The sequence below is a fragment of the Dromiciops gliroides genome, chromosome 1 (assembly GCF_019393635.1).
Source record: "Dromiciops gliroides isolate mDroGli1 chromosome 1, mDroGli1.pri, whole genome shotgun sequence".
In the NCBI taxonomy this organism is placed as follows: Eukaryota; Metazoa; Chordata; class Mammalia; order Microbiotheria; family Microbiotheriidae; genus Dromiciops; species Dromiciops gliroides.
The window spans coordinates 460,042,845-460,187,023 of record NC_057861.1 but is presented as its reverse complement, the minus strand read 5'-3'; the positions used below and the strand labels follow the sequence as shown (position 1 = coordinate 460,187,023).

Sequence of the window (144,179 nt, the reverse complement as noted above, 5' to 3'; positions counted from 1 at the left end):
ATGGAAAAAGAAATAAGAGAAATGAGAGTTACACTGCAAAAAGAAGCACAAAAAATGACTGAGGAAAACAATTCCTTAAAAAATATAATTGGCCAAATGAGAGGAAAAAAATTAGCCCAACAGGAAAAAGAAATACGAAAGCTTACTGTGGAAAATAAGACCTTAAAAATTAAAATTGAGCAAATGGAAGCAGATAACTCCATAAGACAACAAGAATCTAATGAGCAGAATCAAGACTGAAAAAAATAGAAGAAAATGTAAAATACCTCATTGGAAAAATAACTGACCTGGAAAATAGGTCCAGGAGAGACAATCTGAGAATTATTGGAAAGCCATGATCAAGAAAAGAGTCTAGACAGCATATTCCAGGAAATTATTATGGAAAACTGCCCTGAAATTGTAGAATCAGAGGATAAAATCATCATTGAAAGAATCCACTGAACACCTCCTGAAAGAGACCCCAAAAAAGAACACTTCTAGGAATATAGTAGCAAACTCCAGAATAATCAGGTGAAGGAGAAAATACTCCAAGCAGCCAGAAAGAAACCATTTAAATACCATGGAGCACAGTCAGGATTGCACAGGACCTGGGCAGCTTCAACATTAAAGGATTGCAGGGCTTGGAATATGATATACAGGAAGGCAAAGGAGCTTGGATTACAACCAAGGATCAACTACCCAGCAAAACTGATCATTCTCTTTCCGAGGAAAAGATGGACATTCAATGAAGTCAGAGATTTCCAAGGCTTCCTGAGAAAAAGACCAGAAATGAAAAGAAAATTTGATCTCCAAATACAAGACTTCAGAGAAATATAAAGAGGTAAACAAAGGGGAGAAAAGGGTTGTTCAATTAAACTGCTTGTGTCCCTATGAGGGAGGAAAATACTTTTAACTCTTGGGATCTGTATTTCTGTAAAGGTATTGTTACTAAATCAACTTTGATGTGATGATATAAAGAAACTTAAGGGACAAAATAAAAGACTAGGAGGAGGAGAGGAAGGGAAAGGTGGAATGGGGTTAATTATATCAAAGGAAGAGGCACAAAAAGAACCCATTACAACAGAGAGAAAGAAGGGAGGGGTGGGCATTGTTGCAACCTCACTCTCATCAGACTTGGTTCAGGGAGGGAATAAAATACACTCCCATTTGTATAAAGAAACTTAGCTTACTCTTTAAGGAAACAAAAGGGGAAGGGGGGAAAGGGTGGTATTGATAGAAGGGAGGGCACAAGTGGGGGGAAAAGGGGGCAACAAAAAGAAGGGCAGCTGATAAAAGGGAGGACAGATTAAGGGAGGCAGTGGTCAGAAGCAAAACACTGGTCAAGTAGAATAGGGGGAAAGAAAGGGAAAAAAGAGTACAAAGGGGAAAAGAAAATGGAGGGAAATAAACAGTTAATAATTTTAACTGTGAATGTGAATGGGATGAACTCTCCCATAAAATGGAAGCAAATTGCAGAGTGGATTAAAAACCAGAATCCTACAATTTGCTGTTTACAAGAAACACATTTGAAACATAGAGATATACACAGAATAAAGGTAAAAGGCTGGAGAAGAATATATTATGCATCAGCTAAAGTCAAAAAAGCAGGGATAGCAATCCTTATCTCAGACAAAGCAAAGGCAAAAATAGATCTAATTAAAAGAGATAAGGAAGGAAGCTACGTCTTGCTAAAAGGTACTATAGAAAATGAAGTAATATCAATATTAAACATGTATGAACCAAGTGGTTATAGTATCCAAATTCTTAGAGAAGTTTAAATGAGATTACAAGAGGAATAGACAGTAACACTATACTAATGGGGGATCTGAATCTTCCCCTCTCAGAATTATATAAATCTAGCCACAAAATAAATAAGATAGAAGTGAAAGAGGTGAATAGAATACTAGAAAAGTTAGACATGATAGATGTCTGGAGAAAAGTGAATGGAGATAGAAAGTAATATACTTTTTTCTCAGCAGTACATGGCACATTTTTCAAAAAATTGACCATGTAGAACAGGTCAGAAATAGTAAAATGCATCCTTCCTCAGATATGATGCAATAAAAATTACATGTAATAAAGAGCCATGGAAAGGTAGATGGAAAATCAATTGGAAACTAAATAATTTCATTCTAAAGAATGGGTGTGTCAAACAAGAAATCACAGAAACAATCAATAACTTTATCCAAGAGAATGACAATAATGAGACAACATACCAAAATTTATAGGATGCAGCCAAAGCAGTGCTTAGGAGACATTTTATAGCTCTAACTGCTTACATGAATAAAAAAGAGAAAGAGGGGGGCAGCTAGGTGGCGCAGTGGATAGAGCACCGGCCTTGGAGTCAGGAGTACCTGAGTTCAAATCCGGCCTCAGACACATAACACTTACTAGCTGTGTGACCCTGGGCAAGTCACTTAACCCCAAGTGCCTTACCAAAAAAATTAAAAAAAAAAAATAAAGAGAGAGAGAGAGAAAGAGGAGATCAATGAATTGGGCATGCAACTTAAAAAGCTAGAAAAAGAACAAATTAGAAATCCCCAATTAAATACTAAATTAGAAATCCTGAAAATTAAAGAAGAAATTAATAAAATTGAAAGCAAGAAAACTATAGAATTAACCTATAAAACAAAAAGCTGGTTCTATGAAAAAACCAATAAAATAGATAAACCACTGGTTAATTTGATTAAAAAAAAAGAAAGAAGAAAACCAAATTACCAGTATCAGAAATGAAAAGGGTGATCTTACCACCAATGAAGTAGAAATTAAAGCAATATTTAGGAACTATTTTGCCCAACTGTATGCCAATAAATTTAACGATCTAAATGAAATGGATAAATATTTACAAAAATACAAACCTGCCAGGTTAACTGAAGAGGAAATAAATTCCTTACATAAGCCCATATTAGAAAAAGAAATTGAACAAACCATTAATGAACTCCCTAAGAAAAAAATCCCAGGGCCAGATGGGTTTACAGGTGAATTCCACCAAAACATTTTAAAGAACGTTACATTCCAATATTATACAAATTATTTGGAAAATAGGAGTGAAGAAGGAGTTCTACCAAATTCATTTTATGACACAAATATGGTGGTGATACCCAAACCAGGAAGAGCCAAAATGGAGAAAGAAAATTATAGACCAATTTCCCTAATGAATATTGATGCTAAAATCTTAAATAAGATATTAGCAAGGAGATTACAGCAAGTGATCACCAGGATAATACACTATGACCAGGTGGGATTTATACCAGGAATGCAGGGCTGGTTCAATATTAGGAAAACTATCAGCATAATCAACCATATCAATAAGGAAACTAACCAAAATCATATGATTATCTCAATAGATGCAGAGAAAGCTTCTGACAAAATACAGCACCCATTCCTAATAAAAAGAGAACTTAGGAATAGGTGGAGCTTTCCTTCAAATAATAAGCAGTGTCTACCTAAAAACCATTCAGCAAACATTATATGTAATGGAGATAAGTTAGAGGCCTTCGCAATAAGATCAGGGGTGTGAAACAAGGGATGTCCATTATCACCTCCATTATTTAATATTGTACTAGAAATGTTAGCCTTAGCAATCAGAGAAGAAAAAAGGAATAAAAGGAATTAGAAAAGGCAGGAGGAAACAAAACTATCACTTTTTGCAGATGATAGATGGTATACGTAGAGAATCCTCAAGAATCAACTCAAAAATAACTTGAAACAATTAACAACTTTAGCAAAGTAGCAGAATATAAAATAAATCCACATAAATCATCAGCATTTCTATACATGATCAACAAAGTCCAGCAGCAAGAGATAGAAAGAGAAATTCCATTTAAAGTAACGGTAGATAATATAAAATACTTGGGAGTCTACTTGCCAGACACACCCAGGAACTCTATGGAGCACAATAACCAAACACTTTTCACACAAAATCAAATCAGATCTAAATAATGGAAAGGATATCAATTGCTCATGGATAGGCTGAGCTAATATAGTAAAAATGACAATTCTACTACATTAAATTACTTATTCAGTGCCATACCAATCAAACTACCTAAAGATTATTTTATAGAGCTAGAAAAAAATAATAACAAAATTCATCTGGAAAAAACAAAAAGTCAAGAACATCAAGGGAAATAATGAAAAAAATGCACAGGAAGGTGGGTTAGCTGTACCAAAATCTGGAGCTCTACTATAAAGTGGCAGTCATCAATAACTATCTGGTACTGGCTAAGAAATAGAGTGGAGGGTCAATTGGAATAGGCTAGGCACAGGAGACAGTAGTAACTGAAATTTGCAAAGTACTGTTTGATAAACCCAAAGACCCCAGCTTCTGGATAGGAATTCAGTATTTGACAAAAATTGCTGGGAAAACTGGAAGATAGTATGGCAGAAATTAGGCATAGACCAACATTTGACACCTTATACTAAAATAAGGTCAAAATGAGTACATGATTAAGACATAAGAGATGATACATAGGTAAATTTTTAGAAAAAGGAATAGTCTACCTTTCAGCTTCTTTGGAACGGAGAGCAGGTTATGACCAAAAAAGAGATAGAGAATATTATGAAATGCAAAATAGATTACTTTGATTACATTAATTAAAGGTTTTGTACAAAACAGAAGCAATGCATCCACAATTAGAAGGGATTACAGAAGCTAGGAAACAATCTTTATGGCCAGTACCTCTGATAAAGGCCTCATTTCTAAAATATGTAGGGAACTAAATCAAATTTATATGAATCCAAGTCATTCCCCTATTGAGAAATGGTCAAAGGATATGAACAGGCAGTTTTCTGATGAAGAAATCAAAGCTATCTATTCCCATATGAAAAAATGCTCTAAATCACTATTGATTAGAGAGATGCAAATTAAAACAATTCTAAGGTACCACCTGACACCAATCAGATTGGCTAAAATGACAAAAAAAGGACAATAATAAATGTTGGAGAAGCTGTGGGAAAATTGGAACACTAATGCATTGTTGGTGGAGCTGTGAACTGATCCAACCATTCTGGAGAGCAATCTGGAATTGTGCCCAAAGAGCTGTGCATACTCTTTGACCCAGCAATACCACTCTTGGGTCTTTTTCCCAAAGAGATCATAAAAAAGGGGAAAGGACCCACATGTACAAAAATATTTATAGCTGCTCTTTTTGTGGTGGCAAGGAATTGGAAATTGAGGGGATGTCCATCAATTGGGGAATGGCTGAACAAGTTGTGGTATATGAATGTAATGGAATTCTATTGTGCTGTAAGAAACGATGAGCAGGTGGAGTTCAGAGAAACCTGGAAGGACTTGAATGAACTGATGTTGAGTGAGATGAGCAGAACCAGAAGACCATTATACACAGTATCATCAACACTATGTGTGGCCCAACTGTGATAGATTAGATTCTTCTCACCAATCCAATGGAACAAGAATGTTCCAAAGGACTCATGATGGAAAAAGGCTCTCCAAATCCAGGGGGAAAAAGAACTGTGGGATATGGATGCTGATTGGACCATACTATTTCTTTTGTTTTTGATGCTGTTGGTTTTCTGATTTCAGGTTTTTCCTTTGTGCTATGATCCTTCTCATATAACATGACTAATGCAGAAATATGGAAAAAAAGGACACCTCATGTGCCATGGGGTTGGCCTGGGCCTTTCTTACTCTTTTCTCTTTGGGTGATCTCATGGTTTCATAATCATCTTTACAGAGAGTGCTCTCAGATCAACATAGCCCAGCCCTCCTCTCTCTCCTGAACTCTAGTCCCACATCTCCAATTTCCTGCTTTACATCTCTGCCTAGATGTCTCATCCATATCAAACTCACCATGTCTAAAATAGAACTCATTGTTTCTCTTAAGTTCACCCCTCCCTGAACTTTCCTATTTCATCTTTTTATTTTTAGTCACTGAGATTCACAACCTCAAATTCACCCTCAATCTCTACCCCTTCCTCAATCCACATATTTAATCAGCTGCCAAGTCTTGGCAATTCTATCTCCAAACCATCTCTCAAATCTGTTACATTATCTCCACTAACATCACAACTACTTTTGTTTAGGTCCTCAATAATCCTTGCCAAAACTATCACAGTAACTCCTAATTGATTTCCCTGTGTCTTGCCTCTCTGCTCACCAACCTTTATCCTTTACACCTTTCCCAAATTTATATACCTAAAGTATGGATCTAACTGTGTCACTCTCATGTTCAAGAAGTTTTATTGGCCCTCTTTTGCCTCTAGGATACAATACAAACTCTGTGGTTTGACATTTACAATCTGTCTGCAGTCTGTCTGGTCTGTCTGATTTGAAGTTATTCCCCTACATACATATCATGTACTTTACATTCTAATCAAAGTAGTTTACTTGAAACTCCTCCTACATGACACATCCATCTCCTGGCTCTGTTTCTTTGGCACACAGTCCTGCATGCCTGGAATGTTCTCACTCCTCACCTCAGCCTCCTGGAATTCCAACTTCCCTTTAAGTCACCCTTCTCCCAAGAGGCTTTCCTGATTTCACCACTGTTAGTGTGACAAAATTTCTTTATGTTTGTTTATGTTTCATATTTACATACAGACACATTCAGTGGGAATGTAAGTTCCTTGAGGAAGGGGAATGTTGCATTTTTGTTTTGGTATCTCAGTGTCTAGCACAGTACCTGGAACATATTAGATATTTAAGAAATGCTTGTTCATGTAGCACTCTCTCTGGGCACACCCCTCTCAACCCCCACTCCCATTGACAAGTTGGGTATCAGAGGGCAAACTCCCTACATTTCCCTCAGGGTTCTACGAATAGCTCTAGGGTTGGGGAGATTATAGCTTTTTATATTCTTTAGTTGATGATCTTTTATCTATGTGCTACCTCAATATCAGTCATCTAAAAGACATCAGTTAGGTTTTACAAAATGATGTTTACTGAGAAAGTGTAGAATGCAAGGAGATACAAAGGTCACACTCTTCCTGGAGTGTGGGCTCTAGCTCAAAGTGTTTGAGTCAAAGCATTCCGACTCTCCCCACTCCAAACACTGAGGAGCTCAAAATTGCAGACCCCAGAATGCTTATCAGGGCTCTAAAGTACTCCCTACTTTGGGTTTCCCCAGCCCTGTCCACCATGGGCCCTTGAAAACAGCTGTTACATGGTGTTGAATTGAATTGATTATTCTCATAAAGATTCTATAGAGATGGAAAAGTAAGCACATGAATTGGTAGTTATTGATTTTTCTCAATAGCCTTTGTTTCAGCAACGAAAACATTTAGGGTTTCTTTTTCATTCACTTGACATTTTCTTCTTTAATAGATATATTAAGAATTGAACCCTAAAATCCTAAATATAAATAGATAGAAATCCTAAGTAGCTAAAACCCAACTTTCTCTGAGAAGGAAGCCTTTCCTAGTCCTCCTTAATCTTAGTGACTTCACTCTGAGATTATTTCCAATTTATCCTTTATATCTCTTGTTTGTACTGTCGCGAAAAAATTTTAAGTCCGACGGAAGAATGAAAATAACAAAGTTTCCAGGCTGAAGCAAATAGGTTTATTGAGAGAGGGCCAGTCCCTCAACTAAACCGGTCATCCAGGCTTTGGGCCTGAAAGACCCAGAAGTACAAACTACATAGGTTTATATACCCCGGGGGACATTATCTAAAATTAGGACGTAGTCTTGAGTAATAACAAGGGATCAGCACTATGATATCAATAGGGTGGATCATTGTTAGGCCAGTGTAAAGCGGCATGAACAGTAGGCCAGTGTTAAAGCGGCGTGAACAGTATTACTGCCACCTACAGACCCTGTGACATTCCTAGGGCAGATATCACAAGATCTCTACAATATGTCATAGGAAAATTGAGAAACATGGAAAAAGGACTTGCCCTACAACCTTATGCATCTATATGAATCACAATTATTTTTTTTAATATATTGATTATTATTTTAATTAAAGCCATTAAAATATAGTAAATCTCTTATACTAAGGGATGGGGAAAATCTCACTCACAGTACACAATTGTTTGCATGGCATCTTACCCCTTCCCCTACCTCCACTTCTCCATTAGACTGTGAGTTCCTCAAGAACAGTGGCATTTTTTTTTTTACTTTCTTTATATTCCTAGTACTTCAAACAATGTCTGGCATATAATAAATAGGTGCTTAATAAATGTTTGTTGTCTTGACTTGATCTTTTAATTTCTTTAGGAAATGATGTTAGTTTGTTTAGATGTCTGTTATTTCATCCATTGTCTATTTTACCATATCAACAGTTTGTTTAAATAGGTTGGGCTAGAGTTGTGTCTGCTACATGGATTTTCTTTTTCTCAATTCAATTTTTTTCCTTTACTTTGGTATTGATACTGATGTTTTGCTCCAAGAAGATGGTGGTCTGCCCATACACAGATAACTGATTTGTATAATATGATTGCTTTGATCCTACTGTCTTAGGACTAGGTTTGTTACAGTTCACCTTCACTGAGATTTTCTGGTATCCAGAGGAGTTTGAAGAGTTTCTCTTCCCTGCCAGTTGCTCAAGCCCTTATCACCCATTCCCCCCATAGGGCCAAGTGACTAGCACCCCAGTTTTTAAAAAACATTTAACATTGAATTTGCTTTTACAAAATAATAGTTACTTCAAAGATATAGATAGCAAGGACAAACATACATACAAACATTTCCCTCAACAACTCGGTGGAATGGCCCAATCCCAGTCTCTGGGGAGTGTGAGAGGGATTAAGCTCACAGTTTCACTCACTTTCTACACATCATTAGTACCTAATTCAAGTCAAAATCCAGCAGGGTCAGCTTTTTCTGGTCTAAGTTCCCAGACCTGTACTTCTCAGGTCAATATTGCTAGATTAACTCCAGTATCTAGCCTGGATTCTTGAATCTCTCTTTCTTTTAAAATTCTTTTTCTCAATATTGGCTCAATATTGCTTAAAATACTTAGGAGTCTGCTTGCCAAGACAAACCCAGGAACTCTATGAACACAATTACCAAACACTTTTCGCACAAATCAAATCAGATCTAAATAACTGGAAAGATATCAATTGCTCATGTATAGGCAGAGCTAATATATTAAAAATGATAATTCGGGACGACTAGGTGGCGCAGTGGATAAAGCACCAGCCCTGGATTCAGGAATACCTGAGTTCAAATACGGCCTCAGACACTTAACACATACTAGCTGTGTGACCCTGGGCAAGTCACTTAACCCCAATTGCCTCAACACAAAAAATGACAATTCTACCTAAATTAATTACCTATTCAGTGCCATACCAATCAGACTACCTAAAAATTATTTTATAGAACTAGAAAAATAATAACAAAGTTCATCTGGAAAAACAAAAGTCAAGAATATCAAGGGAAATAATGAAAAAAATGCACAGGAAGGTGGGTTAGCTGTACCAAATCTGGAGCTTTACTATAAAGTGGCAGGGCATCAGAATTATCTGGTACTGGCTAAGAAATAGAGTGGAGGATCAATGAATAGGCTAGGGCACAGGAGACACGGTAGCAAATGACATTAGTTATGCAGTGTTTGATAAACCCAAAGACTCCAGCTTCTGAGATAGGAATTCAGTATTTGACAAAAATTGCTGGGAAAACTGGAAGATAGTATGGCAGAAATTAGGCATAGACCACATCTTACACCTTATACTAAAATAAGGTCAAAATGGATACATGATTTAGACATAAGAGGTGATACCATAGGTAAATTGGGAGAGGAAGGGAATAGTCTACCTTTCAGATCTTTGGAAAGGAAAACAGTTTATGAACAAACAAGAGATAGAGAATATTATGAAATGCAAAACTGATGATTTTGATTACATTAAATCAAAAAGGTTTTGTACAAACAGAAGCAATGCATCCAAAATTAGAAAGGATGCAGAAAGCTGGGAAACAATTTTTATGGCCAGTACTTCTGATAAAGGTCTCATTTCTAAAATATATAGAGAACTAAATCAAATTTATATGAATCCAAGTCATTCCCCTATTGAGAAATGGTCAAAGGATATGAACAGGCAGTTTTCTGATGAAGAAATCAAAGCTATCTATTCCCATATGAAAAAATGCTCTAAATCACTATTGATTAGAGAGATGCAAATTAAAACAACTCTGAGGTACCACCTGACACCTATCAGATTGGCTAATATGACAAAAAAGGACAATAATAAATGTTGGAGAAGCTGTAGGAAAATTGGAACACTAATGCATTGTTGGTGGAGCTGTGAACTGATCCAACCATTCTGGAGATCAGTCTGTAATTATGCCCAAAGGGCTATAAAGTTGTGCATACCCTTTGACCCAGCAATACCACTTTTGGGTCTTTTCCCCAAAGAGCTCATAAAAAAAGGGGAAAAGGACCCACATGTACAAAAATATTTAAAGCTGCTCTTTTTGTGGTGGCAAGGAATTGGAAATTGAGGGGCTGCCCATCAATTGGGGAATGGCTGAACCAGTTGTGGTATATGAATGTAATGGAATTCTATTGTGCTGTAAGAAACAATGAGCAGGAGGAGTTCAGAGAAACCTTGATGGACTTGCATGAACTGATGATGAGTGAGATGAGCAGAACCAGAAGAACATTATATTGTGATGTTTAAAATCTAAATTGTGGTCACCTTAAATTAGAAGCTTCAGCACCAGTCTTTGGGCATTAAACATTTATTAAAGCATAGAGGTATTCACAAAGAGTTCAGAAGAAAAAAAGTCCTACCTAGCCTAGAGTTCCAGCCTGGTTGGGTTCTTCCTGAGTCCTCCTCCACCAGCCTGCTTTAATCAGGAACTCTCTCAGCAAACTGATTGTGGGAAGCTTTTTATAGGTCTGGAACAGAGGCAGTCCTTACACGCTGCTTCAAGCTGATTGGTTGGCATCATCCAAATCCATTGGTTCTGAAGGTGTTCTCAAGGTGTGATTACAATCCAGTTAACTTGAAGTAGGCTAATCAGCAGCTAATCACTCTCACTTGATTCAATCAGTCTAGATTAATTTCCAGGTGGGTCTTTGAGTATCTGCTAAATATCATTATTTCATCACAATACACAGTATCATCAACATTGTGTGTTAATCTACTGTGATGGACTAGATTCTTCTCACCAATGCAATGATACAGAAGAGTTCCAGGGGACTCATGATGGAAGGGGATCTTCCAAATCCAGAAAAAAAAAAAAAAGAACTATGGAGTATAGATGCTGATTGAACCATAACTATTTTTTTTTTGCTTTTCATGCTGTTGTTTTTCTATTTGAGGTTTTTCCTCCTTGCTCTGATTCTTCTCTTTATAACATGACTGATGCAGAACTATATTTAATGTTATTAGGTATACCATACATACATACATACATACATACATACATACTATATATATAAAAACCTATGTCAGATTCTTGCTGTCTGGGGGAGAGGGGAGGGAGGGAGAAAAATCTGCAATTGGAAAGCTTGTATAAGCAAATGTTGAGAACTGTTTTTGCATGTAACTGGAAAAAATAAAATACTTTTATCAGAAAAAACCCAATATTGTTGTTATTAATACAAATCTTCTCATCATTTTGCTCACTTTGTTTTTCATGATTCTGTGCAAGTCTTTCCATGCCTTTATAGGATCAATGAGCTCATCATTTGTTATAGTATAGTATATTCCATCACAGCTATATACCACAACTTGTTCAGCCATTCCTGAAATGATGGGGATCCCTGAAACTTCCAGTTTTTTTGCCACCACAAAAAGAGGTGCTATAACATCCCATTCACATTCAAAGTTATAATTACTATTGTGAATTTCCCTCCATCTCATTTTTACTCACTATTTTCTTTTCAGCTTTCTTTTTATCCTATCCCTGTTACCTCATCTTCTTCCCACTCCCCTCCCCACCCCCGCTTCATCCACCCCTCAAGAATCCCTTTTCTTCTATGTTTTCCTATTTTATTGTTTCTTGTGTCTTATAGTCTCATTCAATTTCCTCTCGCCCAATTCTAGTTTTCAAGGAATTATTTTCCTACGATTTTGGACCTCTTCTTCCAATTGGTTAACTTTCTTTTCATAATTTTTTTGGATTGCTTTTATTTTTTTTCCTAATTGTTCCTCAGTCTCTCTTATTTGAATTTTGAATTTATTTTTAACTTCTTCCAAGAGCTCTTTTTGGGCTTGTGATCTTTTTGATGTTATTCTTTGGGGGTAGGGGTGGCTTTTTTAACCTCATTATATTCCTCTGAATATGAACCCAGATCTTCTTTTACACTAAAGTAAATATCTATGGTCAAGTTTTTTTCCTTTGATTACTCATTTTTATTTTGTTTTAGTTTAGCAGCTTATTATTATAATCAGGTTTTAATCCTGAGTTGAGGGTAATTTTCCCCTAGGCCTCAGACCCTCCTTTCTGTTATTTTCTCAATTCTGTCAAAGAGCTCAATTCTGGGACTCCTCTTCTCCCCTAAGCTGCAGTTAGGGGCCCCAGCCATGCTGTTGCAAAAATGTTCCTGTTTCCCTGTGGCACCCAAACTTTCCTCCTCACCAACAGCGACAGCCTGGGAATCACTTCTGGTCAAACTAGACCTGGCTTCTGGAAAACAGCAGGGGGTCCTTTCAATCTTCCTCCACTCAGCAAACTACTGTTTGTTATAAGGTGAAATTTCATGAGATAAAGCTCCTGAGGCTACAAAGTAAAAGTTTATGAGGGGAAATTTCTTGAGGCCCAGTCTACTTCCCATTGGAACTACCCTCAGTACCTACTGCTTGTTGATTCAGCTGGAGTTGGCTTGAAGGTGTTTATACTTGACTCAGGCCCAACCTCATCCCTAAAGGCCCTCTCTTTTCTGAGGTCCTCTCAAGTTTTTTTAGGAGGGGCAATTGCTTTACCCCTTAATTTTTTTGCTGTTCTGTGTTTCATTTCATGATGATTTTCTGTACTGTTTGTGGAGGAAATCTGGAGAGCCTGGATATTTCTGCCCTACTCTGCCATCTTCCCAGAATATCCTCAAGCTTATCATTTCTCATTAGCACAGTAGTATTCCATCACAGTTATATGGCACAATTGTTTAGCCATTCCCCAATTGATAGGCATCCCTGCATTTTCCAGTTTTTTTACCACCACAAGAAGAAGCTACTATAAATATTTTAGAAAGTTATATGTTCTTGGGGCAGCTAGATGGCATAGTGGATAGAGCACCAGCCCTGGATTCAGGAGGAAATGAGTTAATATCTGGCCTCAGACTCTTAATACTAACTAGCTGTGTGACCTTGGGCAAGTCACTTAACCCCAATTGCCTGACCAAAAAAAGGAAGAAGTTATATGTTCTTTTCCTTTTTCCCTAAGCATCTTTGGAAACAGAGCTAGTAGTGGTATTGCTGGTCAAAGGCTATGAGCAATTTAATAAGCTTGGTCTCTTTGGCTCGAATTCTTGAGTCAGAAACTCCACTCCCTGCAGTAAAAGTAGTGAACAAAAAGTTCAAAGACCCTAGTCTGTTATTCAGGGTCAGATGGCTTGGGGGATGGGGCATGAAGGAGGTGATCCTCAGGGCGCTCTTTCCCTAACCACACGGTCTTTCCTGGTATATAAGTGAAGGAGTCACTTTTGTCTTCAATGTGAATGCTGAAAAATCCTCAGACTAGTGCTATCAGGCTCTTTTGAAGACACAGCCAGTTCTGGCTTTTGCAGCCGGTAGAAAAAGGCTGCTCTCAACCATGTGGTAGGCCAACATGGAATGTCCACATATGCTCCAGTCTCTCAGTCTCCTACAATCGTATCCCTAATGTTCTCCATGTAGTGATGTCATATTAGGTGATCCAGGAATGTACCAACTCCTATTACATTGTAAAAGGATCCTACCTTGGTAACAAATAAAATCAACAAGCATGCATTAAGTGCTTAAGTGTACCAGGAGCTCCATTTGCTATCTGTTTAAAATACGATAGCTTTTTTTTTTTGTTATGTTACTTGTCCCTTACCATGAAATATGGATGGTATGCAGTTGATGGGTCTCTGTATTATCGGCCTCATTTCCCATCACTGAGCTATATTTCCAATATATTTTTCATCATTCATCTAGTCTACCTTTTGCATTAAAGTTAAGTATTGGAGTATAGGAAAGGTTGCTCATAGAATTTATTTATAGCTTCATCTTTTATAACCGATGTCGGTGTATATGTGCTATAATTATCTTTTTTTTTTGTCTTTTTTCCAATGTACCAATGTAATGTCACTACGAGATGACCAAGTTGGTCCTATGAAGTTATGTTTCTTATTACCTATAGATACACAATAAAAACAATTCTGTGAGTCGATTTGCTTCTCCATGGAGAACCTGTGAGTCATCTTTCCATTTAACTACAATTGTATTTTGGCTTTTGGCTTTATTTATAATAAGAATGTCAATTGATATGATTCATTCCCTATAATAATATACACATTGGTCATTGGATAAGCATCTCACATTTAGAATACAAGTAGTTAAATTAAGTTATATATGGTCTAAAATCTGTGATTCTTAGTATCTTCTACCCTTTTTTCCAATCAAAATCACCTTAGAGGGGCCGGCTAGGTGGTGCAGTGGATAAAGCACCGGCCCTGGATTTCAGGAGTTCCTGAGTTCAAATCTGGCCTTAGACACTTGACCCTTACTAGCTGTGTGACCTTGGCAAGTCACTTAAACCCCATTGCCCCGAAAAAACAAAACAAAACAAATAATCACCTTAGAAGCAGAAGGGGACAGTTATAAGACAGAGAGATATTTAAAGTTTTTCTTTGTTTCATGTGTTGCCCAAAGTAAAAGAATCAGTCACCAAGTAGGATGAATATCTCTCATCCACTTGGGTATACTTAGGAAAACATATATATTCTGTGGCCTTCAACAAAATACTCATTTATGTGAATATATTAAAAAGCAACGCAATAAATAGAACCTTTCTTTAATATAACAAGCACTATCTCTTTAAAACCAAGAAGCACCAGTACTTATTATGATAGAATGGCATGCTTTTGAAGTACAGGGACAATTGTGTGTGTGTGTGTCTTTGTATACTGAGCACCTAGCACAGTGCATGTCTCATAGTGGATCCATATGAAATGCTTGCTATAGACTAACTGAAGAAACACGTTCCAATTCCAATAAGAGTCCAATTACGATCAGGAGCAAAAACCAAAATATCCATTTTCACTGCTACTATCTGATATAGTTCTAGAAATGAGACAGCTTATAACAATACAACAATAAAAATAAATGTAGAGAAAACCTGCAAAAATGGACCAAAGATAAACAAAATGATTTCTATTTGCAAGTGATACTGTGATTTTACTTAGAGAATTCTCTAGATTCAATGAAAACTTTTACAAAGCAATTAATTACTTTAAGCGCAATAGAATATAAATAAACTCATGAAAATTATTGCCATCTTTTGGTATATTACTAACAAAACCAGAGAGATGAAAAATGAAATTCATTCAAAATAACTATAAATAATAAAATATCTGGGATCAACCTATAGCCAAAGAAATAAAAACTTGAGTGAGAAACCCTGGGTATTTTATAAACCATTTTTGGTAGTTGTACTAGTAAAGCACTGGAAGGAAAAGTGGGGTAGCGATTGATTGGGAAGTGGTTTGAAAATTGTGGAATGAAATTGTAATGGAATATTATTGGACAGGAAATAACAAATTAGGAAGATTTAGAGAAATAAAAGAAGATTTGTATGAATGATATAGAATGAAGTATACAGAACTAGAACAATTTACATGATAATTTTGATAATGTAAAGAAAATAATACTAAATGACTGCAGAACTCTGATCAATGTAGTGTTTGGTTGTGACCCCTAAATGACTGAGAGTCAAGCATACTGTCCTGCCTCTTGCTTGAGATAGTGGTGGGCTATAAGTATGGAATGAGGAATATATTTTTTAATACGGCCAATATGTTGCTTAGTTTGCTTGATGCCGGTTCTATTGGGGTGAGGGAGAAGTGAGGACTGATAGTAAAAAATCAGAAAAGAGTATCAATAAAGCATTTAAAAGAAAAAAAACCATAAGGAGCAATGGAAAGCAAACTGGATATGTGTTATATTTTCCTTAAAGTTAAGATTACACTTTGAAAAAATTATAAATAATTGAGTTTATGATTTTTATGTAAGCTCATGATTTTGCTTAATGCATCTGAATGTGTTAGTCTGCTGATAGTTCCTATAGTTCAGAATAGAAAAATTCTCTTAAAAAAGAGCAAATGATGCAAAATAGAGTCAAGAATACAACAATAAATGATGCACGACAACAATATAAATGGAAAGAACAATCCCAAAACAATTTAAAGGAATGTGCAAATATGCAAATAACAAGCTTGCCCCCAAATAAAATATTGAGAAATCACATCTGCCCACTGCCTTGTGGAGGTAAGGGGATACATATGTCTGTAACATTGTATTTTTACTTTTGTCACCCGTTGTTGTTTAGTCATATCTTACTCTGTGTCCATGAATTGGTCCATAGGGTTTTCTTGACAAGAACACTGAAATGGTTTGCCATTTCCTTTTGCAGTTAAGTGCAGTTAAGACAGGAGTTAAGTAACTTGCCCAGGGTATACAGCTAGTAAGTATCTGAGTAAAGATTTGAATTCTGGTCTTTCTGATTCCAGGCCCAATTCTCTTATCCACTGAAACACCCAGTTTGGGGCATATCTTGGTCCACTTTTTACAGTGTATTGCGTGGTTTCACTGATTCCTTTCCTTCTCTCTTTTAAAAAATAATTCCTTATTGTAAGAGATGATTCTGGGGGTGTCAGGGGAAAGGGATACAAGAGGCAATTAAGGTGATGTAAAAACATAAGATATCAATAAAATGTACTTAAAATAATTTAAGGGGCAATAAACTATCCTGAATTTTTTTAGAGCAGATAAAACAAGTTGGTAGATCTCTTTCTCAAATCTTATTTCAGTAATGATAGAAACCCAGTGGAGCTTACATAGCTATCGGCACAGCCTTTGAGAATCTAGGGTCACGCCTCTGCCACAGTGGAGTTTTAGAGTAGGACTTATTTCTGAAAGAAAAAAAACAATTATTTACAGTCATATATAATAATTTCTTTTTTTAGTCCTCACATGCATTTCATCCACCTAAGAAATTCCCAGAAATTCCTTGTATCAAGATCAGTAACATCCTTTGCGACTTAATGTCTCAGAGAGAGTGCTTGGGGATTGAGAGGGTAAGTGACATGGGCCAAGGTCAAATAGCCAGTATCTGTACAATAATAGTATTTGAAACCAGACTTGGGCAATTAGCTGTTGCATTGGATGGAGGACAATGGGCTAGGAATCAGAAAGACTCACCTTGAGTTCAAATCCTTAGCTTAGTAGCTGTTGACCCTAGGCAAGTCACTTAGTCTTGTGCCTCTATTTCCTCATCTGTAAAATGAGCAGGAGAAGGAAATAGCAAACCACTCCAGTATCTTTGCCAAGAAACCCCAATGGTGGCTCACAAAGAGTGGGACACAACTAAACAACACATGAATTCAGGCTTTTCTGACTCCAAGATGTGACTTTTATCTCCTGTGTCCATGTTACTTCTCAATAACAACAAAATGCACTCCACAATTTTACAAAATTATATTTGTTTATATGTTTTTTTGTGGGGCAATGAGGAGGGTTAAGTGACTTGCCCAAGGTCACACAGCTAGGAAGTGTCAAGTGTATGAGGCTAGATTTGAACTCAGGTTCTCCTGAATCAGGGCCAGTGTTTTATCCACTGTGCCACCTAGATGCCCCCCTAAAAAATTATATTTGAACAACAAACTTGAAGCAAAAAACCTAATTAATTTTATGGATGAGGAAACAGAGTCAGAGAATTGTATAAGTTAACCCGTGTCACTTGGAACCAGGACTCAAAACCCAGGTGGCCTTCCTGACTTCAAGATAATTGAAAAAACAATGATTTCTCCTGAAGCATTAAAAACATTCAGGTTATCTAATAGGTCTTCATGCCCATACCTTATGCCCCCTAGGATACAACCACATGCACCTGTTCCCTGTATCAATGTTAGGGACCAAGGCAAACCACTTCTTTTCTTCCATAGGTCTCTCAGAGTGAGTGAGCCTCTTGGCAAGAAGCTGGTAGTATTTCCAGTGAAAGTTCTATTGTTTTTAAATGTAGAAAACCATCACTTGTGATATGTTTGTTTGTGACTACAAATGGCTGCTGGTGTTCTCCCTGCCTCCTCACCCACACAAGCCCACTTGAATGCTGAATGTCTAGTCAACTCTGGACACTGCCGTAATAATATTTTGGCTCGATTCTGAAGTACCTCTAAGATAACTATTTTCAATTAGGGGGCCAAGCAAGGTTAATAAGGACAATTTTTTTAAGCTTCCCCCACTTCTTCCTTTACTCTCCTATTTTTAGGAGTATGTGTATATGTGTGTGTGTGATTATACATGAGCAAACACACAAAAACTGGATGACCTGTGTAACTGGGGAAGATAATTTAGTGTGACTCAGGAAACATGAGCAATGTGATTACTGTAATTATGCATTAGCTTCATTCAGCTATCCACACACCCGAGCGGGAGAAAAAATCCAAACATCTATAGTGCAATTTAGGATCTGTGATCTCAGATGGCACAGATTTCTATATTTTCTTCTTCAGGATTTTTTTCTCTTCATGTTTTATTTAGTTTATTTTTGGCTTAGTGGTACAACTTAATACTGGTATGATATGTATACAGTGGGGCATACTAGGTAGGGCACAGAGCCTAAAGTCAGTACTGACTTGTTCACAGGTTTAACTACTCAGAGCCCTACCTCATAACTATCTCCGTGACACTAGACAAGACATTTAACCTCTCTCAGTCTTGGACTTCTCATCTGGAAAATGGGGTTAATAATGTTGTTAGGAGGAAAAATTTTTCTAAATACAAGTAAAATGCTTCTCAAACATAAAGCGCCGGTATTAATTGTAATTTGTTATGAGGATGGCATGCATTTGGGTAGTTGTGTGAGTGCCTTAACTAAATCAGGACTTACATTAGTACCCAAGGATTCACCAGCTCTTAACTTCACTTTCAGGATCAGATAATTGGTGGAAAGTTGTGTTTGAAGGACGCTGTTGTTTAGTCATTTCAGTCATGTCCAATTCCTCATGGCCCCCATTTAGGGTTTTTCTTGGCACAGATACTAGAGTGGTTTGTACTTTCCTTCTCCGGCTCATTTGACAATGAGAAAACGGAAGCTCGTAGACTTACCTAAGGTCACAGAGCTAATAAGCATCTGCAGTGGGATTTGATCCCAGGTCTTCCCAACTCCATGTCCAAAACTCTATTCACTGCTCCATCATTTCCAGAAGAAGATAGATGAGATGAGAAAGCCAAGCAGGGTGTGATCTGTTACCTGTGGTAACCTCAGCAAAGCACAATCCTATGAGGTAGGAGGAAGAAGTATTGTCCTTATTCTTTTTGTTTTGTTTTTGTTTTTGTTTTTAGTGAGGCAATTGGGGTTTAAGTGACTTGCCCAGGGTCACACAGCTAGTAAGTGTTAATTGTCTGAGGCCGGATTTGAACTCAGATACTCTGATTCCAGGGCCAGTGCTCTATCCACTGTGCCATCTAGCTGCCCCTATCCTTATTCTTTTGAATAGAAGAAGCATGACAAAGAAAAATTAAATGACATAGTTAAAAGGTGGAAGAGGTGAGGCTTCAACCCTTATCTTCTGACTCTTGGTTTCAGTAATTATCTCAGTGATAACTGCTTCTCATTGTATATGATTCTGGGTTGTGCCAAGCACTAGTAATTAGATAAATGACAATCAGGCTTCATTTGTAGCTACATGCTGTGATAGACAGAGCAGAACTTAGGGTCAGGAACACCTGAATCTGAGTCCTGCCTAGATATTTCCTAGGTGTGTTGTTGTTCACTCATGTCTGACTCTTCATGACCCATTGACCACAACACTCTAGGTCTTTCTGTCCTCATCTCTCCCAAAGACTGTCCAAGTTCATGCTCATTGTTTGCATGACACTATCCATCCATCTCACCCTCTGCCATCCCTTTTCCTTTTGCCTTTCAATCTTTCCCAGCATTAAAGTTTTTTCCAATGTATCCTGTCTTCTCATTATGTGGCTAAAGAATTTAAACTTCAGTTTTAGTATTTGTCCTTCCAAAGAAAAGTCAGAGTTGATTTCTTTAAGTATTGACTAATTTGGTCTCCTTGCTATCCAAGGGGCTCTTAAAATACTGGCTAAGGGGGCAGCTAGGTGGCGCAGTGGATTAAGCACCAGCCCTGGATTCAGGAGTACCTGAGTTCAAAACTGGCCTCAGACACATGATACTTACTAGAGCTGTGTGACCCTGGGCAAGTCACTTAACCCCCATTGCCCCGCCCAAAAAAAAAAAATACTGGCTAACTCATTGCATACTCTAAGGCTCAATTTTGTCATCTGTAAAATAGGAATATATAGCACATAGCTTACATGATTGGTATAAAAGATCAAATGAAATAATATTTGTAAAATGCTTTGCAGACCTTAAAATGTGATATAAAAATTAGTTATTATTGTTGTTGTTACTACTACTACTACTGCTCGCTGCTGCTGCTGCTGCTGGTACTACTACTGCTGCTGCTACTACTACTACTACTACTGCTACTACTCTAAAAAGTACTCTGGGCTATCCCTTTTCTGGAAATCATTGGCTTACAATTACAAGAGCAAAACAACTAGCAGGTATTCAAATGGATATAAATACTAATAGAGCACACAGAGATAGGCCACAAAGCATGAATAAGATGTGCCTAGGTGTGCAACATACATGGCCCACATACTCCATTCACACCTATTATTGCACTGTAGGAAACCCTGGCATAACTAGATAGTATCCCCTTTTCAATAGGCTAATGATCTTTAACCAACACAGGCATAAACCACCATGTGGAACATCTTCAGTAGGGTGTCCATAATGAGGGAAATTAGTGGCCCCTTATCCAAGTCTTCTGGAGCAGCTCGCCAAGGTGCCTGGCATTCCCAGAGTTAATATGATAAACTTAAGAAAACATTTCACTGCATTAAAGCATTATACAGAGTAATGTTAAGAGCTCACATTATCTAGCACCTTAAGATTCATCAAAATACCTGCTCATAACTTGATGAGGGGGGTTGTCATGTGTACTATTAATTCCCTTTTTACAAATGAGAAAAATTGAGACATAAAGAGTTTAAGTGATTTATGAGGAGTTGGGATATAAACCCAGATCTCTAGCATCCAAATCTAGCGCTTTTTACTAGAATCCTTTTTACATGCTAACCTCTATCGAAAAAACATAACATAGGGTTACATAGAGCCTTAAAATTCAATTAGCACTTTCTTCACACTCTCTGAGGTATGTAATATAATATTATTACTCCCATTTTGCAGATGAGAAAACTGAGGCTTAAGAGAGATTAAGGGATTTATTTATGTGTATCCCGTAAGCTTATTCCTCCTCCTGCAGAATGAGGATTCAGATTCTGGTCCCTTACCTCCAAATCTGTTAAAAGTCAGGTGTTAAGTAGCTAAAATAGGAGTAGGGATTAATTTACCTGATTAAAATCCATTACCATCTGTTGTCAAACTCAGCAAAGGCAGAGTGCTGAAGCAGCAGGACTTAGCATGTTTAAATTGTGAGTGGACATAAAAGGATTGGAAAATATGGAAGCTGAGAGATCCTTAAATGGCGAGCTATGGGCAAGTCAAGGAACAACTTGAAGACCTTAGTTGGCCAGAGAGTAGCTAGTGAAATGAAAGAGGGGAATTCTAAAAGGAAGAGAAGAGAGTACTAAAGACAAAATTTTACTGCTTCCTATTTTCTCCAATCAAAATGAATTGATGAATGAAAAGCATTCATTCACCATTTTATTATGTGCAAAGCACTGAGGATATAAATACAAAAGTGAAACAATCTTTACCCTCAAGTGCTTACTCTCTTTTCTTCTTTTTATTTATTTTTTAAAAAAGGAAATAAGAGTTAATGTAATAATTATAAAGTGATTTTCCAACCTTAAAGTACTATATAAATGTCAGTCATTATTGGGTTGTTGTTTTTTGCTTTTTAATTTATTTTTTCCATAAAAGTATTTTATTATTTTCCAGTTACATGTAGAGATAGTTTGCAACATTTGTTTTTATAAGATTTCTAGTTTCAATTTTTTATCCCTCACTGCCCCCTCCCCAAGACAGCTAGCAGTCTGATATAGGTTATATATGTATGATCACATTAAACATATTTCTGCATTAATCATGCTGTGCAAGAAGAGTCAGAGCAAAAAGGAAAAACCTCAAAAAAGAAAAACAAGAATAAAAACAATAGAAATAGTATGGTTCAATCTGCATCTGGATTCCATAGTTTTTTTTTTTTTTTTCTGGATTTGGAGAACATTTTCCATCATGAGTCCTTTGGAACTATCTTGGACCATTGTATTGCTGAGAAGAGTCAAGTTCATCACAGTTGATGAACACACAATGCTGTTGATACTGTGTACAATGTTCTCCTGGTTCTGCTCACTTCACTCAGCATCAGTTCCTGTAAGTCCTTGCAGGTTTCTCTGAAATCTGCCTGCTCATCGTTTCTTACAGCACAATAGTATTCCATTACATTCATATACCAGCTATTCCCCAATTGATGAGCATCCCCTCAATTTCCAATTCCTTGACACTGCAAAAAGAGCAGCTATAAATATTTTTGTACATTTGGATCCTTTTTCCTTTTTTATGATCTCTTTGGGAAAAAGACCTAGTCGTGGTATTGCTGGGTCTTTTTATTTATTTTTTAACATTTTTCCTTTTAAATTTTGCATTTCAGATTCACCTTCTCCCTTCCACTCCTCTTTCACCTACTGAGGAGGCAAGTGATATTATATAAATTATACATATGAAATCATGCAAAATATATATTCGTGCTTTGCAAAACAAAGCAAGAAATTAGATATAACAAGAAAATTATATTTCAATTTGCACTCAGTTCATCAGTTCTCTCTCTGGAGGTAGATAAATTTTTTTTTTCATTATGAATCCTTTGGAATTGTCTTAGATCATTGTTTTTGATCATAGTAGCCAAGTCTTTCACAGTTGATCATCATTACAACATTGTTATTACTGTGTACCATGATCCGGTTCTTTTCACTTCACTTTGCATCATAATGTAGGCCTTACCATGTTTTCCTGAAACAACCCCCCTCATCATTTCTTATAGGACAGTAAATACTCCATCACAATCATATGCTATTCCCCAATTGATAAGTTTCGCTTCAATTTCCAATTCTTTTCCAATACAAAAAAAGCTGCTATAAATTCTTTTGTACATATTGGTCCTTTTCCTTTTATCTCTGTGGGGTAAAGACCTAGTAGTGGTATTTCTGGGTTAAGGGGTATACACAGTTTTATAGCCCTTTGGGCATAGTTTCCAGAATGCTCTACAGAACCTTTAAGGGAAGGCAAGGCAAGGAATTTGTTAAGCACTTTACAAATATCTCATTTACAAATATTAAGGAGGGTAGAATAACAGCCACAAGGATGGACTAGCAAATGTTGGAAAATGTCCAGGGTGAAACCTGAGAATCAACGCATGAGACTATGTGACATAGTAGAGAAGGTTTGGCCTTGAATAAGGAAGACCCTAGGTCTCAGTTCCTTGCTCCTGATGCAAACTCTCTATTATGATTATTATGGGTAAGTTGTTGATCACATACATGAAAGAAGTTCCCTCACTATGGAATTCTATACACATGATTGAATCATCAGAATGCAAACAAACAATAGCAAAAACAGTCAACATAAATATGTACAATAAATCCCCATCTATCTCTGATAAGCTAAGAAGTATAAGAGTGTTAAGAGGTAGAGTTGGGTTGTATAGGCTTCCCTTAGTCATTTGCTGTATTACCCACCATGACACATAAGTAAAGACAGTACTATGGGGAGCAATTATTGGCTAATAGAGGTCTGTTGGTAACTAGCAGACATTTTTAGAACCTATTTGCAAGGCTGGTGTTATGTGTGTGTGTTTGGACTTTTTTTTTTTTTTTAATTTCAGGGGTGTTTGTGACATCCAGGAACACACAGACCATGTTTACAGAATAATTTTCTGGTAAGACCCATCCACTTTTGTACTTTGTGACCCCACAGTGTGGGGACCAATTTTTAATTGGGGAGTGTTAGCCAAGCGGCTCGCCGCAATATTGGGGCAAGGAAAGAGACAGACGGCCTCCCTCAAAAAAGAGCAGGATTTATTTAACAAGAACGAACTTAAAAAAAAAAAAAACACAAACAGGGGCAGCTAGGTGGCACAGTGGATAGAGCACTGGCCTGGAGTCAGGAGTACCTGAGTTCAAATCCGGCCTCAGATCCTTAACATTTACTAGCTGTGTGACCCTGGGCAAGTCACTTAACCCCAATTGCCTCACTGAAAAAACAAAAAAACACCAAAACAAACAACAACAACAACAAACACACATACACACAAACAGGATCCGTAGGATCAAGGGAAAGGAAATAAAATGGGGAAAGGGAAATTATACAACCTGAACAACACCACCGCCCAGGAATCAGCTGAGAACATACAGCAGCATCCTGTCACCTTCCAGCTTCTAGCTAGAATGGTGAAAAAAAACCTCCCTTCTTCCCAGCAGACCCCAGGGTGACCACACACAGCCCCCAGCCAATGGCTGGCCACTCTGACAGTCACATGACTGCCCTCACTGGGCTTCCAATCATTATAATTTTTGCCAGGCCCATGTAGGCATCAGTGAGTGGTGATGACGTGAGCTGCCAGCTCCATGGTGATGGCTACAACCAGCAGGTGGAGCACCATGCTGTTTGCGGTGCCCGGAGGCCAGTGTGCGTGCCAAGGTTTTTGTAAAAAATTCTAGTGAAAAGATGGGGTCATAAAAACCTCAAATAACAATTAATTCTTTACAACAGGATCCCCATTGCCTTCTGGTGGATGGGTAGTATTAGCTATTAATTATCTCCTGGAAAGAATGGAGGAGGAGAGGTTAGGGAGCAGGGAATAAGTCTCTTCCTCTGTGTGACTCAGTTCAAAATTTCTTGGATTTTGTTGAAAACTTGGACTAGAGATGAACCAAAAGCACTGAATTCATATTATGGGCCTGGTTCAGTGTGTTTGGCTAAGTACCCATTGACCTGAATGGAATTAGCTGAGTGAGGTCTCAGTAAAATTAAGCACTTTGGCATTACTCTCCGGGAGAGGACAATGTGATCCATAAGACATAACAGGAAAGGGCTTTCTTGTATGTGAATTAAGCACAGTCCTTTAATTCAACTAAATAAATGTTCTTTCTATGGACTCTGTTCAAACATGTCACAGACAATAAATACTCTTATTCAGGCTAAACAAAAAGATTACTGAGTAATAGTGGGTAGAACAAAGCACAGCAAAATACATTATCCATAATTGCCTAGTTCAGAGAAGAGATGTTTATTAAATAACCAGACAGATTTTTAAGATTAAAAAACACTTTTTTTCTTATTTCTACTTTTTTTTAAAGGTTTGAGTGTCAGTACCTGTGCTGAAGACTCTCTTAAGAATCATTTGGGTTAGACTTATCAATTCTATTGATCGAACCAATCAAGTTTATCAAATGGAATACTTAGTGTATTTATGGTAGCTTACACAGCCTTCCATTTTCTCCCTTACTTTTACTTTCCCTCTAAATACTTCTACATTTCATTCTTTCTTCCTCCTGATCTTCTGACTTCTTTTCCTTGGTTTTCTTGAGGTTCCTCTCCTTCTCCCATCCCCATTTTTATCAAATCCCTCTGGTTTGTTTGCCTCTTAAGAGAAAGACAGGAGATCCTTCTCTTAATTCTGGGTAATAGGACCAAAAATATCAGACTATACAAGAAGAAGAGATCAGAAAAGAATTGGAAGTTGAGGGGATACCCTTCTAATGGGGAATGGCTAAATACACTGTGGCTTATGGATATAATGGAATACTATTATGCTATAAGAAATGATGAGCAGGCAGATTTTAGTAAAACCTGAAAAGACTTACATGAACTGATGCTGAGTGAAATGAGCAGAACAAGTAGAACATTGTACGCAGTAACAGCAACATTTGTACAATGATCAACTGTGATAGATTTAGCTCTTCTCAGCAATATAGTGGTTCAAGACAATTCCAAAGGACTCCATGATGGAAAATGCTATGAAGTCTGACTGCCAATTGAAGCATACCATTTTCCACGTTTGTTGCTGTTTCTTGTTTTTGTTTTTTCTTTCTTGTGGCTTTCCCTTTTGCTCTGATTCTTCTTTCTCAATATGGAAATATGTTTAACATGATTCTACATGTATATGTAAAAAAGAAGAGCACCTACTAGAGAACGGTCAAAGAAGCAAAGGAAGGGACTGAAATGGGGTGGGGTGGGGGAACTTGTTCAGATGGTGGGATGGTATAGCACAGTTGAACACTCCCTGGTGGTAAGTGTTTTGTAATTTAAGATTCTAAATGTGGATTACTAATGTGTTCCCCCCAGTTTGGGGAAACTGACTAAAAATCACTGAGTAAACCGAGTTTAGGTTTTTAAGGGTTTATTGGAAAATAGAAAGAAAAAGATTGAGAAACAGAATTCTAAACAGCCTGGCATTCCTAATCTTTCTCAAATTTCCTGTGAAGTCCTTCTGCCGCCACCACCATCAAGTCCGGAAGCCAAAAGTGCCAGCGCTCTCTGCCCAGGCTCCCTTTCCTCCTTCTGTCTCCTCCAGACCATAGGAGGCTCCTCAAGTTGATTGGCTGGTAGCCTTGATAGACAGCACCCATGAGCAAACGTCATTTCCTGACGCCAAGGAAAAGCCACAATGCCTCTGAGGCATTTTCCTCATGGTGGAGCTTTCCACAGCAAGTCTCCAGTAGGTGGCATCATTCTAATCATTACATAAGAGAGGGTTTATCCTGACCAATTTCATTTATACCATTTTATTTATATGATTATACAATTTTATTCAAGGGACTTTAAATAAACAAAGAATAACAAATAGCTAGAGAAATACTTAGTTCTCATGACTAGGACATGCAAATATAATAAAAATAAACAATACTACAGAAGTTAATATGTTTTTAATGCTATATCAATTATAAACATAAAAATAATATATTGAATTATATTATATATTAATATTATAACATAATATTAAACATTATATAATATTGTCGTGTAATATTCTATATTAATATAGAATAGTCTCCCTTTCTTAATTCCTTTCTGTTGATTATCTCCAATTTATCCTTTATATATTTTGTTCATACATAGTTGTTTGCATATTGTCCTTCCTCCTACACTGTGAGCTCCTTGAAAGTAGGAATTGTTTCCCTCCACTTTCTTTGTATTCCCAGGACTTAGCAATACTGCAGGGGTATCTAATAAATGCTTCTTGACTTGACATGTCTCGATGCCCTTTGGTGGTGGGCAATGGGAAAATGTACTTTACTACACAAGAAAAATGGTTCTCATTCCCAGAACTCCAAAGGGTTGATCCAAACCCTTACTTTATGTATGAGCTTCCCTGGAAAGTTGGAAGAGGCCGTGTGGTATAGTAAAAAAAAGTATTGGGTTGGAGATGCGAAGACTTAGGCTGAATCCCACCCTAGGTCATCCCGTCTGACCTTGACAAGTTCTGGGGCATAGGACTTGGCTTTCTTATTTGTAAAAAGGATGGAATTGTGTCTTGGTTTTTGTTTTTTTGTTTTTGTTTTTTTTTTTTTTTGGGGGGGGGATTGTATCTTCATTATCCTTCCCAATGGTAAATCTTAGGAGTTCAATGTCATCCAGTTCATACCTGAATCCTACATTCTAGCTAAATGAACCTATTTGCTGTCCCCCATTCATGACATTTCATTCGTGCTAGTTTCTGCCCCTTTTCAATGGACTGTCTCCTATTCTTGGAAAGGTTGACCTCATCACCTCTGCCTCTTTGGAAATTCAAGTTCTTTTGAGATTCAGCTTCACTGCAAATTCTCACAAAAGGCCCTTTCAGAGTCTTGCACGTATTAGTATTCCTTCCTCTCTCCCTTCAAAATTATTTACTTTTCTATTTATATTGTATTTACTTTTCTGTGTATATGTTCATCTTTTTTACCCCTCAGTAGACTGTAATCTCCCAGAGGACTAGGATATTCCATTTTTATTTTTGTATCACCAGTGTCTAACATAGTAGTTGGTATGTAGTCATATTTAATAAATGCTCACCGAATTCAATGGAATTGAAGGTCATTTCACGTACTTGAGTAAAACTGGATGCTCAGTTCACTCCAACAAACACTTAATGAGCACATACTAAATTCCCAAGATTCTGTGTGTTCCTGTATTCATCAAGTATGTCTGTATGTAAACTCAGTATTCTCTGGAAGAGTTCCTCTGGAGATGTAATATTAATGAACACCAGGGACAGAGGGCCCTGACCAGCATAGGTCCCCATAGTCTCAAACTCACAGAGCTGGAAAAAAATATAGATCTCATCTAGTTCAACCCCTGCTGGCTCCCTCCTGATCCACAGCTCTTTCTCCCCCCACCATGAGACCATTCCATTAAATGCAGACCTAATGGTCAGGCTTGTTTTCTGTTTTAGCATGCTTGGTTTACTTAGTAAGTAGTTGTAGTCCTTGTCAGGATCAGACTCTGGTAATTGAAGTGCTTATCTTTGTCAAGCTGGGATTTAATTATTTGGTGTACATCAGCACTTAGCCCCCCACCCCCACATTCATACAAAAATAGGCTTTTCAGACAAAAGCCCCTGTGTACCACACAACAGTAAATGTAAAAACATCATCAGGATGTGAGTGTAGTCCCTTCATTTAGTCTATGGAATGATGAAAGGGCAAACCCTGTGTGGAAAGGCATGCAATGTGTGTGATTTGTTTTGTAAATTGAGTCTCCAAGCCCTGCATGGATAATGGACAAGAGAGACCCTCATGCATCTGTTTAATCATCCGCTTTGTTATGGGAGATTCTTAAGCTATTTTTGCGTCATAATCTGCTATGGCAGTCTGGTGAGGCCACAGAGCCCTTCTCAGAATGACGTTTAAAATCATAATTGAAAAAAATGCTTAATTTTAATTTAGAAGTGAAGCAAAATAAAAATTTATTTTATCTCCATTCAGGTTCATGGATCTCCTGAAATCTGTCTGTGGATTGTAGGTTAAGGAAACCCTTGATCTAGGCCATATTTAGACCAAGCTCTACTATAAACTCTGAGGTGTCTCCTATGGGAACTTGCTAATTACAAATATTCTATTTGTAATCAGCTAGCCCCATTCATTAATGGCTAGTATGATTTGCCTTTCAAGTAATCCAGTCCACTTAGAGTGAAGTGGAGAATGAGGAAATGATCAGATAATTCATGTCTAAAAATACTTCTGTCAAAAATATTCAGTTATTTGAGGCAATCATGTTTTTCTCTCAGTATTCATTGCTTCTTTAAATTTTGGTCTATCTTCCAGATAATTTCTCCAATTAATCCCTTTGCTTTTCCCACATTCCTTTCTTGGTTCCATTTCCCCCCCTTTTAACACTCTACTTTTTTCAGTGTATCTTCCCTCTTGGAGTGGTATGAAAACCTATTCTCAACAGTGGAGTTGGTTTCACACATCCCAATTTCAGCTGCAACCACTCCAATCATCTCTAGCACATTCAGACCTAACCTCCATTTCATTAACTTCTGACCAAGAGGTCGCTCCTATTTGTCAGATATTTGTTCGTCATGTGCCTTCCTGGGCATTTTCCATCTGTTTGGGTTGAATGAGCCTGAGATTTTTAGCTAAACAGGAGCAGCCGGGGTTGCTAAGCCTGGGCAAGATCGAAGTTGTTCACCAACTGCTTCCTGTTTGCACACATTCAGTGTGGGCAAGCAGGTGATGCCTAGTGTCATTCTGTCCATATCCAGTTGCATAGAAAGCTGGAAGGGCATGCTGATGTCATTCTTATTCAGACATCGAGAACTGTTTCCAATGTCCATCTGGGGCAGAGATTGGAAAATGTGCTACGCACAATTACACAAGCAAATTCCATATCCCAAGATAAACATGTCCTATCAATTTGACATGTAAGAATTGAAGTAAAAACAGGTGTTTCCTATATTGAGTATGATTGCCTACATGTGTGGCTACTTTTAAATTACCTTCTTTAATTGCTCTGAAGGGTTAGTACCAGCAGCAAGGGTACCTCCATGGGAGTTCTAAGAGCATTGTTTAGTCATCTGCCAAATTAAATTTTAAGTAGATGAAACCTATAAATTACTTAAATAGAAGAGCTGCCATAGCCTTATTCTCTGCCCAAGCCACCAATTTATTACTTTAGCCCCTTCCCACCTTTAGTTTGCCATCTCTTGTTTCTGGCTTCTCAGGCATCACATGCTTCTTTGAACCACCTCTCCACTCTTGACAATGTGTGTGTTTAATGTTACTTTCTAATGTCATGTCGTCCTGAAAGCAGAAATTATTTTTGACAACAAAAGATAATTCTCCATCTTTGTACTTGAAGAAGGCACTCATCTCCCTTGGAACTGTCTCTGCTTAGGGTCTATCACTCCAAGTTATCACCAATTTCATGGCAGAGGTTACAGTCATTCACCTTAATCTCCAAAGCAGGTATTAAACATAAGATCAGCTTAGGGCCACTTGGAGATCATGAACAGATGAATTGGAACAGGGTCAAGAGCAATGAGCTCACAGGATCATGACAAGATAGATTCAGATCTGGGAGGGAGCTCAGAGCCAACCTTTTCTCATCCCTTATATTAGAGATGAGAAATTGAGGACCAGAGAAGTTAAGTTACAGAGGCGACTTATACAGCACACAACTTCAGAGTGAAGAGTCATTCCAAGTTCTCTACACAAAGAGTTTTATGGATATCGGGACAAAGGCTAAGAGGGTTCATGATTAAGTCAAAAGGAGATTTGCTTGCTCCCCAGAATTCACATTCCTCTGGACAACCCCTTAGTTTATAAATGGGATAACTGAGGCTTAGGGAAGTTAATCGAAAGGATTCTTTAGAGGTGGGTTACTCAATTATATGTCAGCTTCTGACATCATGGGCTGAGCTTCTATATCTCTGTAGTCATGATGTACAGGGGCACCTAATTATATCAAGATGGGGTGTTAAGGGAATACTAGGTACCTGTGGTGTGAGGACTTGCTGATCCCTTTTCAGGCTCTTCATCCCACCTTTGGTGTCTACCCCACACCAAATTTCACTTGTGGTTCCAAGAAGTTGTAGCATGTGCAGCAGCCCACACACTGTTAACAACACATTAGCAGACGGATTAACAAGGTTTAGGGGCCTCAACCAGTTGGAGAGTTAGAGGGATGTCTACCCCCAGCATTTGAATACTTCTCCGCCCTCCCCCCCCCAGCAGAATGCATAGATGAGAACACTCTGTTCCAATGACCATGAAGGTGGCTGAGGTGGGGAGCACTTAGAGCTTGGTCAGACATCAAAGAAATCAAAATCATCCACTGTATCCCAGGCCAGCTTGACTTTTTTTCTTGCCACTAGATTTCCAACGACTGAAAGAGAGAACGAGGCTGACAACTTTGGCTAGCTCTGCCTCACTGAAATCCAATTCACATTTGAGTCAAGATATCACCCTATAATGTCATCGGTCTTCTTAGAAAACAAAGGACAGAATAGAGCACCGGCCCTGATTCAGGAGGACCTGAGTTCAAATCTAGCCTCAGACCCTTGACACTTACTAGCTGTGTGACCCTGGGCACGTCACTTAACCCCAGTTGCCTCACCAAAAAAAAGAAAGAAAGCAAAAGACAAATAACAACATGCCAGGCACTGAATTAGGTACTGTGGACACAAAGGAGTATGAAACATGGTCCCTGCTCTCAAAGAGCTTATCACTCAGTCAGTGAGAGACATGACAACACATTTAAATATTTTTAACAATATTATAGCAGAATATATAGTAAGTGTCAAATGATTGGTATGTATCATAAGTACTCTAGGATTTCAAAAGAGAGAGAGATTGTTATGGGTGAAGAAGATGAACTGGAACAGGATTTTTAATAACAAGGAAGATTCCTGTAGGTGGTGGGAAAAGTGAGAGCATTTCAAGTGAAGGAAATGGCATAAGCAAAGACCCAGAGGCAGTAAAGCATAAAATATTTGGGAGACAAAGCAGTTCAGTCAGACCAATCTAGAGGATTCATGTAAAGAAAAGGAGGTGAAGTTTGAAAGATGCATTCAATCTAAATTATAGGAAACTTTGAATTTCAGGATAAGTAGTTTAAAATGTTTGTTCAACAAAACATAAGAGTTTAGTATATGTTAATTGTATCCTTCAACCTAATATTGGCTTTATAACAAGCAAAAAATATAAATATGTAATAACTAAAAGTTTTATATATATATAATTTTTGATTATTACAAATTTCATTGCTAGTGATCTGCATATTTATACACACTATATATGCACACATATATGTATATATGTGCATGCATAATGTATGTATGTACATATATAGTGTTATAAATATGCATATTACTAGCAATGCAATTTTTAATACCCAAAAGCTAGAAACAAATGATGTTGGCAATATTTTGGGAAATGGCTGAAAAAGTGTGATATGTGAATATTATGGAATATTTTAGGTTCATAAGGAGCATGAAGAATTCAGGAGAAAATATAAAGAATGCTTATATGAAGTGGTACAAAACTGAAAAAAATCCAAACAAACCAGAGACAAAAGAACACTGTACACAATCAACAACTTTGTAAATGAAGCCAACACTAAAAGGCAACAGAACACAGACAATATTGGTTCAAAAATAAAGCACATATTTTTACTGTTGTAGTTTAATAATCAAGAAGCTAAAAGTGGAGAGTGGCATATATAATTACTCACAACTACACTTTTCTGTAGTTTTGCTTAACTGTTTAAGGGAACTATACTTATTGATACTTATTTATTTCTTACATCTGGTTACTTTCTGATAACTTTCTGCCCAAACCATGCCCTTGTAACATACAAGTACAGCTAAACAAAGAAGACATTTATGTTGAACTTTAATCTCATCTTTTCCTCTGGTTCCTCTCTGGCCTTCAGTTGTTTTGTTGCTATTGTTGCTTTTGCCTGTTGTTTGGGTTATATTTTCTGTGTTAAAACAAAATTAAATCATATGTGTGTATGTATGTACATATAATCCATCATATATATACATATATATACACACACATGTCTGTGTATCCAATATTTATAGTTCTATCATAATATTGTCCTTAAAGTAGGTAAATTTGAAAGGGGAAATTGTTATTTTTACCAACACAAAGTTTATGGTCATGTTCATCCTGGTGAGCCTTAGAAGGAGTCACTCACTTCTGCTGAACCATGAACTTGACTGGGGTGAGTAATACCAATGACTTTTTTAAGTTCACACTGGCTCATGCCAAAAGTACCTATAAAAAGGGTGGGTGCCCATACGAAGATTTATGAGGATATTCTCAAAAAGGATGTTACAGGGGGTTGGGTGAGATGAGGGGGGGCTGGGTGAGATGATCTCTAAGGTCTTTTAAAGCTCTGCTTTGTGACTGAATTTCTGCAAAATGATACTTCCCCACCCCTTAAAAAAAAAAAAGGATGTTACTTCTCTGCTCCTGGAAGTTCTTCACTCTTGCTCTCGCTCTCGCTCCCTCCCTCATCTCTCCCTCTCCCTCTCCCCCTCCACAGAAATCCAAAAATATAAGAAGAATCGATTTCTCTTTATTCAACTAATTTCATTAGGTTTTACCCAAACCAAGGAATTATAATATTCTAAGTTCATATTTCAGGTCAGACTACCCATACAGGTTTGAGAGGTAAATAATTAATAGTGATTTAAAGTTTCTTCTACCAAGGTGATTTAATTTTTTATCAAGAATCAAAGTTTTTGTTAACTAAATTAGTTCCTACCATGGTATTTCAAGCACTGGTGGGACTGATGAAGAGAGTTTTAGGGGCACAGAGACCTTCCTACCTCCTGAATCCCATAACCTATGAGTAAGACTTATCTGTTCCAGTGGTCCAATTGAACTCATGGTTTAATACAATCTATTTGAAAATTACGTTATTTATAGTAATACTTCACTTATCTAGATATCATATTCTGGTGTGGTTCAGTCATTTCAATCTGATCCAACTCTTTGTGACCACATTTAAGCTTTCTTAGCAAAGATACTAGAAGGGTTTACCATTTCCTTCTACAGCTCAATTTACAGATGAGGAAACTGAGGCAACTGGGTCTTCCTGACACCTGGACCACCACTCTACTGTGAAACCAAGTTGCCCCATCACATATGGTGACTTCAACTATTTCTATATACAGACAAGTTTTTGTCAGGAAGGATGAAAAAAAATATGGAACACAGAAAACAAAACATTCTGAGGATCATGGATTTCACTGAAAGGAGATCTTCATGGATCCTTACTTATGGTCTATTTGCTTTTGTTTAACACATAATTCTAACAAGCAATGGGTAATATTGTTACCTAATTACCTGGTTTCATAAATCATAGCAGATTAGAAATGGTAAAGAAGCTGTTAAAAATAGTTAGACTGGGGGCAGCTAGATGGCCAGTAGATAGAGCACCAGCCCTGGAGTCAGAAGGACCTGAGTTCAAATCTGGCCCTCAGACACTTGACACTTACTAGCTGTGTGACTCTGGGCAAGTCACTTAACCCCCATTGCCCACAAAAAAAAAAGAAAGAAAGAAAGGAAGGAAGGAAGATTTCCACCACAACCTGTACATAATAAATCCTGGACGTTTAAATACTATTTTAGTTATCTAGAAATTTTATTTATGTAGCTTAGCTCTTCCAGTTCCATTGCTTCTGAATAAATGAGTCATTCATATACCATCAACCTAATTCTGCAACCTCAGCCTCCATAATAATGAGGATGGTAATGCAATAGTGGGGCTACTCCCTCTTGCTGTAGTGAACTTCCTTCCTGCTTCTAGTTTTCTCTTCTCTAATGCCAGCCCTTTAATTAATAGAACTAGAATGTCAAGATTTATTCTCAGCTCCTTTTGGCAAATAAGCCTTGTTTTATTGCAGAAAGTTATTTATAGTTTGCTGATGATAAAAGCCACGTATTGTTCACACTATTTCTTTGTGGTAATATCTAATTACTGAAAACGAGGCTTACATGAGTAAATTAAAAAGCACTATTTCTCTTCCACAGAAGAGAACTTCTTTCCTTTGTTTATTCCTCACAAAGGAATCTCAAAACAACCTTTCCTACAAAATTGCTAGAGGAAAGATCTCTTGCAGAGAGGGCTCTTTAGGTTAAGACTCAGCTTCCCTTATGGACCTATTAGTTGGTGTAGATAAATTCTATTCTGCTTTTCAAAGGAAGAAATGATATTTTTTTAAACTTATTTCTGTCCCTCGGAGTAAAAATAGCACAGTGCTGGCACATACAGTAGGTGCTCAGTAAGACTTTGAGATCTGCTTTGATTTCCATAGTCATGGAAATCATGCCCTCAGCCAAACAACTCCCCACTTTTAGAAGCAGTTGTCCTCCATTCTCAAAGAGGACCATGACATTACCATCATCTTGTGACTTGCACTGAATTGGATTTAAGTGAGGGAGGGCATTGCAAAGTCACCAACTTCATTCTTTCCTCCACAGCCATCTGGGTCCAGTGGCAAGATATACATCAAGACAACTGGAGATGGCCCTGGATGTTTAAGGCAATTGGGGTTAAGTGACTTGCCCAGGGTCACACAGCTAGTAAGTGTCTGAGGTGAGATTTGAACTCAATTCCTCCTGACTCCAGGGCCAGTGCTTTATCCACTGTGCCAGAGGCAGTTAGGTGGTGCAGTAGAGCCCTGCACCTGGAGTCAGAAGGATCTGAGTTAGACACTTAATAGCTATGTGACCTTTGGGAGGTTACTTAACCTCTGTCTACCTCAGTTTCCTCCCCTTTAAAATGAAGATCATAGTAGCACCTTATAGGGTTGTTGGGAGGATCAAATGAGATATTTGTAATAGGTGCTACTGTTACTTTCCCACTTCATCCTTTTTTATGATAAGGGCCCAAGAAAAGAGTAGGAATGGTTCTGTACCATCAATAACCACTACTGGAGAAAATTGTTGATAATAATTAATAATGTATTAGTCCAACTTGGAATATTAATGACAGCACACACATGAAGCAACATCCCTTCAGAGATTATGATGATGATGAGAGCTAGAATCTATTATACCACTTTATTTATATATCACTTTAAGGTTTGCAAAGAGATTTACATATGTAAAACAATTCTATAATGTAGGTGCAATTATTACCACCATTTTATAGATGATGAAAGCCAGACTTTGAGACCTTAAATAACTTGCCCGGCATCACAAAACCATTAAATGTCTAAAGCATCATTTGAACCCAAGACTTCCGATACAAGTCCAGCTCTATTACCCACTGTAGTACCCAGCTACCTTGTGATGTGCCTCAAGGATGTGACTTTGCATCTTCAACATTTCAAAGATTTGTAGCTCATAATTATAGGGAATTCCTCCAAAGAAGGTTAATGCCATTCATCTACATGGATACATTCTTTGTGATGATTTGTCCATCTCAATGCATATCATAATCTGGACAATATTACATCCACTTGGCTTTTCCTATCTGTATATTTAGGCTTTTTTAGTCATTGGGATATTGAAAAGTATCTGCTGTGATATTTGATATAATCAGCATATCATCCACAAACAAGAGCATCTGGAAGACCTTGTCAGCTCTAGGGAATCCCTTTTCCATTTGGACTCTGGTTTGATATCCTCTATAACAATGGCAAACACCTTTGGTGAACATATTACCATGTTTCATGCCTCAGTTGACATTAATAATCAGGGGATCGTCAATAAAGTTATCTCTTCTTTATTATGATTCATTTACATCAGTTAAATTTCTTTAGAAAATGGTTATAATTTCTGCTGATGCCCTCCCCACCCTTCCCATTCCTTTCCCATTTTTCAGTGTCAACAGTTTATTTAAATATATCAAGTTTGGAGTTACCTCAATTGCACATCATATGTTTTCTCTTTTTTATTCTTTTTTCTAGTTTGTCATTTTGATTCTTACTCTGACTCATTGACCTTACAAAAGCTCTAGACATTTTTCAGAAGAAATGTTGTCTGGTCAACCCTTTCTGAATATTTTTTTTTTGTTTTAAATCAAAGGTAGGACCTTATTTCCTCCTCCATCTCTGCTTTGATCTTTTCATTTTTTCATATTAAATTATTCCCATCACTCTAATTTGTTGAGATCATTTTGAGTCCAGATTCTATTATCTAGCGAGTAAGTTGTCTGATGTGGGATCTGAACTCAGGTTTTCCTGATTCCTAAACCAGCACTCTATCCCTTATAGCCTGGGCAATATAGGGAGGCTCAATATTTTTTAAAAAGTCAATATCATTTCACTTCAGAAAATTAATGAGCATTTGTTAAGTTCTTACTACATTCAAGGCATTGTGTTAGGTGCTGGAAATGTTTTTTAAAATCCTTATTTGCGAGAAGTTTACATTATAAATACACTAATAAATATACACAGGATAAACATAAGGAAAATAAAAGCAGATAAATACAAAGTAGTTAATTTTGAGTAGTTTGGGAGAAGGGCAACAACAATTAAGGGGATCAGGAAAAAGCATCACATGTCAGGTAGTGCTTGAGCCCCATGAAGGAAGAAAGTAATACTTTGAGACAGATGAGAGTAGTGTACTCAGGAAGACCTGATTTCAAATCCCACCTCAGACAACTTACTAGCTGTATGACACAGGGCCAGTCACTTAATCTCTGTTCCTCTCTGTTTCCTCATCTGTAAAATGGGGATAATAATAGCAACTACTTCCCAGGGTCACTGGAAGATAAAATGAAGTAATAATTGTAAAATGTAAAATTGTAAAGCACCATAGAAATGCTAGTTATTATGATGATGACAAGGAGTAGTAATAGAGGCAGTAGTAATAGTAGAGATTGTACTAGTCCTAGAACTAGTACTAGTAATAGTCATTATCTATTGATTTGTGCTTTTCTATTCAGAAGATAAAGATGATAAAACTCACAATTCACAATCACTACACTTCTTAGATAAGAGAAATTTTTTAAAAAGACCGAAAGAGATGAGAAAGACAAAGAGACAGAGACAGACAAACAAGAGACAGAGAAAGATACAAAAAAAGACTCAGAGATACAGAGACAAATAGAGATAGAGACACACAGAGAGAACTGGTAATATAAACCCTTAACCTAAATACTAAGAAGAGAATATATTTAATGCAGGGAGAGAGTGGAGACAGTGACACTATGAGGGATGAGGTTAGTATCCCTTTAATCTGGAAGGGTCTCTAACATCTGTGGTAAGATTATTGGTTCATGAGGGACTGCCCCTCTGGACAAAATTTCCCCTTTCTCCCTTTTCTATATTGTTATTAACATATTGTTTGTTAGCATAGGGTATTATATTCTGTTACTTTTGACTGTTTCATCAAGGAAACACCCTGTGTTCTTCGAAGAAACAAAGGGGGGAATGTGATAAGATTATTGGAATTTGGCTGACTCATTGGGAGGGGCCATGCCTGGCCTGCCCTGAAGTGGCATATGCTAATGATGTCAGAAGGAGAAAATCTCTCTCAATAGGCAGTTTTTGAAGGACCTCCCCTTTTGGGGAACAAGATTAAATGCTCACTGAGGGGAGTCTGGGTCTCTTCTGGAGTTTCCTTCTTTCTGGTGGTGAGAGCAGCAGGATTAAATGCCCAGGTGGTGAGTTAACATAAAAGCCTGCTTTCTTTTGAATTAGCTTATACTGGAAGCAAGTTGGGGACTGTATAGACTTAGGTTAGAGCTAGGAGGATTATCCATGTGTCCTTTTTCCCTATTCCCTTATCTCTGACTTTTATTATTTCACCTTTGCTGTTTATTTTATTCCCAATTAATAAAGTCTGATCCATTTGTGGAAAAGAGGCTATAAGGCTCCTTTCTTATTGGCCTGGGAGAAATATCTAAAAAGGCAGTTCGAAAGGGGAGGGAGCTTTGGACCTAGAGGTCCTTCATTATTTCCAGGACCTAAATATTACAGTAAGCCACTCAATTAACTCTCCAGATATTAAATTTGGCCCTTACATATCAAAACTCAGAATTCATAAAACCTTGTCTGTGAGTCTACCTTGTATTAATAAAGGTCCTAGATAGGTATGGTGTGGTGGTACCTAGTTTGTAGAATACACATTTTTTAGAATCACTGATGAGGTTTTCTGAAGTACCAGAAGCTCCCTTTTGCCTGTATGAGTATATTAGAAGTGGTACCTGGTAGGGACCCAGCTCTGAGCATCTTCATTACACAGAGGAGTTTAGTGTCCTGTCTACTCTACATGAAGGGGCACTGTAGTAATAAATCACACACACACACACACACACACACACACACACACCCTACTTTGTCCCCCATGCTACCCTTGGCAGGGAGCTACCTGTGTTTGCATTTGCTTAATGATCTAACAGTGATGTTGTTCTTCTTTTGTATGACTAATCTAAGATTTGTATGTTTATTCCCCAGTTCAGTGTGGTTCTGCTTCTAAGAAGTTTAGGATAGTGATACCATAACTTTCAGGAAAAGCTAGACCTATTACCATTTGTAGATGCTGGACCTTTTTCAAGCCTAGTCAAGAAAAACCTTCCAATTGTCTGGGCAGTCAACATCAGAGGAAAGCGTAGTGATCAGTTTCCCAATGCTTTCCCCCAATTCTTATCTCACCAGGGATTTTTGAATGATAAATTGTTTCTGGCAATTTATAGAACACAGATTGGATCTTGTTCAGCTCCTCATATCTGTGAGTGATTACTTCACATCTCCCCAAATCCTTTATATCAACTGTCAAAGCTTTGAAAATGTCCTTATATTTACATTCAAGATCTATCCTTGGAACTAAGAGTCCTCTGTATTCTGTGCTTATGACCAACTATATACTGCATTTCTAAGGTTTTGGACACAATTTTGTTCAAATTTCATTGGAATTATGCTCAGAAGATAAATAATGCAAATGAAAACAACTATACATAGATATTGATAAGCAATTGAGCATCCAGCAGCAACAGAGCATTCACATAGCCAATAAACATCCAATAAGACACAGGACAGAAATGAAATCAATACCATACAGCGACAACCTAATTTGTATCACAGTACTGCTGTAAACTCTAAGCAGCAAAGATTAAAAATTAGGGAAGCACTTCATACAAAAACCCATGGGCAATCACTAACATAATGCATTTGCAATTGTACAGGATACACTGAATTAACTGTTCAAAAGAAAGGGAATCTGGGGCAGTTAGGTGGCACAGTGGATAGAGCAGCCAGCCTAGAATCAGGAGGACCTGAGTTCAAATCTGGCCTCAAACACTTGACAGTTACTAGGTGTGTGACCCTGGGCAAGTCACTTAATGCCAATTGCCTCACCAAAAAAAATTCTAAAAAAGAAAAAAAAGAAAGGGAATCTTAGTGGGATGAAAATCATTAATCTTAAACATGAAAGAAAGGAAATCCAGGGAGGAAAAGATTCAAAAAAATTACATTATTCAACTAAAAGGAAATAACTTTAAACCCCTAACTACAAAAATTGAATTCCTGAAATATGAATTCCCATACTGAACAACTGCTCTCTTGTCTACAACACTGGAGGCATATATAGGGCAATTTGTTCCTTACACAGAGACACTTTGGATACTGTGTTGACTGTGTTACATTAGAGGCTGTAGTTTGGAACAGTTCTTTGGGGTGATAGATTTGGAAATGCCATCAGGTAGCACTAAAACTGGAGTTACAACAGTTCACTTCAGATTGACCATAATATCTTCCTCATCTTTCCCTGGGGTTCTGAGTTCTGTGTTTCAAATTATGAAGGTGAAAGTATACCTCCAAAAATATCACAACTCCCTTGTCTTGTGTTGGCTCCACCCACTTGAATTCCTCATTTTCCTCTGTAGTCCCAAGGAACTCATACCACAAATTGAAGGGTTCTGTTAGTTACCTCTAAAATATACATGTGGAAAATTTCATGTACCAAGTTTCTAAGTTATTAATCTACAATCAGTCAACATTTATTAAATACCTATTATCAATCACTGTGCCAAGTGAGAAAGATACAAAGACAGAAAAGAAACAGTCCCCAATTTTAAGGAACTTACTTACATAGAGCTTAAAGGCTATCTCTACAATTATAAACTTATTTCAGTCTTCATGTTCCCTATCTTTTTATTATCTTGTTCATCTTAATATATTTTTTATAATATATTTTTTTATAATTAGTGTCTAGTTTGGACATGGTGACATTGAAAGCTGTATACATACACTTATACATATCTAAGATGATATGAAAATATAAAACAATCACATACCACAACTGGTTCATCTTGTTATATGATCATGATGGGATACTACTGTGCTATAATAAATAATGAGCTTGATGATCTTAGAAAAACATGGATAGATGTATATGAAATAATGGAGTAAAATGAGCAGAACCAAGAGAACATATACAGTAACAGCAATATTGTTGTTATTGTTTTGTTTTGTTTTGTTTTGGGGGGGAATGGGAGTTAAGTGACTTGCCCAGAGTCACACAGCTGGTGTCAAGTGTCTGAGGCTGGATTAGAACTCAGGTCTTCCTGAATCCAGGGCCGGTGCTTTATCCACTGCACCACCTAGCTGGCTGGGCAGCTTAACCCTCATTGTCCCACCAAAAAAAAAAAGAAAAAAAAGAAAAGACAAAGAATGACTGAGTGACTAAGTCATTTTGATTATTATAAATACCCAAATTAACTACAAAGATCCTATGAAGGAAGATGTTATCTGTATCCAGAGAAAGAATATATGAATAGAAGTATATATAGAATGGCTTTACATATATGTGCGTGTGTTTTGTGTGCAGACACACACACACATCCATGTCTAATGGTAGCCATCTTTAGGTCAGGAGTGGAGGAGAAAAAAAGAAAAAAGAAAGATGACAACTTTATTACATATTTAAAAGGAATAGCAAGTTTTACATAATAGATGTTCAATCTTTTTTTTTTCCTATTCTACTATGTCGTAGAAATGTTTATTTTATTTATTAAGTTCAGAACAAAATAAATAAAATTTTCAAAAAGAAATATAACAAGAAGAGAAAATCTGAACATAAAGGGATCCACATTCTATTAGTTGGGGTACCCATGTAGTTTTCAAATGGTAGCATAGCTCCAAAGCAGTAGAGGAAGAGCCTTACCTACTCAAAAAAGATGAGAGTTTCCAAGTAAGAAGAAAAAATAGGGGCAGGCAGTGAGATTTGTTTTCTATACGTTGAAATTGGAAACTTAAAGAGTTTTACATAATAAAGTATTAGATAATTTCTAGGCTTAAGAGAAAAAAAAGAAAGAAGATAACATAGCTATATGTCTTAGAACTAGAAGACCTGGTTCAAGTACCAACTCTGATAATGGCCCTAACCAAGTTATTTAACTTCTCTGTATCTCAGATTACTCATATGTATCTACCTATAAGAAGATAAAATAGAAATAATGATGTTTACATTGAAAGTGCAGTTGTTACTATTTTTCCTAGTGTAAACAGTATTAGATTTGGAGTTAATGAGGACCAAACTTTGAATCCTTGAAAGGCTGCTACAAACGGAACCATCTGTGTGATATTGGATAAATCATGGAAGCTTTAGCATCCTTTTTTCCTTGAATCTTTATAATAAGAAAGTTGGACTGGATGATCTCTAAAGTTCTAACCCTAATGGTTCTAAAGTGATGAAAATGATAAATGTGAGCCATTATTACTGTCCACTCAAATGGCTTTTCATTACATTTTCTATTCGATAAATTTGAAGAAAATAGTTCATTTTCTTCTTAAGCAATTTAAAATGCACTAGGGGGAAAAGCACTTATTACATTTCTATCATAGAAGTAGAAATTATTAGCTGCATATTGAATATCTGTATTTTTTATACATTTCCCCTCTTCATAAGGGGACATTTGGTTGTTAATGTTTGTGTTCTTCACTGAAATAGTGTTCCTTTCATTTTTTTTTTTTGGTGTTCCTTTCATCTTACAAAAGGTTTACAGCTCCATTGCTCACAAGAAAGAGAAGAATCTACATGGATCCCAAAGAATTCTCAGCCACACCCTAATATTGGGTGTTTTAAAATCAGAATATGAACATATACGTAAGTGAAGCCTGAACAATGGAGGATTATGGCTGCTGAAATTTGAAATCAAGTAATGCAGAGTCTTTACCAGAAAGGCAAAATAGGAATTATGAGGTGAAATTATTTTTAATTAATTACCTTTTCCATCACATAGGTAACTGTCTATAAGGATTATTTATATAGATGGAAAAATTCACCAACAGGACAACTGTGGGGAGAGATACTCACCTACTCCTCCATCCCCTGCTTATGGAATGTGCATATCACCAGCCTTATACATTATTCCTCTTCTCCCACCAGAGATGGCTTCTTTAGTCACTGCTCTCATCTCTACCCCTGCAAAGGATTTTTTTGCATGTGAATTCATGAATGTTGTTTTTTGTTCTTCATTATGAAAGAAGACGATGACACCACATGAATTGGACCTGGATGTTTAAGGCAATTGGGGTTAAGTGACTTGCCCAGGGTCACACAGCTAGTCATCCCAACTTCAGGGCACTGCTCTGTCTGCTATGCCACCTAGCTGCTTGAATTCATGAAGGAAAGTAATGGAGAAGAATGCAGTGGGACCACAACAATGCTTAATCCTCCCTCCCCCCACCCCAGTCCTATAAGATAACCAAGTGCTATTTTTTAGATCCCATGAGAGAAACCTTAGAGCTATGCTTTCCCCACTTTGGGAAACATATTAAAAATAGGAAATTTATATTTATATTTTTTCTCATTTAAATCTTGAGCCCCCAGCCAGGAAGATTTACCCTTCCTCCTGAAAATGCAAAGACTCCTTTATTTTATGCACCTTTTAGTTTTACCTATAGATCAAGACAGTTTCTATTTCTCTGTTTTGAAACCCTCTGTTCACAAAAGAAGATGCACATCCATGAGCAGTTATGATTGATTATATCTTAATCTAGAGCAAAGCTGTTTAAACAGTGGGTTGTGCCCCTATATGGGGTCACGTAACTGAATATGGGGGTCATGAAAAATTTGGCAGTAAATGTTTGATTTGTATACCTATTCTATATATCTATATACCAAGGATCACAAAAATTTCCCTTGGCAAAAAGGGGTTGCAAATGGAAAAAGTTTAAGAAGCCTTGATCTAGAGTACACTAGCACTAGTGTTGATTAAAACAGAAAAATTTAATGAATTCTAAAGAACAGGGAACACTTTGGAATCAGCCTTTTCTTTTTCAGACTGAAAGAGGGAAAAGAGAAAGCCACTTCCTTATCTGCATTAGTTCTCTTGAAAGGGAAAAGTTCAGCACAATCAACCTCTGGCCTGAGCCCAAAGCATGTCCCATCTGACCCCTATAGGTGGCAGTTACCACCTCATTCAACACATCCATGCCTCTCTCTCCAACTTGAATTGCTCCATCTTCTACAGAAGATTGCCAAGAGCTTGCTGACTTCTCACTCCTATTCATGAGGTTTTTCCTTTCCTCTTTCTTCAAGATCAAGGAAAATTAGACTATCTTTTCCCATCTTTCCCAGAGGTTTGTGCAGATAGGCTCTGAAAGTCCTAACTTCTGCCTATAGAAACTGCTACTTTATATATATATATATATATATATATACACACACACACACACATATACATATATATGTATGTAAATATAATGTATGTGTTTATGTATACATATTGTGTGTGTGTATATATATATATATATGTGTGTGTGTGTGTGTGTGTGTGTGTGTGTGTGTGTTTCTGTTTTGAAATTCTACAGAGCCATAGATTTAGACCATAAAGATCAACTCCTGGGGCAGCTAGGTGGCACAGTGGATAAAGCACTGGCCCTGGAATCAGGAGTACCTGAGTTCAAATCCGACCTCAGACTCTTGGCACTTATTGGCTGTGAGATCCTGGGGAAATCAACTTAACCCCAATTGCCTCACACAAACAAACAAAAAAAATAATCAACTCCTTTCCATTGCAGATGAGGAAATGGAAACACAGAGAAGTTTAGTGACTTGCCCAGGGTCATATAATATAGAGAAGCAATGCAAAACACATAAGGTCAAATTACTTCTTCAATTATTTTTTTTATCACAGTCTTTAAAAATTATTTTTAAAATTGTTTTAAAAAACTTGTTTTTCTGTTTTGAAGTTTTACAAGACCATTCCATTTTCCCTCAGTCTCTTTGAAAGGTACAAAAAGTAGCAGTGCTGAGGTTCAAATCCAGGCCCTCTGTATACAATTTAGTGTTGTATTTACTTCATCACATTTTCCCAAGGGCTCCAAAGATGCCATAGAGGATGTTTATAAGGCAAGAATCAGCAATTATATCCAAGAAACATTTAGTAAATGCATACCATGTGTCATACACTATGCTAGGCAATGAGGGAGATAGATAAATAAGGTCTCTGCACTCAAGGAGCTTAGAATCTAGAAGGAGACTGTCATGGACCATGTAAAAATGTAAGAAAAATTAGAAAATGATAAGTATAAATATTAAGAACAAAAAGTACTCTGCTATAAGATGAAGTAGACATCCTGGCAAGGGGGATAAGAGGAAATTTCATGGAAGAGGGGACACTTGACTTGAACTTCAAATGATGGGGAAGATTTCAGCAGGTGGAGATAAAGGTGGGAAGAGGGCAAAGAGTATATTCCAGGTATGGAGAAATGGCACAAATAAAAGCTAGCTATTAGTCAAGTACAGGATGCATTCAGTATAATCTAATTGGTGGGAAAAGAAATTATAAATAATGCTGAAACTGTACTTTGATCATTATTTTTATTCTTTGTTTGCTTTGGTTTTAATCTATGATTTCAGTTATGTGGGGAACTCCTGGTGAGGAAGCTTTGGCTAATGAAAATTAGCAGCTGTTTCTAACATTAAAATTTCAGAGATTTTAAAGGGAGTCTTAAATATAAGAATATTAGGTTTTATTCAATAAGCAATGAAAAGGTACAAAAGACCCATAGCTATATGTAGTTTTGTCATAGAAACAACAGTTACCCCACTCAAGGTATTTTTTCCTAAAAAAGATAATGAAATGAACCCTGTGGCCTAATTAGTTCAGAAGACTAAAGCTTTGAACTCTTGACATAGCTTCCTGGTTATGTAAATAGAAAAACCAGTGCAAGAGAATTAGGGTCACATTTTTTTTTTGGTCCTTCATTCTCATATCTTATCTCATGACAAGATATCATGACTTGCAATGAATTGGATTTAAGTACGGGCTGTGCAAAGTCACCAGTGTCACTTTTTCCTCCAGAGCCATCTGTGTCCAGTGGCAAAATTTATTATCAGTATAGCTGGAGACAACCCCACATGTTTTAAGGCAATTGGGGGTTAAGTGACTTGCCCAGGGTCACACAGTTAGTAAATGTCTGAGGTGAGATTTGAACTCAGGTCCTCAAAACTTCAGGGCCAGTGCTCTATCCACTGTGCCACCTAGCTACCCTAAGGTCACACGAGATGTCAGGGACTCCTCAGGTTTGACAGATGATTTTGATCATCATGACATTATGGAAAATGGGGAGGTAGGGGAGTGACTCACAACTAAATCAATGTTGTATCCTTTTTTTTTTTTTGCAGGGCAATGAGGGTTAAGTGACTTGCCCAGGGTCACACAGCTAGGTAAGTGTCAAGTGTCTGAGGCTGGATTTGAACTCAGGTCCTTCTGAATCCAAGGCCAGTGTTTTATCCACTGTGCCACCTAGCTGCCCCCCTTAAACTCTCTCATTTTTTTTTAGTGAGGCAATTGGGGTTATGTGACTTGCCCAGGGTCACACAGCTAGTTAAGTGTTAAGTGTCTGAGACCGGATTTGAACTCAGGTACTCCTGACTCCAGTGCCGGTGCTCTTATGTGTTGTATCCTTTCTAAATATCTTTTCCATAGAATTGTTAAACAAATCTCTTACCGTGGTGGTCTCATTTCATTCTAATTGTGAACCTGAACCCCTAAACTAGCCTGTCAAGCCTAGACTAGTACTACTTTAAAGGTGATGTCCAATTTTCCATTTCGCCTTCAACATTTTTTACTTTCCCCTCCAAACATTTTAGCCAATCTAGTAGGTATAAAATTATATTTCATGGTTGTTTTAATTTGCATTTCTCTAATCAATAACAATTTAGAACATTTTTTCATATTACTAAAAATTGTTTTGATTTCTTCATTGGAAAACTGGCTGTTCATATCCTCTGACCAGTTATCAATTGGGGAATGACTCATATTCCTACAGATTTGACAAAGTTCTCTATGTATTTTAGATATGAGACTTTAATTTGTTAAACTGTCTATAAAAATGTCCCCCAATTTTCTAGTTTCCTTCTTATCTTGATTACAGCTATAATCAAGAAGAGGAGCAGCCTTGGGAGAAAATACACATATTTAAGAAATTTTAAACTGGTTGAACTTCAGTTGCTAGTGGAGCAACAAGGTGGAGGTGTTTAGTAAGTAAAGAACAAAGCTGGAGATATATAATGGAAAGTCATTTGCATTGAATTTATGATGAATACCATATGAGTTGGTGAAATGAAAGGAAAGACTTTTTACTTTTGAAGGAGAGTGTTGTTTCGTAAAAGGGGATGGAGAAGAACTTGAACTGAATAAGAAGGAGAAGAGAATTGTGGAAGTGAACTAAAGAGGAACAGCTATGTGGCACAGTGGATAGAGCACCTGCCCTGGAGTCAGGAGGACCTGAGTTCAAATCTGGCCTCAGACACTTGACATTTACTAGCTGTGCAACCCTGGGCAAGTCACTTAACCCCAATTGCCTCACCAAAAGAAAAAAAAGAAAAGAAAAGAAAGGGGATTGAAGAGCTTTGTAGTAGTGAAGGCCAGAGATTAAATTTGCGAATAAGAAATATTGGAAATATTAGAGAACAACTCAAGCTTAAGGAAAAAAGAGAAGAGTTCAGTTGAAAGAGGAAAATGATTGAGTACAGAGACTCGAGAAGAAGGAGAAGGCATTTGTTAAGACAGTTTTAGCAAATGGTAAACTGGTTGTCAAGTTCTTAAAAAGTGATAAAAATATTATGAAAGTATAAAGATGTAATAAATGGTATGTCTCAATTAGGTATTAATGAGATCTAGTTATATACACTCATAAAGAAGTGGGAAAGACAAGGACCAAGGTTCACAATCATTGTGGAGGATCTCAAGTATTTTGCAATAATTTACAATGAGTGTGCTCTGTTTATATTTCTGCTGCTAGTAAGTGGCCTTCTATCTTTGTTCAAACTTCAAGATAGTCTTTCCACTAAAAGAGAAGATTCTACATTCTTTGTTATGAGTGACAACAACAGAGTATTTTTTAAAAATCAAAAGAGGGACAGTAAAAAGTCTGAAAAGTATCTAAAGAGACAGAGAGGAAATCTGACCCAAGTCAGGAAGTTGAACTGTGGAAGAATGTGAAACATAGGAAGAAGGGAAGTCAAAGACCTATTAAACACTTGGAGCTAAGAATAATATGCATATATGCATGCAAATATATATATATATATATATGTGTGTGTATGTGTGTGTGTGTGTTTGTTTATGTATATCTGTACACACAGTTGTTCTTAAAATGGAGAAAAAAGATTTTCTAAAGAATAAACAGGTAGTGAGGGGATAGAGCCAAGATGGTAGAGGAAAGGCTGTGACTCTCTGAGTTCCTGACAAATCCATCCATATACCTTCAAAAAAAATGCCACAAGGCAACTCCTGGAGCAGAAAACCCCACAAAAGAAGAGAGTGAGACTATTTTTGAGCCAAAGACAGCTTAAATAGGCAGCAGGGATTGTCTGCTGTACAGGATGAAAGAGGAGAGCAGCATGTGGTGCAGATCCAGGGCCAGGCAGGCCACACTTCAAGAGCCTCATAATCTTCAGCATCAGTGGCTTCTTCTGAAACTTGGCTCAAGGACCGGTGAGGGGGTCCAATGGTCAGCCAGGGAGAAATAGTAGGGGGGTCTTTGCTGGAGCAGAGACATGAGTGCTGTGGTGTTACTCAGGAAGTAGACTTACTTGGCAATGGTCCAGTGCAGGAGAGGCACAGGCATGCCAAGCTTTTGACCATAATGAACCAGATTTCAATGAGATTTCTGCTTCAGGGTTAAAGAGAAAGAAGGCCCGTGGTTACTTACAGGCCAGGCTGGCTGAGAAAGAGCCTAAATTGTACTATCTAAGAACCCCTGTAGCTTGGAACAGTGCATCCTGGAAGCAGCACTACATGTTAAGAAGGAGTTAAAAGTCAAGAAATAGGCGGGCAAGATGAGCAGGCAGAGAAAGAAGCAGACCATCAAAAGTTTCTTTGGTGGCAAGGTAAATCAAAATACACTCTCAGAAGAAGATAACAAAGTCAAAGCTCCAACATCCAAAGCTTCCAAGAAAAATATGAATTGGTCTCAGGTCATGGAAGCTCTCAAAAAGGACTTTGAAAATAAAGTAAGAGAGGCAGAGGGAAAAGTAAGAGAGGTAGAGGAAAAAATGGAGAAATGAGAGCTATGCAGGAGAGTCATGAAAAAAAAAAGTCAACAGCTTGAAAAGCCAAATTGCCCAAATGGAAAAGGAAGTACATAAACTCTCTGAAGAAAATCATTGCTTAATAAGTATAATAAAGCAAATACAAGATAATGACTTTATGAGAAATAAAGACACAGTAAAGCAAATCCAAATGAATAAAAATAGAGGGAAATATGAAATATCTCCTTGGAAAAAACGGCTTACCTGGAAAATAAATCCAGGAGAAATCATTTGAAAATCATTGGATTACCTGAAAACCATGATCAAAACAAAAGTTTAGCCATCATCTTCTAAGAAATTGTCAGGGAAAATTGCCCTGATATTCTAGAAGCAGAAGGGAAAATGGAAATTGAAAGAATCCACTAATCACCTCCAGAAAGAAATCTCAAAAGGAAAACTTACAAGAAAATTTGGAACACAAAGTTTTAAAAATCAGCTTGAAAAATTTGGGTTTTTTACATGTAACTTGGGGAAATTTCTTAATAAATAAATAAATAAATAACAAATAATATTTTGCTTATCCTTGTTTTTTTGTGGGGCAGGCAGGGTGGGGTGGTTTATGTCTGGGGCCAGATTTGGACTCAGGGCCTCCTGGGTCCAGGGCTGTTGCTTTGTCCACTGTGTCACCTAGCTGACCCTTGATGACATCTTTAAAATAAAGTTAAGGGGAGTGAGTGAGCCTTACTCTCATCACAATTGGCTCAAAGAGGGAATAACACACACACTCAAGCTTGTGGGGGGAAAGTGGGAGGGGAAGGGCATAAAGGGGAAGAGTCTAAGGAAAGGGGAAGAGAGAAGTAAAAAGCAAAACACTTTTTAGGAGGGATAGAGTGAAAAAAGGTAGAAAATAGAGTAAATATTAAGGGGAGGGAATAGGATGGAAGGTAATACAGTTAGTGATAGTGATTTGCAAGAAATGATGAGCAGGATTATATCAGAAGGACATATAAAAATGCAAACCATCTACAGAGAAAGAACTGATGGTATCTGAATACAAGTTGAAGTATAATTGTATTTGTTAGTTCTTCTTTCTAAAGTTATTTTGTCTCTTTTCTTTCACAGCCTGAGGAATGTGAAGATGTTTTGCATGACTGCACATGTATAACTTACATTGAATTGCTTGATATCTTAGGGAGGGGTGAGGAGGGAGGGAAGAAGAACAGAAATACTGTCAGATGAGAGATGATTCAGGTAACAATCAGAAGAAGGGGAAAATAATGGAGGGGTGTTAACATCTTGCTGAGAGGAAATAAGGGGAATTTTTTTTGATAATAGCAATATAGATGTCCATTGCATTCTCAGAGCATGTATCTAAGATGTAACAGAGAATGTCTCCGGACTTGTAAAAATGAGTATCTAACACCTACATGTAGTGATTCACATGGGAACAAATGATATTGCCAGACGGAACCTCAAAAGCATTGCCAATGATTACAAGGTCTTGGAAAAGAAACAATTTATAATCCTGGTTAGGGATTTAGTTCATATTTCAAAAGGTGGTAAGAATATATTTGTCTGACATTTAAAAAAATAATCAAAGGGGCATTAAATGAGAAGGTATTGTGTTATCAAAGGATATGAACAGACAGTTTTCAGACAAAGACATCAAAGCCATCTATAGTCATATGAAAAATGCTCTAAATTGCTATTCATCAGAGAATTACAAATTAAAACAACTCTGAGTTATCTCACATTTATAAGAGTGGCAAATATAACAAAAAAGGAAAATATTGGATGTTGAAGGAGATGTGGGAAAACTGGGACACTAATCCACTGTTGGTGGAGTTGTAAAGGCATCCAACTGTTCTGGAGAGCAATTTGGAACTATGCCCAAAGTGCTATAGAACTATGCATACCCTTTGATCCAACAACATCCCTGCTAGATTTATATCCCAAAGACATACCAAAAAGATAAAAAAGATTTATTTGTTTTTTTTTTATTTTTTGGTGGGGCAATGAGGGTTAAGTGACTTGCTCAGGGTCACGCAGCTAGTAAATGTCAAGTGTCTGAGGCCAGATTTGAATTCAGGTCCTCCTGAATCCAGGGCCAGTGCTTTATCCATATACTACCTAGCTGCCCCCCTAAAAGATCTATTTGTACAAAAAATATTTATAGTAGCTCTTTTTGTGGTGGCTAAAAATTGGAAATCAAAGGAATTCCCGTCAATTGAGGAATGGCTAAACAAGCTGTGGTATATGATTGTGATGGAATATCATTTTGCTATAAGAAATAACAAACAAGACTATTTCAGAAAAACCTGAATAGACTTATATGAACTGATGAATAGTGAAGTCGACAGAACCAGGAGAATGTTGTATATAGTGACAACAATATTGCTTGATGAAGAACTATGAATAACTTAACTATTCTCACTAATACGATGATCTAAGACAATCTCAAAGGACTAAAGACAAGCATACTATCCACCTCCAAAGAAAGAACTGATATTGATGGAACACAGATTGAAGTATGCATTAAGAGGGATAGATTCCAGAGATGGAGTAGTTATAGTCTCACTGTATTCTGCCTTAGACCACATCTGCACAATTGTGTTCAATTCTGTACACCACAAATTAGGAAGGACATTGAAAATCTGAAGAACATTCAGAAGCTAATTAAAAGAAGGATAGTGGGCCTTAAGACAGTGTTGTGTGAGGACCAGTTGGAGGTTAGCTTGCAAAAAAGAGGATTCATGAAGGGGTATGAGGATAGCTGTTGTCAAGTACTTTCAAGGCTATAATTTGTAAGAGGCATCTTATTCTGTTTAATCCCAGTGGGAAGTACTAGGAACAATGAGTGGAAGTTACAACGAGGTAAATTTAGGTTTGATAGCAGGAAAAAACTTCCTAATAATCATACCTGCCCCAAAGTGGAAAAGGATGCCTCAAATGTTTGCCTTGGTTGGTTCCTCCTTACTGGAGGTCTTCGAGTTAAGCTTGGACAATAACTAGTTAGAAATGTTATAGAGAGCACTCTAGATGACCTTTGAAATTCTGTAATTCTGTGAATAGAAGAGGGATATGGATAGAGCTTTGTGAGAAACTCTTACATTAAAGAGGGTGAGAAAATAAACACATCTTTGAAAAGGATGCTAAGAGTGATAATCAGTAGTGTGTAGTATTATAGCAGCCAAGAAAGCAAACATTGTCCAGGAGGGAAGGAGTGGCAAACTGTTTCAAATAATACTGAAAGGTCACTGAAGAGAAGGACTGAGAAGCAAGCATTGGATTTGGTGTACAGAGATGGTCTCCCTTTGAAAGAGCAATTTCATAGGATAGAATCCAGGTTGCAAGGAGCTGGGGAACAAGTGGTCAGTGAGAAGGTAAAGGCAGGAAGTAACTTGACCTTTCTAGAAATTTCACAGTGAAGGGGAAATATAATACCTTAAGGGAATGCCAAGGGATGGGCTTACAAGGAAGACCCAGACATGCATACAGGTAAAAAGGAAGCATATGGTAGAGTAAGAACTATTGAAGCTGCAAGAAAGAAAGGGTATATTTGGAGAATGTGAAAGAGATTCAAGGATAAAAGTAGAGAGGCTAACTTTGGTCAGAAGGAGAACTATCACTCCTCTAGAATAAAATGTGGAAAAGAAAAGTGTCCATTAAAAGATAATGAATTATCCGGCCTTGGACACTTAACACTTACTAGCTGTGTGACCTTGGGCAAGTCACTTAACCCCAGTTGCCTCACCAAAAAAAAAAAGAAAGAAAAAAGAAAGAAAAAAGAAAGAAAAAAAAGGGGGCAGCTAGGTGGCGCAGGCCCTGGAGTCAGGAGTACCTGAGTTCAAATCTGGCCTCAGACACTTAACACTTACTAGCTGTGTGACCCTGGGCAAGTCACTTAACCCCAATTGCCTCACTAAAAAAAAAGATAATGAATTAACTGGTACTTTTAATATTTGTATTGGTATTTAGCAACATTGTGAAAACTGGTTCTAGTCCATGAAATAACCCAAACTTGTGTTCTTCCATGTGAGACAAAAGCCTGATAATTGAAAACCTTCCTAACACTGGTTTTAAGTAGCAATAAGAACAAACAAAAATGTACTTGTCCTGTAGCATATAGCATTATTATTGGACACTTGTCTAATATAGATAAAATTGCACCCCTGGGGTTATTAATGTCTCTCCCTAACATAAATATGTCTTTCTAATGTGATTGAAATGTGCAAAACGAAGGTGCACACAACAGCTACAGTTGTATGTTGCATAAAGGAAATGACTATTACTGGTGAGTCAATCTGTAAAGAAAGGTTTGCAGATTCATCCAAGGATCTAAAATTTATGTTTCTAGGGCTGACTTCTCCAATTAGGTTTCTAATTTTCAATGCATGGATTATGTAAATATGTTCTTTTACAGGCTTATATGTATTGGTGTGATTTGTTTTAAGTAACCAGTTTTACAATTTTTATAATCAAAAGAGCATTTTAGAAATAGAATCTAGCAACTCTGTAAAACAAGTGATGTTTAACCAGAGCAAGAAGAAAATAGGCTTTAGATAGTCATTAATGAGCTTCACTGAGGACTGAGGTTAATTGTATATGCCTTCCTGTATATCTATCTGCACATGCATCTTTCTATCCTCTCCTTTTCTTCCTCCTTGACTCCTTTTTCTATTCCTTCATTCCTCTCTTTCACTTTTTTCTCTTCCCTACTCAAGTAGAGCTCCACCTATAGGCTGCTAGAGGCTAAAATCTCTCTTCTTTAGAGCAGCAGGCTAAACAAAAAAATCACTCTTTTTTTTTCCTTTCCAGTTTTACTACACAGAGGAATTTTAATTAACCCGGCTTAGAGTTATATGTTTAGCAACACCCCAACATCCAACGTCCATTTGGGGCAGGGAGTGGGGGGAAGAAAATCACATTTGGACCTAAACCAATAACTGCAAAGATCTATGGTAGGGGAAAAAAAAAAAAGTGGAGGGGGAGGGGAAGGAAGGCAGCTCTTCCTCAGAAACTGAAACGCTGTCCAGACCCTGGTGCTGAAATTTAGAATCTGTGATTTCCAGAGCCACGTTTATTTAATCCAGTGCAGAATCAGCAAATGGAGAGTGGGAAACAGAATCGGGTTCCTGCCTCTGTCATTAATTTAGAAATTCTCTTATTGTTTTAATCTAGGATGAACTTCTTCCATTATGAAAAATAGGAAAAACTAGGGGGAGGGTTTTAGAGGAGTAATCAAGTAAAGGGACCTGCAAAAGTGTGGGAAAGTTGAAGGACTGTGTGTGTCCTCATAAGAAAAAGTAATGAATTTATGATCTCCTTCTTCCCCAGAGGACAAAAGACAAAAATTTCTGTGACCTTTTACCCAATTTCCGTCTCAGCCCTAAGGGAGGGAGGGGAAAGCAAGCTTTTTTCAGGTGGTCTATGAAGCCCAGATCTTAATTTGCATTTGTTTTTAAAGATCAGATATATTTGATAATATATTCAAGGTCATGCTTGGTGCTTGTAATAAAGTTTCGTGTTTCGTTTTGTAGTGGTAAACTAAGGGGGGAATGGCAGGAAATATATCTTTAAACCAAACTTGGCATATTTGAAAACCTGATAGTTTCAAAGAGACAACCCATTGCTGTCACCCCTTTTCTAAAATGGGCAGTGTTGAGTAAGTGTTTGACTTCTTAGGAGAGGCTATTTCCCATTTCCCCAGGCTTGTATTGTCAAAAGATTCTCAACTGTACAAGAGGCTTTTGTGATTTCTGCAGGATACTTGCAGAGATCAAGTCTCCGAGGAATACAATAAAAACAAACCAATCAGACTTATCCTGCAATCATGAGTGCCTCAAACTGGTCGGTACTTGGGGGACTCAAATGGGGCATTTCACTTTGATAGATGTACATTCTTTTTCATGGCGAGATAGCTACAGGAATAGAAAAGGCAGCCGCCTTCACAGAGCCAAGCAAACGGTTTCACGATTTTTCTTAACCCCCACTGCTTTATTTTGGCCGCTTCCCTACCCCGCCGGGAATACCATCAAGATCTTAGTCCAGGTAGATCTGACGTCAAGAGATGGCTTTCGTCGATTTGACGTGTAAACACTCATTTCCATTCTGACTCTGGAGGGTTGGGGCTCCATTCAGCCCAGAGACAGAGGCGCTGTGCTGTGCGCTCTCTGGAAAGCTCTTACTTCTGCACGTCCTATCCGTTAGCATAGCAACGAGGAGCAAGAAGTGATCCGACAGCGTCTGAGTCTTGAAAGATTGATTTCTTGTTTGTCTTTCTCCTATATTTGCTTCTCTTCCCTCCTATTCCCATCGTGTGTGTGCAATGGATGTGAGATATTGGTCTCTGCAGTATATTGTTTTTGCTCTCTATTTCTGCTGGTGTGCAATGTACAGTGGTAGAGCAGAAAAACAGTTCGTTAATGAATGGGCAGCGGAGATTCCTGGGGGTCTAAATTCAGCCAGAGAGATAGCAGAGGAGCTGGGTTACGACCTTCTCGGACAGGTAAGCTTACACTTCACAAGTTACTTTCTGGTGCTCGGGGCAGATGTAGTGTCTATATGTTGGGGTTTGCCAGTCCTGCCAATCTTCTAGTCACCGTTAACATTGAACGGGGTTTGCTCTGCTTGACTTATTTATTCCCTTTTCTGTGCGGACTGTTAGAATGCATGCATTATTTGTCATTTCTATGGGTGCGACCAGGCAGAAGAAGCATGTTTGTGCAGCTGAATGCTTTTCTCTTTGCCACTCACTCACTGCCTGCTCTCAGATCCGAATCCGTTCCAGTGCGGTTTCTAAATGAAATCTCTTCCCCCTTGCCTAGGGAATTCCCAATACACCCAGACTCCCGGGACCCGCCGGGCAGGAGTCCCGACGCACGCAGTTCCTAGAGCCTCGACCCAGTCTGCGTCAGGAGCAGCTGGCTGCTTCCTTCTTTTCAATATGGCAGCGTCATAAGCAAGGCAGGCCTTGGTGATATTGGCTAGCCGTCCCGGCAGCTGCAAGGGGGCATGCCAGAGCTACTGAGGTAGAACTCAGCCTGAGATGGATCGAATCCCAGAGAAGCTCAGGGGGTGCGGAGATTGCCGGGAACTGTCTGGGAGCGTTGTACTGAATTCGGGGACCGCCCCCGGGTCCCAGGCCCCGCCCTGCCCACCTTTTCTGGTTGTACAGATGTTTCACCGGGAAACTTGCGAAGTCTGGGCTCTCAACTTTTCCCTTTCTGCACCCCCCCACCCATCCTTCACCCCCAGGCTTCAAACTGCCTGACTTTGGGGAAGGGATATATTTAACCTTCGCGTCCTTTTGCCAAGTGCGTAATAGCTAAGGCCAGGGGTCTACCTCCTTGGGAAGGAAGAGCCTGAGAAAAAGTGGAGTTCAGGTTCACAGAAATAAGTGGTGAATAAGAGAGCCGGGGGTGAGTGTTCATCTGCCAGGCTTGGTGACAAATTAGTCTCTTTCCTAAATTAAAATCCCCGCTCGCTGCCTGGGAAGTTACTGTGAGTAGGGGTGACGAGGTAGGTGGAGCGGAGGATGGGGGAGTTGTACTTTCCCTCTTCTCCTTCCCCCTTTTTTCCTTCCCCCCCCCATTTTCCTTTTTATTTCCTTTCCCCTTTCCTTTTTTTTTTCTTTTTTTTTTTGGCGCGTTTTTCCGGAGGTCGTGTTCGTGACGCTACTGTATCCACAGATGAGTAACTGCATTTACGTTTCCGTGTAATTGCTAATTCTATCCACTGAGGCCACTGGGGAATGGATGTACATTCCACTCCCGCTGGCTACATTTTTCAACTTGGGTCTGAAATAAACGGCAATCCCACTGTCAAGTAAAATCCTGCAGAATTCCCAGTCCCTGTACAGGGAGGGACTGGAGGAAGAAAATGAGGACTAAATATAAGATACCAAATCAGAATTTATTATTCCTTTCTCTTTTTTCATATGCTGGTAAAAAGACTCTTTTCTTTAGTACAACTACGATTCAATTTAACAAATATTTATTAAGTTCTCCTAAGTATCAGGTACTGTATCCCTGTAGCCAGGGATACTAAGATGAAAAAATGACAGTCCCTACCCTCAAAGAGCTTACTAGTGTGGAATGATAAGGCATGTACACAGATAAATAGGATACAGGGCATCGGGCATAATGGATACAATGTCTTTTGGTAGTAGTGATTTCATAGGGACCTCCCCATGAGCAATGCAGATCATCAACTGTTCTACAACTTGTAGTCTTAGATAATTGCATGGAGGCATTAAGTGACTTGCCCAGAGTCATACAAATGAACCGAAGTCCTACTGGAGTGTGAGAATGGGGAAGGACTAAATGTAATGATCTCAAAACTAATCCCAGTTGGCTTTTTTTTTGTCTCTAAGACTGCCTCTAATATGGAAAAAAATCATACAATAATCCAATTCGATTTCAAATAAACATTTATTAATTACGTATACTTTGTGTAAGGTACTGTGGTAGGACCCCAGTGTCTGAGGCAGGGTTTGAAGCAGATTCCTTCTAGCTGCAAGTCCAGTGCTCTATCCATTACCTCATATTGCTTTCACACAGTTGCTGTCCTCCAGGTGTCTACAATCTAATTTTAAGATATATATGTGTCTGTGTGTATAAAATTATATACAAATAATAGCATGTATATATATAATGAAATGATACATATAAAAATAATAGCAGGGATAGCTAGGTGGTGTGCAGTGGATAAAACACTGGCCCTGTAGTCAAGAGGACTTGAGCTCAAATCTCACCTCAGACACTTAATAGCTGTGTGACCCTGAGCAAGTCACTTAACTCCGAATTGCCTTAAAACATCTGGGGCCATCTCTAGTGTTCCTGATGTATATCTTACCACTGGACCCATATGACTCTGGAGGAAAGAGTAAGGTTGGTGACCTTGCACAGCCCTGCCTCAATTAAATCCAATTCACTGCAAGTCATGACCTGAAGGTGATACCATGCTCTTCTTAGAGAATGAAGGACAAACAGCAAACAACAACAAGCAGTAGATAGAGCACCAGCTCTGCAGTCAGGAGGACCTGAGTTCAAATCCAGACTTCACACACTTACTGGTTTGTGTGACTCTGTGCAAGTTACTTAACCCATTGCCCCTCCCCCCAATAAATAAATAAGTAGAACAAATCAAGTAAGTGGTCCTCATTCAAATTTTCATTGTGGGGAGTCAAAAAGAGGTGTTATCACTAAAGATGGTTAAGATAACTCATAGTTATTAGCTTATGATTTGCATACTTTTCTCAGTGGAATATTTATTATTGTTCTGCTTAAAGCCATAGCTTTCCTTTCATGATTTCTTACACAATTCACTCTCACTGACCTAGATAGCCATTTGCTAGTATTTTATTACTTAATATGGTTAAGATTGTATGTGGAGGCTGAAGGAGAAGAGGGAGGGTCACTAGTGAGTAATCTTCTTTTAGGTCATTAAGTATCCACATTTTGATACTGTCCCAAAATGCCCAGTATTTGTCTCTAGTGCCTAGCACAATTCCTGAAACATATTTGACATTTAACAAATGCTTGTTGAATCAAATATTTATAATGGGGGATCAACTGGATTAGACACACTAAATGGCAAAGTATTTATGAAGATTATTTTTCCCAAGCTATTTGTAGTGACTAAAGCTAACTCTTCCAATGAAAGTATGATCAGCATTGAAGAACATAATCATTCTGACTCAAATGTATCTACCTATGACTATGGCTATGACAATAATACAAATCATCAGCATAGCCTTTATAACAGCCTATTTAAATAGGACCCAAGAAGAGAAAACATTTATTTCTTCTCAGTTATATTGAGTTCATTAAATATTTATTGAATCTCTTCTATGTGTCTAGCACTATGAGAGGCAATATCCTATGAAAATTTACTGCTTCTAAATGGAAGCAGACTCTTTTCCATTAATATAGAATGAACCAAAAATGGTCCATAACTGAGGCCTATCATATTCATGTATGTGATACCAAGAAAAGAAGGGCAAACATCTGTAGTGTCACCCAGTGGAAAGGGCACTTTCAGTCAAAGAAACAGATTCAAATCCCACCTGAGATACTTAGACACTTTAACCTTTCTATTTTTCAGTTGTTTCAAATGTAAAATGATGGGATCAAAATCAGTGGCCTCCAAAGTCTCTTTCTTAATTTTAGTGTCTTCTCTTCGTTAATCATCTCCATTTTATCCTGTCTATTTCTTATTCACACATAGTTGTTTCCATGTAGTCTTCCACATTGGACTGTGAGCTTCTTGAGGACAGGGACAGTATTTTACCTTTAATTTTTTTTTTTAATTACCAGTGTTTATCAGAGTGTCTGGTACATAAGAGGTATTTAGTAAAAATTTATCGACTGACTCAGCTCTATATCCATGATCCTATGAAGAGGCAAATTCTAATTTAAAATTCAAGTAATAGTCTAAATAAAAGCCATCCTTTGCAGGTCATTTGAAATTAGTTGTCAGATAAGTGCTTTGTTAAGAAATGATTTTTTTATTTTGAAATCTCTCTGACTTATAGATTGGATCACTTGAAAATCACTATTTATTCAGGCATAAAAGTCACCCAAGAAGGTCTCGAAGAAGTGCCATTCACATCACGAAGAGATTATCTGATGATGACCGAGTAAGTTCTTTAATTTCTCTATGAACCAGTCTGCCTATGCCTTACTTTTAATGAAAGCCAATGGACTTTTATTCTGATGATTAGACTTCTGTAATTTTCCTTACTGTTTATTTTCACTAAAGATAATATTATTGGATTAATTTGTGTGAGCTGATAAACATGAATGAACATATTGTACCTGTTGTATACGTTGATGCTACAAATAGCTGTGATTTTGCCCCTGTGACTCCTTCCAAGCCAGATCTTAGTCCCTCTAAGGACTTGATAGAAAGTCTTTGAGAGTTGTTGTGGCACCAAATTTATCTCCCGATAGCCATTCTGGTAATGAGTCTCACCAGTCTTAGCTTGGCTAGTCTTTGGATATCTCAGGACCAGCAGCTTGCTAATACTTGCCAGAGATTATTTTTATTTGTTTTGCTGTTGGCATAGCCTCCAAGAAGCCAGGCTTACCTCTACTATTCCAGTTAAGGCATAGGAATATGAATTTATTATATCCATCAATCAATCAATAAACATTTATTAAGAACTTACTATGTGCCAGGCACTGTGCTAAGTGCTTGGGAATACAAAAAGAGCGGAACAATCGCTGCCCTCAAGCCATTTATAAACTACTGGAAGAGACAACACGAAAACAAATATATAGAAAGCAAGTGACATAGGAGATAAGTAAGGGATAATTAACAGAAGGAAAACACTGGAATTAAGAGGGATTAAGGAAGACTTCCTGTAGAAGGTGGGATTCTAGTTGGGATTTAAAGGAAGCCAGGGAGATCAGTAGGTACAATGGAAGAGGAGAAAATTCCAGGCATGGGGGACAGTTAAAGAAAAGGCTCAGAACTGAGAGATGGAATGTCTTGTTCCTGGAACAGCCAAGAAGCCAATCACATTGGATTGAAGAATGCATGTCAAGGAATAAGGTATAAGAAGACTGGAAAGGTAGGAGGGGCTAGGTTATGAGGGCTTTGAATGCCAAACTTTTCTTTTTTCCTTTTTTTCAAAACATTTTGTATTTGAACTTGGAGGCAATAAGAGTTTATTGAGAAGGGGTGTGTGTGTGTGATATGATTGGACTTGTGCTAAAGCATTCACACATATGTATGTAGTATACACATACACATATATACATATGCAAGGTGTTCTAATTGCATTAGCTTAAAACTGTATGCATGTGTGTATATACATATGTTTAGTGGAGGAATATATATTGTATGTGATATAATTATGTATAATTATATATATATATATATAATTTATTATTATAATATATATTCCTCCACTAAAATCATATTTACATATCTTATTTCAAATGCAGGTACTTATTATAAAAACATATCTCAAAATACTTAACCAATGTTCACCTTAGACCACGAATCATGAGACAAAAGTCTCATGATAACAGATTTTTATTTACATAGCAATTACAAAAAGCTTTCCCCACAGCAACCCTCTGAGGTGAGTAGAGACCCATTTTGCAGACAAGGAAATCAATTCCAAGAGAGCTAAGGAAATTTATCTAAAGTTGCACAGTTAATAAGTGGCAAAGTCAACATTCCAGCCCTGGCCTTATAGCTCTGAGTCCAGGGGTCCTCCCATTGTACCACAGATAGGTGCTGGTATAAATTTAATCTATCAAGTGACTTTAAAAAAGACTTCATGGGGCAGCTAGGTGATGTAGTGGATAAAGCAACAGCCCTGGATTCATGAGAACCTGAGTTCCAGTCCGGCCTCAGACACTTGGCACTTACTGGCTGTGTGACTCTGGGCAAGCCACTTAACCCTCATTGCCTCCCCCCTGAAAAAAGATTCCACAAGGCTAGCACACACATGTATGCATGTCTATGTATGTATACATGTGCATATATAGTATTTTTTTTGCAGGGCTATGGGTGTTAAGTGACTTGCCCAGAGTCACACAGCTAGTAAGTGTCAAGTGTCTGAGGCCGTATTTGAACTCAGGTACTCCTAACTCCAGGGACGGTGCTTTATCCACTGTGCCACCTAGCTGCCCCCTATACATGTGCATATGCATACAAGTATATATATACACACAGCATCCCAAAACTCTTAGTGCATTTTAAGCTATTAAATCTTATTTTAAGTAGCTATTCAAATGGCTATGTCATTACTATTTGTTAAAATAACTACTTTAAGCTATTAAAGTTTTAAATTGCACTAAGACTTTTGGGACATTATGCAAACAGAATTAAACATACACATATACATAATAAGATTTCTTGTATTTGAAAACTGATTGTCAATGTCTTAACTATGTATAATATTTTATGATAATCTGAACTGTAGTTGTTTCCAAACTGGGAACATTGTGCCTTTTGTCTGATTAGCAGCTATAGGGTACACCACTATTTGTGACTATTTTCTTTTGGGCTACATATGAGATATCTTGCCTCTGATTGATACCTTGCCTTTGGAGCCATTTGTAGTTTTTACTTTTCAACATGGTTAGAGGATTCATTCTTGTTCATCCTGGGAAAAATGGCTGTCAAGAAAATACAGTTGGAAAATTCAACTGGAAGAAAGCATAATGGACCGCATGATCTCTCCAGAAACATTGCCCTAGTGGATGGACACTCTATGTCCAGCATGGGAAAGATATGGAGACCCAGCCTCAAAAAAAAGGAGCATTGATTTTGGAGTCTGAACACCCATGTTCAAATCACCCCCTGCCCTAGAATTACTACTTGATGTGACCTTGTGCATGTAGAAAATTTCATGCAACAAATGATCATAGATTTACAGTTAGACAAGATGTTAGAAACCATCAAGCCCAACTTTCTCAGTTTATAGATGAGAATTCGATTTTCTTTAGTTTCAACAGCCTCTAGATTTTATTGTTCAGCTCTATGTGGCTATGTCAGATTATACTTCCCATAGAATTTAATCAATTTGATTATGATGATAGAATTTTATAGCACTTTAAGGATCACAAGGAATTTTTATAAATATTAAGTAATTTTTTCCTCACAATGACCCTTGGAAATTTGTATGATAATATCTTCATTTTACAAATGAGGAAACTGAGGTAGATAGAGGATAAGTGACTTGCCCAGGGTCACACAACTATTGAGTTGTTGGAGGAAAGATTTGAACTCAGGTCTTCCTGACTCCAACTCCAGAGCTCTAAGAGTTTAAAGGCACCTTAGAGGGCATGTAGTCCAATCCCCTCATTATACTTCCCAGTACCTTATGATATCATAGGTATAAGGAAATACAGATGAGAATGTTCCCTCCACTAAGGGAGATCAACAAATGGTCTTAGTCCTTTGGAGAGAAGTTAATTAGCTTGCCAAGAGCCAAACAGTCAATATATATTAGAGGTGAAAATTGAACCCAGTTCTTCCTGTCTCTGTGACTAGCTTCTTCTCCATTGATGACTATGCTATTTCCCCTCTTTCCATCTCTTCATTTTGCAAATGAGAAATCTGGAGGTCATATGAGAAGGGAGAGGCAGAGCTGGATTTTTTTCTTAGTATTTTATTTTATTTTTTTCCAATTACATGTAAAGATAGTTTTCAACATTAATTTTTGTAAGATTTTGAGTTCCAAATTTTTCTCCCACCCTCCCTTCCTTCCCTCCTCCAGAAGCCAGCAAGCAATCTGATATAGGTTATATATTACATTCATGTTAAAAAATATTTCCACATTAGTCATCTCGTGAGAGAAGAATCAGAACAAAAGCAAAGAAAAAACCATAATAAAGAAGAAGCAACAACTAAAAAACCCAACATAATTGAAAATAGCATGCTTCAATCTGAGACTGAGAGAGGAGACCTGGCTTCTAGTTCAGGTTCTGCTATTAACTATTACACTTCTGTGTTTCAATTTCCTCCTTTGTTGGTTGATTGGCTGTTGTCCTTTGTTCTTGAAGAGGACCAAAATGGCATCACTGTGTTGGAGTCAAGGTACAGTGTGTCCAACTGTGGCTGATCAGACCAATACAAGCTTGAAGACTCCACCACAGGTCAGGCACAAATAGTTCACATAAACATTTGGAGTGAAGCTGCCTCTCAATTTGTACATCTCAAGTTTCTTTTGAGCTTCTGCAATTCTGTTTTATTCGTGGAGCACAGCACCTTCTTTAATGTTGGAATGCCATGCTGAGCAGTCCTTTGCCAGCATATCCCAGGTCACACAATAAATTCCAAAGTTCTTCAAAGAGACCTTGAAATTGTCCTTCTGACCACTGTGTGAGCAATTGCCTCATGTGAGTTCTCCATAAAATGGTCTTTTAGGCAAATGTATGTTTGGCATTCAAACAATATGGCTAGCCCATCAGAGCTGTGCTCTCTGCAGTAGAGTTTGAATGGTTGACAGTTCAGCTCAAGAAAAGACCTTATCTTACCAGGCAATCTTTAGAATCTTCATAAGACAATTCAAATGGAAGAGATATGGTTGCCTGGTATGGTGCTAGAATGGTGGCCAGGTTTCACAGGCATGAAACAATGAGGTCAGCACAACAGCTCTATCTTCAGCCTGGTAGTCAGTTTAATACTTCTTCTTTCCCACACTTTCCTTTGGAGCCTCCCAAACACTGAGCTAGCAAGGCATGTGTCACCCTCTTCATCCATGTATACCTCCCTGGAAAGTATACTGCCAAGGTAAGTGAAGTTAGCCACAACATTCAATATTTCTCCATTTCCTGTCACCAATGCTTCTATGTATGGATGGTGGGAGAGCTCTGCTTTCTTGGTGTTACTTGTTAGGTGAAAATTGGCATAAGCAGCAGAGAATTGATCCTCACAGGCTGCATCAACAGCATGGTCTGTAAACAAAAAGATCGTGCACCAACTTTCCTTCTACTTTAGTCTTGGCACTTTAGTCCTCCTTTCTAAACTGAAAGGGCTGGACAAAATTATCGTTGATGTTCCTTCCAGCTTCAACATTCTTTGCTACAATGATTCTCTGTGAAGTAGATAATATTATAATAACTAATGGAAAAAGCAATGGGATGGGACTTAAGAAGCCCAGATTTGAGTTGCAGCTCTGTCATTAACTCTGCAGGCTTAAAAAATAAAGGTCACATCTCCTCTCTGGGTCTTAGTTTTGTTTGTTTTCATTTTTTTAACCTGAATGAATGAGTTAGGCTAAATAATCTCTAGGGTACCATCTAGCTCCAGCATCCTGTGTCTTTGTATTTTACAAACCCAAGCAAATATCTTTCAGGTCCCTTTCCAATGAAACCTTCATTTCCTCTCCTCAGGCCAGACCTCTTTTTGCAGGTTTTGTATCAGCATTCAACAAGGTTCTTGTCTCTAGGAACTGGGGCCAAGCATTTTTGTTCCCCTGGTTAAATGACAGCACCTATTGAAGGCAGACTGACCTCCACAGCTATCATCAACACAGTTCAACACTCTCTCTCTCTCTCTCTCTCCTCTCTCTCTCTCTCTCTCTCTATATATATATATATATATATATATATATATATATATACATACACACACACACACACATATATATATTATATATATATACATATATATATATATATCCCCTTCTTTCAACTCACAGAGGAAAGGGTGATTGGGCAGAATGATGAGAAACCAAAGCTTTTTTGAATTCAAAGTATCCACAGAGAAGATCAAATAGCCTAATTTTATTCGTAATGTATTACTGTCTTCTTGCAGCCATTATAGTCTTCACAGGAGAACAATAGAGTGTGATAAAGAGTTAAGCCTTAATGACAAAAAAGGAAAATAATAAATGTTGGAGAAGGTGTGGGAAAATTGGAACACTAATGCATTGTTGGTGGAGCTGTGAACTAATCCAACCATTCTGGAGAGCAATTTGGAATTATGCCCAAAGGGCAATAAAGCTGTGCATACCCTTTGACCCAACAATACCACTTTTGAGTCTTTTTCCCAAAGAAATCATGGAAAGGGAAAAGGGACCCACATGTACAAAAATATTTATAGCAGCTCTTTATGTGGTGGCAAGGAATTGGAAGTTGAGGGGATGCCCATCAATTGGGGAATGGCTGGACAAGTTGTGGTATATGAATACAATGGAATACTATTGTTCTGTAAGAAATGATGAGCAGGAGGAATTCAGAGAAACCTGGAGGGTCTTGCGTGGATTGATGATGGGTGAGATGAGCAGAACCAGAAGAACATTGTACATAGTATCATCAACATTGAGTGTTGTTCTACTGTGATGGACTATATTCTTTTCACCAATGCAATGGTACAGAAGAGTTCCAGGGAACTCATGATAGAAGAGGATCTCCAAATCCAAGAAAAAAAAGAACTGTGGAGATAAATAGTTAAGCCTTGATCCACAGTGGGTAGCTCCTTGTCCTTTAAGAAATCCTAACCTAGATGAATGTTATAACAGGATAAATAGCATTCCTATTTTATCATCATTTTTATTGCTATCTCTTCCACTTTAAGATTCATCCTGATTTTGGGGGTCCCTAATTACCTTATCCAAACTCTATCTATAATAAGAATGTTTCCAATTTGCTACATCATGTAAATTGCATTCTCCCAGAGATTATCATGTATTGCTGGATGAATGGCATTACCTATAACCATGCTCCTCCGAATTGTAAATCAAATCTCAATGATTGCCCCCCTTTCATTGCTCTGGCTGACGTTTGCAAAACTAACTCAAAGTTTCAGCTTAGTGCATTTTGTTTACATTTTTTCTGATTTTCATTCAAATTAGCACTTAAAATGAAATGCAATTATGTATTCGCTTCCTAAGATTGTACTAGAATACTCTCCAATTGGAAGTGACCCTCTTCTCTAAAGACAAGCACTTGTTCCCTAGCAGCCTGCTTCCAGAAGACTAATTTGAATGATGGGCAATCTATTCTAAGCATTGGATGTATTTCAAGCCAACACAATATTGCTTTCAGATATATACAGTTTAAAAATAATTCATTAGTGAGTAATTTGTAGTTCCTGAATTCCTCCCAATGTTTATGGTAGTTTTACATCACATTTTATAATTGAAGCATCAAGATGAACTCAGTGAATGATTTTTATAGTTTATTTCAGATTATTTTCCCCAATTTTATTTTTATTGCTAACTCATGAGTTCTCTCTTAAATTTATTAAATCCCAACATATACTGGACTTCCACCTTGGGTACAAAAAAGGTAACATTTTAGGTAGGGAGGAAAGGTTCCTCTTGCCCAGCAAATGGGTCTTACAAATATAACAGTGAGCCTAGCTTGTTAAAAAGTGTATCCGGTACAAGGAAGACAACTAAGGCTATTTACCGTGTCTTGTCATTTATTCAGATTTTAGTGGACAACAATGAGCTCAATGTGAGGCAACAATGTGATAAGGCAGCCAAGAAAATAAATGCAATCTTAGCTTTAAGAGAGGCTTTAGGTTGAAGATTAGGGATGTTCGGACCATACCCCTATACTCTGCCTTGGTCAAATCAAATTAGGAATATTATGGCAAGTTCTGGGCACCATATTTTAAGAAGGAGAACATCCAGAGGAAGACAATCAGTATGATGAAGGGCCTCTAGTTAATGACATACTAGGAGAAATTGAAAGAACTGGGAATGTTGTGCCTGGAGGAGACTTGGGAGGCACAACTCAGTGTTCTTTAAGGATCTGAAGGGTTTTCACTTGAAAAAAAAGAAATGTCTTGTCCTATTCATCCCCAGAGGAGAGAATCAAGGGCAATGAGTGGAAGTTGCCAAAAGACCAATTTAGGCTTGATGTAAGGAAATGCTTCCTAACAATTAGACCTATCCAAAAGTGGAATGGCCCACCTTGGAAAATAGTGGGTTCCCACTCAATGGCAGTATTCAAGCTAAGGTAGGATGATTACTTCTTGAATTCACTGTAGAGGGGACTCTTGATTAGGAACAATTTGGACTAGATGGCTTTCAAGGTCCCCTCCAACTCTGAGATTTTGTGATTCTGTGATGTCATGGAAAGAATACTTGACTGAAAGTAGGCAATTTAACTTGAAGCTATAATCCTCGCCATTTACTAATCATCTGACCTTGAACAATTCACTTAATGTCTGTGAACATCACCTTCCTTATCTGTAAAATGGGAATAATAGTACATACTCTACCTACATCACTGAAGTCTAGTGATTTTATTATATACACAAATTAAATAGTGTATATCAAACATTTATAAACTGTACATTGCTCTACAAATGTCAGCTTTTAATAAATGATGCATAAACCAAACACATATGGATAGATAATCCCAGTCAAAAGAGACTGAATGACTAAACAAATAGAGACAGACACAGTTTGGGAGTTAAGACCATTCAAGTTCTGAGGAAAATCACCTGGTGTACTTACTTAACAGGAGTGTTTTGAGAAAGTACTTTGTTACCTTGAAAGTATCATACACATATAAGCTGTTTATTATCTAATGGTATGGATGCAGTTAGAAAAAACTTCTGGAAAATCTTAGAATCTTCTATCTGCAAAGGAAGTTGAGACATTATATAGCCCCAACTTCTCATTTAAAATGAAAATAAAAGCAAATTTTATAAAATACACTGAGAATTGGTGAGAAACTCATTCCTTTTAGTGAAGCATTTCTTCAGATGATGTAGAAACATCTTAAATACTGAGTAGATTTTTTTCTTTCATTCAAGTGCTTGTGTAGAAAAAAAGCTAAGAAAATAAGCCATAAAAAGGCTTCCTCTATCTAAAATCTATGGTCAGGGTGTGCATTTTTTCCTGTTACAGTGTTATTATTGAATTTTATATATATTGTATGCACTTTCTACTAGGTGCATAACATAAGTTCAAATCAACATAAGCATAAATGTGTGGTCATCTTGTGATAAGCCTATGATGCACTGGGTGTGAAGTTGGGATTTGAATCCTTTTCTCAGTTAACCCCCAGTCATTTGTGTGATGTAAAGATATTTATTCAATGGTTTTGTGCCTAAAATGATCCTGTTATAGACATTGTCTATAGGGAAGGTGATTTTCATGTAATTTGATCTACGTACATAATAAGAGATTTTGTGATTCAATATTAGTGGTCCATATGTGGGCTTGGTGGTCAATACAGACACCTCTCATCACAAATTTATTCTTATATTATAAGCTTCTATCCTTGAGGAAGAAAGAATAGAATTCTTTCCTCACAGTTTCTGCTTTACAGTGCAAATATATAATAAAAAACAAATTGCAGTCATTTCTAGACTCTCCATTTGTGGAGTGTGTCCACAGCAGACACATTCACAACTACAGAATACTATAACTTCAACCTCAAAATGGGCATTGTAAAGTATTCTGATGAACAAAAGTTATGCTTATGCCTCTTTTGTAACCACATGGTAAATCATTTGAAGATATTATCTCTTTGGTAAACGTTTCTTTTCCTCCTCGAGGTGTGCTTTTTTTTGTTATAGAGGAAATACTTATCTCTCTAGTTGGCATCCTCCTTGCAGAGGTCAGATTGTCCTTCTGCCAGATCTCTGGTGGGGCTAGGATCTGATGGTGGTGAGGAGGGTGGTATTGTTGGAGAGTGTTATAGTATTTACCTATCCAAAAATCTCTGCAGGTAACATGGGCTGAGCAACAGTATGGAAAAGAAAGAAACAAACGTTCTATCCTAAGAGATTCAGCAGAGGACCTCTTCAATGACCCAATGTGGAATCAGCAGTGGTATTTGGTAAGTATTTACCCAAACATGGATATGTATGGGCCAACTTTATATTTGCATAATTACACATTGGGGAATAAACAATCCTGTGTGAATTCAGTTTATGGATTCTCAGAAGATCTCGAATTTAGTCCCTTTGGTGGTGGAGGGGAAAAGAGGGAAGTAAGAGAGATCTGGTGCTTTGTTATTGTTGTTGAGTGATTCAGTTGTGTCTGATTCTTTGTGACCATATTATCCCTGGGGTTTTCTTGGCAAAGATACTTTGTGCTCTGCCATTTCCTTCTCCAATGAATTAAGGCAAACAGAGGTTAAGTGACTTGCCCAGGATCATATAATTAGTAAATGTCTAAGGCCAGATTTGAACTTAGGTCTTCCTTATTACAGGACAGCTGGTTGGTACAGTGGATAGAGTGCCAGGTCTGAAGTTAGGAAGACTGATTTTCCTGAGTTCAAATCTGACCTCAGATATTTACTACCTGCGTGACCCTGAGCAAGTCACTTAACCTTGTTTGCTTCAGTTTCCTCATCTATAAAATGAGCTGGAGAAGGAAATACAAATTACTCCAGTGTCTTTTCTAGGAAAATTCCAAATGGGGACACAAAGAGTCAGACACAACTGAAAGAACTGAACAACTTCTTAACTCCAGGCCTCAAGTTCTATCCACTGAGCTATCTAGCTGCCTTTAAGTCCTGGTGTCCCTGGAGAGAACAATATCCCAGGTCCCTTCAATTGTCAGATGGATATCAACCATGTCAACCCTTTTGCCCATTCAGCCTTTAAAAAATTGGGACTTATTTCCTTTTTTGACCCTAGGCAAATTACTTAACCACTTTGATCCTCAGGTAATCAGGTAATAAGCTATGTGGCACAGTGGATAAAGCACTGGCCCTGAAGTCAGAAGGACCTGAGTTCAAATCTCACCTCAGACATTTACTAACTATATGACCCTGGGCAAGTCACTTAACCCCAATTGCCTTAAAACATCTTGAGCCATCTCCTGTAGTCCTGATGTATATCTTGCCACTGGATGCAGATAGCTCTGAAATAAAAGTGAGTGAGGTTGGTGACTTTGCACAGCCCTCCCTGACTTAAATCCAACTCACTGCAAGTCATGACATCTGTCTTTGATGAATAAAACAATCTATAAAAATAAGGTAGTTAGACTAGGTGACCCTACAGCTCCCTTCATGCTAAATTAATGATGTAGAATGGGAACCTGACTTTAAATAACACCTCTGGACATACTGGTTATCTGACATTGGACAAGTAACTTAACATCTCAGTGCTCTAAGTCAGAGGTGTTGTACATGCATGGGATGCCAAGTACAGTTTGAGCCAGATTAAAATGTAATTGGAAAATGTTTAACAAAATAAGTGACATATAATAAAACACAAATAACATTGCATTTTAAACCCATGCCAAGTGTGGCCCCATAGGGATCCTAAAGTATGATCAGTGGCCCCCATTTCTATTAGAGTTTGACACTGCTGCTCTAGGCTTCAGTGACAGTGCCAACCTACCTTGACAAAACGAGTTTCCTCATCTGGGAGTTCCCTATATCTACCAATGGAATCCCAAGTCTAGTTCTTCTCCTTATGTATTGGGTTTTTTATTCATTTTAAACTTAAATATAAAATGAGAAAAAGAGAAAAAAGAACATTTTCACACACCCAGCAGAACATGAGAGGATCGGATATAAAACAATACATTTCCATTTCAAGATAACTTGTATGATAAATACTATACATTTTATTCAAAGCTACCCAGATTTTCTTGGCTTCCTTCTAGGTTTTCTTTTGTTCTCTGATGTGTACTTTTTACTTTGTTTTATTTTCTCCTTCCCTCCCTCTCTCCACCCTATCCCAGGAGGCTGCAACTAAATGTAGTGCTAGATAGACAGACAGGCGGATGATAGATATTTAGGTATTTAGATAGATAGATGATAGAGATAAACGTACACATACATACACATATGTACTCATACACGTATCTGTAAGATCATACTATGCATATTTCCACTTGTCATGTTTTTCTCTGGAGGTGGATAGCATTTTCCTTCATAGGTGCAAGTCTTTCCATGTTTTTCTAAGTCAACCAACTCATCATTTCCTACATCACAGCAGTATTCCAGCACAATCACATCCTATCTGAGTGAGAACTTTTCTATGAAAGTTCTCCCCCACTCCCCAATTTTCTGCTTTCCTTCTCTCTGTGGCTACATTGGTTTTATTTATACAAGAAATTTTTAACTTCTCCACGATTCTCAACTCTATCTCAGTTAGTTACTCTTCACAGGAAGAGGTTTGACCTCCCTCCTTGTTCCTGAGGCTGAAAGTTCATTCTCTTATGAGCTTGATCTTATGTGATTTTAACACCCTGGATTCCTTTGTAGCACACTTTGCTGACACCTGGTTGCTTAAAGGTTCTATATACTTCAAGCCAGTGAATGAGAGGAGGGTTTATTTTGCCTCTGGTGTAATGTTTCATTCTTGTTACATACAAGTTACTTACTGACTCCTTTGTCACAAATCTGACAATCTCTCTTGGTGTTTTGCTTCCTAGGACCTCCTTTCCCTAACAACCCAGCCATGCAGTTTCATATTCTATAACTTCAGAACACAGAGAGAGACAGATACAGAGAGATGGAAGGAGAGGGGAAAAGGGAGGGAAAATGGGAAAAAGGAGGAATGGAGGGACAGAGGGGGGGGAAGAGAGAGAGACAGAGAGAGAGACAGGGAGACAGAGAGACAGAGAGAGACTCCAACATAATAAGCTTATTCTCTAAATCACATGAATTTGGAAATTGGCAATTAAATGACATCATGAACTGACCATTGCAGGTTGCCCTTTTTTCTTTGGGAAACAAAAATAAAAACACTCTAAAGATATGACTATGTATGCACTAAGGAATCAAAAGCATAGAGGAATGGGAATCTGTGCTTCACTTTATTTTTCCAGAGAAAGGAGACATAGAATATCAAACAAAGCTTTGGTAGATGGAAAGCTTGAACATTTCATTAGAAAAGAAAGAAAATGATGAGCAAGTGGTTTCTTCAAAGCCTCATCCTTCAAAGGGAAGGGGCCCCAGGGTGATTCATCCTTTCAAGTGATTTTCCACTGGAACTGCAAGGAAAAGTGTACCACCCTGATGATTCACTCTTCGAGACCTACCCTCAACTTTGGGTTTGTTAACCTAATTACCTTCTATTAAATTGCCCAAACACCCAAGAGTGACACCAGGGTGAGCAAACACAATTTTCCAGGCTGAGGCTCCAGTTGGGCTCCTGGTCCAAGTGAGTGAAGAATGAATCTGCCAGTGATTCTTGTTTTTCTTTCCTAGCAAGATACCAGGATGACCCCAGTCTTGCCCAAGCTGGACCTCCATGTGATACCAGTTTGGCAAAAAGGAATAACAGGGAAAGGGGTGGTTATCACTGTTTTGGACGATGGCCTGGAGTGGAATCACACAGACATCTTCGCTAACTATGTGAGTTTGGGTTTTCACACTCTGCCTATGAATAAGACCATGGTGGACAGCTCCCTGCTCAGCTGCACACACATAAAGGGACTAAGCATTTATTTCCTCAGGCAGGAGCCTGTTCAGCCTGGCCTGGGTCACATGATCCAGAGCCAGTGCTCTTGCCCCTTTCCCTCCCCCTTCTGCCAGCTTATCATAAAACTGTTTTGTGTCACTGGGAGTTGAATTAATCTCCCAGGAGTAATCTCACAATGGATGTGTGTGTGGGCATCAGACCTCAGGCATATTCCTTTGTCACAGAGACAAGGTGAATTATTAAAAATCTCCCAGAACTTCTCTGGGCAAAAATAGCAGCCAAACAAACTTTAGGTTACTAAATCCAGTTTTTAGAATTCACTCTTGCACTTCTGCAAAGATCTTAAATCTTGAGCACTTAAAGTGCTCAAATCCAAAGCAGGGGGGACATAGTGAGGGCAGTGAGATAGAAATGCTGTGGCCAGCATTAATCAAGAAAAAAAAATTTATTAAGTGCCTATTATGTGCAGACGTTCTTCTAGGCACTGGAGATACAAAGAAAAAAAAATCAGTCTCTGCCCTCCAGAGACTTACATTCATTCAATCCTGAGGGAGTCTATGAATGTATACAAGATGTTTACAATACAAATACAAGGTTATTCAGTGATTAGAGGGGGGGGGTTTACATCTCAATTAGTGCAGATAATGAATCCCCCAAAGTAGTAACATTATGTGAATTCTCCCTAAATATTCCCATTGGGCTGGAACCAATTATCATATTTAACATAATTATAACTGTGGATGAATCTGGAGAAAGCTGAGGAATAGGAACTATGGATAAGAGCTGGAAAGTAACATACACACTGTGGGGAGGAGAGATGGCTAATATGGGAATTTGGCTTGACTATGAATATTTGTCATTTAAAAGTGTTTTCTAAAAAAAATTGGGGAGATGAGAAAGAAAAAAATAGGTTTCTATTCTTTGAAAAATTAAATTAAAAAGAAGAACATTTTTAAAAAAGAAGTCAGGGACAACAGAGAATTCCCAAGAAATCAAGGCAGATACCACCCCTCAGTTCAATCCTTATTTGTGAGAATGCTCTGCCCACCTACAGTCTACAAAAGTTTTTTTTTTTTAATCCCAGGCCAAGAGACCTCAATTACATGTTTTAGCACATGTTCAAACCATAGCTGGAGGCTCAGAAGGGAATAAAACTGACATACAGAGGAAGAAAGGGTCCAGGGTGAAGGAATGCAATGCAGTCTGATTAGATTCTAGGCATACTCTAACAATCCTTTTCCCCTAACCCCCAAGCTCTCAACTCCAGGGGTGATGCTTATACTAACACAATTCTTCTTGAGGGTACTTCAGTCCTAAGAAACCCCAATGCAATGGGGACAGACAGCACCATGTAACCAGAAAGGCAGAGAACTGGGTAATGATGGACCTGGGTTCTAGTCCTACAATCTGCCACTAGCTATGTGGACTTTGAGCATGTCAGTTAGCCTTTCTGGCTTAGTTACTTCGTTTTGTCAACTATAATGTGAAGGGATTAATGTAGAAGACAATTTAAGAGACTCCTTCCTACTTTAACAGGCTATGAATACATAATAGTTTCACTTTTCACCAACCTTGTGATAAGTTATTTGCCAACTAAATCAGAAGAATGATGGTTCTAACCTGGGCTTAGCCTGGGGAGAAAAGATTGGAACAGGTGTGTGTATATGTGAAGAGGAGAAAAAATAATAAAGTCTACAAAAAATCTGGTTACCTGGTAATGTTCAATAAGTGGAACCCAATGGCCATATATAAAACACACATGGGACATAAAGATGTCAGCAGCACTGCCTGATTCTCTGCTTGGCCACAAGGCCACAGGTCTGTTATTGCTTCACTTTCTGGGGCTGTATGTAACAACTACTAAACCACCCTTTCCTAAGTAGTTAAAATACTAGTTATTGGTTTAAGTCTTCTTTCTGAATTGCCTAAAAGGATTCTTAAAATAGATGGTGAATTGTCATTATGAGGAACACATTGATTATAAATTTGAAATTATATAGATAAATCACTATCCATTATTTTTGGAGGATCATTTGCATTTACATCACACTTCCACATACCTTCTTTGATTTGACCCTTGCAATAATCTTATAAACTAGGTGGTGCTGATATTGTGATCCCCACTTTATAGACTGAAGAAAATAAGACTCAACAGAGGTTTTGTAACTTGCCTAAAGTCACATGATGATGGTGCTAAACCTCAGGCCCAAGTTTTCTGAGTACGATGCCCTAAAATGAAATAATTTACATAAAGCCCTTGGCACATCTAAACATGCTATGTAAATGGGATTATTCTCTCATTTTCATTTTCCTTATTATTATTACTACTATCCATGCTACCACCCTTTCCATGACTTCAAGATCTCTAGGATTTAGACCCCAAGAGAAGGGATATTTAAACAGACCTCTTTCTTATTAGGTTAGCTGTATTTATCATCACTTGGGCAGAATGTGACTAGAGGATGAAAGATGTAGACATGCAGATCAGGCTAGATCCTACTGCCAGACATTCCTCTGAACCATCTCCCAGGGGAAGGGGGGAGGGGGTTTGCCTTTGACCAGTCACACCATAATGCTGATTTGATGTTTCTGTAGGACCCAGAGGCCAGTTATGATTTTAATGACAATGACCGTGATCCATTTCCCAGATATGATCCCACAAATGAAAACAAGTGAGTAAACGTCCATGCTTAGGAAAAATGCATTTAAATGGTTCCAGTCTGTTTGAGCAAAATGTACTATAAATGACACATGCTTTTCTGCACTCTGGATACTCAGAATGCATAGTGCTTCACTGTTTAACTGTGGAACTAGTTGTTCCCAACCATCAATGTCACAATTGGGGTTTTGTGTTGTTTTTAAGAGAAACCAAAGCACCTACTATTTTTGCACCTGTTGTTGTTGGATATGGGAAGTGATAGTGTTCCCAGGTCAAATCAAGCGTTTCAGTTATTTTATGAAGTCCTTGAGTATGGTCAGCTGAGTTATAGTCTGAAGAGGTAAGGGAGACACTCTGAGCCAAACCACCTTCGTTTTCCTCCTTCCTCCCCTCTCTGTCCTTCCTCCCCCACTATTAGCAACCCTCCTTGAAACTCAGGGAAGCATCTATTTTTGAGGGGGGAAGGGAGCAAAGCTAGAGGATCACAAGAGATGAAGGGAATTATTACAATTTACTGGGCAGATTTTATGGCTTCTGGGGTCTGCCAATATTGTAGGAAGAACAATAAAACAAATAATTCTATTAGAGAGTCCTTGCTTCATAAGAAACATATCTCTGTCTTAAAGCACCAGATTAGGAATTAGTGACTAAGTGGCACAGTAGATAGAGTACAGGGCTTGAAGCTCTGAGTGCAAATGCAGTCTCAGATACTTAATAGTTGTATGACCCTGGGCAAGTTAACGTTCCTCAGACCCAATTTCCTTTTCTGTAAAATGGGGATAATAATAGCACTAACTTCCAGGGTTGTCTGGAGGATAAGATGAGAAAATATTCATAAAGCACCTTGCAGACTTTAAAGTGCCATATAAATGCTAGCTAGTTGCAAATGGTCTTGATATCTTGACTTTGCCATAATTTCGCTTTATGATATTTGGTAAGTTTCATAACTTCCTCGTGCCTCAATTCCTCTATCTAGAAAATAGAAACAATATCCCCTGTCACACCTTCCTAAAATTAGGGCTGTGTATGTAAGCTTTGAAGCCTTCCATTTTCTGGGTTGGATTCTTCTACTGTCTCATAGGGTGATGGTCTTCTTGGAGGAAAACCTCCTTCCACTTCCTCCCATTTTTTCTCCCAATAAGAATAATAATAATAGTCATCATTTATGCAATGACTTAAGATTTGCAAAGTGCTTTGCATTTGTTATATAATCTGATCCTCACAATAACCCTGAAAAGTAAGGACTTTTACTGATGAGGAAACTGAGTACTAGAAAATTTAACTGACTTATCCAGGGTTACACAGCTAGTGAGGGCTTAAGTCAGAATTCAAATTCAGGTCTTCCTGTTTCTAGGTCCTCTGCTCTATCCACTACCCATCTAACTATATATGAATGGGGATGAGACTTAGAAGGGACAATGGAGAATTGCTCCCAACCTACATGGTAGCCAACCTAAGGAATGTAGTACCAACTCCTATGGATGGAAATGCTGCCCATACTGTACCTCTGGCTTTAGACCAGGGGAGACTCTTAGGTCTCTAAGATTAGGAGATAGATCAGTGGACTGATGCTCTACAGAATTGTATTGCTCGTTATCAGAGGGTAACTTAGAGCTTGTGCTTGCTTGTCAATAAATATGTCTACATCAGTACATATACAATTACACTCTCTTCACTGGACCTTTACACCAGCCCAGTATTTAACTGCTTTTAAAATGTTGCCATATGTGCAAGTCAACATCTAAGGAAACCCTTATCCAGTGAGAAAGCTGCACATGCTACAAATCAAGGGGTGTGTGTTTCTACAGTTCAGATCAATAATATATTTAGAGAAGAAATAACAGGCTCCAAAGGTTGTAGAGAAAACCCACTAAGCCAATTAGGGTAAAGCTGTTTAAAAACAAAACCACGAGCAGCAATCATTCCAGTTTTTGTCAACCAAAACGATAGCATCCCTATCATTAATCACTTGGCATTATAGAATCAAGCTGTCTGAATAGCATGTTGTCAGAGGATAAATGAAGCTGGCTTTCAGTATAAATGTCTCCATTTTGTCTTGACATTTATAGCAATGGGGAATCATCCTCTAATTCCAATGGCATTATCTCTCAAATCTCTCTGTATCATTGTGGCTCTCTATTAATATGTAAATGAGATTAATATGAGCAGCATTTGAATCTGAAACTGCAATCCAAACTATAATAACTAACAAAGTCTTTGAAGTGCAGAAAACTTGTATCATTAAATTGAGTCTTTCAGCATCAATTACTGCCAAGTACTCAAATGAGAGTTATGACCAAGGTATTTTAAGCAACATAACAGTCTTCTTTAAAATGAAATGCTATCTGAGATAATAATACATTTTGAAGTTAAACCTGTTTAAGTGTCTATCCCTATCATCATTTAAAAAAAAATAATTTCAGGTTCTTTCCCCTTGAATATATGTCTTAAGAAAAAGAAAAGATGCCCATATTTTTTCCCTTGGGCTAGGGCCAAGGAATGCAGGAGGAAGAAGTTGTACCAAAGTCAGATTGGTACAGCCCATCCCACTTCCAGTGTTGTTTATAGTAGGAAAATATGAAGGAACTGAAATTTGAGGGTAGTCAGTTAATAAGTATTTATGAAGCACCTACTATGTGCTAGGCAGGCACTGTACTAAGCACTAGGTAGTAACATTCTGTGTTGCTTATTCCCCCCACACACACACACCACAACTCCCAGTGGGGGAAAGTCCTGAGGCAGGGATGATGGGAAAAAGAATAGGGAGGATGTCTGGGAGGGAAGGGCACATTGGTTGCTTATCCTAGAATAGGATTTCTTGTGCTTTTTAAATGACAATGAATTGTCTGAGAAAAGAGGAGAAACTACTGGCAAGGAGGAAAAAGCCTTTTGTGCTTATCCCCTACATATTCCCTACAGCACTGGAGAAATTAATGGCAGGATTATATGCCCTGATTTATAAAGGGACCTATGTCAGGTACTGTGTACTGATGGGCATACTTAACCAGACTGCCAGTGGTAGAACTCCTGGAAGGAGCCAACAAATATAATGTGTCTAACCTCATTTCACCACTAAAGTATTTACTGTTTGGGAGCAACCCAAGGCAAAATAGTGGCATAAGGGAAATTATTTCCAATGTTCTCCTCCCTTTTCTGAGCCCTTTTGTCCTCCAACAGTGCTTCCCTTCCCTTGCTCACCTCATGTCCCTAATACCCTCATGCTACCCCAGGGCTCCATTTACCACATCTGATATACTTATCCTCTTAGTGATGGAATATGTTTTCTCTTTTAGGGAAATTTATACTTTTCAAGATTATGCCAGGGAAGGGCAAAGCTTAACCCAAAGGATTGAATCTCTAATAGTAGAATCTCAGGTACTAAGACTATGTGAGTGAGAGCTCTTTTTCAGAAAGAGAACCTTTCTCCAATTCCCCAAAGTATGCCATGTAAATGAGTGCCAACGTCTCTGTGGGTTTCTGGTTCCATATGAAATAATTCTGAGAAGCAACTCTGTGGTAATCTATTGGTATTTTGTTTAGCATTCCAAACTCCAAAGGTGTATTGCTATCTTCCACCAACACTAAAAGGACCCTGGGAATTCTAATCGGACATATGATGTGGGTGCTAAGAGGAAGAAAGAGGAATGTTAGGGAAGCTGTGGGCATTTTGTTCAGGCAGGTTCTGAGTTCCCAGTTCCCAGGCAGCCAAAGGAACAGCACTAACAAAAGACAATGCTGGGCACTGGAGAGCTCCTTCTAGTGCCAGAAGACCAGGCTCCAAGTCTCTGCTCTGAAATATATTGATCTAGAGCAAATCATTTAACCTTTTTGAGTTTCTTCACCCATAAAGTAGGGATAATAAATGAAAAAAGTGGCATCTCCAAGGTAAGGTGGATAGTGTTGGGGTTGGAGTCAGGAAGACTTAAGTTCAAAATCTGTCCCTTAAAATACTTAGTTGCATGACCTTGGGTAAGTCCCCTAATCTCTCCCAGTCTCAGTTTCATCATCAGCAAAATGAGAATCATGATAGCACCTACCTCACAAGGTTGTTGTGAAGATCAAATGAGATAACATATGTAAAGCACTTTGTAAATCATAAACCACTATATAAATGCTCGCTATTTTTTTTAACTACTTACCTCACAGGGATATAATGAGGAAAGTGCTTTATAAAGTACTATATAAATGTGAGTCGTTATTATTGTTATTATTATTATTATTATTATTATAACAAGGAATAGAAATTTTTATTTCAAACCAATACCTTATGGAAAGTATGAGAGTGTCTCACCCACTTGGTGTAGAAAGCTTGACAAGGGGCTAGACAAAAGTTCTCAGTTCAGTCTCTCTCTTGACATGTGGGAAAAAGCAACACATTTTTTCTTATTTATGTTTTTATACTTTTATTGTTCTCAGGCATGGAACCAGGTGTGCAGGAGAAATTGCCATGCAAGCCAATAATCAGAAATGTGGTGTTGGGGTCGCCTACAATTCCAGAGTTGGAGGTAAATACACCAAAGGCTGTCCTAGGTCAGGGCAATGGACATGTGCAAAGTTTGTCCCTATCCTTGATGGCAAAGGACCCACGTGAGGCCTAGCTTTAGGATGCAAGTGTGGCTCAGAGCCAAATAAGGGGATATCCTTGTAAATAAAAGAGTGCATGACTCTAACACATACATCTTGAAAAACATGAATGGAAATATTGAACACATTTCAAGCCAGATGTAGCTTTCCATCTGCTCTCTTTGAGGAAGGGTTATTGTCTAGAGCTTGTGATGTTGCCCTTATGCAGCCAGAGTTTCTCTGCCTCTTGCTCCACTATAAATTCTTTATTTAAGTGACAGATTTCATGTATCTCTATCTATCTATCTATCTATCTATCTATCTATCTATCTATCTATCTATCTATCTATCTATCTTTCTTTCTTTCTTTCTATCTATCTATATCTATCATCTAGCTAGCTAGCTAGCTATATGTCATCTGTCTGTCTGCCTGTCTATCTACATATATATTTTATATATACATATAATATACCCACACATATATTTAAACTAGTAGATGTTTAACAATTAAAAAAACAGAAGCTGTCTTTGAGAAAAAAATGTAAAATATCTGGCCTGCTGCAGGTCTCTGAAATATCAACAACTAAGGTACTAGTTAGTAGTAACTATGATTCTCAGAGACACTGGGGGCGGGGGACACACAGATCCTTTATATATTTTGCCTTTTTCACAATTTATGTTAGAAACAATGAGAACTAAGCTGGGATTCAGCTCTCCCTTGTTCACTTTCATTTTCCCCCTTAATCTCTTCTCTCTGTGGGACACAAAGAACAGCCACAAATGCTTCCCCTCTCCATGCCATTCCCAGCTTTTAATTTCTTATGCTGTAAACACTCAGTGTTCTTTCTAACATCTGTATCACAGAAATTGCCAATTGTAGTGACATGTTATAATAACAACTAGCGTTTACATAATACTCTAAGGTTTGCAAAGTGCTTATAACAATTCTATGAGGTAGGTGCTATGATTGTCCCCATTTTATAGATGAGGAAATTGAGGTTGATGGCATTTAATGACTTGTCCAGGTTCACACATCTAGTATCTGAGGTAGGATTTTAATTCAGGTCTTTCTGACTCCAAGTATAGCAATTCTATTCATTATGCCACTTAGTTATCTCATTCTACAGTGCCTTAGTGTACCACAAATTCAATTATCTCATATTTTGCTGAAGAAGAAACTGAGACCCAGAAAGGTGCCCAAGGTAGCAACAGCAAATTAGAAGCAGAACCAGGACCAGAACCTAGCCTTTGACTTCCGATTGGGTGATCTTTCCCTTATGTTGTCTCAGGTCCAAAGGAATTTTTATTACAGTTTAAAATGTATCACACAGCATTAATAATACACTCAGATTTTTTTTGATCTTATAACACACTAAAAAATACCATGGGAACCCTAGGATTTATTTTCTATTAGACTCTGGAGCTGAATGTACCAAAGCATTATCAACATGAAGCCAGGAACAATCAGGGAGATACTTGTATATGTCCCAATTACTTTTGCCTTCTTGGTTGATAAATTCATGAGGTTGATGATGGGTGACAGCCTGTGAGTAAACACACAGAACTATTGTTTCTGTCTTCCCCGCAACTGAAGGATAATTTTACCCTCGAGGAATACAAATAAAATCTATGGAAATGATTTAATACTTGAGATTATTTGGAAAGAAAGGGATGCTTCTGCCTTGAAAATGTCCCTTAACAGACACATTAAAAATGGCTTTGGGGTTATTTTAGATCATTTCTTAGAAACAGGGTTATCTTCCCATATTTAACTGTCTTATGGGGAAATAATTTTTTTCACTCCTGCTAAGCAGGATTTCTAAATGGGGCCAGAGTATTTACCACTATTGGCACATTCTTGAAAGGGCTTTACAGTAGTCTTCATTCATGCATTCATTCTTTCATTCGACAAAGACCAATGGAGAAAAGGGAACTATACTAGGTACTGTGGGAGGTAAAAAAAATAAATAAATAAGATGAAGAATTTACTTTCAAATAGTTTGCAATTTAGTGGGCAGGACATACATAGGTTAAATACAATGCCAATTAAATTGTGGGAAGTGCATAGGTGGAGTCCAAAGTGCTATGCGATCAGATGTGAAGGAAATCATTTCCAGCTGGAGAAACCAAAATAAATATTCTTCTGGATTCTTTTTTGCAATCTAAGGTTCTTGAGAGGTGGGATCTGGGAATGAGATGCTATTATAATCAATCATCACTTCTGTGTCACCTCTGCTGCCCCACAGGCACCGCTCTGGATGGGGGGTTTCCCACCACATCTTTCCACTACGGGCAGCACATACATCCAAGCCAGTATACTGGAGGGATGAGAGGGGAAAGAAAAAGGAAGCGGGTGTTCAAAGGAGTCATTGTGTAGACACTGCCCTTCATCTTCCCTGGATACTTGACACCTTGGGAAAGGTGGCAAGGGATATAAAGGAGCTGTTAGGATCTTGTACAGATGCAGCTTGCTCAGGTCTTGATCCATAGGCAGCCAGGTGGGATAGATGATAGAACATGGGACTTGGAGTCAAGAAGACCTAGGTTCAAATCCTGTCTCAGAAACTTACTGGCTGTGTGACCCACAAGCAAGTCAATTAATTTCTCTCAGACTCCATTCCTTCAACTGTAAAATGTGGGTAATAATGGCACCTACTTTATAGGGTTCTCATGAGAATCAAATAAGGTAACATAAATAAGGTGCTTTCCCAATCTTAAAGCACTATATAAATGCTAGCTATTATTTTGATTTGTTTTGAGCCTTTCATAAAATAGGACAAACATAATGTCTTTGTCTTCATGTTTTTAGAGTACTTTATAGGCAGTGCAGTATAGCAGTAGGAGCACTGGATTTGATGTCTACAGAGCCCTCTTTGACATCTCTGAATTGTGTGACCCTGGGCAAGTCAATGAATCTCAATGAGTCTCAGTTCTTTCATCCATAAAATGGGGATAGTAAGAACTGTTGGGCTCATCTCACAAGTTTGCTATGAGAATTGAGTGAGATCATGTGTAATTACTCAAGTCCCTTGAACTCTGAAATTGGATGCTTCTGTGATTATTCTACCACTCTATCCCTCATATTCCAGCTATTGGAACCATAATCCAATCAATACTTCTAGTGCTACTAGGTTTTAAACTATTCCCCTATGACTCTACTGACCTTCTTTATGACTTCAGAAATCAAAAAAACCCTTCCCTGGCCACTATTTGCCCAGATGGGTTGTCTCCCTCTATTAGGCTATAAGCTTCTTAAGGACACATTGTTTTTCAGTCATTTCAGTCATATCCAGTGACCCCTATTTGGAGTATTCTTAGCAAAGATACTGGGGCAATTTCCCATTTCCTTTTCCAGCTCATTTTTATAGGTGAGAAAACTGAGGCAAACAGAGTAAAGTGACTTACCTAGGGTCATACAGCTAGTTACGTATTCGAGGCCAGATCTGAACTCAGGTCTTCCTGACTCCAGGCCCAGGGCTCTATCGACTGCACCACCTAGCTACTCTGAGGACAGGTATTGACTTACTTTTGTATTTGTATCCCCAGTTCTTAGCACAGTGTTTGGCACATAGTAAGTACTTAGTAATTTTTCCCACTCATTTATTTGAGGTAAGCAAGGAAGATTTTATTAGATTGTAAAAAGTTTGAGGGCAGGGATTGTGCCATTCTAAATTTCATGTACAAAGGACCTAACTCTGAGTCTTGCACATCTATGAGCAGACTCTGTTCCTTGGATTGAATTGCTGTTATTGCACCACCGTTTTATAGAAGAAACAAACACAGAGAATGCAATTGATTTACTCAAAGTTGAAAGGTTACTATGAGAATCAAGTGAAATCATGTATATAAGTGATGTTTATTAATGACTAGAGTTGTCCAAATGAAAGAAGTGCTGAACCTAGGACTAGAAACCAAGGTCTTCTGACTCAAAGACAAGTGGGCTTCTAAGGGCTTCTTATCCTTTTTGGCAGTCTGGTGAAACCTATGAATCTCTTCTCCGTGACTCAGTAGACAAAAATAAGCATTTATTAAGGACCCATTCTATGCTAGGAACTGTGCTAAAATCTGGGGATACAAAGAAAGGCAAGAGATAGTTACTGCTCTAAAGGAGCCCAGAGCTTAATGGGAGAGACAACACATATACAACTATGTATAAAAAGCTACATTGGGGACAAATAGGAGGTAAATCAACAGAAGGAAGGAACTCAAATGAAGGGGAATTGGGAAAGGCTTCCTGGAGAAAGCAGATTTTAGGAGGGACTTGAGAGAATCCAGGGAAACTAAAAGGCAGTGATAAGGAGAGAGAGCATTCTAGGCATGGCAGACAACCAGAGGAAATGCCTGGAGTGGAAGATACACTGAGAAACAAGAAGGTATGAGAAGTTATAAGGTATAAGGTATAAGAAGGTATAAGAAGACTGGAAAGTTTGAGGGGGTGCAGATGATAAAGGGCTCTGAACACCAAACAGAAGATTACATGTCTGATCCTGGAAGTGATAGGGAGCCACTGGAGTTTATTGATTGGGGAAGGGGGAGTTTATTGGGGGGGGGGTGAGGGCAGGGGGGGGTGTATGATAGCATGGTTAGAAATGTGCTTTAGGAATTTCACTTTGACAGCTAAGTATATACACACACATGCACACACACACACATAGACTTACCAAAAAAACAATTATACTCAAAGGAAGTTATTAATATATATATATTTTTAAAGATAGAGACCTCAAATTACAAATCTCTGCATTACACCATTCTTCCTCTCATACATTGACTACAGTTATTTTTGTCATTCAGGCATTAGAATGTTGGATGGCATTGTGACTGATGCTATCGAAGCTAGTTCGATTGGATTCAATCCCAACCATGTGGATATTTACAGTGCAAGCTGGGGCCCAAATGATGATGGGAAAACGGTTGAAGGCCCTGGCAGGTTAGCCCAGAAGGCTTTTGAATATGGCATCAAACAGGTGAGATACTTATAAGAAATTCAACTGAGATGAAATATGATTGTATTCAAAGAACATAAAAAGATTTCATTTCCAGAGATAGAGGAGGGTGGCATTTTCTCACTTTCCAAAAGCTCTTTGCCATTTCAAATGTATTTTCAAAGTCAAATTATTCTTCAGAGGGATGGAAGTAATAGGGTTAAGTGAGCTTTACTCATCTAGCCCTGACTTTTATACATCGAATATGTTCTGGGGTATCCCAACAAAAACTTCCATGCTCATATCCAGTACACAACTTATTTTTTAAAAATCTAATATAATCTAGGCAATGAATTTATGATCTCAACTCAAAAACACTGCTTAATTTATATACATAGACATTTCTATCTATGCTTGTATTTACTCATGTAATTTATCAAGGATCTGCAATTTCTCCCACCAACTCCAAATCAAGACATGAAACCCATTGATCACATGTAGTATTAGAGTTGCCTGAGACTTAGAGAGGTTGTGACTTTCTCATAGTTGCTTGGTTAGTACTAAGTGTCATAGGCAGAAGTTAAAACTGCATCTCTCTGACTCCAAGTGACATGCTCTATCCATTATGCTTTGTTGCATATTCAGATAATACATAGGTATACCAGGTGCTGGAGATGAAAGACCCCTAGTAGGCAGGAATCCCCAGTCCTCCCCTCCTCAATACCCCAGTGAGCTGTCCAGGTCCTATTATACATGGGAAAAATAAGCTTTTGAAAACATATGTTGAATGCAATATATTGAATTTGATCTCTAATTCTAATCAAATTTTTCCTTTTTAAAAAAAAAAGCACCCTGTTCCTCTAGGCATTTATCACTTTATTTTATCAGATATTCTTGGGTTACTACCTTCAATGAGTGGTAATCAGAATTCCTCTGTAAGTTCATTCAATTTATTGGACATTTGCCACATGTAAGGTACTAGCCATTTACCAAGGTGAGCATGGGTTGGAGGAAGCATGCTGTTTTTAATTATATAGTCACTTTTTTTAAAAAGCCCGTATGCTTGGTTTGCATCTGATCACTTGTGTTTATTACAATATCTCTCAAGCATATGCCATGCCCACAGACTTCATGTTATGAAATTAAAAGGCAGATATTTGGGACACAAGCTGAGAAAGAATGGCATTGTCAAATATAGCCCTAGCAAGAAACCGCCTTTAATCCAGCTGGAATGCATCACTGAATAATGGCTGATTTAGTCTTTGCTGACTGATTGATAGAATAAGAGGTTCAAGCTGAAGAAAGGCAGAGGAAGTTCAGTGATCCAAATATCTCACAACAAGCATTACAAAGTATAGGGGAAAAAATAGGAGAGAGCATGGAAGGTGAGGTCTTCTATCTACCTACATAAAGAAAGAAAACCAAGATTGCCACACACCACACCAAAAGGAGGGACAGAGAAGACAGAAATGTCTGGCTTTAGGGAAAGATTTAAGTATGATATGTATTTTTGTGGGAAAAGAGTAAGTGACAAGAAGTTTTCTTATTCATTTCAGAGGGATTCGAATGGAAATATCAATTGTGTACAATTCAATCTTTTTGTTTGTATATTTAGATAATGAGGTTTTGAATAATTTCTAACAGACTAGATCTGATCTAAACACCCATTTCTGCCATTGCCTACAGGGAAGGCAGGGAAAAGGCTCCATCTTTGTCTGGGCATCCGGGAATGGGGGGCGTCAGGGAGATGACTGTGACTGCGATGGTTACACAGACAGTATCTACACCATTTCCATCAGCAGTGCCTCACAACAAGGCCTGTCTCCCTGGTATGCTGAAAAGTGCTCATCCACACTAGCCACTGCCTACAGCAGTGGAGACTACACTGACCAGAGAATTGTAAGTTGTCTGTGTTTTGTTTTGTTTTGTTTTTTATCAGACTTACTCTACTACAACAGGGAAGTGTCATTTGTGTATACAGCTAACAAAACAATTGCTTTTGAAAGGGTTGATTTATTTACATTTGCCATCCCAGTGGGTGGAAACTCATCCTTAGTTACTTGTAAATTTTGCATGAATTGAAATACAAAGATAATCAACATCTGAGTGGATGATTTTGTCTCTCTATCCCTTATTCTTTTGGCTTGATAGTGAGGCACTATCAAATATCATCTTAATAAGATGTCCCAAAAGTCTTAGTGTGGTTTCAAACTATTAGAGCTTAAAATTGTGCTATCAGTGGGGCGGCTAGGTGGCGCAGTGGATAAGCACTGGCCCTGGATTCAGGAGTACCTGAGTTCAAATCCGGCCTCAGACACTTGACACTTACTAGCTGTGTGAGCCTGGGCAAGTCACTTAACCCCCATTGCCCTGCAAAAAAAAAAAAAAAATTGTGCTATCAGTACTTAACAATGCTCTAGGACTTTAAAGGGATCTTGAAGGACTTGGACTTTAAACATCTATCCCAGCAGTCTGGTGCTATCCCATGAGGAAAAACACAATCACAATAAGCATGGGCTCCGTGATCTTGTTGATTTGAGAGTTCTCTCCAACCCTGCAGATCTAAGCTGATCTCTGCCTGTCCTGCCTCCATGTGGCTATCTTTCAAGTCCTCCCAAAAGGCCACCATGGGTGATATACCCAACATGTGAGAGGCCTTCCTCAATCTCTTCCTGTCTCAGGAAAGCCCCTTGGCCATTAATCTTTTTTGTTTTTTTAAATTTTTTTTTAATTTTGTTGAGGCAATTGGGGTTAAGTGACTTGCCCAGGGTCACACAGCTAGTAAGTGTCTGAGGCTGGATTTGAACTCAGGGCCTCCTGAATCCAGGGCCGGTGTTCTATCCACTGCACCACCTAGCTGCCCCCCCCCCTCATTAATCTTTCATTCTTCACTCTCACAACATTCAGCAAGTTATAAAAATACCAGTTAAAGGCCTGCTTCATCCTAAGAGAGTGACAAACTGAAAGAAAAATGGCTGAGTTCAATGTTTTCCAGAGCTGACTTCAACATCCAGATCAGTAGGCCAGTTGTTTCAGAAAGATCTTTAAGCCCACATTTAGCTATAACTTCAGATAACCAGGATTCATTCTGTTTAGGGCAATGGGTTTTTAACCTTGGGTTCACAGACCCCCTAAAGAGACCATGGATAGATTTTAGAGAGCCTTTAAACTTGGAAGTTTTTTTTCAAAATATATTTTTGTAATTATAATTCTCCATAACTGGGTTTCTTTCATAATCCTATGTATTTCATTTTGTGCATTTGAAAACATTATTCTGAAAAGGGGTCCCTGATACAAAGAAGGTTCAGAACTTAAGGGGTCCCTGATACAAAGAAAGTTAAGAATTCCTGTTTTAGTGATTTATTGAGCTCTCTCAAAGGCAAACTATTGAAGCATGAAATGGGAGCTTTGTGGCCAGAGCCCCTTTAATTAAAAATGTTGTGAACCCCACAATTAATTCTTGACACAGAAAAAATGACTAGCCAAGGCATATAGGATCCTCGTCTCATAATATAACCACTGGTTATGTTATTCAATTAAAAGTCTGTGTGTTCATTTGAATTATATGATAACTCTATCTTTGTGTATTTATTTTAAAAAAACCACTCATAAAGGCATTACTTACAAACAGCTCAGTGATCATATCTTCTCCAGACAAAATCACCAGCAGAGAACTGTATTTAAAAAATAATAATAATGTGCTAATTTAAGCAGTAAAACTATGGTCTCAGCTGAAAAAAAATATTTTTAACTCTCACCTTAATTTTATGCACTCATTCACTTGGCAAACAGTGAAAAAAATAATCTTTTGGATACAGACATTCAACAAAAGCAATATTCTTCATGATCTTTGAATCTGAGCTATCAGACACCTACCCTCCCTTTTTCAAGTGAGCATAGCAGTTTAGTGTCTCCATGGATATTTAATAGTTCCTTCAAGCAGATGGGTTCATCAGATATATAGTTAGTCCTATTTCATCTTCTCCATTATTCTGCAAAGGAGCTGAAAGGAGGAGTTTGGGGTCTAAAGAGGCTCCTATTTAGATAAAGCATGCTGAGGACAAAGGCATATGATGGAAACCAACTAAAATAGTTCCAAGAGAATCAGCCTTGTCTAACTTAAACCTGTCCCTTAGCCTTGTCATTTGTAGCCCTCTCCCAGCATCTCTTGTCAACAGCAGTTCTGTCTCTGAAACCCTCAGAAGAGAATAGTTGCCTCCATTTTGAAAATGCAGCAAATCAAGTGGGAGGTGATAATTGAACAAATCATTTTTTCACACCACCTGCCCACACAAAGAAACCTCTAGTGAAATAGGGAACTGCACCACTGAAACCTAGGTTGGCTCCCACTATTGGTCCTATAATTGGCTATACCAGCTACCCACCCACCCTTGTCATCAGTTATGGGAATCTTGTGGGCAAATTAATCACAAAGACTATTTGTTTGCTTCCACATGTTTTCCTCCTTATCAATGTTCACTCCCCTACACACACACACACACACACACACACACACACACACACACACGTGACACGGAAACAAAATTCTGGTTAGGGGTTGCAAACCCCCCCCAAGTTGTTATTAAATACAATTGTGAATGCATACATGTGGGAATCAAATCAAGTCCATATGTATTTCTTGGACACCTACTCGGTGTACTGAACAGATGACTGAGTCCCTACTGAGTGTATGAGTTCATATAATGATCAACATGATCAAAATCAGGTCAGTTTCAAACACAAATCAGAATATTTCTGTTAAAGACATAGTTAATTGTCAATATGAAAGGAAGAGAACATTTTTTGCAGCAGGAGGACTTCTAAATATACTAGATCAAACACAATGGATTCGATGATTAATGAGATAGCATGATTCACAGTGGTTTTGAAACATTCCTTTTTTATATACAGTGTAACTCTAGGGAATCTCAGGGGGAAAAAGGAGATGAAATATTCATAGGGGGAGGCAGTTCATTCCCAGAAAAGCTCCGTTGATACCAAAATTATAAGCAAGTTGGAGAGAGAAGAGAGTGACCTGAAATATCAGCATATGGCAAATATCCTACATTTGTTTGGGGGAGAAACAATGAGTTGGACCGGCTGAGTTACCTCTTTGCAGTCGTCATTAGCTTTAGATTATGGTTAATCCCAAGCAATGAAATTTATGAAATCATTGCATTTTCTCCCTGTGTCATTGCCCAGACTAGTGCTGATCTGCATGATGATTGCACCGAGACCCACACTGGCACATCAGCCTCTGCCCCACTGGCTGCTGGGATCTTCGCTCTTGCATTGGAAGCCAAGTAAGATGTCAAAGTCTTTGAATCATTTTTCCTGAAACTCTGCTTTTTTATGGGTGTATGTTAGAGAGAGAGGTGGAAATGAGGGAGCCTGCCTAGTTTGTACTCTGTAGAGGGCTGGCTTTCTTTGCTGCTTGGATTAATTTGTCTGTATTCCTGCATTCCGATGTTGGGTAATGTCAGCAAGTCTTTGAATATTGAGACAAGTATTATAGCTGCATGGTTAGAAAGGCTGGCTAATTTGAAGATTATTTTTATCCTTCCTAGAAAGGGAGTGTAGCCTGGTGAGACCAAGTAGAACCTCTATGGAAATGATGAAACATATGCCCCTCACGTATATCCCCAACCCCAGTTCCTAGGTTATCGCATGTTCAGTGGATTTTCCATTTGATGATACCTGGTCCTTGAACTAGACTACCAATGTCCTGGAACGGCTTGACCTATGCCATGAGTGATTAAATCATCAAAGCCATGTGTATTTAACTATCTTCTACATTGAAATCCTAAAACTCAGGGCAGTTTTAGAAATCGTAGAATTGCCTGAGAAGTTTAGTTTAGTCCACATTAGTTTCAGGATGTGTTAGATTCTAATACAGTGTTGAGTAAGGTAGGACAGGACAGTCTCTGACCAATAACATAGTTTATGGTAGATGTCTCACAATAGTTTCTATATTAGGCATAGACTCAGGAACAAGAACTCAGTAAGTAAGGAGAGACCATAGAAGTGCCCTAGGTCTAAAGAGTCAAGGTCATGTCCTTAGTTCAAGTGGAATCATTTTTCTAAAAAAAAGGTATCCAACAGGAAATAAAGTCCAAGTAGTCAGATCCATGTCAATTTCTAGAGAACCAAAGAAAGCATTGTAGGGATAGAAAAGAAGCAGAGTCCCATATAAATAAGTAGTTTTACATTACTGGAATATGGAGCTATAACAACCTAAGAAGAAGAAGTAGCTGTAGCAGTGGCAGTAGGAGGAGGAGCAGGAGGACTAATAGTAGTAGTTAGTGCTTTAACATCTGCAGGATGCTTTAAAAATATTATTGTTATCCCAATAGCCCTGTAAGCTAGATGTCATTATGATTCCCATTTTACAGACAAGGAAAATGAGGCTGAAAGTGACTTGCCTAGGGTCACACAGCTAGTAAGTGTTTGCAGCTTGATTTAATGTGAGGACAGAGATTAGTTGACCTCTCCTTGGTCTTGGTCTTACATTTCCTGATGGATATGGCCAAACACCCGAGAGAGAGCTAGAGAAAAGTTTCAGACATGGTTGGAGTAATTGCTTCAATAAAAGGGGCCAAGCTGACCTGTCAAGAGGGCCTTTTCTGAGGAAGTCCTTCCATATTAGCATCTAGCCTGGGCACTTGGCTCCTGGAGCAACTTAAGATAAAGGAAGAGGCCCATTCCTCCCATGCACTGTTACAACAAAGATACCTTATTGTCTTTAGAACAATCAGCAAGGACAAGGAGGGAGCTACCCTGTGGCTAGGAAAACATCCATCTGCTGCTTTGGCATCAGCCACAGTAGCAACAGACAGATTGTTTTCATATTCAAGAGGGCTTTCCAGAAAGCTGGGCCTCTACCATGACCTATACCAATTGTTTATATTTCTATGGAATCTTATAGTTTCAAAAACACTTTCCTTATGATAACTCTGTGAAGTAGGTACTACAGAGATTTCCCCACTGAGGCTCAGAAAAATGTACATATCTAGTAAATAGCAGAGCCAATACTGGGACCCAAGCATCCCAACTTTCTCCCCTTTATGTCTGACTTAAGAGTTCAATACCATAAGCAGAATAATGCCATATTGGATTCCTTTTAATTGGGAGGTGAGGCCGGGCTAGAGAGGTAAGGGAGGGAAATACTTCTGGCAGACTTAGGGAGATCCTTCTCACAGATGGGCCCTGGGAAGTTGCATTGGCTTTTCCTTCAGTCCACATTAGCTGAATAAGCCCTTGTAGGTCTTTATAAAGATGTTTAGTCACAAATGTGCTAAATGACTAGAAAGCCTCTGAGAAATGTCATGCTCCTTTCCCCACCTACCTCCATTCATGGAGTAGTGAGAATTCCTGTAGAAGGTAAGAGAAAAGAATTAATATCATGATTAAGAGACAATGATTTAAGCCCTGTCAGAAAAATGAAGAGGAAATGGGATGAAAAGGTGATGCAGTAGATAGAGCCCTGGACTTAGAGTGAGGAAGACTCGAGTTCAAATTCAGCCTCAGACACTTACTCAGACAATTATGTGACCTTGGGTAAGTCACTTAACCTTTGTCTGACTCAATTTGCCGAACTGTAAAATGAGGATAATAAATATTTCCTAATGCCCAGAGTTGTTTTGAGGATAAAATATGAGATAATATTTGCAAAGTGCTTAGCATAGTGCCTGGCATATGGTCCTTAATAAGTGCTAATTAATTTTTTAATTCCATAAACACTTATTCATTATTTTTCATTTGGAAGGAGAGAGTCTGGAATGGGAAATTGTTTTAGTGTTATGAGGCCAATGAAAGGAGATCATAAAACACTGGCAAAAAGAAACTCTACTATTTTCAACGAGTGCAAAACAAGAAATATGTTTCAAATGCACCAAGAAGGAATTGAGGTAGTTATTGTGAAGAAAACCTTGACTTCATGTGTCATGAGATAGTGAAACATGTTACCAAGGTTACTGAATGTCCATCTCTTAAGATGTTCAAAAGAAATGGAGATGATCTTTTTGGGGTCAGAGAAGTAGAAGACTAGACTTAGCAATCTCTAGCATTTTCCCTCCACATTACATTTATTCAATCCACCACATTGTTAAAACAAGCCTTTTCCTCATTAAGTTAGTTTGACTGCTTGGTGAGCAAAGAATGGTTGTCAGGAATAGGATGAAGAGCTAGCAAGATTTTTTTCATCTATGAAATGCAATTATTCAGATGGGAAACAGTAGAAAGGACTTCATTTTCTTAATTATGTTAGAATGCCATCGCATTGAATATTTTTCAAAGATTAGATAAGAATAACCAAATGAGGAAACCATGAAACCTGCATATTAGGCAATGTCATTAAAAGAGAAATGGGATATTAATGAAGGAACTATATGAGGCCAAACCACAGATTGAAGCTCTAATATAAGATCCCTCTGCAAGGAAAATATATATAAAGAGATATTCACTAAAAATTATTCCATGAAATTTGCAGTATTCAAATCCATTTGTCATGAATGTATAATATAGTCTCTTATTTCAATGCCTCATCATGACATGAAGGTAATCTTGGGATTTCAAAGGTTGGTTCAGAGGACTATGGGTCCTGGTAGGTTTACCAAGTTCTCCCAGGCCCTATAGATGGAATGTGTCATTTGGCTAAGAACCAGCATAGTTAAGATCAGAGAGATTCCTCACCAGCAGGTTGAATGCAGCGTGATGAAATTTTATTTTTGGTGGTTTCTTTTTTAAAAATATTTTTACCATTACTTATTATCTCCCCCTCCCACTACAACCTCCTCACCCCAAAACAGTTTTTAAAGCCCTCATAATAAATGTACAAAACAATTTCCCATATTGGTTGGGTCTAAGCATCCATGAATTATTCTGGATTTGGAGTCCAGGATGATAAATTTTTAAAGCATGACAACTCACAAAGCTTATGTCCTAATGTTCATTTCAACCTATAGCCATATACTCATACTGATAAGATACTCACACTGAAGAAATCACATATCCTTGAAACATGGAATTACGTATTTACTATGTGGTATAGTTTTTCCAACATTTATTCCAATTTTTGTTTGTTTTTGGTGAGGCAATTGGGGTTAAGTGACTTGCCCAGAGTCACACAGCTAGTAAGTGTTATGTCTGAGGTCAGATTTGAACTCAGGTCCTCCTGACTCCAGGGCTGGTACTCTATCCACTGTGCCACCTAGCTGCCCTAACATTTATTCCAATTTGAAAATTCAATCATCTATTTAGCTTTTAAAACCCTTCAAAGCCTGGTCCCTTCCTACATTCCCGGTCTTCCTATACTTTAATCCCTTTTATATACACTGATAAAGCTAAATTGGCCTTCATGCTATTCCTTACACATGACATGCCATCATTATCTCCTGATTAATTGCCTTTTCACTGACTGTCCTCCATGCCTGAAATGGTCTTTCCCCTCACCTCAGACTCCTTGTTTCTCAGGCCTCCTTCAAGACTCGATTCAAATCCCATCTTCGTTCATATGTTCTATATGTGTTTTACAATATTGGCCAGGTACACTTTAGAGAAGGAAAGGACCTTAGAGATCATTGTTTTGCATGATATCAGTGCTTAATGAAACACCTAGTAAAGGAACACCAGTAAGAAAAGAGTAGTGACAAAATGTCCCCTCCAAGGTCACATGGCTACTTAGCAACAAAGCCCAGATTGGAATCCAGGTCTTCTATCTTTTGCACAGTCCAGCAGCATTCATTGCTTTCCAAACATCAGTTAAACTGAGTTTTTCATGTATATTTCATGAAGTCATAATTTCCTGTTGACATATCCTATGTGATTTATGGTTTGCTTGACTAGATGTATATTTACACTCTTTCTATTAACTCTCTGGTTTAAAAATAGCAACATATGAGGCCAATTCTGCCTCATAAAGTCTCTGTTAGCCCTATACTTGGCTATGCTCACTAATTCTCTCTGCCCACCTGGTAGTCAGTGCCCTGTCCTGGGAATAAGGCATCCCCTTTTTTTAAGTGCCTAAACCAGCAACCATCTCTACTCAGAGAAGCCACCTAGAAGAGTGCCTGTAATCTTTTGTTTTGAACAAAGTAGTTGTATTTAACATGCAGAACTTTACTGACCCTAATGAATTAAGACATCTTGGCACAGTGGCACTCTGGTCTAGAAGCCAAGATGACCTGAGTTCTAGTGCTACCTCTGATAGGCCCTGGCTGGGTGATGATGGCCATGTCTCTAAGATGCAAAGAATGTGCTGACTTGCATTACTGGAGGGAGTTTTCTCACTGGGAATTCTCTATATACTCAGTGGTATGTTAGAGCCAACTCATAGGAAAGCCAATGGTTAAATTTCCAATGTGATCATTTATACCTCTGAAATGGGCAAAAAAAAAAATCAGGGCTTGTTTTCTTACTTGTCTAGAATTAAGAATGCAATGAATAAAATGTTAATAATGAAGATTAAACTTAAAATTCTGTTGTGGGTACATTTCCCCCCCTTGAGAGCTGATTGTTAAACATTTACCAACATATAATTGCCTGTAGTAATGAAATCATAGCTTTAATTACTATCCAAATCCCTGTCTCAGACCAAGGAGGAATTTAGACATCATGATGTACACTTGGCTCTTTATGGGTTTATATAACATATTTGAGTTTCTAATGTGCATAAATAACTTATTGGTAAAGATCACTTTGAATTTTAAGATTTCATTATTCATGATATGATGTTGACAAACCTGTTCACTATAATAAACTCATTAAAACTAGCATTAGCATAACCTTAGTTTATCACCAAATTGTACCTGCTATGTAGGTAGTGATCACTGTAATAGTTAGCATTTTTTAATGCTTTAAGGTTTGCAAAATGCTTAATATACAACATCTCATTTGGTCTTTAAAACAACTCTGGGAGGGGCAGCTAGATGGTGCAGTGGTTAAAGCACCGGCCCTGGATTCAGGAGTACCTGAGTTCAAATCCGGCCTCAGACGCTTGACACTTACTAGCTGTGTGACCATTGGCAAGTCACTTAACCCCCATTGCCTAAAAAAAAAAAACAAAAAAAACAAAAACAAAAACAACTCTGGGAGGTGGGTGCTTTCATTGTCCTCACTTTACAGATGAGGAAACAGGCTGAGAAAGGTTAAGTGTCTTACCAAGGGTCACGTAGCTTGTAAGAATCTAAGTCAGAATTTTAACCCAGGACTTCTAGACTCCAAGGCTAGCTCTCTATTCGGCTGCATTTGCAAAGAAGTTTTGTTTCTGGAATAGTATAACTTTCCTCCCTGCACAGCCCTCATCTTACCTGGAGAGATATGCAACATTTGGTCGTGTGGACCTCTGAATATGACCCCCTGGCCATCAATCCTGGTTGGAAGAAGAATGGAGCCGGATTGATGGTCAATAGTCGATTTGGATTTGGGTTACTTAATGCTAAGGCCCTGGTGGATTTAGCTGATCCCAAAACGTGGAGAGGTGTGCCTGAGAAGAAAGAGTGCATTGTGAAAGACAACAACTTTGAGCCCAAGTAAGAATTCCCTTGACCTTTTATTCTTTTTTTTTTCCATTTTATTTTATTTTACTTGTCATACTACTTGATTACAGTATCCAATGCCCAGAAGAACTTTCTCGGGTCTCTGAGTAGTTAGCAGCAGCTAAGATCACCTCCCTTATACTCCCTCCCACATCCCACTTCTGCCTTTATGCCATCAAGGGGGAGGGAGATCAACAGCGTCCTCTGTGGGATTCTAGGAAGTCCTTATGGGTGACTTGATGATTAAAGGATGTATACCCGATAACAGACTTAGAACCTCTCCCTCCCACCCTTTTTATTGAAGAGGAACTGAGAATCCAAGAGGTTGTGATTTGTCTAAGGTCATATAGCCAAACAAAAGCAGAATAGAAATTAAGACTTGGATCCAGATCTCCTTAGCGCCAGTACAATGCTCTTGCCTCTAAATCATACTGATATCTATTTTACATCTATAGTCCCTGTTCACATCATGTCAGTTGTTATATGGTGTTTTTACAATAAATATTTTTCATTATTTGTGTACATTTCATCCAGAAATTGCCCATACCTGTATCAAGTCACAGAAGCAGACTAGGTTATAATTGCTTTCTTTTACTGCCATCATTGTCATTAATACCATACTAGAGACACGAAAATCCTGTCAAAAATAGATTCTCTTGGGGGCAGCTAGGTGGCGCAGTGGATAAAGCACTGGCCTTGGATTCAGGAGTACCTGAGTTCAAATCCAGCCTCAGACACTTGACACTTACTAGTTGTGTGACCCTGGGCAAGTCACTTAACCCTTATTGCCCCACAAAAATAAGTACATAAATTAATAAATAAATAATAAAAATAGATTCTCTTTATATAGTGCAAAATTATTACAAAATGCTTTACACATGTTATCTCATTTGATCTTCATAACATCCTCATGAGTTATGGAATACAATATTCCTGTCCTAATTTTAAAAAGAAAGAAACTAACACCAAGACAAGTGAAGAGATTTGCCCAGGGTCACACACCTCAATAAGTAGTAAAGTCAGGTCTCAAGTTTAGGCCTCCTTACTCCAAGCCATAGGACTATTTCATAGCTGAGACCACATTATCAAAAGGTAGACATGATAGCTGTGCTCAACTATTTACTCTGCAATCTATCTGTCCCGCCACCTAGTTTCCTCATTGATTGTAGGCCTCTGAGTGCCTTTCTGTTTCTGAGATAAATACCTACCTAACCCTTCTTGGTTAGAGTCCAAAGCATTACATTCTAGAGCTAATAGTGTTATAACAAGATTTCAGACTATCTTAGTCATATTTACTAATATATGTCAACTACCAACCTTGTTTCAGAATCCATTTTCATAATACCAAAAAAAACCCTATGTCCTTTTGGCTGATCCAATGTATCCTATATCCACACATAATTTGATTTTTAAAATTTTATGTATTTATAACCTTTAACTTTTTTAGATCATTGAAAGCTGATGGAGTAGTTACTATTGAAATCCCTACAAAAGCCTGTGAAGGACAAGAAAATTCCATCAAGTCTTTGGAACATGTGCAATTTGAAGCAACAATTGAATACTCACGGAGAGGAGACCTTCATGTCACACTCACATCTGCTGCTGGTACAGAGAAGAGATGTTTTATTTCGTTTCTTCCCTCCTCCTTACAGAATCATTTAAGTCCTTATTTAAATGCCTGTAGAATTTGGTTAAGTTCAAGGAATATTTTGATAAGGAGTACCTAAAAGATAACTTTAAATTTATCAGTTATGTGTTACTTGGCTTTTTATTTAGAGGCTGCATTTCCATTGCTCATTTAGATAAGTGGTGAATAAGCTCTATCTATGGAAAGTGAGCCTGTTGACTCAAATTTCCCAGTTTATAAGCTTATTACCCAAAAAGAATTCTAATACTTTGATGAGGATTTTCCAAATCCTAACATTGAGTTTGATGTTCTTGATATAGCAACTATTCCCGGAATCCTTTTTTAAAAATTTCCATAGGCAATACTTTTAAATGATCATTTATTATCTTCTATTTTCATGTGACTTACATTGCCAGATATGCCTCTTGCTTTACTTCCTCCATGAAACTCATCCCTATAATGGAGAATAAAAAAGAGGGGGACAGTTTAGCAAAATTAATGAACACATCAAGCAGAATTAACATTATCTTCAGTGATTCATGCTTCCAGCCCCTCACCTCTGCTAAGAGAGCAGGGAGTTACAGACTGAAGCATACTATTTTTTCCTTCCTTCCTTCCTTCCTTCCTTCCTTCCTTCCTTCCTTCCTTCCTTCCTTCCTTCCTTCCTTCCTTCCTTCCTTCCTTCCTTCCTTCCTTCCTTTCTTCCTTCCTTCCTTCCTTCCTTCCTTCCTTCCTTCCTTTCTTCCTTCCTTCCTTCCTTCCTTCCTTCCTTCCTTCCTTCCTTCCTTCCTTCCTTCCTTCCTTCCTTCCTTCCTTCCTTCCTTCCTTCCTTCCTTCTTCTTCTTCTTCTTCTTCTTCTTCTTCTTCTTCTTCTTCTTCTTCTTCTTCTTCTTCTTCTTCTTCTTCTTCTTCTTCTTCTTCTTCTTCTTCTTCTTGTAGGGCAGTGAGGGTTAGGTGACTTGCCCAGGGTCACACAGCTAGAAAATCTCTACTGTCTGAGGCCAAATTTGAACTTAGGTCCTCCTAAATCCAGGGCTGGTGCTTTATGCACTGTGCCACCTAGCTTCCCCCTCTTTATTCTTTCTTTCTTTTCAAGTCTTCTTATACAAAATGACTAATATGGAAATGTTTTACATGATTGTACATGTATAACATGTATCAAATTGCTTACCATCTCAGTGCCAAGGGAAGGAGAGAGAGAGAAGGATATAATTTGGAATTAAAACATTTTAAAAAATGTTTAAACATGTAATTGGGGGAAAATAAAATATTATTTAAAAAGAAAGCAGGGACTTGAGTTCTCATAGTTCTTCTTTGAGGAGTAGTTTGGTCGATATAATTTCTCAGCTTTCCGTTGCAGTTGCTGGGTTGTTTCCATTTACATTGTAGTCACTGGGCATATTGTTCTCCTAGTTCTGCTTCTTTCACTTTGCAACAGTTCATTTAAGTCTCCTGTCCTATGGTCTCTTGTTCTTATCTTTTGTGGCACAGTAATATTCCATTACATTGATATGCCACAATGTGTTCGACAATATTTTATTAAATTTTACTCTTGCAAGTCCCAGAGGGCTAATCCCACTTACAATATGTGAAATATATCAAGAAGTGGCTTAGGTACTTTTTGCTCAGTTTAAAAGGGTTAAAAAAAACAAACAAACAAATAGACTCAGAGTTTCCCAAATATGAATGGAGCAAGGCCTTTCTTTCTGTTCTTTGCAGAATGTATTTTTTAATATTACATGAGATAAAGGATGTTAAAGTTCTTGGTAAAGTACAAGTCATTGTTAAGAGCTCTGATACATCTTTTAAGGTAAGGTCTTGGGGGCAGGTAGGTGGCACAGTGAATAAAAACACCTGCCTTGGATTCAGGAAGACCTGGGTTCAAATCTGGCCTCAGACATTTGGCACTTACTAGCTGTGTGACCCTGGGCAAGTCACTTATCCCTTATTGCCCCACAAAAAAAAGTAAGGTATTAGTAAACTGTATTTTTCAAAATTCAGCAGAGTAAAGATGGACTGCCACTGCGATAAGATGGATCCTTGAAATAGATGTGCTCCCTTTCCAAAAGGATTCATAATGATTAGCCCAATATTTGGAAAAGACTGACATTTGAGAATGTCTAGTGTCATGGAAAGAATTCTGGGCTTGGAATCAAGAAGTACATCAGGGTTTACATCCTGCCTCAGAAAGCTTTGTGACCCTGGGCATGTCACTTTACCTTCCTGGCCCTCAGTTTCCTCACCTGTAAAATGGGGATATTAATGAGTGCACTGGGGGGCAGCTAGGTGGTGCAGTGAATAAAGCACCAGTCCTGGATTCAGGAGGACCTGAGTGCAAATCCGGCCTCAGACACTTGACACTTACTAGCTGTGTGACCCTGGGCAAGTCACTTAGCCCCCACTACCCCGACCCCCCCATAAATGCACTGCTTATCTCAGAGTTCTTGTGATGATCTCATGAGATAGTTTATGTAAAGCATTTTGCCTATCAAAAATACTATATAAATGTCATCTCCTAAGCTTCTCATATTTCTCACAACCTGTCAGGTAGACTAGAGGCTACCCTGAAGCTCACTAGCTCTTTTGATTCAGGAGACAAATGGTTGTTAATGGCTCTGGGAGGGACTGGGATTTGATTATTATTGCATTTCTGGCTCTGTCCCTAGTTTGTTGTATAAACACAGGTCAGCTAATTAATATATTTCTATTTGAGTATTAAGTGGCTCCTCTATAATTTGCCTTTAATGATCTCTGAAAACTGTGAATCTTTCTCTTTCCAAAGTGATAATGTCACTGAAAAGTATTTATGCCCCTTGAATCTTTCTATTGAATGTTGCTTAAATGTAGCTCTCAGCTCTATGTATTCAAATGAGCTTGTCACTCCCCTTCTCCTAATGAATGGCTATATTCTGGTCTTGTACAGGAAGCATACTCTGAGAACTCATTCCTACCTGAGCATACATTTTTAATAGCTAGATTTTATCCAAATACCAAATACCAATTATCTGAAGTAATTTCCTTTACTTTATCTACTAATGTTAGTCAAGTCAATAAACATTAAGTGCCTACTATGTGATAGTCACTGTGCTAAGAGATGGATGTATGTCTTTTGGCTTTGTTTTTATATCAACACAGGAACCAGTACTGTGCTGTTGGCTGAAAGAGAGAGAGATACATCACCCAATGGTTTTAAGAACTGGGACTTCATGTCTGTTCACACATGGGGAGAGAATCCAGTAGGCACCTGGGCTTTACGAATTACTGATATGGTATGTAGATGTGTGTGTGTGTGTGTGTGTGTGTGTGTGTGTGTGATGAGAAAGGAATGGAAGTGCATTTATGATGGATAAGCAAAGTTCTGGAAGCATGTAGTAGGGGATGATAAAGGTTTGGAAATGGGGGTCAACATTCATCAGGGCATTAAAGAAACTTGACTGCTATTTAGTGGAAAAATTGGAAGAATATACAATTACTCATTTCACATTGTGACTTTCCGCATCACAGTTTCAATATATCTTGAGTCATCTTAAGAAATTAAATGAGAATTTGGGGGAGTTTTGTGGAAGCCACAGACAATAAGAAAAAGGTTAAAAACCCAGAAATACATAAAATATACACACCGTATTGTATAATATCAATGTATTTTATTTTTAGTACAATCATAATTCAGACTTCTCTGATACAAAGGGAGGGCCAAACAATTCTACATGAATTTTCCAGATTTCAGGGTCTCTGTACCTCTAACCTTCATGACGTGGAATGAATAACTATAATAGTTTATGGAAACCAATACATTTGGATGTATGGATAATAGAAAAAGAACCCCAGGGGACTGAAATTTTGCCAGTAACACTGGAAGCCATACCACATGTGCATGAAGTGATTCATCATAGCAAGCTCTTTTCGATGAAGAGTGTGAATTACCCGACTGCTTATTCAAATGGCTGAATGATCCATCTGTGAAACTGGCCAAATTGTTTTTGTCATGATAGTCTATGTAAAATACCCCAAAATTATGTTGTGCAGTTTAAAGAAGTTAGCTATGTCATGGGGTAAGAAGTAGTAAGGCATAGTTTGATAGAAAGCTGTCCTCACAGCAGGAAGTTGGTTCAAATCTTATCTCTGACATACTGATTGTGGGACCCAAGGCAAGGCATTTCAGTGTCACAGACAATTCGCTAAGATTATAATTGAAGAACAGCTGCTGATCTACATTGGTTAAAGGAAGCTTCCTCATTGGAGGAAATGATACCAATATATTACAATATTTACTAATGAAATTATAAGTTTCTATTGGGAAGAAAAAATAAAGCTACATTGTGGATTTTCTAAATTATTTAATACTTCTGCACTTCCATGAAGTGAGATACAAAGGAATTTATTTTCTACTCTTCTCCCTACCACAAAATGATGTTCATGATATACAATCATAAACAGAGAATAGATCAGAATGTCTGAACAAAGAACCTTTAGGAACTTAAGATTCTTCTGTATTGTCTTTTAAGCAATTACTGGTATATTTTCCTTTAGGATAGGACAAATTGAGAAATGATTTAATTTACTCAGCATATATAAGCTTTTGGATGTGAAATTTCCAAAAGTGAATTCTTGAGAATCAGAGATATCAGATTTCAATTTCTACCTAAAATGGCATAACAAAATAATTTAGAACATTTCTTGAATCTATTCAAAATTGAAATCATTGCAAAGTTTTAATTACTACCTTTAAAAAAAAATTCTTGAACAATAGCTTCTCTCCCCACCCCATAAAGCACCTTAATATTTCAACTTAAAAATGAAGTGTCAGGGCAGCTACATGGCATACTGGATAAAGCACTGGCCTTGGAGTCAGGAGAACCTGAGTTCAACTCCAGCCTCAGACACTTGACACTTACTAGCTGTGTGACCCTGGGCAAGTCACTTAACCCTCATTGCCCTGCAAAGAAGAAGAAGAAGAAGAAGAAGAAGAAGAAGAAGAAGAAGAAGAAGAAGAAGAAGAAGAAGAAGAAGAAGAAGAGAAAACTGAAGTGTCTCAGGCCCCTCAAATCAATGGTTGGTCATTGCATAAATCAGATGAGGATGAACTATGCTTCCTCCTTGACAGAGAGGTGATGGCCATAAGGTGCAAAATGAGACAAATATTTTTGGACATTGACAATGTAGGTATTTGTTTTCCTTTATGCATATCTGTTACAAGGTTTTTCTTTGTTCTTTTAAATTGGAAGGAGTGGAAGAAAAGGAAAATAAATTCTTGTTAAAAGAAAAATAAAATTAAATCTAAAAAAGAAATGAAATATGTAAATATTTTGATCTTTTGGATATAGCAAAGAAAAATAAGTTAAAGGGATTGGTACTATTACAGATGTGCCATTTAATGGTTGTTTGACCTTTATTTTGTATTTAGATTTCAGTATATTATACCTTAAACAGTCTTTGTAATATTTTTCTTAACATTTTAGTAGAGACAATTATCTTCTGAAATTGAAAAAAAGTTTGCTATTTTATTTTGTGCCTTTCATTATATGTGGTAGCAACGTTTCCCTCCAAGGAAACACATGATCAGAAAGAAAATATGATCTATTTCAAGAAAGTGTAGTCAACTTTAAAACTATACATCAATTCTACAAAGTAAGGCTCACCTAAAGAGTTTAAATGTTTAATCGTCTATGCAACTAAATATTATTGGGGGAGGGTGTTACCTGGATCTGAAGACGATGCTACTGCATGTAATTGAAATGAGCCTAATGATATCCTTCTTACTGCATAAACTACCATGTTTCTAGGTTAGTGCTAGTAAATGTTTAACAAACATCTTGGGGGCGGGGGTGGGGGGGGGAAGCGGGCAATGTACAGGGGACACACTTTTCAGTTTAATCTAAATTATTGTTTTTCCTTCATTAAGTCTACACATCAATAAAACCATAAATCAACCCCTGATTTGTAGCATTTGTCTATTTCTGAGGTCTAAATGTTTATATTGAAAATTTGACAGTTAGCTCTTGAGAGTCAGATAAAGTTGGCTCCAACACACCCTACATATTTCTATGAGATGTTATAATACAGTGTTAATTATGAACCTGAAGGATGCTTAAAGATATATATGTACCTGTGTGTATTTTAAATGATAATCAGAATTTTTATTTAAAGTTTTGAATTCCAAATTCTATCCCTCCTTTCTTCCCTTCCCTCCCCTTCCCTGAGGTGGTAAGCAATCAGATATAGGTTATACATGTGTAATTATGTAAAACACAACCATATTATTAATTTTGTATAAGAAAATTTTAATAAAAGAAAAAACAAAAGTGAAAAATAGCATGCTTTGGGTTGTGTTCAATCAACATCAGTTGTTTCTTTGGTGGTGGATAGTATGCTTCATTAAAGATATATTTTGAGGAAAACAAAGTCGAACACGTTCAAAACCCACCACAAATAATATCTGTACTTATTCACTAGTCTGGAAGAATGGAAAATGAAGGAAGAATTGTGAACTGGAAACTGATTTTGCATGGGACTTCCACCCAGCCAGAACACATGAAGCAGCCCCGTGTCTATACCTCTTATAATGCTGTGCAAAATGACAGGAGAGGGGTGGAGAAGATGTCCGATTCTGTTGAGGTGTGTATATGTCTCTTTTCTTTGTAAACTGCTATGCTGCTACTCTCAAATGACCTACAAGGTATCCTGCTGTCCCAAAGAAATAATGTGACCTCCCCAAAGTGGTTCATTTATAATGAGGGTATAGCTCAGGTAGCTAGGAAAACCCAAATAATTTTCTTTAAGAGAAAACATATTTTCTCTAACATTTAGATCTTATATTATTCCTAGTTCACCTTCATATATAACTTTGATATATACAAATTTTTTTCCTTCACAAAAACCCTTAAAGGAAGATAGTGCAAATATTATTGCTCTTATTTTTAAGAAGAGGACATGAGACTCAGAGAGCTACATTGAGTTTCCCCAAGATCTAATGATTAGTATTAGATCTGAGGCTTAAACTCAGTTATTGTGGTTCCAAGCATAGCATTCTTTTCTATATGCCATCCTACCTCTTTCTCTCTTCTTCCAATCATCCTCTTCCTGCTGACTCCTAAGTTTTCTGGGCTTCCATCTATCATAAAGGCTTTTTTTTAATCTACCCAACTGTATATGCCCACTCCCTCTTCTGAACTCACGGAGCACTATTAATGCAACCTCTATTTCATCTGTCTTATTCTGCTTTATATTTATTTACATTCTTGTAACCTCCCTAAAAGAATTTAAGCTTCTTGGGGGCTGCTTGGTGGTACAGTGGATAAAGCACTAGCCCTGGATTCAGGAGGACCTGAGTTCAAATCTGGACTCAGACACTTGACACTTACTAGCTGTGTGACCCTGGGCAAGTCACTTAACCCCCATTGCCCTGCAAAAAAAACAACAAAAAAAAAGAGAATAAAGGACAAACAACATTTATTATAGAATTAAGAAAGGTCATCTTGTTTTTAAATATTGTACCAGTATCTGTAGGAACAGAATGGAGTAATGGAAAGAATACTAGTTTTAGAATTGAAGGACCTAGGTTTAAATCCCAATTCTGCTACTTACTCACTGTGTGATGTTGGAAAAAATCACTTGGTCTCTCTGGGACTTAGTTTTCTCATCTGTAAAAAGAGGAGTTTGCATTAGATGATTTCTATAGTCTTTTTGTTGTTGTTCAGTTATGTATGACTCTTTGTGACCCACCATGTGAGGTTTTCTTGGCAAAGACCTTGAAGTGGTTTGCTGTTTCTTTCTCCAGCTCATTTTACACATAGGAAACTAAAACAAAGAAGTTTAAGTGACTTGCCCAAGGTCACAGAGCTAGTAAGTGTCTGAGGCTAGATTTGAATTCAAGAAGATGAGTCTTTCTGATTCCAAGCCTGGTGCTATATATATATATATATATATATATATGTATGTATGTATGTATGTATGTATGTATATGTATATATACATGTATATATGTATATGTATATAGTGCCCCCATATATATATATAGTGCTGCCTCTAAAGTCCTGTGGTAATATTAATTAAATACATATAATGTATGTGGGTGCTCTGTCCAAAGGAATACAAATTTGTCTGCAAAAACCTCACTAAAATTTTGTGGGCTTTACCTGCAAGACATAGATATATAGATAGATCTATATCTATATCTATATCTATATCTATATCTATCTATATATAGGTGATTTGAATTTTATTTTCCAAATTACATATAAAAGCAAATTTTAACATCATTTTTTCAAACTTTGTGTTCCAACTTCTCTTCTTTCCTCCCTTCCCACCCCAACAACTCAAGCAATTCAATATAAATTATACATGAGTAGTCATGAAAAACATCTCTACATTAGCTAGGTTGTGAGAGAAAACAGATAAAAACAAAACTTCAGATTAAGGAATTGTCAGAAAAAATGTGTTTCAGTCTGTTTTCAGATACCATCTGTTCTTTCTCTGTAGGCATATTACAATTTTCATAAGTTCTTCAGAATTATATTGGATCATTGCCCGACTGAAAATAACCACTTACTTCCCAGCAGATCATCTTACACTAATGCTGTTATTTTGTATACAGTATATTTCTCTTTGCTTCAGTTCATGTGGGTCTTTCCAAGTTTTTCTGATAGCATCCTGTTCATCATAGCTTTTATATAGTACCTTAAATTTGACAAAGAATTTTCTTCACAATAGCCTAGCAGAGTAGGTACCATACATTTTGCCATTGTAGTCAATCATCATAACTATTTCCCTCCACCCTATTTCCTTCCAATGATATTTACTCTATTTTCTATCTTATTTTGCCCTATTCTTCCTCAAAAGTGTTTTGCTATGGACTGTCCCCTCCCCCACTCTACCCTCCCTTCATTCACCCTTCCCTCCTTATCCTCTTCCTCTCCTACTTTCCTGTAGGGTTAAATAGATTACTCCTCCAAGTTGGTTGCGTATGTTATTCTCTCCTTGAGCCCAATCTGATGAAGTTAAGGTCTTTGAGCTAATTCTGTTTTCTAAATTTTTCTTCCTCCCTCCTCAACTCTCTCTATGAAATCAAGCAATTAAATTTGTCATGCATGTGCTGTTATGTAGAACATCTTCACCTTCCTCGAAAGTGTTTTGCTTTTTACAGCTCCATCCCTCAAACTTCTTTTCCCTCCTTCCCCTCTACTCCCCACCCCCCATCTCCTTCCCCTCCCACTTTTCCTCAGGGAAAAAATATAATACTATACCCACTTGAGTATGTATGTTATTCCCTCTTTGAGCCAATTCTTTTTGTTTGTTTGTTTGATTGGTTTTTGAAGGGCAATGGGGGTTAAGTGACTTTCTCAGAGTCACACAGCTAATAAGTGTCAAGTGTCTGAGGTCAGATTTGACCTCAGGTTGTCCTGAATCCAGGGCTGGTGCTTTATCCACTGTGTCACTTAGCTGCCCCCTCTTTGAGCCAATTCTGATGATAATGAGGTTCACTCACTCCCCCACTCCTTCACCCTCTTCCCCTCCCCTCCATAAGCTTTTTTCTTGTTTCCTTCATGTGAGCTACTTCTCCTCAGTCCACCTCTCCCCTTCCCCCTCCCCCAGTCTATTCCTCCTACCCCTCAACCCTATTTTAAATATGTCATCATGGGTTAGCTAGGTGGCACTGTGGACAAAGCACCAGCCCTAGGCCCAGGAGGCCGAGAGCCCAAATCCGGCCCCAGACATAAGACAACCCACCCTGTTTGCTCCACAGAGAACAAGGATACACAAAAAATAAATGCTTTACAAATACCATCCCTTCATATTCAGTTCAGACCTGTGTCCTCTGTGTATTCCTTACTGAAAAAGTTCTTATGAGTTGGAAATATTATTTTCTCATGTATGAATATAAACAGTTTAACCTTTTAATTTCCCTCATGATTTCTTTTTTTTTAGTGAGGCAATTGGCGTTAAGTGACTTGCCCAGGGTCACACAGCTAGTAAGTGTTAAGTGTCTAAGGCCGGATTTGAACTCAGGTACTCCTGACTCCAGGGCCAGTGCTCTATCCACTGCTCCATCTAGCTGCCCCAACACTCCCTCATGATTTCTTTTTCCTATCTACCTTTTTATGATTGTCCAGGGTCTTCTATTTGAAAGTCAAATTTTCTATTCAATTCAGGTCTTTTCATCACAAATGTCTGAAAGTTCTCTTTTTCATTGAAGTCCCATTTTTTCCTCTGAAAGATTATACACAGTTTTGCTGGGTAGGTGATTCTTGGCTGTAGTCCCAGTTCCTTTGCCCTCTGGAATATCATATTCCATGCCCTCTGGTCCCTTAATGTAGATGCTGCTAGATCTTGTTTTATCCTTATTGGAGCTCCAGAGTATTTGAATTCTTTTTTTCTAGCTGCTTGCAATATTTTCTCCTTGACTTGGGAGTTCTGGAATTTGGCTGTAATATTCCTGGAGGTTTTCCTTTTGGGATCTCTTTCAGGAGGTGATCGGTGGATTCTTTCAATTTCTATTTTTCCTTCTGCTTCTAGAATATCAGGGCAATTTTCCCTGACAATTTCTTGTAAGATGATGTCTAAGCTCTTATTTTGGTCATGCTTTTCAGGTAGTCCAATGATTTTCAAATTATTTCTCCTGGATTTATTTTCCAGGTCAGCTGTTCTTCCAAGGAGATATTTCTCATTGCCCTCTATTTTTTCATTCACTTGGATTTGCTTTACTGTGTCTTGGTTTCTCATAAAGTCACTGGCTTCCATTTTTCAATCCTAATTATCAGGCAATTATTTTCATCAGACAGCTTTTTTATCTCCTTTTCCATTTGACTTTTCAAACTGTTGACTTTTTTCTCATGACTCTCCTGCATCACTCTCATTTCTCTTTCCAATCTTTCCTCCCTCTCTCTACATCTTCCTTCTATCTCTCCTACTTTCTCTTCAAAGTCCCTTTGAGAGTTTCCATGGCCTGAGACCAGTTCCTATTTTTCTTGGAAGCTTTGGATGTAGCGGCCCTGAGGTTGTTGTCCTCTTCTGAGGGTGCACCTTAACGTTCCTTGTCACTGAAGAAACTTTCTATAATTCTGAACTTTCTTTGCTTGCTCATCTTGCCATCTTTTACTTGACTTTTAACTCCCCACTGGGGGGGCCTGCTTCTAGGCTACACTACTGTCCCCAGCTTCAGAGGGTCCCAGGTGTTTTGGTTTGAGGGAGGGCAGGTTTTTCTCTTGGGTGGCCTGTTCTCTGGTCCGAAGATAACCTCAAGACAACTTGCTAGTTAACCAGCCAGTAGAGCACTGTGGTGGTTTTTAGCTTTGATGAGCCAATGCCCCTCCCTGACTTGGACCTCCTGCTGCTCAGGATTTCTTCCTGGTTCCCCGCTGGGGTGGGACAGCCAAATTTCTCCCTAGGTCCCGCTGACACCCCTGCACTTTCCCCCCTGGCCAGCGTTCAGCCCTCTCACCCAACTGCAAGCTTAGTTCCAGAAGATGCTGGTGCTGCAGCTGATTCAGAGGCTCTGGTGTGGTGTGCCTGGAGTCTCTGTCAGTGCAATTGCAGGGTTGGACTTTACTCACAGACCAGCATGGCTCCCTTTTATCTATCTATGACTGGAAAATAATCTCAGCCCATATTTTTGTGGGGTTTTCTGCTCCAGGGGAGTTTTATTGTTGTTTGGGGGGTAATTGTATCAGGAGCTCTGTGCATTTAATGTCTTTCCTCCACCATCTTGGCTCTGTCCCCCTGCAAGATATCTTCTAAAGACCACTCCTTAAACCTAAATAACTCTATCCCTCATTGTTTAGCCTCTTGATGGCTCAGAGTAAGTCTTACCCCCATTTTATTCATCATTTTATTTTTGAGTAGGTAAAGAGACCTTTCTTTGCTACCCTTCTTACCTGGCCTTAATCACTGAATAAGCATTGCCTCAGACAAAATGAGACCTGTGAAAGGCCTTAGCTTAAAAGGCCAAGGTCTGCCACTGAATCCTGGATCATCTCCAGTTGTCCTGACAATATATCTTGCCACTGGACCCAGATGGCTCTGGAGGAGAAAGTGAAGCCAGTAACTTTGCACAGCCCTGTCTCACTTAAATCCAATTCATTGTAAGTCATGGCATCTGTCATGGTCCTCTTCAAGAATGAAGGACAAACAACAACCAAGATATAATATACGAGAAGTCATACTGGCATTAAGGATAAAAAGATGAAAAATAATAATTCCTGACTTTATTCAGGAGCTTACAATGTGATTGCAGGGTTTGAACAAATAAAGAAAAAGTATGATATAAGGTAAAGTGGGATACAGTAAAGAAAGGATTCAGAAAAAAAGGACTGTTGGAAAATTTGAGGTGAGAGAGACCTTTGTTCACCTATGTAGCTTCTGATGCATGCATATGCCACAATTTTTTTAAATCAAAATACCAATAGCCACTCTGTCTCGTGGTGGTGTTTTTTTTTGTTTTGTTTTGTCTTGTTTTAGGACCAGGCCACCCCAGAAAGCCTCCATGAAAGCCCCCAGCCCTCTAAAAGCTCCTCTACCCCCAGCAACAGCAGCAGTGACAAGCTGACAGAGAAAACCCCATCTAGGGCCATGCTCCAACTCCTACAAAGTGCTTTCAGCAAGCAGGGGGCCCCCAATGAAGCACCAAAGAGTAAGCCCGATGAAAAGCTAAAGATCCCGTATGAACATTTCTATCAAGCTCTGGAAAAGTTAAACAAACCATCCCAGTTAAAAAACGCCGAGAACAGTCTGTACAGTGACTACGTGGACCTTTTCTACAACACGAAACCATACAAGCACAGGGATGATCGACTGCTACAGGCTCTGGTTGACATTCTGAAGGAAGGGAATTGAAGCAAGGTGATCTCCTGAGTTGAAAATATCCATTCTTCCTCCCTTCTCTTATATCCTGCCTGTGACCGATGTAGGTTTTATATTTTATTCATATGATTATGTCCTTGCTTCTCATGCTGTCTCTTACATACATACACTCACTCAAGCTCACATGTGCTTGTACACACACACACACACACACACACACACACACACACACACACACACACACACTTTAGTACGTAAGGAGAAGGGGTTTGCTTCCCACTGAGAGCCTGGCTGTACTGGGGACAGTCAACAAGAGCTCTATTTAAAACATGTTTTCACAAGTGATTTTTTTTTTCTTTTTCTTTTTGGAATCAAAATCCATTGGTGTTTCTCCCATTGTATTTAAAATCCACTCAAAACTGCCTCTCTTTTTCCCATTTGCATTTCTCAAAAGAATGATAATTTTAAGAAAAAACAACTCTGGGCTACAAAACATTAAAAACAAAACTGCTGCAAAACACCAGGAGATGTGCCTACAGCCTTTTTTCTGTCCCCTCCATGGCTGTTTCCTGTCTAGCAATGACTTCTAGGACTGTGGTTCTTACAACTAAAGGGCTCCCCAAATTACAAAACATCATTTAGGATCCTAGATTTAGAGCTGCAAAGGCCCTGAGAGGTCATGTAGCCCAAGCCCTCATTTTCCACATGAAGAGCTGAGCCTTAAGGTCAATCATTGAGGGGGTAATGGGGAAGAGCGAGGATGGAACCTGAGATCCTCTGACACTTATTAGTCTAAAAATCCTTCCACTATACCAGGAAAGGGGAAATGAATTAAGTATGTGATTAATGTAGATCATTGAGGCACCAAAATGGGGTTTTGACCTGCATTATCTAGCTTGTATAGTTAGTAAAATATACCCAACACTACATTTGGTATAGAACTGACCATTGGATTCAAACTAAGTGTTTTTTCTTCTTGGTCCTCCTTATTCTGAATTTTTCCTTGTTCTTTCTCAGAGCTGCAATTTTAGATTCATAAATAATGTTCTATAAGTGAATTTCACAAAGCAAAAATCAGGAAATAATTCTGAATGAGGAAAGCCAAGAAGAAACAACACACAAATAAGCCAATACATTATATGAAAGAGGTTTTTCTGGTTTCTAAAATGTCAATCTGCCCTTTGGGTTCTAAGGCCTCTTTCCTACTCTCTTTGTTTTTAGGCCCCTCATTCTCACTACCAATTTTACCAAAGATACTAGGCATGAATAACATTAATTAAAGGGGGAAAAATCCACACAGATGTTATTTTTAGACTGAATCTACACATTACAAAATAAAGATGAGAATTTGTGTTACACAGTTAATTTAGGCCATACCTGTGGAGAGCCAAACAAGATAATTCAGGCAAAAACCAATCAAACAAACAAAACCCAACAGCACCAAAAGGACCCTAGATAAGTTGTGTGGATGGGCATTTGCATCTCTGTTATAGATGCCAGTCCCTCCTTCACTGTATATGTGCCCTGAAAGCTTCTGTTTGCTTCTTGTTGCTATTTGTAATGCTCCCTATAGCTTAGTAAGCAGTCACAGGATTTTAAATGTGTGCAGATCAGAAAGCATTGTGAAGGTCTGCCTGGTTCCACACAGTTTGGCAAAATGACCTTCCCTTTCCCTAATCCACCATTTGAATTTGTGCAGAATGAGGAAACAGTCAGGATGCAGCTCTGGTACTGTCATGAGGCTTGTAAACTGTCCTTAAAAAAATAGAATGACCGTCCTGTCCTTGGAATTTCCATGTATTATCTGATGTGATGTGATGTGTATAGTTTTGACAGCTTCAGTGAATCAGAGACCGATAGAATGTTAAAGCTGGAAGCGACCCTGGTGATCATACAGTTCAACCTCCTCAATTTGTAAATGGGGAAACTGAGGCCCAGGGAGGCAAAGGGACCACTTGCTTGTGGTCACACTGCTAACAGTGTCTGCATTGGGACTAGAACTCAGGTCTCCCTGAATCCCAGCTCAGTGCTTAATGTATATGCTGCCTTCTTGTTAACCACGTTGAACAATATTAACTCATTGTTAAAATCTCAACCACCTCTTGTGCTGTGGCCAAAGGTTCCCCTAGTGAAGCTTTAATATGAAAACCACATCATGTTTGAGTGTTTCCAACCCAGAGTGTGTTGTATAGACATATTTTTATTATTTGTCTTTCTTGGTGCCTGTGTGAGTTTTTGTGAAAATGTAAAAGAGGAAAATTATAAAATGTTTTGTCTCAGAATTTTAAATTCTATTTTCTTTACAGGTATTTATAATATATCAAAACTTTTATCAAACATGCAGAATTTTGAAAGGCACAATAAATTATATTAAAGAACCATATGTTTTCTTGAGAATGAGAAAGTTTCATCCAATAAAATATTTTTCAAAGGCATGTTCCTCTAGCAATGGTGATACCTACATGTATGTGATGTGATGTTACAATAACTTGTCTAATAGCACAATACAATATGTCAGCAGAGTTCAGAGTGTGTGGTTGTAACATTTTTAAAGAAACTTCAAAGTGAAGCCCTGAATGTATTAACCAGGAAATGCCAAATATACTTTTCAATCAAAAGAGTAAATGGTTTCCTCACTGAGTCCAACCTAAAAAGATGGTGGGCATGGTAGAAATAATAATAATAATAATAATAATAATAACAACCTAATGGAACTGCCCCTTTCTCACTTACTGTGTGGTAAATGGGGACCAGCAAACAAAAAAATATCAAGCAAAGAGAAATAATAAACTTTCAGAGATCTTCTAGTTTAATCCCCTCATCTTAATCATGAGAAAACTAAGGTCCAAGTAGTGAAGGCATTTGCCCAAGGTCACAAAAACAATGATCTTATTGAATCCACATGAATAATTCAGTTTCCTTTGGAGTAAGTGGTTTTTCATTTTTGTTGGTGTGCATGCGTATGTCTCTATGTGCATGTCTCTTGTGTGAGTGCATTATGTGTGCACTCAGGAGAACACTCAATTTTACTTTTATCAGCATTTGAAATTCAACTGTAAAATAATTATGTTTTACTTACCAAAACGATACAAAAGCCTAAAATGATTCTGATAAAGTTAATGCAAATCATTCACCACTAAAAAGCCTGACTTCATAAATTTGTGTGCAGAAAAAAAATTGACAGTGAATAAGTTTCATACCCTTATTATTTACAAATGGCCTACAGGAGGAATTATGGTATACTCTGTGTTTGTTTAATCAAGATTTTGAGTATTTATAGAAATACTCCAAAATTATGTGACCTGTAGTGAAAAAAAATACTATCTACAGCACAGTGCTAGGGACTGAATGAACAATGTCAGACATTATGATCCCTGTCTTCTTTCAGATCAACAGACAACACTGGTGCATTCAGATATACAGGATTAAAGAGACAAAAATTTCTTAGTTTATCACATTCACATTGTGTGAATTCAAGAATAAGCACAGTAATTGGAACATAAAGCATGGGAGAATAATGTGAAGTTATGATTTCAGCAGGATGAGATTGGACAAAGCACTTTTCATCTTATTTCAAGGGTGTAGAGGCCTTTCAGAATGGCTAGGAATCCAGTTCCATTGGCTATATTATCCCTAACCTTACTTTGTCTACCCTAGTACAATGTTACAAACTCATCACAGTTTTTTAAAGGTGCTTCCATAGAAGGAGAGAGAGATAGTGAGTGAAATGATTAAATTAGAAGATCTTCCAACTCTTAAGACTCTAGAATTCAATTGTGCTGGGCATTGAGGATACAAAACCAAAAATGAAACAATCCCTGCCTTCAAGGAGATTATATTTTACTGGGTAAATGTGCACATATAAGTAGATACAATGTGATGTAGGGACTTAAGGGAATGGGGAAGGAGACACTAGTAGCTGTAGGAATCAGGATAGGATGTGACCATTGAACTGAATTTTGAAGGCAGCTTGAATGTTAGAATTCTAAGAGCTGGAGGCTAAAAGGGAGTGCATCCTGTCTAGGGGGGACAAGCCAAGCAATAGAGTGAAAGAAGGAGAGGGAATGCTGTATGTAAAGAATAGGAAATAGACTTTTGACTGGGCTTTGGAGTGTATGAAGCCTAAAAAGTTAGGCTGGAGCCAGATAAGGAATGGCTTTAAATGCCAAACAAAGGAGTTTATCTTTTATTTTAGATCCAGGGATAATAGATAGCCATGGGAGATTTTCGAATGACCTATGTCTTTGAGATTGCAATTTGGCCACACAATGGAGGATGTATTGGAGAGAGGAATAGTTTGAGACAGAAAGACCATTCAGGAGGCTATGACAACAGTTCAGGAAAGAGATAATGAGGCTCTAACCTAGAGTGGGGGTCATGTTAGAGGAGAGAACAGAATGGATATTAGAGATGTTATAGAAGTAGAATTTACAAGAGATGGCAATTGATTAGACAGAGGAAATGAGTAATAATGAAGATCCACAATGATTCAAAGGTTGTGAGCCTGGATAACTAGAGAGATATTAGTGCCCTTGAGAGAAATAAAAAGAAATTTAAGAGAGGGTGGAGTCTGGGGAGAAAAGCAATCAATTCTGTTTTGGACTTGTTGAGTTGGTTGGGTGACATACAATTAAAAATGTCTGGTTATATGACATTCTCTAACTAAATGCAGCCTTTAGATTTAAAAAAAGAAAGAAAGAAAAAGTGATAATCCTTGAGAAAGGGAAGTAAGATATTGAAGAGAAACTTTTTTTATTGTTCATAGTAGGCATTTATGAAGTAACCTCAGGGAACATTGTACTTTACTAAGCATCATGGGGTTGATATTATAATTTGACCCTCAAACAATAATAATTTGACAGAGAAATAAAATGAACAATTACTGGTTTAAGTAAGTACTGAAGGCAAATTTAAGACAACAAAATTGAAAGATATAAGTTTTATACTCAAATGCTCAAACAGAACTGTGATCTCATCAATTTGGATGTTGTCTTCAGAGATGAAGATCACAGCCCATTCATATCTGATCATCCTGTGCCACTGTTTTACATCTCTTCCCATGAGTTTGTTATGAGGGGGTCAACCTAATGTGTGGAAAATGAACCTTCTTCACTTCCTCCTCATGGATGCTAGTGGAATCCTCAAACAACAACCCCCCTGCCATTATTTGTTTCCACCATGTGTGTGACCTATCTTCTTTTTCAATCATACATTTCCTGGAAGACATACTTTAGGATGTTTCTAAGGAGGTATTGAGTATGACTGTTCAATCTCCAAGTCGATGAGATTTCAGTTAATGATCTTATCCCCAGGGGAGTCATGATGTTCATGGAGTTGAAACCAAGCAGAGAAGCTGATGGTAAATGAAGTTGAGTGCCCTCTTTGTAACATTCATTTTTGATTTCTCAAAGATTATAGTGCCCCATGATTCACAGTCATTAAACACCAAAAATAAAATACTGGTATTAAAAAGATGGGTCTTTGTTTCTTCGAGATGTTTCAAGTCCCTAAAAGAGCTCTGGAAATTCCTGAAGGCGATCTAGCCTCACTTTGCCTCTTCAACTTGGACTCTACAACAGATCTCCCTTGTGACACCTGGTTTATGCTTTGCATGCTCATTATGTAGAGTGCTTTACAAACCTTAAAGCACTATATAAATGCTAGCTATTATGTATAAATATTATGATCTTAGAGTCATGGAAAAATATTTCTATTGTTAGGACACTCTCAAGCCATCTCTTCACCAGTCACTGAGTCCTGCCCACCTTCTTCCCCACTGCCTCACCCAAGCTAAGTCCCAGATGACTTAACCCTTTCACCTCCAGAAACAACCACCAAGGGCCCCTGTTGCCCTGATTGTTAGTTGCCTCAGTCATCCACTACATCCAGGCTTGGCTCTAGTCATGCTTCATTTAATACTGGCCACCATACTTCTGCCATATCCCTAACCAATAAATTCTGTTATTGTTACTGGAATGGCTATGCCACTCTTTTTTCCTATGTATCCACTTACTATCTCTATAACTTTTCAAATCAAAATATCCCTACTTGGCTACCACTGCCCTGTATCTGGTCTTTTTGGATCACAATATAAGGTAGGTGGCCCAGTGGTTAGAACACTGGCCATGAAGTTAGAAGGACCTAAGTTCAAATCTCACCTCAGGAACTTAATAACTATGTGACCCTGGGCAAATCTCTTAACTCCAATTGCCTTAAACATCCAAGGCCATCTCCAGTCATCCTGATATATATCTTGCCACTGGACCTAGATGGTTCTGGAAGAGAGAGTGAGGTTGATGACCTTGTCGATGGCCCTCCTTCACTTAAATCCAATTCAGTGGAAGTAACATGCCACCCCAGTGTCATGGTCCAAACGACAATAAGAAGAAGCTATTTGAAAGCAGGAATCATTTTCCTTTTGCATATTCATCCCAGCTCTTAATAGTGCTTGACATATAGTAAGTACTTACTAAGTATTCTTGTTACTTATGCATGCATTCAAGGAATCTTGAAAAATTTTGATGTGTGGATGGGAGGTACTTTGTTAAAAAAACAGCCTTTGAGGTGATATTTTGCTCTACCAAATCAATTGCTTTTAAATAATCAGCAAACATATACACACACACATATATTCATTCATTCATTCATTTGTCTGTTTGTTTAGTCAAGTTGTGATAGTCAAGATTGGTTCTACTGTTCCCTTGTAAAAATCTGTCTGTTCCTTATTAGTACAATCATTGAGATGTCCTTTATACACATGTGGATTATTCTCATGAGAATTTTATGTAGATGGTAAAGTCAATAAAATAATATATGTAAAATATTTTGTAAATTTTAAAGCATTATATTAAAATTAGCTATTGTTCATATTAAAATAGGCATATAGGTCAGTGGTTGATGTTCTCTCAGTTGCTTTTTTCAGTATTAGTAAAATCTGCTCTCTCTCTCTCTTTCAGATACCTTGCAAATTGGTCCCTTATCCTTACAAATGTGTGACCTCCCACATGGACCTCCTTTGTGTATACATGGTCTAGCCTAGGTATTTTTCACATATTTGTTCTCTTTAGTGTTATTTCTACTTCTTCCATAACAACATCCATGACTATGATATTGAATCCAAATGTGGTTCTCTTACTCTTAATGCTGAAAAGTGTGCTATAAAAATCTTTACAGATATTTTTCTTCAATTTGTTTCCCTTTTCCATTTTCATCTTTAAATGCTCTTGGAATGATTTTGCTTAGTTGTTTTTTTTTTTTTATCAGTTGTCTTTCCAATGAGGTATTTCACATTTTCTTCTATTTTTTCATTTTTTTTATTCTGCTTGACTGATTCTTGGTGTCTCATGGATTCCTTATCTTCCAACTGTCCCACTTTAATTTTTAAGGCATTGTTTTCTTCAGTGAGATTATGCACCTTTTTTTCCATTTGGCCAAGTGAATTTTTTAAGGTATTGTTTTCTTCAGTGAGATTATGCAGCTTTTTTTCCATTTGGCCAAATGAATTTTTTAAGGCTTTGTTTTCTTCAGCTTCCTTTTCCAAGCTGCTGATTCTTTTTTCATAGTTTTTTTGTTTTGCTTTCATTTCTCTCCCCATTTTTTCTTCTACCTCTTGCAATTGATTTTTAAAATCCTTTTTGAGCTCTTCCAGGAAGGCTTTTTGTTCTTGTGACCAATTCACCTTCCCTTGTGAGGCTTCAGATGTAGACAATTTGAGGCTATTGTCCTCATCTGAGTTTGTGTTGGCTTCTTCCCTATTGATACAGAAGCTCTCAATGGAGAGGGCTCTTTTTTGCTTCTTACTCATTATTGCAGCTTATTTATTTATTCTTTAAGTTGAGGTCTGCTCTGGGGGCACCAGGGTCCCTGTTTTGGGCTTCTTGTGCAGGTGTATAGGTGCTGTGTGACTGGGCTTTTACTCTGAGGCCTTTATGGTATGTGGAGATCCCCCACCCTGCACTTCCTGTCTGATTGTGCTCGGCCAGCCAGGCGCCAGACCCCGGCGTCTGATCCCGCCATTCGTGGCCCTCTTGGCCGGTGCAGGTAGGTTTTTCCACTGTCCTTCTTGGCCACCAGATTTTTGAACCAGGTTCCGGGAGCCTCAGTTGTTTGGCTGTGGCCCGCAGCTCCTGCTGACTTGCCCCGACCCCCTCGGCACTGGGTTGCTGCCCTGCGCTGGGCCTCCCTTTTGCCCGAGTCAGACCAACCTTTTCCTGAAGTCTTCTAAATTATCTCTGGTTGGAGGACTGTGTCTCTCTGTCTCTTTGCAGGTTCTGTAGTTTCAGAATCCGTCCAGAGGCTTGATTTAATGTTCGTTTTGAGGGAACAGAAGGAGAGCTCAGGCAGCTTGCTGCTTCCTCTCTGCCATCTTGGCTCTGCCCCTGCTTAGTTGGTTTTTTAACCAGCTTCCTCTAAACTGGCTTTTACTCTCTACCACTTGTTTCTATTTTAGGAGGCAATATTGTTAATAAGCTTACATCATCCTTATGTGTGAGATTTTTTACAAATTAATTTCTATCCTAAACTAGTGTTGCCTTTGGCTGCCATCTCTCTCTGCTTGGCAAGTAAGTCAATTTGCTTTTTAGGCTCATTTAGTCTTCTTGTTAGGGCAATTGATACACTTGGTTAAACTTCTTGATTATTTGATAATAACAAAATTATTATTGTCTGTGTCTCTATTCTTTCTTCCATCTATTATTTTTTTCATTGTCAAAAACTTGTTTGAATTGGTCAGGGTTGAGTTGTTTCAATTGCAGGCCATATGTCTGTTTCATTTTTATTCCCCAGCTCCGTACTAATTTTGATTTTTGTTCTAACAAGTTGATAGACTAATTGTACACACATAGAAGATTCAGGAATGAGTCATTTCCTATCTATTGAAGCATAATCAATTGCATTTTTCTGATGTCATTTGGTGCTCACCATGTCCGGCAGTAACAAAAGGCCAATTTTTAATTTGACCTTTAAACAACTTACAGCTTGGTAGAGAAATAAAATGGACAATTATCAACATGGATAAAGATAAAAACAAGCTTCAGACACTAGAATATAAATCATACATACCATATATATAGATGTGTGTGTATGTATTTATATATATACAACATATGAATATTAACAAACACAGAAATGAATACAATGAAATGAGAAAGATGACAGGGTTCATCCGGGTTTATTAGGATAGGTTTTTTAGGGAATATAGATTTTGAATTGATTTTTAATGACTAGAGAGATGTGAAATGATAAAGAGTTGTCAAGCATGGGAGTGTGAATAAACCCAGAAAAGAAAAATAATTATTAGTAGTCAAAGGTTCAAGCCAAAGGAATCTCATCTGCACAGTTTTGTAATTGCAGCCTCCCTGTAGCACTTTAGGACCTGAGATGGTGAACTTCAGAAGTAATGGTGGCCTTAGCTTTTCTTTGGTCACTTTCACTTATGCTGTTTTATTCATTCATTTTTTCTTACTCCTTGGTCACCAGATAACCATAATATGTCTGGAATGCTAGAAATACTTCAAATGCCTAATTTGACTATATATTTACTTTTTTTTTTTTTCAGTGAGGCAATTGGGGTTAAGTGACTTGCCCAGGGTCACACAGCTAGTAAGTGTTAAGTGTCTGAGGCCAGATTTGAACTCAGGTACTCCTGACTCCAGGGCCGGTGCTCTATCCACTGTGCCACCTAGCCGCCCCGACTATATATTTACAAAGGAAAACTTAAAGTGTCACTCACTCTTCTACCCTCCACGGCATTTAAAAGAAAACAATACAATGCCTGAGGAGCAAAAGGGTATGTCAAAAAGATGAAAGGACATAAAGACCGATTTATTACCAGTGTAATAATTATTGACCACAATGCTGGAAAGCGCCTCAACATTTATAGTGCCTTTAATGATTATCACAAAGCCTTTGACTTGTGTTCTACACCCATTGCTAATTAAAATACTACAAATATAGGGGGCAGCTAGATGGCGCAGTGGATAGAGCACCGGCCCTGGAGTCAGGAGTACCTGAGTTCAAATCCAGCCTCAGACACTTAACACTTACTAGCTGTGTGACCCTGGGCAAGTCACTTAACCCCAATTGCCTCACTAAAAAACAAAAAAACACACACAAAAATACTACAAATATATAAAATAGCATCAAATAAAATAAAAATACTAGAGTATTTGGTGCCTATGATAAAACTAGTATCAATGACCATTCTCAGGAAGACAATTTAAACCTATTATACCTAGCTTTAAATCCATTATCACCTTTTCTAAATCAAAATAAGTATGGCTTCCAAATTGGTGAAGGTTGTCAAATGAAAACATCTTTGAATGGATGACAACAATGACCAACAAAAAATATCAATAAGCTCTTTCATACCACCAAAAGTTTTTTCAATGATATCAAAATATCACTCAAACTCATTAGGTATAAAATACTTAATGTATTATAAGTAAAAATGGAGACTAGAGGCTTCAAGTTTGAATTCAGAGGTCACATTGAACCAATGGGTGAAAGTTATGCCTAGAAATATCTCCTCTAGCAAAGAAATTTCAAACATAAAGATATCAAAGAGAAGGCTGTGTCTGAATACATTTAGAGACTTACTGGCACCCTCAAATCAAAACTGTAAAGTAGTCTCCTCAACCAAGCATTAGTCATGCATTTAAATATCATTAACACATTCAGTCTAATAAGTTCTTGGTAGCTTATACCCTGGTCAAAATAAATATTGCCTAAAGACAAGAGAGAGAGAGAGAGAGAGAGAGAGAGAGAGAGAGAGAGAGAGAGAGAGCTAGCCTCTGAATCAGGAAGAATCAGGGTCAAATCCTGCTTCTGATAACATACTGGCTATATAACCCTCAACTATCCTTTACCTTCTCAGTGCCCCAGGCAATTGAGTAGGGGGATGGGTGGACAAGGTCAGGATATGATGTAGGGTTTTCTCATTCTAAGTCCAAGGTTCTTTCTCCTAGACTAAAAAGAGACCAAACCATAGCTAATTCTAGACACTGGACAATGAGCAAGGACAGTGTCTAAGAGACAGAGTCAGACAGAGTTAAACTAAAAAATAATCCATCTCTGTCTGTGCTTCAATTTGTTTCTTCCCTTCATTTCCTTGGCAAAACTTTTTGATTCATTTAAATTAAGGGAAGGTGGTCTTTGCCAGTGTGTGACCAAGGGTAATATTCAGGTTTCCCTAAGAGAATAAGGGTAGACTGGTAACTGTGGGAAAGAAAAAAGGAAAAACTCTTTTAGGGTGATGTTTAAAGGCTCACCAGTGGAAGCACCCCAATTCTAACATAGCATTCTACAGCCTTGAGAATTAATTCAAATTTGTATCTTCTTTGGATAAAACTACATTGGAAGTCAATTAATATTTGCTTAATAGGCTAGAAGTGAAGGCCAAACCATTATCAAAATCCAGTTGGAAGCAAAAAAAGTCAACGAAGCATTAATACAAATAAACTTCGGGCCAGCTAGGTGGCACAGCAGATAAAGCACTGGCCTTGGATTTAGGAGGACTTCAGTTCAAATTAGGCCTCAGACACTTGACACTTATTAATTGTGTGACCTTGGGCAAGTCACCTAATTTCATTGCCCTGAAAAAAAAATGCAAATAAACATCAAGATTTGACTTCGGGGGGGGGGGGGGGCAGCTAGGTGGTACAGTGGATAAAGCACCAGCCCTGGATTCAGGAGGACCTGAGTTCAAATCTGACCTCAGACACTTGACACTTACTAGCTGTGTGACCCTGAGCAAGTCACTTAACCCCCATTGCTCATCAAAAAAAAAAAAAAAAAGATTTGACTTCACAGCTGATTTAAATTTGAGCCACTGGAGATGGTGGCTCAAATTTAAATAAGCTCTTGAACTCATGACAGGATCACTCCAAAAAACACCCAAATAATGCCATAGGACAATGCCTGGAGCAGCAAAACTCACAGAAGAATGTGCTGAAATCATCTTCTAACCAAGAACGGCTTGGAATGTCAGAAGGAGGGAGCTGCTGTGCTGATACAGGAGTCAAGCACAACCCTCAACCCTATAGTCACCTTGACACAGATCCAGTTCCAGGAAGGCCTCACCAGAGAAGGAGACCCCCAGAGCCTCTGAATCAGCTGAAGCACCAGTGTCATCTGGAACTAAGCTCCCAGTCTGGTGAGAGGGCTGAGCCCTAGGCAGAGGGGAGACTACAGGGGTCTATGCTGGTGCTGAGGCAGAACTTGGATTTTTCACCCCTGCTGAGAACCAGGAGGTAGGCTTCAGTAGAAGTGGGCCAGGTCGGGGAGGGGCACAGGCTCATCAGAGCTAACAACCACAACACACAAAACTGGTTTATTAGCAAGTTGGCCTGGGGTCATCTAGGACCAGGGGACAGGCCAGGCGAGTGAAGAACCTGATCCTCCTTAAATCATACCACCTGGGACTTCTTAAGCTTGGGATACTGCAGCCTGAAAACAGTGCTGCACTTTGAGGAGCTAAAAGTCAAGTAAAAGAAAGGCAAGATGAGCAGACAGAGAAAGGTGAGGACCATAGAAAGTTTCTTCAGTAACAAGGAAGACCAAGGTGCATCCTCAGAGGAAAATGTCAACATCAGGGCCCCTATATCGAAAGCTTCCAAGAAAAATATGAATTGGTCTCAGGCCATGAAGGTACTCAAAAAGGACTTTGAAGATAAAGTTAGAGAGGTAGAGGAAAAAATGGAAAGAGAAATGAGGGTGATGCAAGAAAGACATGAGAAAAAAGTCAACAGTTTGAAAAGCCAAATGGAAAAACTCTCTGATGAAAATAATTGCCTAAGAAGTAGGATTGAACAAATGGAAGCCAGTGACTTTATGAGAAACCAAGACACAATAAAGCAAATCCAAATGAATAAAAAAATAGAGGGCAATGTGAAATATCTTCTGGGAAAAACTGCTGACCTGGAAAATAGGTCCAGGAGAGATAATTTGAAAATTATTGGTCTACCTGAAAAACATGATCAAGGAAAGAGCTTAGACATCATCTTCCAAGATATTCTCAGGAAAAATTGCCCTGAAATTCTAGAAGAAGAAGCTCAAATAGAAATTGAAAGAATCCACCAATTACCTCCAGAAAAACATCTCAAAAGGAAAACTCCTAGGAATATTATAGCCAAATTCCAGAGCTCTCAGGTCAAGTAGAAAATATTGGAAGCTGCCAAAAAGAAAGAATTCAAGTACTGTGGAGCCTCAGTCAGGATAACACAAGATCTAGCAGCTTCTACATTAAAGGACCAGAGGGCATGTAATATGATATTCCAAAGGGCAAAGGAAATGGGATTACAACCAAGAATCACCTACCCAGCAAAACTCAGCATAACCTTTCAGCGGAAAAAATGGGACTTTAAAGAAAAAGAAGACTCAGATATTTGTGATGAAAAGACCTGAACTGAATTTCAAATTTGACTTTCAAATACAAGACCCTAGAGAACCATAAAAAATTTGAGCTGGGGGACATACCTGGGGTTGTACAGTGGGTGACTGTCTTGTGTCTGAGGACAGGTTTTGGCTGGGATCCCCCCTGGGTCCAGGGGTGATACTTTGTCCACTGCGTCACCTAGCTAGGTGATGACATCTTTAGGGTTAAATTGACGGGTGAAGGGAATGCACTGGGAGAGGGGGAAGGGCAGAGGTGTAATCCTACATGAAAGAAACAGGAAAAGGCTTATGGAGTGGGGGAAGAGATGGGAGAGTAGCAGGGCAGTAAATGAATTTTACAATCATCAGAAAAGACTCAAAGACCTTAAACTCATCAGAGCTGCCTCAGGGAGGGACTAACACACACACCCAACTTGGTGGAGTAATCTATTTAATCTGGGCAGTAAATGAGCCTAACACTCATCAGAATTGGCTCAAAGACCTCGATCTCATTAGAATTGGATCTAGGAGCCAATGTAATCTCTCTAACCCTGCAGGAAAATAAGAGGGGAAGGGGATAAAGTGAGAGGGGCAAAAGAAGGAAGGGCAGAGTGGGGTAGGGGACAGGCAGAAGCAAATCCCTTTTGAAGAGTGATAGGATGAAAGAAGATGGATAATAGAATAAATATCCTGGGGAAGGGAATAGGATGGAAGGGAAACAGTTAACAATAGTAATCATGAAAAAGAGAAAAGGGGGGAAAATTGTACAAAAAATATTTATAGCAACTCTTGGTGGAGGCTAAGAATTGAGGATCAAGGGAATGTCCATCAATTGAGGAATGATGGAAAAAGCTGTGCTATATGATTGTAGTGGAATGGTCTTGTGCTACAGGAAATGACAAGATGATCCCCGAAAAACCTGGAAAGACTAATGAACATCGATTTATAGTGAAGTGAGCAGAGCTGGGAGAACATTGTGCATAGTGACAGCAGTATTGTTCAATGAGCAATTGTGAATGACTTAACTACTCTCAGCAATGCAATGATCCAAGACAATCCCAAGGAACTAATGAGGAAGCTTACCATGCACCCCTATAGAAAGAACTGATAGAAAGAACACTTGTGGGTTGTACAAATATAACCTGGTTGTGATCTTGTGGAAGGGGGAGGAAAGGGAGGGAGGGAGAAAAATTTGGAACTCTAAATCTTATGAAAATGAATGTTGGAAACTACCCTTACATGTAACTGGAAAAAATAAAATAAATGTTTGTTGCTTAAAAACAAAACAAAACAAAACAAAAATAAATTTGAGCCACTATACAGATAGATGTGTTTGGGGTAAGGACATATTTATTTTCAAGTTTCTGAATACATGAAAAAAGCAATGACAAATACCAAGAGAAAGGGGGTGATCATGAAGTTTAGGTGAGAACTATCATGTTGGAACTTTTTTTTTTTTTGGTGAGGCAATTGGGGTTAAGTGACTTGCCCAGGGTCACACAGCTAGTAAGCTAATAAGTGTCAAGGGTCTAATGCCGGATTTGAACTCAGGTCCTCCTGAATCCAGGGCTGGTGCCTTATCCACTGTGCCACCTAGCTGTCCCACATTGGAACTTTTAAAAATACTATCTTTTGTTCTTGTATAATGATTTTCTGTTCTTTGTGAGCATCATTCATTAAGATGGCCAGATTTCTTCCAAATTTTTCAAATTGTGATTCAATACATTTTGTGCTATTGTTGAACCAAAGATATATGTCATATGGTGTTACAGCAAATTTGAAGGGGCCCTCCCACAGAGTTTAATGAAGGGTTTTCCCCTTGCCTCTGCTCTTACCTAGAATGGACTAGAACTCTTGAGGATGACTTAGAATGTCTTAGTCATCATTTGAACTAGGAAGAATCCCAACTTCCATGTCCCATTTGAGTCCAGACCATGTTTAACAACTGGCTCCCATCAAAAAAGATGCACTCAGCACACTTTTAAGTTTAATTTTCATTATTAACATTTTCTCCAACATTTTCTTAACTTTAGATAAGCAACAAAGCAATACATCCAGCCCTGGTTTGTATCAGTTGTTGATTTGGGATTGTAAATCCTCACACTGAAAATTTAACAATTGGTTCTTACAAGCCAGTGTGAGCTGGCTCCAGCAGATTACTAGTGCAGACCCACACCTCTCAAAACAATCTCCTTGAATAAAGAATACTATAATCTCAGAAATTCACCTATAAAAGTATTCTCCAATTTGAAGCTCATACTAGTTTATTCCTGACTTCTAGTACGTGGATGAACTTGAGGTAATCCAGACCCCAAATTGTTTATTTTGTAGCTAATCCATGTCTAGAAAAATTGATCTCACATCCTCATTCAGTAACCAATCCAAGAATTATGCCTCATGTCCATCCACTTAGATAGAACTAACTTAAAATGTCCAAGCTGATATTTGACTCTACAAGCAGAGCTAAAGAATACCAGGTGTCTGAATAGCCCTCGAATAGAAAAATACAAATGAGGACTATTTTTTCTTTTCACCAGCTATTATAGGGTCCATTCCCTTTGCTCAGTGTGGTACTTAGTAATGATGATGGTGATGTTGCTTCCCCGATAGACTTATTCCTGGCTATTCCTGTTGTCCTTCATCTCTCCTTATCCTTTCCACAAACTCCACTTTAACATATTCTTGGTCAAACTTGTGAATTTAATGTCAGATATCCTTTTCTCAGCCCTCCTGAGAGACCCTCCTTTCCTTCCCAGAAGGTTATCATATTGATATTGTAAATTCTGGTCCAAAAAGCCAAACCTTATTCTTTATTCTAATCTATGTAGTCATTCAGTCTCTGTATCCTTCTTTCTCTTCTGGTTAGACGTTATCTATGGCCATAAATCCATCAGTTTCTTACCCATTCAACTTGAGGCTTTGAAAACATTAGTAAACAACTAATAGGAAGACTAAATGTGAGAATTCTTAAGTTGTGCCAAATGCTATTTAAGAGACCGGAGTGAAAGAACAAAGTGATAGAAAGTAGGAGGTAAAAATATAGGCCTCAGGAAGAGAAAAGGAATCTCTCTTTTTTTGTGGAAAGACCTTCATAGAATGTTTCATTTAGATGGGATCTTAGAAGTCATCTAATCCAACTCCCTTTATATAACACAAAGGAACTGAGGCCCAAGATCCCCCAGTTTTTGGAAGCCGACTGAGATTAAACCTGTATTAGGAGTAAAATCTGTCCCCTGACTCCTAGGTACAGTGGTTCTCTTTTTCTCTCCATAATGATCTTGGGTTATTTTTTTTCCTTTGTTTCTATTTTGATTCTTTAACCAAAAGAAAAATAACCCTCACCATTATTTCAAGCTATACAATTCTATTCAGCACTACGTTGACGATGATAGGTGTGTCATCATTTTAGGCACTGAATCACAAGGACAGCATGTGATACTGTGTTTTTTGATAAGGCTATGTACTATTGACAAAAATGTAGTCTGATCATTATTCCTCATGCTGATTTCAAAGTACCCTTATGAAGTAAAACAATAAAAGTTAAATAAGGAAACAAGCCATATGCCAGACCTATTAAACACAGAGTCGAAGCACAGAAGATCTGTATCTGGGATCAAAAAAGCTAAAATGTGTGGAACTCCTAAATAAACATTCTCACCAGGCAACCAAGGACTGGATGACCACATTCGCCCATTATACATCAATAGTTTAATCAAATGCTGCAGTCTTTAGTGCAAAAGGGCAAAGACATTATAAAAATTTTTAAATATTTTAATTTATTAACATTCTTAATTAAATTATTCCTGTGTAATTGTCATCATTTGGCTTTTTTCACTGTTTATCCAATTTTGCATTCGAATTGGAGAACTCACAAATCTAAGGCCATGTTGTTGTTGTTGTTGTTAACTCATATAGCAATTTCAAACTTGTTGCATCAGAACTGCTCTGAAAGGTTCTCTTTATATAAGGCTATTAAATATCTATGCGAAGCCATTTCTTGAGTTAGCACTGGAGTCAGGAGAGGCAGTTTTTGCTGCTTACAAGATGAAAGTAGTCAAAGTGATATAGAAGGGAGGCCCTGGAAAATAGCTTTCTGTTTGTGGGAATTATTTTTTCCTTTCTCCCTCTGCAACTGAGCCAGAAGACAGGATAACAGGAATAGTTAGAGACCTTCTCTGGCACCATCTACAGCCTATGCTTGGAGCTCTTTAACAATGCAGATCTCTCCATCCTTCCAGCTCACTCCAAATGTCCAGTCCCCTGTCTCCTAGGCCAGTCAAGAAGCAGAATTATCCATAGAGCTGGCCTAAGTATAAACTGTTCAGCAGATATCTTATGCTGAAAAATTTAGCCCCGTGACAGGGACCAGATGTCTCACTTTCAAAAAGACAGAACTTTTAATTCTGCCACAACCATCATTTTCTGTCCCTATCACTTATGGCCTCTGAGACTCAAAGCCAAGCCACTACCTACTGTTGCCAAGGCCCCAGACTTACAAGCTGTTGCCTGCTACAAGTGAATGGGAAGCAATTCCTCCCCTCCCCCACACCACCCACAGTAGTATATTTCTTTCACAGCTAATATGGATGGCAAATGGCCCTGGGCACTCAGCTTAAAGTGCAGAGTCGAGATACCATAGTACCAGAAAATGAGATATCTATATAAAACCTAAATGAAAGAAAGAAATCATGGTCAGAGCTCCCATAATAATACTTAGCATTTGTATAGCATTTTCATTTAATACTCACTGATATTAAGATATCTAACACGAGTTCCCTCGAACACCCTTCTCCATACTTCAGAATGTCTTTATCTTCAGTCACCTCATTCCAATTAAATTCAACAAGTGTTTATTGAGTGTCTATTATATGTGAGTTACCTTGTTCCATGAAAATCTTCTCAGCAACTATCTTGCTGCTGGACCATAGGCCATGCTGTTGAGCACTCAGTCTTTGCAGTTTCAGAACTCCTGTCCTGGGGAAGGCAGTAGAACCCTATGGGTCTTTCAGCAGCTCTCTTTCTGGTGGCAAAGAACTGGAAATTGCAGGAATGCCCATCAATTGGGGAATGGTTGAACAGGTTGTGGAATATGGTTGTAATGGAATACTACTGTGCTATCAGAAATGATGACTTCAATAATATTAGAAAAACATGGAGAAACTTGCACAAAATAATGAAGAGTGAAATGAGCAGAATCAAGAGTACATTGAATGCAGGAATAGCAACATTGTTTTAAGAACAACTTTCAGCAAATAAGTTATTACATTATAAGCTACTAAATTATTAAACAAATTATTTTGACTATTAACTACAAAGGACATATGAAGAAAGATGCCACCTGCATCCAGAGAAAGAACTGATAAATAGATGTATAGAATAGTTTTAAATATATATGCACACACATATATATATGTATATAATTGTGTGTATATACATATATACGTACATATATACACACACGCACGCATGCATGCATGGATAGCTACATACATACAAACCTATTTGTTTCTAATGGTAGCCATACCTAGGGTGGGGGAAGGGAAGAAAAAAAGAAATTTATGTGATAATTTTGTTGTATATTTGAAAGGAATAGCAAGTTATGCATAATAGATTTATAGTTTTATATGCAATCATCTTTTTATTGTACTGTGTTATGGTAATGCTTCTTTTATTCCATAAATTAAAAATAAAATAAAAAATAAATGTTAAAATTGTTTTTACATTTAATTGGAAAAATAAAATATTTAATAAATGTTTTTTTAAAAAGCAAAAGCAAAAGAACCACAACAAAGATTGCCCTCACTGGTGAGTACCTCATGTGGCTCACTATGCATGCCAGTTCCAGCCATACTTAATTCCCCAGTTTTCTTCTTTCTAGCCACCTTGCTGACACAAGCATCCCTTCTGCATCTTTTCCCCCACTCCAACTTTCCAACTCTGGAAGCATAATCAAATCAATGCTTCCATTGCTACTGTAAAAAAAAGTATGTCAATCTATTCCCCTATGGCTCTATTAACCAAACTTGTAACTAACTTTCTAAACCAAAATGCCCCTCCCTGATCATCACTCCCCTGCATCCCCTCCACACATAAGACCATAAGCTTCTTGGAACTAAGGTCATTGCTTTTGTATTTGTATCTCCAGTACCTAGCACACTGTTTAATGCATAGTAAGGTCTTTTAATAAATTATTTTTTATTCATTTATTCAGCCATTCAATCATTGGGGATATAAAGACAGAGCAGGAAATCATGCTTCCTTCAAGAAACTTACATTTTACTGTGGGGAGGAACAATATTGCATAGATAAGTATATGTAAATTATATATGGACTAAATATTAAACAAATTGCGAGAGAGGAGAACACTTACTGAGGGAATCAGAAAAGAACTCTTAAAAGAGGTAAGCACTTCAGGTGAGACTAGTAGAGAGGTAGAGGCTACAAAAGACAGAGAAGTGAGAAGCATATGTGTTCCAGGCATGAAGGATATCTTTTGCCAGTGCAAATACAAGAAGGATGTCATCTGTGGAGAACAGCAGGTTGACCAGACTAAAATATAGAATGTAGAATGCATATGGGGCAGTAATATGGAATCAGTCTGGGAAAAGGCTAACCCTACAGTGGAAAAGGCTTTAAATGATAGAATGCTTTGAGGTTGACATCCCTCTCCCTCAGTCCCACAGTCAATAAATTTCCAAATCCCGCCAATCCTACCTCTAAAATATCTTTCAGAGTTCTACCTTGCCTTTCATTCCTACTGCCTCTAGTGTCATTCAGGCTTTCTCTCTCCCTTTTGCCTAGATTATTCTAATAGCCACATAATCATTCTTGCCCTTTCCACTTTCTTCCCATTTCAATTGCTATTTTGTAATCTTCAAAAATATCATTTCATCAATCCACCATGCAAAAACGTTTGGTGGTTACCTAGTTTCTCCTCAACAAAGTTCAGATTCTTTAACCTGGCATTCAAAGCCTCAAAATCTAACACCAATCTACCTTTAAAGCTTTATTTTCACACTCTATGCCCCAACCAAATTGTACTGTTTCATGTTTGCCTGCCTCTACACCTTCACTTATACTGTTTCCTTTACCTTGAATACCCTCCCAAAAATTCCTCCCTTGGAATTCTAATTGGTGCTATTTTTGCACCTCTCTCACTTTACATATTCTATTACAATAATTTGTGTTCTTGTTGTCTCTCTCCTTTTTCATTGCAAGCTCTATGAGGGTAAGGACCATGCAATTTTCACAACACTTTTAATGTAGTAGGGCCCCTGTTGAATTAATTAATTAATTAATGAACAAATAAATGGAAAACAACTCCGATGAGGTAGGTAGGACAGATATTAGGATTCCCATTCTATAAATGAAGAGATTCCCTTGGTCTCTTCCCTCTCCTCTCATATTCCCCCCTTTCTTTCTTTATGTTTCTCTCTCTCCTCCCCTAGACCACTTCTATCCTTCCCCCCCTCCTTCCCTGTCTATAGCCATCCCCATGGTTTCAATTATCCCCTGAATGTGCACAATTCCTAAATATATTTCTATCTCCAACTTCTCCCCTATGTTCTAGTTCCAAGTTTCCAATTGTTATTTGGCTATTTCACTTGGTTGTCCAGCTGGCACCTGAAATTCAACAAATCCCAAACTCATCATATCCCACCCAAACCTCCACTCTCTTTCAGTGCTTTCACTATCCATCCAATCATTCAGGCTCAAAACCTTGAAGTCATCTTTCACTTTTTTCTCCATCACCTCTCATGTCCATTCAATTAGCAGGTTTGCTCAGTTCTAGCTCCATAGCATCTCCTATGTCTGTTCTTTCCTGTCCATCCCTCCTAATCCCTCTCCACTTTCAGCCTTCACTATCTCTCTCCTCTAAACTGGCCTCTCTCCTTCTAGTCTCTTCCCTCTATAATCTGGTCTTTGTATTAAGTAATCTTCCTAATATGAAGGTTGAACCACAGCACTTCCCTGCTCAACACCCTTTGGTGGCTCTCAATTGCCTGTGGGATAAAATATAACATTCTTATCCTGGAATACAAGTCCTTCTATCATCTCATTCGAGTTGAGTTTTCCAGTTTATCCTACTTTATGCCTCCCACATCCAAAATAAGCCAAATTAGAAGAATCAAGATCTACCTCTACAGCTTCTACTCATCACTCTTAGGTTTGCATTTGGGGGCCATATAAAACAAGTAGTAAATCTTCTTCCACATGAGAACTCTTCAGATATCTGAAGACACCCATTACATTTTTCTGTATTGTTTCTTCTCCAGGCAAGACATTTCCAATTCCTTCCATCACTCCTCAGATGGCCTGGTTTTGAGTCCCCTTAGCGACTTCACTGTTTTTCACTTGACACATTCCAATTGGACAAGGTCCTTCCTAAAATTCAGCTCCAAGAAATGAAAATAACACTAGAGGTGTAGTATCATCACGATAGCATTTAGCAGGATTACTATTCATTGAGTATGAATAATATGCTTTGATTATTATTGAGATAGAAACTACCTTCAATCTCATACTAAGGATTCCCAGAATGGGAACAAGTCTAGGAGCTTGTTCTGAACGCCTTTGTTCCAAAAGAATTTTTTGAATCCCCAAATGGTATTTGTACCTAAACTTTCCCTCTTGCCTTTTCCTGAGACTCATAAAGACAAGCAATATAGAAACATGGAAAAATTTTGTGTTCTCCCACCCCAAAAATGTACTGAGAGTGGAAGACATTTGGTTGATGAACCCATAAGCTTCAATGTCATGGAAACTCCCATCTTTCCCCCCAGCAAAGTATCATATTTGAACTATTGACATATAACTGGCTCTATTTGGAGTGAAGCAGGTTGCATTGCAGAAGTGGCATGATCTGAGTGTTCTGACTGTATTGTGTCAACACTATTTGCTAGATGGTTCAGCTAAGTGGGATGACCATTTCCAGACTGTAACATATTCAATGTGCTAAGAAAGATTAAAGCAGAAAGAAGAGAGGGTGCCAGGCCTATGGTCAGCAGGATCTAAGTCATCTGCAAGGCCAATATACTGCCTGCACAGCAGCATTTGATAGTTACTATCCATTCTTTTCTGCAAATAACAGTCCAACAAGCAACCTACAAGCATTCCTTATTTGTCAGCTCTTCTGGTTGGGGGCTTTGTCTTACCTTCCTTGAGATTCCAACCTTAACATCAATCTAGACTGTTCAAATGACTCTGTAAATTAATAGGTGATGATGACTCAAAAAATCAGAAAGGGCTATTTCCATTACATGGCTTGTTTTCCTACACTATAGCCAAAAGCATTTTCAATTATATAAACATTTTCACCCTCTTCCTCTTTCCTCTCCCCCTCTTTCCTCCCTTTCATTCATCCCTTCTCTCCCTTCTTCCCTATAAAACAACATATATTATTGGGGTACATATCAATTAAAAACATTTATTAAGTACCTATTGTATTCCAAGAACCATGCTAAGCTCTAGGCCTTCAAATAAATACAAAAGTGAAGTACACTTCTCTGAAGAAGCTTACAGGAATACTGCATGTACTCAGTGAATGATGAGTGTGTATGTGTGTGTATGCCCACATAAATATGCATGTGCATGTATATGTATATTATTTACATACACAAGTAGAATACATGTGTAAATATATAATATATACTTATAAGTAAATATAAATATGTATGCATTTATATGTGCAAAGTAATTGGGGAATATTAACAATTGTGGGGGAGGGGGGACCAGGAAAGGTCTCTTGAAGGAGGTGGCACTTGAACTTCATGTGAGCTAAGGGGAAGAAGGGTAGAGGTGAAGAGTTAGAACATTCCAGGAGTGATGGACAGTCTGTGCTGCAGCATCAGGCAGGAAGATAGAATGTTATGTATGGAGAGTAGCAAGTAGTTCAGTATGGCTGCAATGTGGAGTATGGGACAGGGAACAGTGTGTAAGTAGCAAGGGAAAATAGGCTGGAACCAGGTCATGGTGGGATGGTTTAAGTGCCAAAGAGAGCAGTTTATATTTAATCCTAGCGTATCAGTGGTTAGAGAGAGGTCCTTTGAGGGAGGCACTGATTGGGTAGTTCAAGGTCCCCATCAAGGTCCAACTTTGTTACTGGTGGTAAGTGATGTGTTCTGTAAGGCTCAGGAGGACCAAACCACATCTCTAGGAGAAGACAAAGGTATGGCCTGGGGGATTCCAGTCAGGAGACAGTACATTGTAGGGAGAGATAACCTCCAGAGCACTAGAGAAGAAGCATGGGTCTGATTCTGACAGGAAAGCCCTGGAATGAAGATACAGGCTGAAGGCAGGTATCTGCATCTAGGGCTACAAAGAGATGGGAAATAACCCAAAGCAGAGCCCTGGAATAAACACAATCATAGGGGGTGGGACATGGATCATGATTCTGCAAGTAATACTTAGAAAGATCAATCAGGCATAATAGAAGAGAACCAAGACAGAGCAGAGTTTAAAAATTTTTTTTTAAGTAAAAGGACATGGAATGGCCTCCTCCCCCTTTATTTTTGACACAGTTCTAGAAACACAAACTAGGACAGGAAGGGAAGAGAACACAACGAATTTGTAACCATTACAAAGAAGAGATAAAACTACCTCTCTTTTCATATTACATGATAGTTTTCTTTAAAAACCTCAGAGATTCAGTAATAAAGCTAATCGAAATGATTAATAGGTTCAGCAAGGTAGGAGGACACAAAATAAATCCATAAAAGACATTAACATTTCTCTAAAATGCTAATAAAAACCAAGACAAAATGACAGTAAGAGAAATTTCTCTTAAAATAATTAACAAAATGAATAAAGTATTTAGGACAGCCCAAAACATATAAAATTAAACACACACACACACACACACACACACACACACACACAAAACTACAAAACATCCTTTACAGAAAAATGAGACAAAACTAATTGGAGAGAGATTTGCTTATCCTATTTGGACTATGACAATACTACCTAAATTAATTTATAAATTGATTGCTAAATCGATAAAATTACCAACAGGATATTTTGTAGATAAAATAATAAAATTCAATTGGAAGGAAAAAATCTAGAATCTCAAGGAAATTAATGAGGAAAAAAACATGAATGAAGAGGGCATTGACCTCAAAATATATCATAAAGTAGTAATCATCAAAACTATCTGAAATTTTTTAAAAAGCAACATAAAAAAGAATCCTCAGAACAGACTAAAAAAGCAAGATATAAAAATAATTTAAAACAGTAAAGCTGAATTTAGTAAACCCCGGAACATAAATTACTGAGGAAAGTCTTTCTTTTGTGACAAATGCTAGTAAATTTCAAAGCAGTTTGGCAGAAAAGAGGTTTAGAGTAAGATTTATAACATATATCATAATACACTCAAAATGGATACACAATCTGAATATAAAAGATCACACTTAAGAATTTATAAGAGAATGAGAACAAATAATTTTACAACCCTGTCAAGGGGAGATATTAGCCAAACAAAGAATGGAAGAGATCATAAAAGATAATTTTTCTATATCATTTAAAAAACTTGGGGAAGAATAAATTCAATAAAAGTAGAATTAGAAGAAGAATAGTAGAGTAGTGGAAAATCTGCATCAAATAGCACCAAAACAAGAGTTAGATATCCAAAATATTCAGGAAAATGACAAAATGTGCATATGTGTATATATCACCAAGTGCTATTCCACAATAGGTGACATTGGTCAAAGGATAGAAACACTTTTTAAAAAATGCAAACAATGGGGCACCTAGGTGGTGCAGTGGATAGAGCACCAGCCCTGGATTCAGGAGGACCTGAGTTAAAATATAGCCTCAGACACTTAACACTTACTGGCTATGTGACCCTGAGCAAGCCACTCAACTCTGATTGCCTCACAAAAAAATGCAAATAATAAATGACCACATAAAAACATGTTCCAAAGTCTAAGGATAATTAAAATATTCTGAGGTTTCTAGTCACTACAAATTTTGGGAACAATTAATGTTGGAGAAGTCATGGAAAGGGAGTCATATTAGTCTACTGTTTTTGAATCTGTAAAGTAGTCCAACCATTCTGGATTTCAATTTGGAATCACGCAAGTAAAGTAACCAAATCATCCACGTTCTTTGACCCAGCAATTCCATCATTAGACATACTCTAGAAAAGTCAAAGACAGAAAAATAATTTGGTACTGGTTAAGAATTGGAAATGTTGATCAGTGGGACAGGCTATATACACAATATACAGAAGCAATTGAACACAGTAGCCTATTTTTCATAAACCCAAAGATGGCATCTATTGGGTTAAGAAATCATTATTTCACAAAAAAACTTGTGAAAATTAAAAAAGTGGGCTGGCAAAAAGTAATCATATAGACCAATATCTCACACCATATACCAACATAATCTCCAGATGGCTTAGAAATAAAGAGTGACATCAATGCAAATTAGAGGAGCAAGGAAGAAATTGCTTATTAGATTTATGGATAAAAGAAGAGTTCTTGGCTAAACAAGGAATAGAGGTAAAGAAAGTAAAATGGATTCCAGTAAAATGGAAAATGGAAAAAGATAAAATGGACATTTTACATAAAATTAAAAAGATTTTGCACAAACAAAACCAATGCATCTAAAAAAGAGAATTAGGTAAATAGGAAAAATCTTCTCATCAGATTTTTCTGATAGGTCTCATTTCTAAAATATATAGGGAGCTGATTCAAAGGTATAAGAATAAGAACCATTCCTCAACTGATACATGGTCAAAGGATAGGAGCAACTAATTTTCAGAGGCAGAAATCCAAGCTATCAATAGTCATGTTAAAAAAAAAATCTCCAAGTCACTAATAAATAGAGGGATGCAAATTAAAACAACTGAGGTTCTATCTCACACCCATCAGTTTGGTAAAGTTAACAGAGAGAGAGAGAGAGAGAGAGAGAGAGAGAGAGAGAGAGAGAGAGAGAGAGAAGAAGAAGAAGAAGAAGAAGAAGAAGAAGAAGAAGAAGAAGAAGAAGAAGAAGAAGAAGAAAGAGAGAAAGAAAGAAAGAAGGAAGGAAGGAAGGAAGGAAGGAAAGAAAGAAAGAAAGAAAGAAAGAAAGAAAGAAAGAAAGAAAGAAAGAAAGAAAGAAAGAAAGAAAGGAAGGAAGGAAGGAAGGAAGGAAGGAAGGAAGGAAGGAAGGAAGGAAGGAAGGAAGAAAGAAAGAAAGAAAGAAAGAAAGAAAGAAAGAAAGAAAGAAAGAAAGAAAGAAAGAAAGAAAGAAAGAAAGGGAGATGATGAGAGGGAAAGATAGAGGGGAAAGGAATGTTGCTATAATTTGATACAGAGCAAAATAAGCAGAGCCCGGAGAACAGTATACACAATGCCTGCAATAATATAAATATAAAGATAATTAAAAGGAAGTTAATCCCTAAGTAACAGAAACAATGAGTGTCCCAGAAATCAGATGATCAAACATACCTCTTCATACACAGCAGAGAGATGAGAGACTCTTAGGAGGGAATACAGACAAATTTGTTTGATATAGTCATTGTTTTTAATTAATAGGCTTTCCTTGTCATAGTTCAATAGAGTTCAAACAGAGGAGTGGGTTAAATGACTATGATATAAAGATAGGAAAGTATTAATAAAATTAATTTTTTTTAATTTTAAAAATTTTAAATTAAAATTTTTTAAATAAAAAAATCTCTCAGGAAGGAGAGAGCATTAGAAAGGGAGGGATTGTTAATGGTACAAAATGCTGCAGAGAAATCAAGAATGATGAGAGCTTTAGTAATCATGAGATCCTTGGTAACTTTAGAGATAGAAGATTATTGATTGAGAAAAAAGCCAGACCTCAAAGGGCAGAGAAGAGATTGGGAGGGGGGGGAATAAAAAAATGGAGGTAAAATGTATAACTAACTTTTCCTAACAGTTTGGCTTTGAATAGGAGGAGAGCTATGGGAAACAGCTAGAGGGGCTGGTTGGGCCAAATTATTATTTTTTAAAGATAGGGTAGCTTGTGGCACGCTTATAGACAGCTGGAAAGGAGCCAATGGATAAGGAAAGGCTGAAAATTAGGAGGAGGAAAGGACCATCAAAGGGCAGTTCCCAGAAGAGGCAAGAACATATGTGATCATGGGCAGAAGTAAATGGCTTTGCACCTCACCCTCCATTCCTGGAATAAAAGAAAAGAGAATAGGAAATAATATTGATGTGATTTGAAAATGTTATATACAATTCAAAGATGGCAGTGCTTCTGGTGATTATTTATCTGTGAACACTCTAGAGACTTTGTGGGGCCAATTAACTCATAATGCATTTGATCGACACATCACTGGTAGTAAAGTTTGTGTTGGGGGACCAAAAGACTAAAATAGCTCTCCTCATGGCCTCATAAGCTCAGGCTTCTATCCTGAGAGAGATATTCTCCCCCAAGGGCTGCTTTTGGGATTTACAAGGTACTGAAGGGAGTCTTCTACATGGATCTTGTGACGAAGATATTCATTATGACTTTCCCAGAACCTGCTCTCAGCATGTCTGTTCCCCTGTCTTTGGACAGAGGGTGAATTATAATCTTTCTCACATAATGAGTTCAGGGAAAAGTGGCAGACAGAGAGATTACTCTCTTTACTTACTGCCAAGCAACAGAGTGCCAGATTAAGAATGTTGCGAGCTGGCTAATGGGAAACTAATACACCCTAACCTAGGTCAGCTGCTGTTTTCTTTGTAACTGTGGAACACGAGGCACACTCAAATGTGTCTCACAGGTACCATATTCCAACATCTGCTACATGAAAATTCTCTCAATCCCTATCTAAATGGACCCTTACCTGGAAATCAGAGTTTAAGCAGTGTGGACGTGTGTTAAGAATTTCCCACATTATAAACAGGTGAATTTAGAGTGACAACTCCTTTAGTCTTTCTATAGTCGCCTCATGGGAAAGTCTGAGTGAAATATGGAAACAAACTTTTGTTGCTTTTTCATGCACAGTTGATACTTCATTAGGTGCTCTTGTAAAAATTCCTACATGAGAGATCTTTCTCAGAGAGAATAGCACAAGATGAGGAGTTGAGATGTTGTTTGTAGGCACAGAATTATAGAATCTGAGAGTTGGAATATCTTAGAACAACACAAACTCTACAATATTCCCAACAGGTAGGCCCTCTTGAAAGAGAGCCCCTCAACTCTCATTTGCTTCTGTTTTCTCTGCTGAGATTGAATGGCATTTGATTTTGTTCTGGAAAAGATGGAACAGAAGTGTCCAACAGGGAGTTAATGTCCAAGGCAAGTAATGAGATACTAAGAGAGCTCCAAGTTTGATGAAATCAAGTCATGTTGTCCATATGGTTCTGAAGGAACTGGATAATGTGACTGATAAACCATTATATATGCCACTTGAAAGATTGTAAAGAATTGGAGAGGTACTACAGCACAAGAAAAGGGTAAATGTTACCCCAATTTAAAAGTGTGTGTTTGTGTCTGTCTGTCTATCTGTCTGTTGGTGTGTCTGTGTCTGTGTGTGTAAAGTCTTCAGGTTTCTGAGAAAATTCTAGGAAGGATCATTAAAGTGGGACACCTAAAAAAGTAATAGACTATTACAGAGAGACAGCACGGCTTCAATAAGAGCAGGTCATGCTAGACAACCTCTATTTTGTTTTTTGAGATGATTACTAAACTCATAAATTAGGATAATTATGTACACATCATTTACCTGTGCTTTAGCTAAGCATTTAATAAGGCATCTCTTATATAGTCATGGAAAAGATGGCAAGATGTAGAATAGATAATAGAATGACTAAATGGATTGGGAAGTGGCTGAGCGGAAGGCAGAACAATACACTACATGGCAGATGGAGGATCCCAAAAGAACTTTACAGGCTAGTACACAGGGTTAAATCTAATAAAATGAAATTCATTAGAAATAAATTAGGTCTTTTACTTAGTTTCAAAAAGTCACCTTTACAAATACAAAATGGGGCAGGCATGGTTAGATGGCAATTAGTCTGAAAAAGATGTGGGGTTTTAAATGAATTAAAGTTCAATGTGTTAGCAGTGAGATGTAGCAGCCAAAAACCTAAAGCTGTCGACTGACAAAGTTAAGTGAAGATGAGGACCCCAGTTCAATGTGCTCAAGGTTAGATATTCTGAGTCGCTTACTCTCAGTAGAAACACACACACACACTTGAACATTGTAGTTGCAAAATGAAACCATACTGAGATTATTGCTTGTCTCAAATAACTCACACACCACTGCATATCATTCTCCAGATTCTGCTTTCTTTGCCTACAATAGTTCATGCAGCCTTTTCAATTTATCCTCCACATGTTTGCCAAATGGATGGCCATTTTTTAATTTTTGTATTTTATTATTATTTTTATAGCTCCCTTCAAGGCTCATTACAACTACCATCTCCTTTGAGTGTCCTTTCCTGATTTCCCAACTTCTTAGTTTCTCATCATCAACACATTGTAATTACTATGTTTATGTCCAGTATTTTCTTATCTGGAACATTACATCCTTCAATCAATCAATCAATCAAAAACATTTATTAATCCCCTATTACGTGTCAGGCAGAAAACTCTTGTAACAAATATATATAGTCAACAAAACAAATTCTCAGATTGTTCAAGTCCAAAATACATATATGTCCTGATCTGCATCCAGTGTCCACCACCTGTTTCATAAGATGGGTAGCGTGCTTCATCATGAGTTCTCTGGAATTGTGGTTGGTCATTGGGTTGATCAGAATTCTTTAAATCTTCCAAAAGTTGTTTTCTTTACAAAGTTGTTGCTATTATATAAATTGTTTTCCTGCATATGTTCACTTCATTCTGTGTCAGTCCATACAAATCTTCCCAAATTTCTCTGATACCATACCCTCCATCATTTTTATCTAACAGAGCTGTGTTAATTTTTTTTTTTTTTTGCGTGTGTCAGGGACCTCTTTCACAGTCTGGGGAAACCTAGGAAGCCCTCCTCAGAGCAACATTTTTTTGTTTTGTTTTGTTTTGTTTTGTGGGGCAATGGGGGTTAAATGACTTGCCCAGGGTCACATAGCTAGTAAGTGTCAAGTGTCTGAGGCCGGATTTGAACTCAGGTACTCCTGAATCCAGGGATGGTGTTTTATCCACTGCGCCACCTAGCTGCCCCCCAGAGTAACATTTTTAAAGGCATAAAATGAAATATAAAGGATTGTAAAAGGAAACCAATTATATTAAAATACAGTTATCAAAATATGAAAAAAAAAGTTTATGGCTCTCAGGTTAAGAACCTTGCCCTAGAAGAACTTAAATTCCTTGAGAGCAGAGACTACTTTGCTTTTTTTTGTCTTTGTGTCCCTAGTACTTATCACAATATCAATCCCCCAACCCCATTTCACCACCACTGGCCACAAGGAAAAAATCAATATGATCCTGACATGATGTGCAGTCAGAAGAGAAAGCAGCAGCTAAGGGTGGGTCATTCCTTTTTAAAGAGTCAGTCATCAATATTTTATCATCTCAAATTATAAGCCCTTCAATATTAAATCATGTATGTCCTTGTAGTCAATCAATCAATAAGCATTTATTAAGTACCTACTGTATACCAGGCACTGTGTCAAGCACTGATCATATAAAAAGAGGCAAAAGACAGTCCTAGCCCTCAAAGAACTTACAGTCTAGTGGGAGAGACATGGAAACATACATACACAGCGAGCTATGTACAGGATTAAAAAGGAGATAATTAAAAGAGGGAAGGCACTGGAGTGAAGAGGAGGTGGGGAAGGCTTCCTGCACAAGATGGCATTTTAATTGGGATGTAAATGAAGCCAGAAAGGTCAGCAGGTAGAGTGGAAGAGGGGGAGCATTCCAGGCATGGGGAACAGCCAGAGAAAAAAAGTCTAGAGCTGAGAAATGCAGTGTCTTGTTTGTGGAACAGCCAGGAAGCCAGGGTCACTGGATTGAAGAGTATATATCAAGGAGTAAAATGTAAGAAGACTAGAAACGTAGGAGGGGACTAAGTTATGAAGGGCTTTGAATGCCAAACAGTTCATTTTGTATTTGATCCTGGAATTAATAGGAAGCCACTGAAGTTTATTGAAGGTCCCTGGAAATTTCTAAGGGAACCCTGGTACACATTTCCTGGGCATGCCTAGGGGCCTATTCCCATGTATGCTTCAATCCCCACAAATATTTCTCTGAATTCCTCATATTCCTCATATTATCAGAATGATGTGATATAGCATTTTATTCATATACTACATTTTATTTAGCCTTTGTCCAATAAGTGAATACCCACTACTATACATCCAATTTTTTACTAATAGTGCTGTTATGTGTGTATATGTATATGTTTGTGTGTCTATTTGTAAATATGTGTACGTGTATATATGATATACCTATATCACCTTTCTTTTTGTCATTTTCCTGTTTGAGGTATATGACTAATAGTGGAATCAACTGAACAAAAAGGTATAAACAATAATTTTTCTCACCTAATTCCAAATTGTTTTACAAAACAGTTGTATCAGTTTGCAGCTTCACCAACAGTATATTTGTTTGCCTGACTTTCCACATCCTGTCTAGTATTTGTTTTATTTATAATCTTTCATCACCTTTGTTAATTTAATGAATATGATGGATAAGAACAGAGTAATTTGAACTTGCATTTAGTGAAGCATTTTCCATCAAGCTATTTATAGGTAACATTAAAACTTTATTCATATCCTTTGCCCCCATATATTGGGGAAATGACTCTGTTCTTATATTTTGGAGTCAAATTCCTATAAATCTTGGATACCAAACTTTTGTTAGAGCTGTTGGATAAAATGATTTCCCTACTTGATAACTTCTCCTTTTTTATCTGCATGGATTTTATACAAATAATATCTTTTTAATTTTATAAAAGTAAAATTGTTTATATTGTTTGTTACTTCCTCTATCCTTTTTTTTTCTTTTGGTTATGAATTCTTCCCCAATCATAGATCTAAAAGGTAGTACCTTCTAGTTTCTTTCTCTTTTTTTTAATTTGTAATAAAGTATTTTTATTTTTTTTTGCGTTACATGTAAAGATAGTTCTCAACTTTTGTTTATACAAGCTTTCCAATTTCAGATTTTTCTCCCTCCCTCCCCTTCCTTCCCCCTCCCCTAGACAGCAGGTAATCTGATATAGGTTTGATACATAGATACATAGATACATAATAACATTAAACATATTTCTGCATTAGTCATGTTATAAGAGAAAAATCAGAGCAATGTCTTTCTCTTTTTTTAACAATGCAAATTTTTACATTTAGCTGTCATATCAGTTCGCAATTTACATAAAGTGTAAGATGCTGGTCTAAACCTATTTTCTGTTGAGTTGTTTCCTAGTTTTCCTTCTTGGGTTTAAAGTACACTGGACTACTG

The 144,179-nt window shown here is 37.9% G+C and overlaps 1 protein-coding gene across 1 annotated transcript; it reads left to right on the top strand.

The window, feature by feature from the left end:
* The first annotated feature begins 55,453 nt into the window (after nucleotides 1–55,453).
* Nucleotides 55,454–116,960, top strand: PCSK1 (proprotein convertase subtilisin/kexin type 1). The gene is made up of 14 exons (XM_043976057.1): nucleotides 55,454–56,052; nucleotides 60,082–60,186; nucleotides 69,707–69,817; nucleotides 73,151–73,297; nucleotides 75,960–76,036; nucleotides 80,440–80,528; nucleotides 85,381–85,553; nucleotides 87,198–87,410; nucleotides 90,714–90,814; nucleotides 96,806–97,039; nucleotides 98,493–98,650; nucleotides 101,808–101,941; nucleotides 105,126–105,287; nucleotides 111,126–116,960. The coding sequence occupies exons 1-14, from the start codon at nucleotides 55,873–55,875 to the stop codon at nucleotides 111,498–111,500; spliced, it is 2,259 nt and encodes a 752-aa protein (XP_043831992.1). The 5' UTR covers nucleotides 55,454–55,872; the 3' UTR covers nucleotides 111,501–116,960.
* The last annotated feature ends 27,219 nt before the right edge of the window (nucleotides 116,961–144,179 follow it).

What these genes read in the sequence shown, in the direction of transcription:
- PCSK1 (XM_043976057.1), top strand. Translation starts at nt 55,873, where the DNA reads ATGGATGTGAGATATTGGTCTCTGCAGTATATTGTTTTTGCTCTCTAT. An exon ending in GGAATCAGCAGTGGTATTTG is followed by an intron (nt 69,818 to 73,150) that starts GTAAGTATTTAC and finishes TTTCTTTCCTAG; the next exon opens with CAAGATACCAGGATGACCCC. An exon ending in CTACAATTCCAGAGTTGGAG is followed by an intron (nt 80,529 to 85,380) that starts GTAAATACACCA and finishes TTTGTCATTCAG; the next exon opens with GCATTAGAATGTTGGATGGC.